General features: G+C 41.5%; 4 protein-coding genes across 14 annotated transcripts; 2 read left to right on the plus strand and 2 right to left on the minus strand.

Annotated features, from left to right (window-relative positions):
• The first annotated feature begins 9950 nt into the window (after positions 1–9950).
• Positions 9951–58000, plus strand: AK3 (adenylate kinase 3). Of its 4 annotated transcripts, none has more exons than XM_054727327.1 (6): positions 9951–10287; positions 20218–20337; positions 21283–21455; positions 22821–22939; positions 25618–25757; positions 34697–37008. In XM_054727327.1, exons 1-5 carry the CDS (start codon positions 10137–10139, stop codon positions 25736–25738), a joined length of 684 nt encoding a protein of 227 aa, XP_054583302.1. In that variant the 5' UTR covers positions 9951–10136; the 3' UTR covers positions 25739–25757; positions 34697–37008. The 4 variants fall into 4 exon arrangements, with proteins under 4 accessions (XP_054583302.1, XP_054583303.1, XP_008143210.1 ...); XM_054727328.1 differs by lacking the exon at positions 34697–37008 and adding an exon at positions 32877–33054; XM_008144988.3 differs by lacking the exon at positions 34697–37008 and adding an exon at positions 57729–58000 and having other exon boundaries at positions 9952–10287.
• Positions 22934–73802, minus strand: CDC37L1 (cell division cycle 37 like 1, HSP90 cochaperone). Of its 3 annotated transcripts, none has more exons than XM_054727325.1 (7): positions 73489–73800; positions 69274–69555; positions 65320–65413; positions 50144–50259; positions 49732–49854; positions 38328–38492; positions 22934–23014 (listed from the first exon to the last, which is right to left on the minus strand). In XM_054727325.1, exons 1-7 carry the CDS (start codon positions 73618–73620, stop codon positions 23009–23011), a joined length of 918 nt encoding a protein of 305 aa, XP_054583300.1. In that variant the 5' UTR covers positions 73621–73800; the 3' UTR covers positions 22934–23008. The 3 variants fall into 3 exon arrangements, with proteins under 3 accessions (XP_054583300.1, XP_054583299.1, XP_054583298.1); XM_054727324.1 differs by lacking the exon at positions 22934–23014 and adding an exon at positions 29264–30495 and having other exon boundaries at positions 73489–73802; XM_054727323.1 differs by lacking the exon at positions 22934–23014 and adding an exon at positions 31129–32772 and having other exon boundaries at positions 73489–73799.
• A 7159-nt stretch (positions 73803–80961) lies between these two features.
• SPATA6L (spermatogenesis associated 6 like) lies at positions 80962–115806 on the plus strand. 6 transcript variants are annotated; one of them, XM_054727256.1, is made up of 14 exons: positions 80962–81062; positions 85224–85361; positions 87871–87891; positions 88289–88337; positions 88795–88836; positions 97759–97883; positions 99474–99551; positions 102400–102639; positions 104596–104698; positions 107591–107625; positions 108390–108586; positions 110326–110422; positions 111177–111279; positions 115594–115806. In XM_054727256.1, the coding sequence occupies exons 1-13, from the start codon at positions 81024–81026 to the stop codon at positions 111264–111266; spliced, it is 1254 nt and encodes a 417-aa protein (XP_054583231.1). In that variant the 5' UTR covers positions 80962–81023; the 3' UTR covers positions 111267–111279; positions 115594–115806. The 6 variants fall into 6 exon arrangements, with proteins under 6 accessions (XP_054583231.1, XP_054583232.1, XP_054583233.1 ...); XM_054727257.1 differs by having other exon boundaries at positions 110329–110422; XM_054727258.1 differs by lacking the exon at positions 88795–88836.
• PLPP6 (phospholipid phosphatase 6) lies at positions 82470–84955 on the minus strand. The gene has a single exon (XM_028150551.2). The coding sequence runs from the start codon at positions 84886–84888 to the stop codon at positions 83995–83997; it is 894 nt and encodes a 297-aa protein (XP_028006352.2). The 5' UTR covers positions 84889–84955; the 3' UTR covers positions 82470–83994.
• Positions 115807–125043: the final 9237 nt, after the last annotated feature.

Raw genomic sequence — 125043 nt, forward strand, 5'->3', positions numbered from 1 at the left:
AGGACAATGGTAAGTAAACTGAACAGGAAAAAAGTAAGTTCAATTATGCAGCATTTGAAGCTTGAATTCCCGTAAAACAAAACTTCCTGTCTTCCCGCCCTTCACGGAAAAGCATTTCTGTCGACACAGCGCCATCTGCTGGCATATGGAATCTCTGCAGCCCAATATATTTGCCTTCAGTTTGGGCTGTCCTTGACCAGTGCTGCTCATTAACTCATTCATTCAGAGCACATTCATTGTGCGCTTACTTTGTGCCAGACACTGTGCTAGATGCAGGGGTGCAAGAAAGCATGGCCACTTCCCTGTCTAGTGTGGTGGTTCTTACACTTGGTACAAGTTAGAATCATCTCGGGAAATGTTTAAAATGCAGATTTCTAGGCTCTGTCCTGCAAAGACTCTGAGTTGGTGATCTGGGATAAGACCCCAGGAGCCTGTTTGTTAAGCAAACATCACAAGTGACTCTGAAACAGGGAGTTCACGAATCACATTTTGAGAAAAACGAACGATGGAGAAGCAGACAGTGGAATCCATTATTGCAATGTAGTCTGTTAAACGCCACAAAGTAGGGACAGGGTCTGCTGGAGGCCCAGAGAAGGGGCATCTAATCAGACTAGGGGAAAATTGGGGAAGACTTCCCAGAGGTAGAAGTCTAGATACATAGGAGCTGACAAGATGAAGAAGGGGGAATAGTGGATGCAGACAGAGGGTGTAGTAGAAGCAAAGGCAAGAGGGTATGAAACTGCACAGGACTTGCAGGTAGTGTGGAAAGTTATAGAAAAGTGCGACTGAGTGTCAGAAAGTGAAGGCCTGGAATACTAAGCTAACTTTATCCTAAAAGCTCCAGGGAATGTGGAAACCTTTGAAGCAGGAGAATGACTTGCCCAGATTGCAATCGTAGGAAAACCCCTCTGACAGCAATGATAAGGGGGCAGGACTAAGGACAGGGGATTCTTTTGGAAAGAAGTAGCAGGGCAGGTAGGAGAGAGTGACAGGAGGAGACGTGACTTGGGGTGGTGAACACACAGTACAATGTACAGATAATGTATATGGAATTGTATGCCTGAAACCTATATTTTATTAACCAATGTGACACCAATAAATTTCATTAAAAAAAAAAAAAAAGAAGTGGCAGGGCAATGGCAGAAACGGAAGAGCAGGGAGCAGACCTGGGAGGAGTTAAGGAGGTACAGACAGTAGAACCTAATGAACTGAATCATGTGGCAGGAGGCAAGTGAGAGGGGCCTCAAGGATGATGCTAAGGAGTTCCGGCTTGGGTGGCCAGATGTCGTAGTTTCCCAAGACAGGGCACTTAGAGGGAGGTTCAGGGTGCGAGAGACACAACAGGGAAAGAGGAAACGGACAGTGGTCCTTTCTAATGTAATTGTCACCGTCCTCCTTTGCTGTTAGCAGTGTGATTTTAATTCTTCCTTAACCCAGCTGTGCTTTCGTTGTTTCATCTGTAAAATATGGGTCACAATAATAGGATTGTTGTGAGGAGTAAATGAATTAATACATGCTAAGTACATAACAAAAGTACCTAGCATATAGTAAGACAATAAATGTTAGCTGTTGTTTTATTATTTTTAAGTTTTTTTTTTAAATCCTCACCCAAGGATATGTTTTTAATTGATTCTAGAGAGAGAGAGTAAGGTACAGGAAGAGAGAGAGAAAGAGAGAGGGGGGGGGTAACATCGATGTGAGAGAGAAGCATCCTTCCCTCCCATACGCACCCTGACCCGGTATTGAACCCGAAACCTGGGTACGTGCCCTAACCAGGAATTGAACCTGCAATCCTTCTGTGCACAGAGCCACACAAGCCTGGGGTGTTTTATTATTTTTTTAAAAGTTACTCATAAATAATATTTTTTTTGTCAGATTTTGAACCAATTTCAGTACTTTGGACCATTGTTCCCAATGCTTCACTCCTTCCATGTTTTAGTATTTTACACCCATGTCCTTTACTAAATGACTTTGTAGTATCTCCCAGTAGTAGAGTATATTCCCCTCTTTGGCATCCATGACTTGCTCTGGCCAATGCAGTGTGAGGGACACTGTGACACAAGCAGGGGCTTTGAATGTGCCTATGAGGTTTGGCTTGCCCTTTTGTGTGTATGCCATTCCCCATCCGTGCCTTTGTTCGTCACGGAGCCTGGAACAATGCAGACCAGGCAGCAGGCCTGAGCTAGACCTCCAGGCTCAATCCAGAGGGGGCCCAGCCAACCCACAGACTTGTGAACAAGAAAATAAATGCTTTGGGTTGTGTGTCACTGATACAAGTGTTTTTGCTACAGAGCACTAGTGCAACCATTGCTAGCTAAAACACTGACATGGAGAAACATTCTGTGGCCAAATTTTTACACCGATTCAGAGGCTCTGCGTCTCTACACTCGGCTTCCTGCACGCAGAGGCTGCCTAAGACCTAGGCACCTTAGGCCTCTGACAGTCCAGCAGGCCTCCTAGCCTTTGTCAAGAGTAATCCTTTTAGAGGACTTCCAACGTGTAGCCACTGAGGGGTCACGCTGGGTGTCTTCATGCCCCTGGGAAGACAGGCCTGAGCCAAAAAAGTGGCAGGTGCCCAACCCACTTCTGCTTATACCCTTCTTTCCCCTTGACCAAACTCAACTCATGGCCCTGGTCACAGAATGACCCAAGGAAGCCAAATTCAGTGATGTTGGAAACCTAGGAGCAGGTTCAGCTTGACCTGTGGCCTATCCTCAGAGCAGCCGCGTTCCCAAGGCCATTGTCTGTGAGGGGCGGCTCCCAGAGGGGGTCTCCGTTCCCTTTGTCAGAATCTGTGTCTCCGTCCATTTCTGGGTTGTACCTGACAACCCTGCTTTAGTCTAGACAGCAGAGTGGGAAGGACACTGACTCAGGAGTCAAAAGACTAGCTCTGCAGCTTAATTGTCTGACACTGATTAAGTCACTTAAACTGGCTGCCTCTCAGCTTTCTGTCTGTAAAACAGAGCGAGTAGGACACGCCCCCAATCGTTACCTAGTTGCTATAAAGATCACATGAGAAACACTCTCAAACTGTAAAATGAAATACCAGTAGGTGATAAGTCCTTTCACCAGGGGCTTCATTACTGAGCAGGAAGAATGTGGGAATGGCGCCCCTTCTGTTCATTTCAGGAACTGCAATATACCATTGAGGAGCAGAATGGGGAGTCAAGAGTCTCAGGCATTACTGGTTCTGTCCTATTCCAGGTTCCCTCTATGAGTTGCTTTATGACTCATTCCTCCTGATTGTATTTGCACCACTCTCCCTTTCCTCACTTTGGTCTGGGCATGGGACCTGCACAGCAGCTTAGAATTGTCCCCCTGACCTGTGATAATTTATTATCCCATTGCAGGGCCATTCACCACTGGGCCTCTCTTGGGGAAAACTTGTGAGATGTTTAGAACAGATTAGATTCTAACAGAATTAACCAGTTAACTGTCACGTGTCCAAAACGGAAACCTCTTCTTGCGAGGTGCTTGGTTCGATTATTTCTTCCTCTGATGCCATTTATGGGGATTGAATTTTATTTGCACAATATAATACATTACAACGATAAATTCAATAATAAAATAATAATTTTCAATTCTATGGAAATATCAACAAAAGCAAGCGCGAGATAAAAATAAACCGTCGACACGAAAAGCCTCGAAAACACTAAATTTTGTCGGTGCTCCAAGTCTGTAAAAAATAACGAAGAATGCACACCATGTTTCCCATTTTAGGTGTGAAATTCATGATAACACAAACAAGTCTCAAGTGTCACAATGAACAAAAAAAACCCTCAAGTGTCTCAGTGTTCATCTCTTGCGCATCTGAGTGGCAGCCCTATATATTGATATCGGAATTTCTTCCGTATGCGCTGGAATGCTTACAAATTTAAGTTACCATAATTTTCTTTACAAATCCAGAGATGTCACTAACGAGTCTGATTTTAAAATTGGGCAACCAGAGTTGATAGTGAGGTGTGCGGCTATAGACGCGTGGCATATGGGGAAGGTCCGCTGCTTGCGTCTATAGAGGCTTATGGCGTACAAAGGGTTAATCTGTTTTCTTTTTGCTTGCCAATTAGTGCTTGTTGAGGACTATTCTTCATCTGTTTATCCACACGTGTGTCCTTCTCTGGACTAGTAAACTACAAGCCCAAGGCAAAACTGTAAAGACGGGCAGGTTAGTCTTGAGGGTCCTCCCACCCGCCTTTCTGTACAGGGGTTTTCTTTAAAAGCACCAGTAGCCTGCACCCAGGCTGTTCCTGAAGCCCTTCTCATTACATCCAAATCCTCACTGTGCCCCAAGGCTATCTGCTAGGACCAATTTCAGTAATAAACTTTTAAAAAAGTTATCTTAATAGTATCTTAATTTGCTAACATGCCTTTTTTTTTTTTTTGCAAGGTTTGTGGATTCTTTTTTTTTAAATTTTTTTGATTAAGGTATTACATATGTGTCCTTATCCCTTCATTGCCCTCCTACCCCCCCCCCCCCCAGTCATGCCCTCACCCCCCTGGTGTCTGTGTCCATTGGTTATGCTTATATGCATGCATACAAGTCCTTTGGTTAATCTCTCCCCCTTACTCTCACCCTCCCTACTTTCCTGCTGAAGTTTGACGGTCTGATCCAGGGGTCCTCAAACTTTTTAAACAGGGGGCCAGTTCACTGTCCCTCAGACCGTTGGAGGGCCGGACTATAGTTTAAAAAAAAAACTATGAACAAATTCCTATGCACACTGCACATATCTTATTTTGAAGTAAAAAAACAAAACGGCAAAAACACCCGCATGTGGCCTTCGGGCCGTAGTTTGAGGACACCTGGTCTGATCGATGCTTCTCTGTCTCTGGATCTGTTTTTGTTCATCACTTTATGTTCATTATCTTCCCCAAATGATATTTATTTTCCCCAAATGATATTAATCATGTGATATTTATCTTTCTCCGACTGGCTTATTTCGCTTAGCATAATGCTCTCCAGTTCCATCCATGCTGTTGCAAATGGTAAGAATTCCTTCTTTTTTACCACAGCATAGTATTCCATTGTGTAGATGTACCACAGTTTTTTAATCCACTCATCTGCTGATGGGCACTTAGGCTGTTTCCAAATCTTAGCTACGGCTAATATGTATGTCTTTAATAGCAATACTTAAAATCTTGAGTCAAAGTGGAGGGTAAAGATAAAGATAATTTCAATTCAAATGACAAGATTTGCTTGAAGAGATTTGTAGACACAGCCTTACATTTACATAATATATACATAATATGAAGTGGAATTGTTGGATCATCTGATAGTTCCATTTTTAATATTTTGAAGAACCTCCATACTTTTTTCTATAGCGATTGCACCTATTTACATTTCTACCAAGGGTTTCCTTTTCACCACACCCTCACCAACATTTTTTATTTCTTGTCTTTTTTAAATAGCCATTCTAGCCCTAGCCAGTTTGGTTCAATGGTTAGAGCATTGGCCTGTGGACTGAAGGGCCACAAATTTTATTCTGGTCACGGGCACGGGCACATACCTTGGCCTGGTTTGTCACAGGAAGCAACCAATCAATGCGTCTCTCTCACATTGGTGTGTTTTTCTCTCTGTCTCTCTCCCTCCCTTCCACTCTCTCTAAAAATCAATGCGGGGAAAAATATCCTCAGGTGAGGATTAACAAAACAAAACAAAAAAAGAAAAATAAATATAATAGCCATTCTAACAGGTGTGAGGTGATAGCTCATGGTGGTTTTGATTTGCTTTTGCCTGGTGAGTAGTGATGTTGAGCACCTTTTCATGTGCTTATTGGCCATCTGTATGTCTTCTTTGGAAAAATGTCTATTCAGATCTTCTGCCCATTTTTTTTTTAACTTGGATTGTTTGTTTGCCATTGAGTTGTAAGAATTCTTTATATATTTTGCTTATTAGTCCCCCTATCAGATATATGAGTTGCAAATATCTTCTCAGATGCAGTTAAGTTTACATTTGAATTTTCTATTCTGTTTTATTGATCTATGTACTCATGTGCCAATACCATCTTGTTATTATACTGGCTTTATAATGTCTTATTAACTGGGAGGGTTCGCCTCTGCACATTTTCTTCTTTTCCAGGGCTTTCCCAGATATTCTTGTTTATGCATCCTCTTAAATGAACCTTATAGGTTAACTCTAAGGTTCCCTCTTCTGTTGCTTTTGCAAAGTGTTAAAAAATATGGCTTTGTATTATTTTAATTTTTTTTGGCAGTTTTGCACCTTTTTTTTACTTTAGACTCAAAGGAGAAGACATAAGGGGGTTACATGATATTCACTGGTGATAAATTAGGGGGGGACTGATGAGGTAAATCTCTGGGATTCGATAAAAAGTAAAAAAAAAAAGACACAAACTTCTTTTTAAAATGTTATTGAATAGTTAACAGTTAATATTTACCACCACAACAATAATAATTGGGGCTCTCTGGTCTTCTGTGCTTGGAGATTGTGCCCTTAGGAGTCTGTAAAAAAGGAAATTTACCTGAAAATCCAAAGGTATGTTATCCTAGATGCAAAAAGACAATAGGCAGGCTCAATAAGTAAAGTTTGACCTCTGCAAAAACACACACACACACACACACACACACACACACACACACACAAAACAAAAAAAAAAAAAAAAAAAAAACCACAAGCAAGGCTAGGACATAACTAACACTGTGACTCGCTTTTACTTTGAACTTCAAACCATCCGGCAGGGTTCTCTTGGCCTCTGAGTTTGTAAGAGATGGCCTTGTACTTTTTTATTTCACCCTCCTCTGTTTCGTTCCCCGACTCCTAGACCTTCTCTTTCTCTTCCCCCCATAGCCTTCTTCTGGACAATTTGAATCCTCCTCCCAGAAGCTCTCTCTCGGAGAAGGCATTTTCGATATTTCATGCAGCATTGTTTTTGAAATCACTAATTCAGTTGCTGAATAGGTATGGGATTTTGGTCAAAACTATCCTCCTATTTTTTCATCTATACATTGTAAATGAAAAATAATCTATTTCATAGGTTTTTGTGGGTTTTTTTGGGGGGTTTTATTCTGTTCTTTACAGCTACAAATAATTGTCAGTCAGGCCTCAGTCCTACCTGTCAGGAGAATTTGACTAATTTAATCACTCCCCTAAAACACATTCTTCAACTGATGTCTATGACACCACATTCACCCATTTTTCTTCCTAAATAACTTGCCTCTCCTGTCCTACTCTTCCGATGTTTCCTCCTTATCCCCTAAATGTTGGAGAACCTCAGAAGTCAGATTTCAGACCTTTCTCATTTAAACTCACTCCTTAAGTGAGTTTATACAATCCTATAAATGTAAATATCCCAACAACTCCCAAATTTTATATCTCCAGCCTGGGCCTCTACTTTGTACTCAAAATGTGTACATCTAACTGCTTTCCTATCAACTCCCTCTGGATGTGCCAAAGGAATCTCCATCTTCACTTACTCCTAACTCTAATATTCTTCCCCAAACCTGTTTCTCCTGTAGTCTTCCCAATCTTAGTTAATGACAATTCTGTTCTAGCTGCTCAGGGAAACATTCTTTCTCTACCCTCTAATCCACCTGCCCCTGGGTTCGCTCATGTGGCCACAATGGCAGCTCAGCTGGACTGGCTGGAGTGACTCGGACAGCTGGGCTGCTCTCTCCCAGGTCTATCTCAGGCTTCTTCAGATCCTGGCTTCTTCATGATTCCTGGAGGGCACGTTCCAACATACAAGCACTTCTTACATCTCTTCTTGCTTCACAGTTTCTAATGTATTCGTTTGAATTCGGTGTCTTTACCATTTGGAGCAAGTTAAATACTGAAGAACACGTATGGTGAAATGACTGTGCTGGGCAGAGTTGCCGGGAGATTTCCCACAGTTTGGCAGCTCCTTACTCGCTCGTAATCAACAAACTTTAGCCAAGCTTCAGTTAGTTGGCATTTTGTGAGGCCTGTAGACGTGACCACAGCACGCCGCTTTTCCTCCCCAGTGACAGGATGATTCCTCAGCTATTTTTGTCTGTGTCAACATTCTTTTTCCAACCCAAAGTTCCGCAGGATTTGCTTTCAGGTCTCTGTTGTAGCTAAAACCACAAATGCTCCCAGCTTTGGAGATTAGAAGTACTGTCCCTATTCCTTTAGGTTTTCCAGTGTTTTGCAACTTGTACTTTTCCAGACCTTTTCATTCTTTGACTGGTTCTGTTTCTTAAATTTTCTAATCTTCTCAAGTTCTTTTTCTTAATCCCTTTCTTTGCTTTCCTTGGATTCTGTTGATGTCCTTTTTCTAACTATGCGAACTGAATGTTTAATTCATTTACTTTCGTTCTTTCTTTCTTGGTAATGAATATATATGAGCTATTCAATTTTTTTCTATGTATTGCACTATCTACGTATTAAATCCATTCACCGAGCTCCGATTCACCAGTGAGCAATCTTTCCTTTTACCATTCCTCTCTGAAATAATTTCTCTCTTTGAAAGTAGCATTCTTGGGCTACTCATTTGGCAACCTCTGTGGAGTATGGCACTGTGTTCTGCCTTAGCATAGTGTCCTGGCACAAATAAGTGATAATAATGATGAATAACCTTTATTGAGCTGTTACCTTTTATACTTTACTCACATTTTAACAACTCAGTACTAATCTTCCATGACCTTTTCACAGAGGAAATATGTACTGGAAGTTTGTCCTGTGCTTCTATTCCTGAAACATGCCAAACCTTCAGTTTTAGGGCCTTTTCCCCTTACCTGTGTTGCTGTCCTTCCATCTTCTAATTCAGTACTCAGAGCAAATGCCATTTCTTCAAAGCCTGGGATGGATCTAAAACAGCCCCCCCCCCCCCCACCCCCACACACACTTTCACACATTTATTTTGTTCATAGCACTAACTCATATTCTCTTGCTCATTTATTCTTTCCCTTGTTATAATCTGCTTGCCTCCCCCACTAGACTTTAAACTCCAAGGAGCAGGAATTTTGTCTTGTGCACCACAGCATTTCCAAGGACCTTAGAACAATATCTGGCACATAATAATCATTGAATATATATTTGTGGAATCAATGCACTGCCAAAGGCAAACAATAGAGTGGCAGCCAGTTCTTTTAGGCTGTGTTGAGTAAGCGTAGCAGCTACTTTTGAATCTGAAGTTGTGAAAGCATGACTTCTATGAAAATCACCCCTCAATAGATGTGTGGCTTAAGGCGCCTCACTCCATTTCAACTGGGTTTCCTCCCTGTGAAATGAGGAGGAAGGCCCTTTTCGCTTATTTTCATCTACTTGGGATTCTACACAGAGAAAACGTACCTTAAAAACCAGGACGAGCAAGAGAGGAGGAGCAGGTGCTTTTAAGGTAGCTCAGCAGCAAAGAAGGGGGGAGAGAGAGGGCAGAGGAGTCCAGCAGAGTGCAATGAAGGTTAAGGAGCAGGGGCGAGTCCGGTGACTCTGAGAGCGGAGGGGCACAGGTAGTGGTGAGGCAGGGCACAGAGGTTGGGAGAAGAGGGCGCAGAGTGGGGAAGGCACAGGGGGTGGGGGGGCCGCGTCTATCCAGCTGGGGCTGGGCAGGAAAGCACCTGGCGTGGACGAGAGGAGAGGGGTGGGTAGAAGATGTTGGGGGTGTGGTGGCATCCAGTACCCACCCTGCGCGGAGGGACGGCTAGAGAAAGGGAGGGGACGCGCAGGGGTTGCCAAGAGCGCCATCCACCGGGCAGGCCAGGGCGGGGCACTGTCAGGAGGCGAGGGTGGGTCTGAGGAACGTCGGGTGGCGACCTGGGGTGGCCGAGGAGGCCTCGAGGGGGCCCAGGCGGCGGAGGGCAGCAAAGTGGGTGCGGAGGGGCGGCTGGGGAGAACAGACGGAAGTAGGTGGGGGGGGGGGGGGAAGTGCGGAGGGGCGCAGGTGGGCGCCGGGCGGCCCTGGGGGCGCGGCTTGGCGGGCTGGGCGTGCCGGGCCGTGGGAAGAGGCGCCTGGGTCATCGAGGGGCGGGCGCAGCAGCAGAGCCGGGCCGGGCCGGGCGCGGGAGGGGCGCCCCGGTGCCCGTCGCCACTTCCGGGAGTGCCTGGGCTGCGGCCGCCGCCTCGTCGTGCTGTCAGCCGCCGGCCGGGCCGCGGAGCCGGGTGAGCGCGCAGCCAGACCAAGCCCCCCTGTCCCTGTGCGCGCCGCCAGGCCTCTCCCTGCGCCATGGGGGCGTCCACGCGGCTACTGCGCGCAGTGATCTTGGGGGCGCCGGGCTCCGGCAAGGGCACTGTGTCGTCGCGCATTACCCAGCACTTCGAGCTGAAGCACCTCTCCAGCGGGGATCTGCTCCGAGGCAACATCCTTCGAGGCACAGGTGGGAGCCCAGGCTGGAAGGGTGCGGTGCGCTGTGGCCGGTTTGGGATTTGGGGGCGCTGCGTTGTGGGCGCAGCTTCTGGACAGCAGCAGGCGGGTTGTCGGGGAAGGAACTGAGAAGTTAGGACACGTCTTTGGCTTTGAGAGGCATGGCCAGCCCCGGTCGCAGCTGCTCCTAAGAGTCCATCGAACTGGGGCTTATTCTCCACGTGCCCTTGCGTCTAAAAAATCCTTCCTTCCTTCCTTCCTTCCTTCCTTCCTTCCTTCCTTCCTTCCTTCCTTCCTTCCTTCCTTCCTTCCTTCCTTCCTCTCTGTCTCTCCTCTTCCTTCCTTTCTTTTTTCTCTTCTTTTATATTTCTTGGTTAACTCGATGGGATTTTCTGATTCTGACCTTTGCCCCATTATCTGAAGGCAGAGCACTATTTGCCCTCATTGCAGTCACACAATTGGCGTAGATCTTGGATACCCCCAGAGATTTCTTAGGCACAGAAGCTATTCTTGTGAGTGGTTATCTGAAAGATTGTTTTGTTCTCATGCCAAATAAGTTTTTATAACTCAGCACGAAATCCAGTAAGAAACAACAACAAACTGTACACTTGACAATGGGTCGATTTTATGTAAATTATATCTTAAGAAGGCTGTTTTCCAAAAGTCAACATCAGGGTGAAGTGGGTCCCCCCCCCCCCATTCCCCTCAAAAGTGCTGATCTTTATTTTCCAAAATAGAACTCATTTTGAAGCTCATTTAAAAAAAATAAAAATTACAGCCCTAGCTGGTTTGGCTCAGTGGATAGAGTGTGGGCCTTCGGACTGAAGGGTCCCGGCTTCCATTCTAGTCAAGGGCACATGCCCAGGTTTTGGGCTCCATCCCCAGTGGGGGTGTGCGCAGGAGGCAGCCCATCAATGATTCTCTCTCATCATTGATGTTTCTATCTCTCTCTCCCTCTCCCTTCCTCTCGGAAATCAATAAAAATACATTAAAAAATAAAAAATAAATTACAGAAGTAATGCCTGCACTAAGTTAAAAAAAAAGGGGGGGGGGAGGGATTAGAAAAAGGATGGAAGTACATAAAATATAAGTAAAGCCCTTTCTTATGACTACCTCAGTCCCATTCTTCCGAGGAGAACAGTATCCTGTGTATTTTTTAGAAACTTTTGTGCAAGCCTTAGTATGTATGTATATATATATATATATATATATATATATATACATATATATATATATGCCTTATTTTATGTAAAATGAAATCATACTATACACTGAGTAGCCAGATTATTATGATCTCTGAACGCATAATCTGGCCAGTGTGTGTGTGTGTGTGTGTGTGTGTGTGTGTGTGTGTGTATGTATGTGTGTGTGTATGTGTGTGTGTGTGTGTGTGTGTGTGTGTATATATATATATATATATATATATATATATATATATATATATATTAGAGGCCCGGTGCATGAATTCGTGCATGGGTGGGGTCCGGCCAGCCTGGCCATGGGGAGGGGACATGGGCGGTTGGCCGGCCTGCCTGCTGGTTGGACTCCTGGTCGAGGGGACAATTTGCCTATTAGCCTTTTATTATATAGGATATACACTGAGTGGCCAGATTATTATTCGTTCAGAGATCATAATAATCTGGCCACTCAGTGTATATGTATTCTGCACCAGTGTGTTTTCATTTTATATCTGGATTATCTTTCCACATGACAACATAGACATCTCTTTCATTCTTTCAGTGTCCCTTTAAGTATCTATTTGCGGAATCTACTATAATTTATTTAATGAATCCCCTATTGATGAACATGTAGATTATTTCTAAGTGGGGTTTGTTTGTTTCAAAATACTGACATTTAAATAAAGAAAACAACCACCCCAGTGTTTTTAGTTTGTGTCTTGGAGTTCAGTTAGGCTAGTGAATTACTACTTTTATTTTTCTCTTCTTAACATTGATCTTTTTTTTTTAAAAAAAGGTCATACAGTATTTTGTAGTTAATCCTACTTCTTCAAACGATTAAATTGCTTGGCTCCCTAAGTGTTCTTGATGCAACATTTTGAAGTAGTTATGTAACAATAAGCAGTCTCCAGTACTGCACCCAGTTGGAAAGGAATAAAGAGAATCCTTAAGCAACTCGCTGAAAAATAAGTCAGCATTGACGCATAACTGTGGTTAAAGAACATCTTCAGTGGAGTTAAGGATATGTTAATTTGTGAAAGCACAAAATGTTAAAAGAAATAAATTTAAAGCGAATAAGTAAACTTTTTTAAAACTCAAAAACAATGTTCTTTGTTTATCCTTAACATCCCTGACACACCTCCTGTCCTCTTTCAGGCTCCACAACATGAAAAGAGAGGCTAGAGGGAGGGAGGAGAGGATCACTAGGAAAGATGTTCTGCTTACCTCAGGCATCTGTTTTCTCTGGAGTCTTTTCAGGGAATTCTTTAACAAGGAAAACAGAAAATGGAGTTTAGGGAGGTGTCATGAGATTATTATTACAGGTGTTTTGTTTCTCAGCCCCAAGAACATATTCTCAATAAATATTTGTGAATGGATTGGATATTTCCCAGACACAAAAGAGAGATGTTATCATTTATTAAAAAAAAAAATACTGTTTTGGCCCGGCCGGCGTGGCTCAGTGGTTGGGTGTCGACCTATGAACCAGGAGGTCACGGTTCCATTCCCGGTCAGGGCACATGCCCGGGTTGTGGGCTCGATCCCCAGTGGGGGGTGTGGTGGAGGCAGCCAATCAATGATTCTCTCTCTATCATTGATGTTTCTCTCTCTCTCTCCCTCTTCCTTCCTCTCTGAAATCGATTAAAAAAAAAAAATACTGCTTTGCTGTGGCTGGTGTCGCTCAGTAGGTTGAGTGCCAGGTCCCAGGCACTGAGAGGTTGGTCGTTTGATTCTTTAAAGTGGCTCAGCCTTTTAATTTAATAAGCCATCATGTTCATGAAATTAAAGGTTTTTACTAGTTATTTTTCAAACACAGTTTGAAATGAAATTTTTATTGGTTTTTAAATTTGAATTTTATTTTTGTTTGAGATAATATTTTGTCTATCTAAAATTAGCTCATGAATCTCAGTTTGGTAAATGCTGCATGGAAAGTGTAATTTAATTGGCACAGGAGAGACCTGGGTGTTCACCTTTGTCCCCCAGTAACTGCTATTTTTTATTGAGCAAGTCCTTTTACCTCTCCTGAACTCAGTTCCCTCGTCTTTAAAGGAGACAGCCGGACTAATGTCTAAGGGTCAAACTCCAGTTTCCTGACTCCAGGGCACAGCTGTAAGCTACTCCAGGTTTGCTACTGTCAACAGGTTGCATCGTGTTTCCAGGTCTTACATCTGCTGGGATGATTTTAAACTTCCTATAAAATACAGCCATGGGTTATAAAATACTCTCATGAAGTGGTGTTTGGAGAGTAAGTTAGTGTCATACTTCTATGTGGCACTATTTGATGGTACCACAGTTATAGAAATTCCACACTAGGGAATTTATTTGAAGGACATAAGCAGAGATGCTGCCAAATGTTCATGTACAAGGATGGTCATTACAGTATCCTATCTAATAAAGAGGGAATATGCTAATTGACTGCCACACCCTCAAAGATGGCGGCGCCCAGTCCCCTCAGCCCTGCCAGGGTGGCAGGCACGCAAGGCCAGGCCCGCCCCCAGGTGGGCCCGGCCCCTCCACGCACCTGCCTCTGGAGTCCCCCAGTCCCCTCAATCCCCCAGCCCCCCAGGGCTGGCCCGAGGCGCAGGCAAGCCTCAGATGGCAGCTGCCCGAGGCTTGTGCTGCCGGCAGTGGCGGCAGCAGAGGTTTGATGGGGGCATTGTCTTGCCCTGATCGCCAGGTCACCCCGGGTCATCTCCCGCCCCCGAGGGCTCCCGGACTGTGAGAGGGGGCAGGCCGGGCTGAGGGACCCCCCATCCAGTGCTTGAATTTTCATGCACCAGGCCTCTAGTTTATTATAGTAAAGAATGGTTAACAACACAAATGTCTGATAACAGGTAAATGTTTAAATTAATAATTGTGCAATCATTTTTTTGTTGTTGTTAATCCTTACCTGAGGATATTTTTTCATTGATTTTTAGAGAAAGTGTAAGAGAGGGAGGGAGGAGGGCAGAGAGAGAGAGAGAGAGAGAGAGAGAGAGAGAGAGAGAGAGGTGGGAGAGACACATTGATTGGTTGCCTTCACTGGTGATCGAACCTGCAACCCAGGTACATGCCCTTGACCGAGAACTGAACCTGGGACCCTTTGGTGCATAGGCTGACACTTTAACCACTGAGCCACACCGGCTAGGGCAATAATTGTGCAATTTTGATGAAACTAAATATTTTAAAGATTGTTTAATGATGTGTGAACATGCTCACAATAAGTGAAGAAAAGCGGTATCTACGCAATAATTTAGAATATAACGTAATTGCAAACACATAAATGCAGCAAAGAAAAGAATATAAGAAAAATCAGCAAAGGTTTCATTACAATTATTTCTAGGTGGTGAAATTACAGAGGATTTTAATTTTCTTTTAGAACATTTTCATTATCCCCAAAAGAAACCTCATACTCATTAGCGGTGACTCCCATTCCCACCTCACCCCATCTGACCTGTGCCACTGGCAACACTAATGTACTTTCTGTCTCAATTTTCTTACTTGAACATTTCATGCACATGGCATCATACAAAACATGGTCTTTCATGTGTGGGATTTTTTCACTTAGCATGTTTCCCAGGCTTACTGTGTTGTAATATGTGTTGATACTTAATTCCTTTTTATTGCTGAATAATATTCCATTGAATGGATATACTACCTTTTGTTTATCCTTTGACTTATGGACATCTGGATTGTTTCACCCCTTTCTATTATTTTGTGGGTATACTAAAGTTTGTTTAAATAGTTTAAAGAGCGTTTTAAAAAGATGAACCTGATGATAAATACCGTCTCAAAGAAAGTAGGCTTTTGCTATATTTTTTCTAAAACAAAATAAGTTAGGCCTCTTAAAATCCCAGTGCTAGAATCCACAGGAATCACGGCAGCTCATTTCTCCATCTATCCATCCATGGATTCATCAAGTACCTAACGTATGCTAGGTGCTGGAGAAACAGAGACAAGTATATTTCACTTCAAGCTTGTCAAACTTGCGGCCTCAGCATGTGGCCACGAGTTTGACATGCTTGGGGATGCTCACAATTGGAATGTAGGCACGGGAGACAAGTGGCCGTGTGTGTTCGTCTTCTCAGTTTGCCATAAGAGAATACTATAGACGAGATGGCTTCAGCAACAGCAATGTATTTCCTCATAGTTCTGGAAGCTGGAAGTCCAAGATCAAAGTGCTGACAGGGTTAGTTTCTGGTGTAGCCTTTCTTCATGGCTTGCAAAGGGCTGCCTTCTCACTGTGTCCTCATGTGACTTTTCCTCTGTTGCATACATTCTTGGTGTCTCTTCCTCTTCTTATAAAGACATCAGTCAGATTGGGTTAAAGCCCCACATTCAGGAACTCATTTAACCTTCATTGTTTCCTTAAAGGTCCCCTCTAAATACAGCTACATTGGGGGTTAGGGTTTCAACATATGGATTGAGAGGGGCACAGTTTGATCCATAATAATACATGAACAGCTAGTTTCAGCAGCGTGATAGTGCTCCAATGGAGACAAGTCTGCCACATGGAAGTCCAAAGGAGGAACTTCCGGTTGCCTACGAGGTTGAAGGTTCGCATTGAAAGTCCCTTTAACCTTTTGCACTCGGATGTTGAGTGTGACTCGACACGGTTAGCATTAGAATAAAAGAATCAAGAAAAAAGCAAGCGAGTGCAAAGGGTTAAGGATGTATCTTGAAGGATGGGAAGAGCTTATCAGGCAGCAGAGAAGAGACAGAGGCATATGCAGAGGCTAAGAGGACCCAGGGGATGCGGAGCTCCTTGCTAGGGGCATGGCTTGTGTGTTTGGTGGACATGGTGGGGAGGAAGGTGGGGGAGAGACCTTCAAGCCAGACCCAGGGCCTTCATACAGTTCTTGAGTTGCATTTCTATCCTGAAGCAGAGTGGGAAGGAGAGGAGTATAGAACTGGGATGGGAGCTCTCTCTAGGTGTTTCACTGAAGGAGAGAGATTGGGTGATGGTTGGAGGGAGGACCAGTGGTCAAGAGAGATTTTTATTTTCAATACTAGAGGCCTGTTGCATGAAGATTCGTGCAATCAGCCTTCCTTCCCCTAGTTGCCGGCACCGGTTTTCCTCCAGCACCCGGGACCCAGGCCTTCGCTCTGGCTGCAGTGGAGAAGCCATCTCAAGGCTAGGTTTCTCCGCTCTGGCTGCAGTGAGGCTTGGCTTCTCCACTCTGGCTGCAGCAGAGAAGCCAAGCCTCTTCAGTCTTCAGTTGTCTTCAGTCTTCAGTCTTGGCTTGGGCCGGAGCCTTCAGTCTTCACTCAGTGTCTGTGTATGCAAATTAACACACAAGCTTTGTTGGGTTAATTTGCATACTTACTCCTGATTGGCTGGTGGGCGTCATGGAGGTATGGCCAATTTGCATATTTCTCTTTTATTAGTGTAGATAATCTTGTGAAATATCCCATGCATGAAGGTATTACAATTGTTTATGTATGGTTAGAAGAATAAAATGAATGCCCATTTACCCCAGGCAGAAAAACAGTACTTTTGGGGCCTCCCACTCTAACTCCACAATCATATCTCCTTCCTCTTCCCAGAGGGAACCACTATATTGACTTGAGTCTTTATTATCTGAGAAAGGTTTGTGTAAATCTTTGACTGGGAGTAAACCTATCATTTGTCTCATTCCCTGTCATTCTGATAGTTTTGTTTTCTTTTGACATGTTTTTTTTTTATTTTTAACATGTATTTTTATTGATTTCAGAGAGGAAGGGAGAGGGAAAGAGAGAAACATCAATGATGAGAGAGAATCATTGATTGGCTGCCTCCTGCATGCCCCCTACTGGGGATGGAGCCCACAACCTAGGCATGTGCCCTTGACTGGAATCGAACCCAGGACCCTTTAGCCTACAGGCTGACACTCCCTCCACTGAGCCAAGCTGTCTAGGGCTCTTTTGACATGTTTTAAAAATAAACTTTTATGTACTTTGCTAAAAGTAATTTTGGCAGAAACTAGGTTAATTCTCTGTAGCCCTTGGCACATGTAAAAAGCAACTGTTATTCACAGGTTGGCCAGGCCCTCCTTTGTTCTTCATAGCTGACCAAACAAAGTGCCTATTTATTTTATTTATTTTTCCAAACAAATTCAGATATGAGGTATGGTTGGTTTGGAAAATATTATAAGAATGACCAAACTTTAAAAGGAGATGTAGAATTAAAAATTGCTTTTTATATAATGCTAACACTTATCTCTCAGACTGATGTCTGTATGTTTAGAATTCCTGATTATTATCCTTAAAATCAAAAGTTGTTTTTAACCTTCCCTATTTCCCTCTAACCTTCCTTTTCTATTTTTATTTGTGTATACCTTTGTAGAAAATTAGCTTATTTTGAACAATCAACTTTTAAAGAGAGTAGAAGGGAGGGGCAGAGACACAGAGAGAGAAACATCGATGTGAGAGAGATGTTTGCCTCCTGCATGCTCCCCAACCAGGGCCCCAGTGGAACCTGCAACCAAGGTATGTGCCCTTGACTGGAATTGAAGCCGGGACCCTTCAGTCCACAGGCCAGCACTCCATCCACTGAGCCAAACCGGGTAGGGCCCAAATTTGTTAATTTTTGAATCCAAAAAGAAATAGTATTTTTATGAGGAGTCTGTTCAGATACAATCTATACTAATAAAAGGGTAATATGCTAATTAGACTGGACATCCTTCCAGACAAAGCCATGGTGGCAAGGCCAAGGCAGAGGCAGTTAGGGGTGACCAGGTTGGCAGGGGAGAGCAGTTATGGGGATCAGGTTAGCAGGCAGGCGAGCAGTTAAGGAGCCAGCTATCCTGGATTGCGAGAGGGATGTCCCACTGCCGGCTTAGGATGACATCCCCTGAGGGTCCCAGATTGGAAAGGGTGCAGGCCAGGCTGAGGGACACCTCCCCCACCCCCGTGCATGAATTTCGTGCACCGGGCCTCTAGTATTAAATAATAGGAAATAAAGGGAATATATGTAACCAATTGTTCAAAGAATATGTTGGACAAGGTTCCTTGCATTTAATTTTGGGAGGGGGTAAAAATTTGAAATATAATAAACTTCTTAGACATAGGAAGTTGAATAATTTGTTTTTCTTTTAAATAAACTCTAATGGGAGCATTACAGGCTTTAGATTTTAATAACTATTGTACACAAATGTTTATTGATATAGAGAGTTGTTAGTAATAAATGAAAGACTATTAGACTATGCATGGGACTATTTTTTCACAAAACAAAATATTTAGAGGTTTTTATATTATTAGTTTTAACAATAATTATTTTTTGAGTAGTGGTGGAATTATGAATGGCTTTTTGTTTTGCTTACCGAGCATTTTTCATCGTTCCTTTAAAAAAAGAAAACACCCCACACATTATTGATATAATTCACATAAAGTTAACCCTCTTAAAATATATGGTTCAGTGTTTCATATCACATTCAGAGTTGTGCAACCATCACCACAAGCAATTTTAGAACATTTTTATCACCTTAAAAAGAAAATCTATTCCCATTAGCAGTCATTCTGCATTTTTCTCTAATGCTCCCAGCAACCACTAATCTTCCTTCTGTCTCATAGATTTGGCTCTTGTGACCATTTCATATAAATGGAATGAACAATATGTGTCTTTTGTGTCACTTAGCATGTTTTCAAAGTTCACACACTTTGTAACATGTATCAGTACTTCACATCTTTTTATGACTGAATAATAAAATTTTGTATGGATATGCCACATTTTACTTCTCCATTGCTTGATGGACATTTGGTTGTTTCTACTTTTTGGCTATTGTGAATAGTGTTGCTATGAACATCCATATATAAGTTTTGTGTGGACACATGTTTTTATTTCTCATGTATTTATATATACCCGGTAGTGGAATTACTAGGTCATATGGTAACTGTTTAACCTTTTGAAAAACTGCCATACTATTTTCCAAATTGGCGACACCATTTATAATTCTACCAACAATATATGAGGGTTTCAATTTCTCAACATTCTTGCCAACACTTTTTATTTATCTTTCTGATTATAGCCATTCTAGTGAGTGTGAAGTGGTATTGCATTGTGGTTACCATCTGTTATTTCCCTAATGATTAATGATGTTAAGCATTTTTAATGTGCTTATTGGCTATTTATATATCTACTTTTTGTATTCAAATCCTTTGCCCATTTTAAAAAGTGGGTTCTTTTATTGTTGAACTGTAAGAATTCTTTAAAAAAAAACATTTTTATTGATTTTGGAGAGGAAGGGAGAGGGAGATAGAAACATCAATGATGAGAGAGAATCATGGATCGGCTGCCTCCTGCAAGCCCCCTACTGGGGATTGAGTCTGCAACCCTGGGCATGTGCCCTTGACTGGAATGGAACCCGGGACCCTTCAGTCTGCAAGCCAGCGCTCTATCCACTGAGCCAAACCGAATAGGGCAGTGGTCCGCAAACCGCGGCTCTTGAGCCACATGCAGCTCTTTGGCCCCTTGAGTCTGGCTCTTCCACAAAATACCACGTGCGGGTGCGCACGTACAGTGCCATTGAAACTTCGTGGCCCATGTGCAGAAGTCGGTTTTCGGCCTGGGCGAGTCTATTTTGAAGAAGTGGTTCTAACACTGAGCCACACTCAAGGGACCAAAGAGCCCCATGTGGCTCGTGAGCCGCGGTTTGCCGACTACTGGGCTAGGGTGTAAGAATTCTTTAGATATTCTAGATGCAAGTTCTTTATCAGATACACAATTTATAAAAACGCTCTTCCGTTCAGTGGGTTGTCTTTTCACTTATGTGATCATTGCTGATTTGCTTCCCCCCCTCATTCTGCTGTAGAAATTGGTGTGTTAGCCAAGACTCTCATTGAACAAGGAAAGCTCATCCCAGATGATATCATGACTCGGCTGGCCTTGCATGAGCTGAAAAACCTCACCCAGTATAACTGGCTATTGGATGGTAAGTGATGAGTCACTAGCATTTCAGCTGCCCAGAATGAGTGTGGGCAGCAGAATGAGCATTTCCTGGGCTGCTGAGACCTCGTGGATGGTGGGCAGAGAGCCCGAGTTCTGCCACTGCTCAGCCTGAGGCCTGGGCCAGTAGCCTTCTCTGGGCCTGCTTCTTCATCTGCATGGGAGGGCTGTGGACTGCATGATTCCTAAGGTCCCTTCAGATGTGACCTTAGTACCTTACCCTCTTTTGAGAATACTTTATGGCAAGGAGCATTACCACACAGGAAACCTGGAGGGTAACTTAAAATCAACTGTAAACCGGCAGAAGTGTGGCTGAATGGGTTGATTTTTAGTTTCCAGAGAGAGAGAGAGACAGAGAGACAATGACATTTATTGTAAGCAATGGGCACACATGATCACAGAGGCTGACAAGTCCCAGGATCTTCAGGGTGAGCTGGTGAGCTGGGGGTGCAGGAGGGCTTCCAGTCTGAAGGCCAGCAGGACCGAGCCCCAGGAAGAGCTGTGCCAGTTTGAGTCTGAAGGCAGGAGAAAGCCCACGTCCCAGCTCCAGGGCAGGTGGCGCTCCCCTCTTTATCCAGGGGAGGGTCAGCCCTTTTGTTCTATGCAGACCTTCAGGGGATTAGGTGAGGCCCACCCACATTAGGGAGAAAAATCTGCCTTACTCAGTCTACTGATTTACATGTTACTCTCATCCAAAACGCTCTCACAGACACACCCAAAATGTTTGACCAAATATCTGGGCATCCTGTGGCCCAATCAAGTCAACACATGAAATTATCACAGTTGCCCTACAGCTGTGATCTGCTTGGCTGGTGTTACTGCTTCTGTTCAGATTGCTCAACATTCACTAATTCTCTTCCTTCTTCCCTCCCTTCCTTCCTTTCTCTCTTCTCTTCTTCATCTTTTTTTTTTTTTTTTTTTTTTGGTAAAGGTTTCCCAAGGACTCTTCCTCAGGCAGAAGCCCTGGATAAAGTTTATAAAATAGACACCGTGATTAATCTGAAGGTGCCCTTTGAGGTAGTTAAGCAGCGCCTCACAGCTCGCTGGATTCATCCAGCCAGCGGCCGAGTCTACAACATCGAATTCAACCCTCCCAAAACTGTGGTGAGTAGTTGTGATGGAATTGGCCTTCCACTTAGCAGTCTCCGAGTCCTCTTGCTCTCATAGGCAGAAGTTTTATGACCTTGGAAAATCCTTCCTGCCCCAAACTCCTAAGGGTACAGTCTCAGGTTCTGGTGTAGTCCTTGTCTGGTCCACTCAGTTTGTTAGTGGAGGCGTCCCAGGAGTGACAGGGGTTATTCCTTTGAAAGCATTTATTTTCTACTCTGTGTCAGGGGGTGTGTTAGGAGTTGGGGCAGTAGGGGTTAGCGACACCTTGGCTTATTTAGGTCAACATAAGAAAGCCCAAACCTATAGAGAATTTCTATAAAAAATTGAGCCAAACAGGATACGCCTGGAAACAAGATCCCAGCAGACTGAGAAAAATGCTCCCCAGAATTGGCAGTTGACAGCTTCTTTCATGCATTTGGAATTAAGGAAGGAACATCAGGAAGATGACAAGAAGGTGGGGATTGGATTACAGGATAGTTAACACGATTATATGCTCTCTTGAGGGTGGCTTCTGAGGGGTCTGAGTCATTTCAAAGGTGTGTCACCTAGATGCACAGAAACAATGGACAGGGCTTACTTAAGGCAAAGATATTTCCTAAAGAAGTTATATGCCTGGGGCATGACTACCCACTATGACCTGCCCAGTTAGGAGTTTATGATCGGGTCACCCTGTGAGGGTACTTTTTGTAAGACCCCTTTTTCGTCCACAACATGAAATTATTTAGAGGCTGCTTAGAGAACCTTTTACTCTAAGGAGAAGGTGACTGACATGGCTCTGTGCTGCAATGATCTGGGTTTGGATTTGATTCCGTTTATTTAAAAGTACATTTGTTCTACACAATGGAATACTATGCTGCCATAAAAAAGAAGGAATTCTCATCATTTGCAGCAACCTGGATGGAATTGGAGAACATTATGCTAAGTGAAATAAGCCAGTCAATGAAAGAAAAATACCACATGATCTCACTCATTTAGGGATAGTAAAGAACATTATAAAGTGGTGAACAAAAAGATAGATACAGAGACAGTAAAGCATCAAACAGACTTTCAAAGTACAGGGGGAAAGTTTGGGAAAGGTGGGGGAGTTATGAAATCAAACGAAGGACTTGTATGCATGCATATAAGCATAAACAATGGACGCAAAACTCTGGGGGGGGGGAGGGCATGTCTGGGTGTGGGGTGGGGGGAGTAATAGTAAGATATGTACACATATAATACCTCAATAAAAATATTTAAAAAAAATAAAAATAAAAGTACATTTGTGTGCTTGGTGTGTGCATAGAGAAGAAATCTGTTAAAAAAAATCCTATAACTGCTCATAAAAATGTTTGATACCAGCGTGCCCTGACTCCCATTTAGGGCATCGATGATCTGACTGGGGAGCCTCTCGTGCAGCGTGAGGACGATAAACCGGAGACGGTTGCCAAGAGACTGAAGGCTTACGAAGCTCAGACAGAGCCAGTCTTGGAATACTACCAGTGAGTCCGTCGCTTTTCAGAACTTCTCTGCACGATCAAGCACTAAGGCAGTTTTCCATCGTCCATGCTTTACAGCTAAAACGTTAAAACATCAGAAGATCCAGTTCAAATTGAATTAGACCATAAAGGCAGTGCATTAGCATGTGTAATAGAGAAGTCCAGATGGTAGGCTGGGCTTCCGTCATGCTTCAGTTTGATTCGTTTTGCCTTTCTCTCAGCTTTGTATTGACTTTGACAGTTGCCAGGAACAGCCCTTTGCTGAAGGGCTGAGGGGTCACCTTTCCCCCAGTGAACACAAGCCCCAAGTGTCATGCAGACTGAACCCACTGGAACAGCCACTGTGGTCAGAGAATGCCCTGCACTAACCGTTGGAGGCCGAGGTTTCTGCCCATCCCTAAAGCAGTCACTGGGGTGGGAGTGATTGGTCCACACCTGGAGCTGGGAGTGGGTCAGTCTCACCCAGATTCTGCTGTCTGGTGGAGGGAGGGCTGGAATGAATGCTGGGGAAGCAACCCTAATAATATCCACTTCCTGTCCCTATAGGACAGAAGACTCAAATGGCAGCCAATTCTCAGATCATTTATTTGGTTAATCATCTTTAAAAGCTTATATTCTTTTTTAAAAATATATGTTTATTGATTTCAGAGAGGGAGAGGGAGAGAGAGATAGAAACAATGATAAGAGCGAATCATCGATTGGCTGTCTCCTGCACGCCCCACACTGGGGATTGAGCCCACAACCCAGGCATGTGCCCTGACCGGGAATCAAACCGTGACCCTTGTTTCATAGGTTGACGCTCAACCACTGAGCCACACCGGCCTGACTAAAAGCTTATATTCTAACATAGTTTTGTTTGCCCACAACAGAATATGGTATCTATACTAAATAATATTTAACTCAGGCTAAGAAACAATCCAGTTTCCTTACCCGTCCCCTCTACTTTTATTCATTCACTTACTGAATAATGACACAGTTGTCAGGACAGAACAGTGTTGTGTTCAGGGCACAGACTCTGGAGCCAGGCTAACTTCAAATCCCAGCTCCTCCTTTATTATCTTGGTCCTAACCTGTTTCCTTCTCTGCAAAATGGGGGTTAGAATAGAAGGTTGAAAGACTGAGTTCATATGTGTAACTCTTAGAAATTATTTCTGACACATAGCACTTTATAATGATCAGTTGTTGTAATAGGGAAAGTATGCAGTGAAACTAAAATAATAGTCTGCAAATTGTTTTAATAGATATTTCTGGAGGTTAAAATTATAAGGGAGTTGGCGATCCACTTTCTACAGTAGCTGTTACTGTAATTTTGTGATTTGTGTAATGAGGCTGGCTCTGCAGATTGCCAGCACCGGGGCCCTGGGCAAGGAATTCAACCTCTATGCCACAAATTTTTCATTTGTAAAATCAGGGCAATATTAAATAGTACCTCCTTTATAGGGTCATTAAGGGAATTAAGTGAGGGAATCCACGTAAAGATTTATGGCAGCCCTGGCACTATTAAAGCACTCAGTGTCAGCTATTATTTGCCCTGCCCAAACCCAAGAAACTCTCACCTTCTATCTGGGGTGAAGCAGAGAGCTGGGTAAATGACATTTATCATAAAATGTGCTTATACCAATCAGGGACCTAATTCACACTAGTCTAAGCAAAAGGGAAATTTATTGGTCCTGTAACTAAAATGTCCAAAGGTGAATGCTGGATCCAGCTTGTTCAGTGTGCTTGGGCTTGTCACTCTCAGCTCCATTTTCCTGTGTTGGCCACAATCTCAGCGGGGGCTCTCCCTGTGTAAGTCCCTCAACTCCTGCTTACCGCACTTAACCTCCTACCAGTTCAGCTACCCCAGCAGAAAAGAGAGCCTCTTGGCCAACAGAAGTCCTAGAGTTGGCACTGATGAGCTCATCATGTCCATCCGTGAAGCTGGGAAGTGGGGACAATCCCACTGGAATCTTGTGACCATTTCCGTAAGCCAGAGGACACCACTGAAACCAAAACCCAGGTTTTCCAATGCCCAGCCAAATGCCTCTTTCTCTTGATCACACTTATGGAGACCTACATCAACATTATCATACTATCTAATAAAGGGGTAATATACAAATCAACTGTCACTCCGTCACAAAGATGGCAGTGCCCATAGCTACAAGATGGCGGCGCCCAGTCCTCTCAGCCCCGCCAGAGTCCCCCAGTCCTTGGGGGGTGGCCGCTGAGAGCGGACAGCGTGAGCGGCCGGCGGAATGCTTGCTTCGTGGCCATGCCCGGAGCCAGAGTGGACACGGACAGGGACAAGCAGTGCGGCTCCCGGTGGCGCACTGTGATTCCCGCCAGCTCCCGCAGAAGCGGCGGATGGCCTACTGCGCGCGATATCGCGCGATGGGCTACTAGTCCTATATAATAAAAGGCTAAAATGCAAATTGTCCCCTCAACTGGGAGTTTGACCAGGGGGCGGGGCCGGCCGGCCAACCACCCATGGCCCCTCCCCCTGGCTGGTCCCACTCCTGACTGGCCCTCCCCACCCTACTGGGGTTGGGGCTGGCCGGTCAACCTTGCAGCCGATTGGGCCAGGCTGGCCGGACCCCACCCATGCACGAATTCCTGCACTGGGCCTCTAGTCTTTTAAGAATCACTTTGAAAGAGTTTATGAGGAAGACTCAGACTTGTGTTTTTGGTTTTGTCACCTTTAGGAAAAAAGGAGTGTTGGAAACATTCTCAGGAACCGAAACCAACAAGATCTGGCCCGATGTATATGCCTTCCTACAAACAAAAGTGCCACAAATAAACCAGAAATCATCAGTTACTCCTTGAGGAAAAGCCCGTGTAACTAGTAAGATGAGCAGAAGCTCCTTATCTGTGCATTCAGAAGCTCCTTGTCCTAAGACTCGGACATGTATGAATTCTTCAAAAATTTTATTAGTTCATTTCTACTGATTTTATTCTGGAAATTAAGATGTGCCAAATGAGTCAGATACTAAGATTTGTCTTTTGATATCATCTAGTATGTTTTATCCAGTTATCTTCTTTGGGTGTGCAATTTGAAAACATCAGAGATGTCTAACAAAACTTTTGAAAAGTCTTTTAGAGCATAACTAAAAGAGCAATAGATATCACTCTAACCTTTGTTCAGAAGATTAAGTGGTTAATAACATTTCCTTATTTTTCTGGAAAAGTAAAGAAAAAAAATTCCATGTCATTTGGGAGAAGTCTCATCAGAGGCTTTTGCTTAGAGTGATGCCAAAAAAGCCATACTAGTTCTGTGGGACACAGTGTCTATAAAATTCCAGAAAAAAAGAACTGGATTTACAGATTAATTTCAGGATGCAAATTCACTGCTGCCTCTACACGAAGAAATTTATAAGCTAGCCATATATGTTGTACTTATTTTGTTGTTAAATGTACCTTCAAGTTACTCAGAATTTTCAATTTGCTATAAAAATGTATCAGTTAGCATATAGGAAAGTATTTATATTAGAAATTGACGTAAGTCCTGCAAAAAGACTGGAGTTGAATTTTCAAAGGAAAATGTAAAGACCTATGTTTTCAGATGTTACTTTGGTTAAGAGATGTGCTTTTGGATCTACTTGCCAGTTTCTCTTTTTAATCAAAATGTCTGATCTGCCTTGATGAGTAACATTCAAGTAGAAAAAAAAAAATTAAGAAAAAAAAACACACCCATGGCACTAGGTAAAGTAAGCATGCGCTGTCATTGGGAAACAGATCACGTTTGCCTGGGGAAAATTCCCTTGACAAATGTAGCAATCATAATTAACTGGTATGGCAATGAAAGGGATGCCAGGACGAGGAACTAATTGAGTTTGCTGGAGGAGTTTATTCCTAGCATTCACTGCTGTCCTATCTTAAGGTAAAGAACTTTGCTGATGAGTGTAACCTAAGCAGCTGCTCTAAAAAATAAAAATGATGTGATTCCTTACTGGGGCCACAAGGATGCATGCGTATGTACTGTGGTCTGGTAGGGAGTGGAGCAGTACGAGAGGGGGAGAAACTCGACTGTATCTTCAATGGCATATGTACTCTGACTTTGCTTGGTGCCAAATCAAATGAAACAAGTCCTTGTACAAGCTGTTATTAACAGATAATACGATCTGTTTTATTCTAGGCACTTAAAATTCAACTGCCAATAAGTGGTTCTTATGTATTTTGTGGGAAGAAAAAAACTTTTCCTTTCTTTTGATTTTTAAAAAACTCAATTTGATCTTTCAAAACGGACCAAGGCTTTTAAAAAGGATTACAGCAAACAATCTGTTCTTTGTAAAACTTTCTATAATGTCTTATTTGAATGTTACTATTATGTGCTTTCTAAAAAACGTTGTGAACTACTAAACTTATGGATTATCACCAGTTTATCAGTTTATCAGCAGTTTAGAACTGTGGGTACCACTTTGTCTTGGTAGTCCACAGGGCCCACTCCTTCCCACCTTCCGTTCTCATGCCCTGATGACTTCTCAGTTAGTGAGTGGTTTCTAATAGCTCTTCAAACAGTACACAGGCTGCTTTCGTTTCATGTTATACTTTGCCTCATGCTATAAAGTATTGTCTTCCCTATCACCATTCCCTCCCGCCTCCCAAAACACCAAACCCAAAGTTTTGCACATATAGCCATTACTTTATTTTATGTAAAACACTTGCATTATTGTTTTTTTCTTTATTAAAGCAAACAAAAAGAACTTGTTTTATGCTGAGTTAATATCATAGACCAACAGTCACCAGCGGGTGATCCGCAGACCACTGGTGGTCCGTGAGGTCTGAAAGGTTTGTGACCGCTGCCACAGACAGTTCTGATGAAAATTATCATTGCCGAGGAGCGCATCTGCTAAAAAAATGATGCTGTAATGACATTATGATTTAGGTGCTATATGGAAATGTTTGGAGCTGAATGCCATGGCTAGAGGCTACTATGTCTTAAAGGATAATGAGAACTGTACTTAACCCCATTACCCTATTTTCTGGAGTACCATAGTTATTTTGGTGCAACTTATATAAGCAAAGTGTGTTGTGGGAAATGAATACTGGCAGTTAATACCATCAGAAAATTTATTCCTCAATTCCATTTGAAATAGGTTAAATACTGGCTTAAATTCCTAAACCCCAGCCCACAGCTACCCCCCTCCCCCCTACACACAGCTATTCATAATGGCATTCCAGCAAAGTATTTGGATACTCATTGTGGCAAAACTTACCTATGTTAAAAACAAATCATGCTAATTACAGACCTCAAATTAAACTGTTGTAATACTTGCTATTACTAGCAAGAATAAATTTGTATTTTTTGAAACATGTATCTATCTTATTGATTTCAGAGAGGAAGGGAGAGGGAGAGATAGACACATCAATGATGACAGAGAATCATCCATTGGCTGCCTCCTGTACACCCCCTTCTGGAAATCAAGCCCATAACCGGGGCATTTGCCCTGACTGGGAATCGAACTGTGACCTCCTGCTTCATAGGTTGACGCTCAACCACTGAGCCACACCAGCTGGGCTAAATTTGTATTTTAAAACATGTTTATAAGTTGTATCTTCTCGACAAAAGAAAATATTCCCAGACACTAGTAAACTGCAGAAACAGCTTTATTGTCTTCACAATCCAAGATTGTGATTTTGGCAGTTACAATTTAAAAATGTTTAAATCCATTCAAAATAAAGTCTAGCTGTGCTTAAAGCTTTTGGGAAAAGCTGATATATTTTGTAGTGTTCATACCTTACTCAATCTGCCTTTTTTTTTTTTTTTTAAGAAAGCTCACTAGCCCCACTGGTGTTGCTCAGTAGCTGAGCATTGACCTGTGAACCAAGAGGTAATGCACGGTTCAATTCCCAGTCAGGGCACATGCCTGGGTTGCAGGCTCCATCCCCAGTAGGGGGCATGGCAGGAGGCAGCAGATCGATTCTCTCTCATCATTGATGTTTCTATGTCTCTCTCTCCCTTCTTCTCTGAAATCAATAAAAATATATTTACATATATAAAAAAGCTCACTAAAGAGCATATATATATATATATATATATATATATATATATACACATACATATATATATGTGGCATGACAGATTAACTTTACTCGATGCATATCGAATAAAGTTAATCTGTCATGCCACACTGCACTTTGGAAGGATTTTACCAAAGTGTAAATCAATCTGGCGATGTGTCATATTTCACCAATGGACTCTAAATAAATGTTTGAAAAGTAAACAGCACGAAGAATCATGCTGTTTAAAAAAACAAAAGATCTAGGAATTTTTATTTTCCTATTTAGAAAAGATCTAACTTCAAGTCTAATTAAGACTTATGAGAATGGTTGTGACATATCAGATTGTAAGCAATTTTAATCAACTTTTATTCATCTTTGTATCCTTCCATTAGCTTATGTAGCAAGCAAGCAAATACTTCTCAGACCTGTGAAACAGTACATACGTGTCCATTATAGATGGGAAATGGATGCATAGAATTTAATAAAACATGTATGATATAGAGGCAAAATTGAAATTAAAAAACCCCCCTCCTACCAAAAAAGAAAAAGCCTAGCTGAAACCCAGCCAAGTACATTTCTGTCCCACATCAATTTAAGAACTGAGATACATGACTGACTTTGAGAACAGTAAATTGACATCCTTTTATTTTTTTCTGAAAATATCCCAAGATTAATAACTTCAGGATCACTTTGTCTAAACCTACAATCAATTTTTTATTCTGTAAGAAAATCTATTTACTAGACTCATGTTCTTTGGGCAGCATGTTAATTCACTTTTAAAAGAGCAATAGGAATGCTAATCTGAAAGATTTTCCTAAAGGAATAGATCATAAGCTAATTAGGCAAAACTTGAAAGAACCCATTAATGATACAACTGGATACTAATGGTACAATTGGATGAAAATGTTACCCATCTGTCTCTCCTAGAGAATAATTTTAAATCAGTATTTCCACTACCATTGATAAAATGAGTTAACAGGGAATAAATGGAGTGATAGCTATTTTATTTTTAAAATATTTTATTAGAATATTAATTTTATCAAATGAAACAAGAATCCTTGATGGATATCTTTTTTTAAATATCTCTTTATTGATTTCAGAGCAGGAGGGAGGGAAAGATAGAAATATCAACAATGAATCATTGATCAGCTGCCTCCTGCACGCCCCCTACTGGGGATCAAGCCCGCAACCTGGACATGTGCCCTTGACCAGAATTGAACCTGGGACTCTACACTCTATCCGCTGAGCCTAACTGGCTAGGGCCTTGATGGATGGTTTTTGTTTTTTTAAAAAATATTTTTATTGATTTCAGAGAGAAAGGGAGAGCGACAGAGAGTTAGAAACATCAATGATGAGAGAGTCATTGATCAGCTGCCTCTTGCACGCTCCCTACTGGGGATCGAGCCCACAACCCAGGCATGTGCCCTTGACCAGAATAGAACCTGGGACCCTTCAGTCTGCAGGCTGATGCTCTATCCACTAAGCCAAACCGGCTAGGTCTTGAAGGATGTTTTGATGTCAAAGATGTTTCCCTCATTTTTGTACTTTCCATGGTTTGTGTCATGAGAAAACTGTCCAACCTGAAATACGAATTATCCCTTTGTTTACTATACTCTTACTATTAAGAAACAGAAAAGACAACATTTCTCTTAAAAGGAGTTAGTTCTTAGTACTAAAGAAAAAAGAAAAGAATGTCAATTTACTGTTCAATATGTAAAAATTACAGTTTTTAAGTGCAAATCATGGCATCAGTCAGTGGCTTCTAAAATAAATCCAATCATACCTTCATATTCAAAACATAGAACACACTACCCTTTGCAAATAAAAAATACATATAGCTTTTACAAAGCTCTTCAATAATACCTGTTTTAGAAAACAAAAAACCCTTGAAGCATTGTTTACTCAGTTCTTTGATAATATCTCTCCTTCCAGTCTAGTCATTACCTCGAACTTAAAAAAGGCAAAATGAAATTCAAAACAATTTGGATGTTTATAGGCAAGTGAAGGGGAGAAAGTGAAGTTGAGGAACAGAAAGTATCATTTCTGTGAAATTGGGGATATTACTCCTGTGTACATTATTCTCTATTTGATAGGAAGGGAAAAATAAGAGGTTGCTCCAGAACCGGAAAACAATACAAAACAAAAAGCTTCTGTAACTAGGTCATTGGTAAAAAAATTAAAAAATAATGTACAGGCTGATGAATACTACCATATAAGTTAATCAAACATTTTATTATAGAGCATATCTTTATATCAAAAGCACAAAAGAGTTTTATTCGGAAAACGGGTAAGACTGTGATGTTACACAAGTATGATTCAATAATTCCAGTCCATTTCTATGGGTACTAAGTGCCTTATCACCCCAGTTAGTAAAAACAAGGTGCAAATGAGGCCATGGTTACAAGTCTGATCATCATATGTGTCCCTTAGCAATATTTGGTTTTACAAGTTGAGACATGTATACCTAATCTCAGTCATCTTCCAAATGTTTGCTACTAGTCTCAATGGGATTGAACCAAAGACTATACTCAATACAAATCAAAGCTCATGTTCTTGTAAGTCAGAAGATTAATCCTCACATAATGATAGCATAATTAGCACTGTCATCTAATTCCAAATAAAATGAATCATCAAACATCCTCTTATATTTGAAGTGAATTATATTGGAAGTAGTAAAACTCAGCAGCATTCTATGGTAACTGAGCTAGAGAGAAATGACCAATGCAGTAAAAGCCATCATTATCCACAAGGAATACCAAATTTGTAGAAGTAAATAGTTGGCAGCTCGAGGCAGTTAGCTCTACAAGATTTCTCTTGTCTTTTAAAAAAGTCCTTGGCTACATCAGAGTGAAATGAACAATAAACCCAATTTTAAAAATCAGATTCTTCTTCCTGTTTGTTCTTACAGGCCATTAATATTCTTTTAAAACTTGCTCCCTGAGATCCCAGACTATGTCAAGTAAAGAAATTAAGGGTGAGCTTGAAGTTGGTTTTATTAAAAAACAAAACAAAAAACCCCTCTAATATTAGCTTTTTCACTTTTTAAATCACTATATCCCCATTAAAAAAGTCAAAGGGTAAAATCAACTTCTAAGGAATACAGTTTTGAGAATACTTAAGGGGTTAATTTATTGTCTATAAATTTGGTATTAGAGCTAAGATTCTAACTGATGGTGCCAAAAATACAAATGTATTATTATTTTAAGGGGAAAGACTGTTTTAATTTGTATCACCCAGCTTATTTAGTAAAGTAGATTATCAACTACTGATTTATTGCTTTTAATATGATAAAACACCAGATGTGACAGCTAAATTAGCAGTAGGATACAAGGACATTTTTATCTTTAATCATTTTTATAGAGTAGGGCATGTATACATCCATGTAAAAAGAGACTGTAGCAGATGCCTCCTAGAATCAACCAGTTCTTGTAAACATTGCATTTGTGCAGATTTTCATACTTTGATTCCAAAATTAAGAACAATAAGATTAAAGGCAAATTTAGTAGCAAAAAAACAAAGTCCAGTTTGACTTCTTGCAACATATGGTACCACTCCTCTCTTCAGAAAAAAGAACCAAAACAAAAAAATCTAGCAGCGCATAAAAAAAATTTTTACAAAACATTTCAGTACTCTTTTCCCCTCCCATCAAAAACCGAACAAAAATAAAGTGCAGCACCCATAAAAGTGTCAGAAAATAGCCAAGTTCTTCCTTTCTTATAACAAAATAGTACTTGGCCTCAGCAGTCTTAACCAAGTTATACAGTGTCCATCATTTTGGATTCATCATCTTCTTTATGTACCACTGAGTTTAAACTGCAGAGAGCTGTATTGATAGAATACTGAAGATAATCTGGATTCTGAAAAGAAAAGTATAGAGAAGAAACAATGGATGATAACTAGTTTATGCCAGTATATGCACATACATATTCAGCTTCACATTCTGTTTTTCTCTGCAATGTAGGAGAGTGGGCAAGAAGATAGACTTTGAAGTCAGACTTAGGTTGAAACTCAAGAAAAAGAGAAAGAAAAATAGACTATTACCACTTAATCCAAAGAGATGTGATAAAGACAAAAAGATGTATGTGAAAAATACAAATGTAAAAATACTTTTTTCTTTTAATAAAACTGTGTAATTTTAATTATTTAATTATACAAGGCTACTTCTTCTTTGTAATTATATGTAGCTATTGAAAATTTAAAATATAAATGGCTTGAAATCAGAAATGTATTTTAAAGATTATTATCTAATTATAACAGTAAATACTAACAATGCAACACTTGAATAAGGAAAAATCTATATACTGAGTAAAAATTATAGCTATCTTCAGAGTTTATTTTGGTTTCTCAAAGGTTAAAATAAACTCAAGTGAGAAATCTTTACTCTTTTGAAAGGTACTCAGACCTGTATTTTAAAAATTGAGTGTAAAAGAACAGTTTAATTTAGATTTTAGTTATTTTGTAAACATAAGAACAACTCATAAATGTTCTATTAGTCCAGTGATGGCGAACCTATGACACGCATGTCAGCACTGACACGCGTAGCCATTTTTTATGACACCCGTAGCCATTTTTTATGACACCCGGCCGCATGCCGAGGATGAAACATTTGCTGCTCCTGAGGATGAAACATTTGCGAAATAATGTTTTTCCCTCAAAGTGACACACTACCCGAGTTATGCTCAGTTTTTTGGTGAAGTTTGACACACCAAGCTCAAAAGGTTGCCCATCACTGTATTAGTCCATTTCTGAAACTAGGAACAGAAAACCTTATTCAATGAATGCAAAAATAAAACCACTGAGTGTTAAAGCACTATGAATAGGGACATAAGCCCTTAAGACCTAGGAGTTTAGATAATTCTTCCCCAAGAATTCGATTTTCTCTACTCATTTGTTCTGAATATCTGCCAGCAACTTAGAGTTTTACTACCTATCACCTAGTTTCTTTGATTTCATTTAATAAACACTGGTGAGGAAAATAGTCCAAATAGGGGATAGATGTCTCAAACCTCCCTAAATAAAAATACAATACTTTGCCCTAGCTGGTTTGGCTCAATGGATAGAGCGTCAGCCTGTGGAATGAAGGGTCCCAGGTTGGACTCTGGTCAAGGGCACATGCCAGGGTTGCGGGCTTGATCATCAGTAGGGGGCGTGCAGGAGGCAGCCTATCAATGATTCTCTCTCATCATTGATGTTTCCATTTCTCTCTCCTTCTCCCTTCCTCTTTGAAATCAATAAAAATACATGTTAAAATATATATATATACATATATATATATATATATATATATACATACATATATATATATATATACATATGTGTGTGTATATATATATATATATATATATACATATATATATATATATATAGTACTTTGTGATTTTTTTACTTTAAAAGTAAAAAAGCCAGAAGTTGGATTATTCTCAGTCAGGTCTTTATGAAGGAAGTGGCCCTAATAACTGACCGAGGTGTGGAACACTAAACATTGGACCCCAGTCCTGCCTCTACCACTTAATATAATGCAAACCTCATAGAGAAAATAATTTATCACAACTTAATAGAATTAAAAGCTAGCATATAGGAAAAGCCTAATAGTAACTATTACATATGTCTTTATCAAGAAGCCTTGTTTTAGTTTTCTCAAAACTAATGATAATGATATTTGGCTTATTTCTCAAGGTTATTGTTAATCTAAAAAATGAAATTAAAAGCTAAAATGTTACCCAAATTTAAATTGTATAAAAAATTATTAATACTCGCATTACATTATCCCATTCTCTACAGAAATAGAATGCTAAGATCCAATTCCAAAGTTCTTCAGAACAGAAGTCTCTGTTAAGACCAGGCTTCAGTTTTCCTTGAGAGTTGGCTGAGAAGATTCTCCAGAACTCATCTAACCCATCTTCCTAAGAACTGCACGACATCATCATGAAGAGACTTAAATACACCTAACCATAATCTGTACTTAAATTCCACTGATTACCCCATATTCTCATCTAGTAACATTCTCAACATATTTCTTGTCCCATTGACCAGTTCTTCCCAAGAGCACATGACTGAGTGTCTTGTCCTATTTCTTGTATATGATTCAACAACAATTATGGTATAGATGAATAAGCGGTGAAGTAGGATAGAAATCCAGGATTAGAATATTAGCTCCATCATTTATTGTATTGACTTCAGGCAAATTACTTAATTCTCCACAGTTTATTTATCCATAATATGAGTGAAAAAGAATCATAGAGCTTTTGAGATCATTAAATGATACAACATATAATAGTGTTTTGCAACCTATAAACTGATATAATAAAAATGGGATGTTATTATGGTAAGCTTTTCTTCCAAATCTTCTCTCAGTTGACAACTTAGTCCCTCAGGTTGCCTCTCATCTTATCATATTTCCCTCACCAGTTGATAGTCTTGTGCATCTAGCTGAAATCTTATCCAGCCCTTCTCTCCCTCAGAAGGAGTAAACTAGGATGCTCTTCTCCCAGCATGATGAATTAAATCTAAATAATCCTGGTAATGTCAGCAATTCAAAACTGTCAAAATTTTATAAGCCTAGGTCCTCAGTCAAAATTACTGCAAGGGATACCTAGCAGCAGATCTTAGTTGCTATTTGATACATAGAACAAGAACTCTCAAACTGGAAGCAACTTTTTGATAATATAATATCTCATGATATTTTAACATGTATCTTTCTCTCTTATGTTAGAATCAATGATACCCTTCAAAAATTTTTTTCCTTTACATTCATTATGTGACTTCTTAATTTTAAGTTTCTACATTGGACTTGACAGTGACTTAGTCATAAAATTACCTTAGAAAGACTAATTCTCTGTGGGCTCAAGGAAATGAAGAGAAAATCATCACTATATTTAAACAGCAATAAGAGATAATTCATGGGAAAAATCAAGGGGGAATATTACTTGTTTAACTACGGGTAGTATAACTAATAAGTATAAAGTCAGACTTTGATTATTTCCATCCTTTAGAATAACATTTTTGGCTGACTTAAATATGACCAATTGCTTTCCTAAATTGTCCCTTTGTCTTACAATACATGTGACAACTGAAATGGCAAAATTATAGAGACATAAGGTCAAGACATTGAAAAATCTCAATTCCTGCTTTATGAAATTTAAAAATAAACACAGGGCTCTCCTCACATTGTCTTCTGAATGAGAATTGCCTTTTCATTGTGTAGGAAACAGACTAAACTTTAAGCTAAAGCTGGTCTTAAAATCTTGCAAATGAGAGATTACTGGGCTCAATTAAAATCCTACTAAAGTCAAAATGGGCATCAACTTTCTAATGATAATTTAAAATCACAATCCTAGGCAGATCAGTAGTCTAACCTCCTCTTCTTTTTGACATAAATGTTAGTGACATGGTTGATCTAACAGCCAACTTCAAAGAAGCTCAAACAGGTGGCCTATATTATCAGAAAGAACAGTTTAGCATAAGCTATGTTAACGTGGATTAAAAATGTTACACCTGGTAGGCAACACCAACAATTAGCAATTCTAAATAAACTCATGCAACAGATAACCTTGGTTGCCAATTAGATGTGTGCTTTGAAGCTAATTCACTTTAATAAATTCTTAAACAGTATAGATCTACTCAGAAAAAAATGTTCCTCAGAGCTATCTTGAGAAGTTTATGATTGAAATGATAAATAGCTAACAATTGCCCTTAAGAATGATCAATAGCTAACACTTGCCCTTAAATTGTGCGTAGGCACAACTCATCTCTTCTATTTTTAAAGAGTGGAATTTGGTGTCTCTTTAAAAACCTAAGAAATGGAAGAGATTTAGTGCCAAAACAGGGCATGAAATGAAACTCTGTGTTCTCTTTTGAGGTAAGAATTTTAGAATGGCCACACCTAGCCCAGCCTGCATGGCTTAGTGGTTGAGTGGCAACCTATGTACCAGGAGGTCACAAATCGATTCCCAGACAGGGCACATGCACAGTTTGTGGGCTCAATCCCCAGTAGAAGGCATGCAGGAGGCAGCTGATCAATGATTCTCTCTCATCATTGATGTTTTTCTCTCTCTTCCTCTCTGAAATCAATAAAAAAATTTTTTTTAAATGTCCCCACCTATCCTATATAATAAAAGCCAAATGTGCAAATTGACCACCACTCCAACACACAAGATGTCCGCCCACATGTGGTCAAAGATGGCCAGCCCCATGTAGACACAAGATGGCTGCCACAAGATGGCCAGCAGGGGAGGGCAGTTGTGGGTGATCAGGTCAGCAGGAGAAGGCAGTTGGGAGGGACCAGGCCTGCAAGGGAGGGCAGTTGGGGGTGATCAGGCCTGCAGGGGAGAGCAGTTGGGAGGGACCAGGCCTGCAGGGGAGGGCAGTTGAGGGGGACAAGGCCTGCAGGGGAGGGCAGTTGGGGGGAATCAGGCCTGCAGAGGAGGGCAGTTGGGGGCAACCAGGCCTGCAGGGGAGGGCAGTTGGGGTGATCAGGCCTGCAGGGGAGGGCAGATGGGGGTGACCAGGCCTGCAGAGGAGGGCAATTGGGGGCAAACAGGCCTGCAGAGGAGGGCAGTTGGGGGCAACCAGGCCTGCAGGGGAGGGCAGATGGGGGTGACCAGGCCTGCAGTGGAGGACAGTTGGCAGGGGAGGGCAGTTAGGGGTGACCAGGCCTGCAGGGAAGGGCAGTTGTGGAGGACCAGGCTTGCAGGGGTGGGCAGTTGGGGACGACCAAGCCAGTAGGGGAGGGCAGTTAGGGGTGACCAGGCCTGTAGGGGAGGGCAGTTGGGAGAGACCAGGCCTGCAGGGGAGGGCAGTTGGGGGGAACCAGGCCTGCAGGGGAGGGCAGTTGGGGGTGACCAGGCCTGCAGGGGAGGGCAGTTAGGGGTGACGAGGCCTGCAGGGGAGGGTAGTTGTGGGGGACCAGGCTTGCAGGGGTGGGCAGTTGGGGACGACCAGGCCAGTAGGGGAGGGCAGTTAGGGGTGACCAGGCCTGCAGTGGAGGACAGTTGGCAGGGGAGGGCAGTTAGGGGTGATCAGGCTGGCAGGGGAGGGCAGTTAGGGGTAATCAGGCCAGCAGGGGAGCAGTTAGGCGTCCATCAGGCTGGCAGGGGAGTGGTTACGGGTTGATCAGGCTGGCAGGCAGAAGCGGATAGGGGCAATCAGGCAGGCAGGCAGGTGAGTGGTTGGGAGCCAGCAGTCCTGGATTGTGAGAGGGATGTCTGACTGCCCGGATGTCTGATGCAGTCGGACATCACTCGATGGGTCCCAGATTGGAAATGATGCAGGCTGGGCTGAGGGACACCCTCCAACCCCGTGAATGAATTTCATGCACTGGGCCTCTAGTATTACATATAAGAAGAGTAGTCCAAAAGAACAACAATTATGTGAACTATACATTTATAAATAAACATTTGCTTTTCCAACTTACCTGTGGTAAGGATTCTAATAAACCTATAGATCCAACACCAGAATGAAGAACATGATTCTGAACCGTCATAGGTTGAAAACTTGGTGATTGAGAATAAAGTCTGACTCTTGACTTGAAAGCTTCAAGTTCGTTTTTGAATGCTTCAAAATAACCTTCTTCCTCTGCCTAGAAAACAGAGAATATAAAGACTGTTTTTGAAGACTTCTAGACCACACAGTAAATTCTAATAAGCATATATTAGGTCTGGAATAGAGGAAGTGAAGATGAGGTGAATAGTTTAAATGTAGAAACCACCAAGTTCCCTGTTAGATTTGTGAAAACTTACTGTTTTATAAAACAAATAAATGATCCCTCTTTAAACATACACAAATATAAAAAAGGAAAGTAGGCTTTTTTTTCTGTTTTTCCCTTGATTTATCTGAATTCTTGACAAGATTCAAAATAGTCCTAATTTATCCTCTCACATTCTCCTCTCCTCTTCCCATTGCCAAGCAACAATCAAGGAATACTTTTAAAAACCTTATAATTCTTCACCAAATAATAAGGGGACACTATTACCTGACTCTAGTGATTCTCAGATTCTATATTCCTTATCTGTAAAAGTTTATGAAAACCAAGTAAGACTCAACACAGAATTTAATTATGGAAATATTTTAGTGTTTTAGTTAAGCAAGTACCTTTTTTCCGACATTATAGAAAGAGAAAAGTACAATGAGTTTACTGAGGTATAATATAAGCAAAATTCCCAATACAAAATATCCTGTTGGAAATAGCCTCCATTTATAAATGTTTCCATTGCAGATCAAGAATGACACAGTGCTAATTCTACAATAACAGAACACAGGCTTTAAGTTTAAGTGGTGGAAGAGATTTTGTCAGTCTCATTCCTTAATATCACTGGGCCCATTGTCTGCAATGCTATTTTTAATAGTATGTTTTTATTCAGAGAGAGAGAGAGAGGAAGGGAGATGGATAGAGAGATAGAAACATCAATGAGAGAGGAACATCATCAAACGGCTGCCTCCTACACACACCCCTACTGGGGATTGAGACCACAACCCGTATATATGCCCTGACCAGGAATCGAACCAGCAACCTCTTAGTTCCTGGATCGATGGTCAATCACTGAGCGACACCAGCAGGGTAATGCTATTTTTTTAAAATGTAGTTTATGTTGTGTAACTAGATTAAAACCTGTGGATTAGTTATTAGTATCAATATCTATACATATAATGCAGAAAATGATCTATATGGCTATTCTATCTTTTTACAAATAGAATTATTTAAGTATATTTAGCATTTCACCTTGGCCAATATATGGTATTTGTGTGGACATATGGAATGTTAGTCTTTATATCCCCAAAATAATCTTTCTGAAATAGTTATGCAATAAACTATTAACCTTTTGCACTCGGATGTCGAGTGTGACTCGACACGGTTAGCATTAGAATAAAGGAATCGAGAAAAAAGCAAGCAAGTGCAAAGGGTTAAAGGAATCAAGTAACACAAGTGCTGGTCTTTCTGCATGCCTAAGACCTAGGGATTTAGATCTAGGAGATTCGACTGATTTTTGTTTTATTAAGTAACCTATGGGTCACTTACTTAATTCTATGCTAATTTCCTCACTTGTAAAAGAGAATAAGCCTTGCCCTAACTGGTTTGGCTCAGTGGATAGAGGGTCGGCCTGGGGACTGAAGGGTCCCAGGTTTGATTCCAATCAAGGGCATGTACCTTGGTTCCGGGCACATCCCCAATAGGGGGTGTGCAGGAGGCAGCTGATCGGTGTTTCTCTCTCATCGATGTTTCTAACTCTCTATCCCTCCCCCTTCCTCTCTGTAAAAAAATCAATAAAATATATGTGTGTGTGTGTGTGTGTGTGTGTGTGTGTGTGTATATATATATATATATATATATATATATATATATAGAGAGAGAGAGAGAGAGAGAGAGAGAGAGAGAGAGAGAGAATAAGCCTCATAAAATGTTATGAGGATTTAAGGAGTTAACCCATGAAAAGTGCTTATAATAGTACCTGGCACGAAGTAAGCACCCATGAAAGTTAATTCTTTAATTCAAAAAATTATTATTATGAATAGTGTTAAGATCTAAAGACTTCAGTGCCGACCTTCAACCGGGAAGAATCAGATACCTGCCGGGACCCTACAACCACAACACCAAGGGACCAGCTGCAAACCCACAAACACCGGGTTTCAAGCAGCGGGAATACGCAGACTCGGACAAGCTCTGTACCTTCTCACGGAAAGGTCAGATTTTGCCCAGAGAAAGTCAACACAGGACAGAGAGCATTACATAACCAGACACCCGGAGAGGAAAGATTCATGGGGAGACAAAGAAACAGCCCGCATACGAAAGAAAAGGAGGCATCAACAGAAAAGGAAGTAAACGACATGGAGGCAAGCAATATGTCAGAGAAAGAATTCAGAGAAATGGTCATAAGGTTGCTGAAAAGGTTGGAAGACAAATTCAACAATATGTGTGAGAAACAAGAGGAAATGAAGAAGAACCAAGAAGAAATGAAAAAATGACATCACTACAATGAAGAACTCAATAGAAAGCATCAACAGTAGACTAGAAGAAGTGGAGGACCACATCAGTGAGCTAGAAGACAAGGTAGGAAAGAATACCCAAGCAGAGGAGCATCTAGGAAAAAACTTAAAAAATAGGAGGAGAGCCTAAGGCAGTGGTTGGCAAACTGCGGCTCTGTTGACTAATGAGTTTGCTGACCACTGTCATATACTACCCTTTACCTCTTTGCACACAATATGCTACAATTGCCTAATCCTCACAGCTTCCAACTACATGGTAACATTTAGTATACCAGTGGTCAGCAAACTCATTAGTCAACAGAGCGGCAAACCACAGCTCGCGAGCCGCATGTGGCTTGCGAACTACAGTTTGCCGTCCACTGGCCTAAGAGAACTTTGGGACAACACAAAACAAAACAACATCCGCATAATAGCGGTGCCAGAAGGAGAGAAAACTGAGTAAGGAATAGAAAACCTGTTTGAAGAAATAATGACAGAAAACTTCCCTGATATAGGGAAGAAAAACTCACACAAGTCCAAGAAGCTCACAAGAGTCCCATACAAAATGAACCCCAAAAGGCCGACGCCAAGGCACATTATAACTAAATTGGCAAACACCAATGACAAAGTAAGAATCTTAAAAGTGGCCAGAGAGAGACAGAAAGTTACCTACAAAGGATCCCCCATCAGACTAGTGACTGATTTCTCAACAGAAACACATCAGGACAGAAGGGAATGGAATGAAATATACAAAGTCATGCAAAGGAAGGTTCTGAATCCAAGAATACTGTACCCAGAAAGGCTATCAATCAAAATTGAGGGTGACCCCTGGGTCCGGCCGAGACCAAACCAGAGGGAGTCGGACATCCGTTACCACCATTTGTCCACCATCCAGAGCTGAGGGGTCAGTGCTGACATGTACACATAAGGAACTGGTGGACATTGAAATTGGGTCTCTAAAGAACTGTTGGTACAGAAAGAAACTCACTACAGACTGATTCATTTGCCTGTCAGCATAACTATTATTGCTCGTCTCACATTCAGTTCTTATAAGTATATCTCTAGTGACACATGATCTCGCTCATCTAGGGGAAATGATGAACAACATAGACTGATGAACAAGAACAGAACCAGAAACAAGGAGGCATCGATCGGACTATCGGGCCTCAGAGGGAGGATAGGGGAGGTTGGGGGGAGGGGGGAGAGATCAACCAAAGGACTTGTGTGCATGCATATGAGCCTATCCAACGGTTAAGTTCAACAGGGGGTTGGGGCATCCGTGGGGAGGGGTGTGGGATGGGAATGGGGGGATGAGGACAAATATGTGACACCTTAATCAATAAAGAAAAAAAAAAAATTGAGGGTGAAATCAGGAGCTTCACAGACAAAAAAGGACTAAGGGAGTTTGTCACAACCAAACCAGCAATGCAAGAAATGCTAAAGGGTCTGCTGTAAAAAAGAAGAAATAGGAAGCGAAGAAGGAACACAGAGGTAAAGAATAAAAATGGCGACAAACAAGTACCTATCAATAATAACTTTAAATGTAAATGGATTAAATGCCCCAATCAAAAGACATAGGGTAGCTGAGTGGATAAGAAAACATGACCCATATATCTGCTGTCTACAGGAAACCCACCTCAGAAAAAAGCACTCACACAGACTTATGGTGAAGGGATGGAAAAAGGTTTTTCAGGTGAATAGAAATGAAAAAAAAAAAAGCTGGGGTAGCAATACTTATATCTGACAAATTAGATCTCAAAGTGAAGGACATAAAAAGAGATAAGGAAGGCCACTTCATAATAATAAAGGGAGCAATCCAACAAGAAGATATAACTCTGGTAAACATATATGCACCCAATACAGGAGCACCCAAATACATAAAAAAACTTCTGGAGGATATCAAGGAAGAGATTGACAGCAATGCAGTCATAGTAAAGGACTTTAATACCCCACTAACACCACTAAACAAATCCTCTAAACAAAAAATCAGCAAAGAAACATCAATCCTAAATGACACACTAGATCAGATGGAATTAATTGACATCTTCAGAACATTTCACCCCAAAGCCACAGAATATACATTCTTCTCAAGTGCACACAGGTCATTTTCAAAAATAGACCATATATTGGGACACAGGCAAAGTCGCTTCAAATTCAAGAAGATAGAAATCAGCCCTGGCCAGTTTGGCTCAGTGGATAGAGCGTTGGCCTGCGGACTCAAGGGTCCCAGGTTTGATTCTGGTCAAGGGCATGTACCTTGGTTGCGGGCACATACCCAGTGGGGAGTGTGCAGGAGGCAGCTGATCAATGTTTCTCTCTCATCGATGTTTCTGACTCTCTATCCCTCTCCCTTCCTCTCTGTAAAAAATCAATAAAATATATTTTTAAAAAAAGAAGATATAAATCATTTCAAGCATCTTCTCAGATCACAGTGGCATAAAACTAGACATCAACTACAATAAAAACACACACACACACAAAAAAAAACAAACACCTGGAGGCTAAATAACATGCTATTAAACAATGACTGGGTTACCAAAGAGATCAAAGAAGAAATAAAAAGCATCATGGCAACAAATGACAATGAAAACACAACAATCCAAAATCTATGGGATACCGTGAAAGCAGTTCTGAGAGGGAATTTCATAGCTCTACAGGCCTACCTCAAAAAACAAGAAACAATGGTAATAAATTATCTAACCATACAACTCAAAGAGTTAGAAAGAGAGCAACAAGAAAAGCCCAGCGTAAGCAGAAGGAAATAATAAAGATCAGAGTGGAGATAAACGACATATAGATACCAAAAAAACAATACAAAAGATCAATAAAACCAAGAGCTGGTTCTTTGAAAGGATAAACAAGATTGATGAACCTCTAGCCAGGCTCACCAAGAAGCAAAGAGAGAGGAGCCAAATAAACAAAATCAGAAATGAAAGAGGAAGTAACAACCGATCCCACAGAAATACAAACGATTATGAAAAAATACTATGAACAACTCTATTCCAATAAAATGGACAACCTAGATCAGTGATGGGCAACCTTTTGAGCTTGGTGTGTCAAACTTCGCCAAAAAACTGAGCATAACTCGGGTAATGTGTCACTTTGAGGAAAAAACATTATTTCGCAAATGTTTCATCCTCAAGAGCAGCAAATGTTTCATCCTCGGCATGCGGCTGCCTCAGTGGCCGCGTGTCATCAGAAATGGCTATGCGTGTCAGTGCGGACACGCGTGTCATAGGTTCGCCATCACTGACCTAGATGAAATGGACATATTCTTAGAAAAATACAATTTCCAAAACTCAACCAAGAAGAATAAAAAAAAAAAAAAACCTGAATAGGCCGATAACTACTTAAGAAATTGAAACAGCGATCAAAAATCTTCCAGCAAACAGCTCTAGCTGGTTTGGCTCAGTGGATAGAGCGTTGGCCTGCAGACTGAGGGGTCCCAGGTTCGATTCCAGTCAAGGGCATGTACCTTGGTTGCGGGCACTTCCCCAGTAAGGGGTGTGCAGGAGGCAGCTGATCGATGTTTCTCTCTCATCGATGCTTCTAACTTTCTATCCCTCTCCCTTCCTGTCTGTAAAAATCAATGAAAAAACAAACAAACTCTGTAATGACTCTGTGAACATCCACCCACAAATATATTTAAAAAAAAAATCTTCCAGCAAACAAAAGCCCTGGTCCGGAGGGCTTTATAGGGGAATTCTACCAAACATTCAAAGAAGAACTAAAACCTATCCTCCTCAGACTATTCCAAAAAATTCAAGAGGAAGGCACACTTCCAACCTCTTTCTATAAAGCTAGCATTACCCTAATCCCAAAACCAGATAAAGACACCTCAAGAAAAAAGAGAACTACAGGCCAATATCCTTGATGAACATAGATGCTAAAATCCTCAACAAAATTCTAGCAAATCGGATTCAGCAATACATTAGAAAGATCATACACCATGACCAAGTGGGATTTATCCCAGGGATGCAAGGATGGTACAATGTCCGCAAATCAATAAATGTGATACATCACATAAACAAACTGAGAGACAAAAATCACATAATCATACCAATTGATGCAGAAAAAGCATTTGACAAAATCCAACACCCTTTCTTGATAAAAACTCTTAGCAAAGTGGGAATAGAGGGATCATACCTCAACATAATAAAAGCCTTATATGACAAACCTACGGCCAACATCATACTCAATGGGCAAAAACTAAACCCATTTCCCTTAAGAACAGGAACAAGACAAGGATGCCCACTTTCACCACTCCTGTTCAACATAGTACTAGAAGTACTAGCCATAGTGATCAGGCAAGAAAAAGAAATAAAAGGCATCCAAATTGGAAAAGAAGAAGTAAAATTGTCCTTACTCGCAGATGACATGATACTATACACAGAAAACCTCAAAGATTCCATCAAAAAACTACTAGATCTAATAAATGAATTTGGCAATGTAGCAGGATACAAAATTAACACCTAGAAATCTATGGCCTTTTTATACACCAATAATGAACTCACAGAAAGAGAAATGAAAAAAAAAATCCCATTTACCATCGCAACAAAAAAATTAAGATACCTAGGAATAAACTTTACTAAGGACATAAAAGACGTGTACTCAGAAAACTTCAGGACATTGAAAAAAGAGATAGAGGAAGACAAACAAATGGAAGAACATACCATGTTCATGGATTGGTAGAATCAACATCATTAAAATGTCCATACTACCTAAATCAATCTATAGATTTAATGCAATGCCTATTAAAATACCAACGGTATATTTCCAAGATCTAGAACAAACTCTCCAAAAATTCATCTGGAATAAAAAAAGACCCTGAATAGTCACAGCAATCCTGAGAAGAACAAAGTTGGAGGGATCACAATACCAGACATCAAGCTATATTACCAAGCCACGGTTCTCAAAACTGCCTGGTACTGGCACAAGAACAGACATATAGACCAATGAAACAGAACAGAGAACCCAGATATCGACCCAAGCCATTATACTCAATTAATATTTGACAAAGAGGCAAGAGCACACAATGGAGTCAAACACAGTCTCTTAAATAAATGGTGCCGGGAAATTTGGTCAGATACATGCAAAAAAATGAAACTAGATCACCAACTTACGCCATACACAAAAACAAACTCAAAATGGCTCAAGGACTTGAATTTAAGACAGGAAACCATAAAAATCCTACAAGACTCCATAGGCAGCAAAATTGAAGACATATGTCATAGCAATATCTTTACAGACACAGATCCTAGGGCAAGAGAGACTAAGGAGAAAATAAACAAATGGGACTACCTCAAAATAAAAAGCTTCTGCACAGCAAAAGAAACCATCAACAAAACAACAAGAAAGCCCACTGCATGGGAGAACATATTTGCCAATGTTATCTCTGATAAGGGTTTAATATCCAACATTTACAGAGAACTCATACAATTTAACAAAAGGAAGATAAACAATCCAATCAAAATATGGGCAAACGACCTAAATAGACACTTTTTGAAAGAGAACATTCAGACAGCCAAGAGATATATGAAAATATGCTCAAAGTCACTTATCATCTGAGAGATGCAAATCAAAACAACAATGAGGTACCACCTCACACCTGTCAGAGTGGCTGTCATCAACAAATGACAAGTGCTGGTTAGGATGCAGAGAAAAAGGTACCCTCCTTCACTGCTGGTGGGAATGCAGACTGGTGCAGCCATTGCGGAAAACAGTATGGCGTTCCCTCAAAAATTTAAAAATGGAACTGCCATTTGACCCAGTAATCCCACTTCTAGGAATATATCCCAAGAAACTAGAAACACCAATCAGAAAGGATATATGCACCCTATGTTCATAGCAGCACAATTTACAATAGCTAAAATTGGAAACAGCCTAAATGCCCATCAGCAGATGAGTGGATTAGAAAACTACGGTACATCTACACAATGGAATACTATGCTGCCATAAAAAAGAAGGAATTCTTACCATTTGCAGCAGCATGGATGGAACAGGAGAGCATTATGCTAAGTGAAATAAGCCAGTCAGTGAAAGAAAAATACCACATGATCTCACTCATTTATGGATAATAAAGAACATTATAACCTGATGAACAAAAAGATACAGAGGCAGAGTTGCATCGAACAGACTGTCAAATTAGTGGGAAGGCTGGGGAGGGATGGGGGGGGGGGGAAGGTAAGAGATCAACCTAAGGACTTGTATGCATGCATATAAGCATAACCAATGGACGCAAGACACTGGGGGGGGGGGGGGTAGGGTCAGGGCATGTGCCGGGAGTAGGGGAGGCTGGGGGAAGGTCAATGGGAAAAAAAGGAGACATATGTACTACTATTTGTAATACTATAAACAATAAAAAAATAAAAAATAAAAACTTCCGTGCCTTTCAGTTCAATTCTAAGTAAATTTCAAAGAATATACATAATATGGCTATGTTCCATTATCCTATTAAGCACAAGTTCAAACACAGCCATTAATGTAAGATGAAAAAGAAAAAAAATTTTTTGATGCCTATGTGATAAGTGAAATTTTAGAATAGTCATCAGAAAACTAGCTAAAATACCAACTCAATCATTTACTCATTAAAACTCTACTATTTCAGGAAAATTTCCCATTTAGGTTACACTTTAGAAGAGTTTAGAACATTTAAGGTAGGACTACCACCATTTTAATATTTTCTTTTTAATTTAAAATACAATGGCATCTTCAATTTATAAAAGGAAATATGTTCATAAAAAATCATTTATAATTCCACCACCCACGTATAATCAAAGTTAAACTTTTGGCCTATTTCCTTCTAACTTCTAATTATGTATACTAAATGTGCCATGTATGCAAGAGCATGTTAAGATATATGTATAGTTTATTGGGCAAAAACCCACTATATACCTAACACAAATTAGGAAATAGATCATTGCTATTTAGTACCTTAGAAATCAGTTCCCGAAAGGCATTCCCACCCTTTCTCTGAGGTTACCATTATTGTGACTTTTGTCTTCATTTTGCCTCTAGTTTTTGTGCTTATCTATGTGTACCTTAACAATATATTGTTTAGTTTTTCTTGTACTAGATATATAATTCTGTAGCCTGTTTTCACTCTCTTGCTTTTTATTCGCACTGATGCTGGTTCATTCTACTGTTAACAGACATCTGGGCTGTTCCCAGACTTTTTGCTGTTATGAACAATTCTGCTATAAACAATTCTGCTAGTGCATATTTATACGAGTTTCTCTAAGGCCGTGGTCGGCAAACTGCGGTTCGCAAGCCACATGCGGCTCTTTGGCCCCTTGAGTGTGGCTCTTCCACAAAATACCACGGCCTGGCGTTAGAAGAAGTTTAAGTTTAAAAAATTTGGCTCTCAAAAGAAATTTCAATCGTTGTACTGTTGATATTTGGCTCTGTTGACTAATGAGTTTGCCGACCACTGCTCTAAGGCAACAATTGTCAAACTTTATGGTCTCAGGACTTCACACTTATGAAAATTATTGAGGAACCTAAAGATCTCCTGTCTATGTGGGCTAATTCTATTAATATTTACTATGTTAGAAATTAAAAATGAAGAATTTAAAAAATATTAACTAAAACATAACAATAACAAACTCATTACATGTTAACATTTATAACATGTTTTTAAAAAACTGCCCTGGCCTGGTTGCTCAGTGGTTAGAGCATTGGCCTGCGGACCTAAGGGTTGAGGGTTCGATTCCCAGGCAAGGGCATGTACCTCAGTTACGGGTTCCCCAGTCCCAGTACGGGTGCATGCAGGAGGCAACCAAACCGGTGGGTCTTTCTCACATCCAAGTTTGTCTCTCTCTTTCCCCCTCCTCCCTCCCTTTCATCTCTTTCTCCTTCCTCACTTCCTCTCTCTAGAAATCAATAAAAAAAATAACTGTGGGTGAGGATTAAAAACAAAACAAAACTATTTTCAAAACAAAAAAATTAGGGAGAAGTCTAGATTAATAGAAGATAGGTAGATTCACATTTCTGCTTCTGAATCAACCTCTACTGCACTCATGAGAGTGAAAATAACATGTTAGTATTAATATTATAATGACAGTTTTTACCCTGGGCCTCCTGAAAGGCTATTACTAGTAAAAACCCATGAGTGTCCTTGGACTACCTGTTGAGAAATCTATTCTCTAGGATATATACCTAGGAGCATTTCTGGGCATGAGTATTTGTTCAACTTTACAAGGAAACGTTCCAAGGTTGTTGTAGCAATTTATACTCTCACAGGCAGTGAATGCAAATTCTTATTGGTCTATTTCTTGTACAATTTGCTAATTTACTAATCTAGTGAGTGTGAAATGGTACTTAATCTTTCTAGACATATCTATTTTTCTTTAACATGGCCAACATAAATACGTATCACTTCTTTTGACTTTATAACAAAGCATTATCTCAGATTAAAAATTCTTCAAAATATAATTTTAGTGGCTGCATAATATTCTATGTACTAGTTTGTTTTTAGCCATTCCTCTGTGTTGCATTTTTAAAGTTGTTTCCTATTTTTTCATTACAAAAGTCTGACATCTCATTAAGCTTTAAGTTCTAAACATGGACTTATCTGTATCTATTTCATTCTACACTGTATCCTTAGCCTCTTAAACAGTTATACTTTTGCATTAATAGTTACTCAATATTTACTGAATGAAGAAATATTCTAATTTTCCTGAATACATACACTTGTAAAATTAGCATAAAATCAGTAATATAATTTTTCTTTCCACTATAAAATCTACAGAATTTAGCCTGTGGCATCCTGGCTGAATGGCTTTCTTTGATGTATATGGATCAAAGAGGTCTCAGCTAAGGCCTAACATTCCCATTTATAATACCAAATAGCTACTTACTTTGGCTTTCTGGAAAAATAAACGAAAACACCCTCTTGGATCCACATTACAGTTTTTGGCCATTTCCATAATAAATTGCATTACAACAGCTTGATGTGCTATTTGTTCCATTAGAGCCCCTTTCTGAAAATAAATAGATTAAAATGATAAGAAATACCTTTGGAAATATATTTTAAAAGGTTTACAGTATATGGGAACAAGAGAGATGGGGGCTCAGGGGAGGCATACTAGAAAAAGATTTCCAGGTGCTAACTGAAATAACTAAAAAAATATTCCCACAGTAATTCAAGTAGATCTGAAAGCAAAAACAAAAAGTATAATTCCATTTAATGACCCTCTTACTTTAATTTAAAGTAATAACAAGTATATCAGCATTCCCCTAAGATTCCCAGAAATTCAAAGTTCACGATACCTGTTCAGCTTCTAAATGAAAACACCATAAAATAAGATATTTAGCAGTTTCTTCACATACAAGATATGGATGGTCAGATAAAAATCTCTGACTATCATCCCATCGACTCAACATACCTGTAAAAAAAGAATTAAACCATGAATATCAAATACTTTCTTCTTATAAGTGAAGCAATAGTATTTTAAAATGATTATCTTTAAAGACGATTCATATTACCATAGCAATATGTTACATAAAAGAGCAAATGAAGAGGGATAAAATTCTTTTAAAGCAATATGCAGTATATTGGAAATAGCTTCCAAAATTCACAGAAAGGTGTTTTTATCCAGATAATTAGTCAGACTTAAGCTGAGTGATTGGTTTAAAGCCAAAACTCCTATATCTGGGGCATGCCCAAAGTCCTGGGCTAAGTGAGATGGCTGGTCATCTAGTAAAAAAAGATGATTTTAAGAGACTCAACATTATTTAGTCACAGAATATAAATTTTTCTATTGGAAAGTGAAAAAGACAGCAAAACCTCAATAAAATGCACTTAGCGAACAAAGAATTAGTAGAAGGTTCAGAAAAGCTACAATCTAATTAAAAAATGTCTAAGATGATATGGTAAAATGTTGACAGCATGGGAAACTAATCCAGTCGGTTTTATAAAAACAATATACTTTAGCCCGGCTCAGGTGGCTATCGACCCATGAAACAAGAGGTCACCAGTTTGATTTCTGGTCAGAGCTTGATCCCCAGTAGGGGGCATGCAAGGAGGCAGCTGAAGGATGTTTCTCTCATTGATGTTCATATCTGTCTACCCCTCTCCCTTCTCTTCTCTCTAAAATCAATAAAAACATATTAAAAAGACAAACAAACCATATACTTTAACTATTTTAATCATGTTAACCAGTCATTCTGACTGCTTGTATACACAGAAAACAAAATCTTTTAAAAATTAGTTAAGCATATTTGCAAATGGCTGCTACTTTGCTTCAAAATATCCAACTAATCCAAATACTACTTAAGGTGCAACTTCATCTTTATTCACATTAGTAAGAAATTTAGTCAAAAAGTTAATATCACCCAAGTGATCATGGAACCAGTAAAGTGTTAAGTTTTTATTTAACTCTGTCCAGTCAGCTTTACACTTGAGTAAATTAAGTATAACATAGTTACACTTAGTGCTTTAGACTCATCCAAGGAAGTCTGGATGTTACTGAATCATCATGAAAATTTTATAAAGCTGTCTTAATTGTTTGGCAGTAAATCTTGCCTCTAGACACAAAATGAACTTTCATATATTAAAGTTCCACATTAGAACACAAGAAAGAACAAAACTGAAGACCTATGTCTTACTGAGAAATACACCTTTAGCAACATGGGAATCAATTGAAAATAAGTGATTAATGTGTCCTCATTTAAAAAACACAGGGGAAAAAGCATATTAGCATTTTCTTATAAAGAGTTTTACAAGCTTTATCAAGTTATTTACCCAACATTCTGGATACAGTGATTAGGTAATTTTAAATTCTGAGAAGCAGAATGACCATAGAAGTTATCTGAAACTACTTCTCAAACTGTAATTAAAGAACCTAATTAACTTCTGAGGATCATATCTAAAGAAAGCATAATCCTTATTGCTTATAGCTGAAGTCATAAAATAAATCCTATAAAGCAGTTTTGTCTTAGCTCTGTGACATTTCTGAAGAGGCAATATTTTCAACTCTATCTACTATCCATAGAGAGAGCACTGTTCTCCTGTTTACTTCTCCATGGCAGCATAATGACTCACTGAGGCACCAAAATCCTATCCATTTTGGTTTCTTTTGCAGGCAAGATAATATGAAAGGGTTAATGACACTTGTAGGGGCCATGAAGAAGGGTACCATTAAATGTTAAAAAAATAATTTTAATGTTATTTATTTAAAAAAAATCTTTATTGTTGGAAGTATTACATAGGTCCTCCTTTCTCCCCCATTAACCTCTTCCAGTCCACTCACATCCCCCTCAAGGCCCTCACCACCACCCCATTGTCTGTATCCATAGGTTATGCATACTGTATATACATGGAAGTTCACTGGTTGATCTCTTCCCACCCATACTCCCAAGACAAAATTAACCCTTGAAGTTAACCATAGCTTTTCTTTATCTGAGGAATACTTGCCATGACTTGATTTAAAAAATATATACCCAGCCCGGCCAGCATGGCTCAGTGGTTGAGCATCAATCTAAAAACCTGGAGGTCACAGTTTGATTCTCGGTCAGGGCACATGCCTGGGTTGCCGCTCAATCCTCTGTATGGCGTGTGCATGAAGCAGCCAATCAATGATTCTCTCTCATAATTGATGTTTCTATCTCTCCCTCTCCCTTCCTCTCTGAAATCAATAAAAAAAAAATTATTATATATATATTTTAAAAATATATATATATATACATATATATATATATATATTTTAAAAAGTATACCCAGCCCTAGCTGGTTTGGCTCAGTGTCAGCCCGTGGACTGAAGGGTCCTGGGTTCGATTCCAGTCAAGGGCATGTACCTTGGTCACAGGTTCCCTGGCCCTGATCAGGGTGTGTGCAGGAGGCAACCAATCAATGTGTCTCTTTCACATCGATGTTTCTCTCTGTCTCTCCCTTTCCCTTCCACTCTCTATAAAAATCAATGAAAAAATATCCTTGGGTGAGGATTAACAACAACAAAAAGTATACCCAATTACTACAAAACTGAGAAGTTAGGCTATAGGTACTCCATATAGATCTCTGTGGGGAGAGTGTGGAATCTTATGAACAAATATATCAATAGAATCAATGGCTTAGTGCCGTGGTCGGCAAACTGCAGCTCGCAAGCCACATGCGGGTCTTTGGCCCCTTGAGTGTGGCTCTTCCACAAAATACCATGGCCTGGGCAAGTCTATTTTAAAGAAGTGGTGTTAGAAGAAGTTTAAGTTTAAAAAATTTGGCTCTCAAAAGAAATTTCAATCGTTGTAACTGTTGATATTTGGCTCTGTTGACTAATGAGTTTGCCGACCATTGGTTTAGTGGAATAAAACATACCAGAAAGTGCTAATGTTATTTTGGAATTTATAAACAAACTAGAGGCCTGTTGCACAAAATCTGTGCACTGGGGTGGGGGGTGTTCCTCAGCCCGGTCTGCACCCTCTCCAATCTGGGACCCCTCGGGGGACATTCCTCTCACAATTGGGGACTGCTGGCTCCTAACTGCTTGCCTGCCTGCCTGCCTGATCGCCCCTAACCGCTTCTGCCTGCCAGCCTGATCACCCCCTAACCACTCCTCTGCCAGCCTGATCGACGCCTAACTGCTGCCCTGCCAGCCCAATCGCCCCCAAATGCCCTCCCCTGCTGGCCCGATCACCCCCAACTGCCCTCCCCTGCCGGCCTGGTCGCCCCTAAATGCCCTACCCTGCTGGCCTGGTCTCCCCTAATTGCCCTCCCCTGCCAACCCAGTCGCCCCCAACTGCCCTCCCCTGCCAGCCATCTTGTGACAACATGGGGGTGGCCATCTTGTGTGTGAGGGTGTGATGGTCAATTTGCATGTTACCTCTTTATTATATAGGATTATTATATAGGATGTATAAACAAATGGAAAGTAACACAATCTAGCATGATAGCTAAGAAAACAGAATCAAAGGCTAACCTGCTTTGGTTCAAATACTGGCCATTTACTACACCTTGGACAAGTTCCTTTATACCTCTATGCCTCCATTTTCTCTTATGTAAAATAGGGCTAAAATAGTATGTAACTCACAGGATTTTTGTGCAGATTAATCAATACATATTAGAGCACTTAAAACAGAGTCTGACAGAGTAAACATTGATAATATTCACACAATATCAACAATTCATTCATTCATTTATCAAATAGTAAACTAATCCTTTGGTTAAGGATAATCTAGTCATTTAAACTAGCCAACAAACTTATATGGATACCTGAAAAAACTTACTTTGAGAAATTAAAATAGTTTAATTTAAATAATTAATTTCACCTTTAAATTTTTCTGGTGAACATCTAAATCCCAATCCATCCATTAGCTTTTAATATTCCAACTGATGGAGAAACCAAGATGGTGGCATAGGTAACACCTGAACTGCTGCCTCATACAACAATTTCAAAACTACAACTAAAAGACAAAACAGACATCATCCAGAACCACAGGAAGGCTGGCTGAGTGGAGATTCTACAATTAGAAGGAAAGAGAAAAGCACAATGAGACTCACAGGAGCTGCGGAAGGCAGAGGTATGGAGGTGTGCGCGCGGTGAGGGCTGGCAACTGAGTACGCAGCTGGCTTTTTCAAGTGGAAGGGAGACAAAAGCTCCCGACTGCTCTGAACTCCAGTTCCGGGTGAGACTCTGGGGACCCAGACCCATATGGGGAGAAACTGGACTGTTTGGCAACAGGTGAAACTCGAGGGCGGCTTTCTCTCAGGGGTGCTTGTGGTGATTACCACGGCACACTGAGACCCAGGGGCCTCTTAGGGCAGGGCTGACGGGAAGCCATTGCTGTTTGCTCTGCCCTGAGACTCTGCCCCATCCTTCAAGCTGAGTGCAGAGGCTTTTGCATATGAATGGCCTGGTCCTTTGAAATCTAAACTTACCTAACAAACTGCAGCTGAGTCAGTGAGACCCAGAACATCCAAAAGAAGGCCCACGGCCCCGCAGCAGCTTGCATTGCTTCACAGCTGGGCCTCATCTGGGCACCTCCAAAACCCAAACAAAGAAGAGGAATCTGCAGATCTCTCTGTAGCTCCTGCTGGGTGGCCTCAGGCAGAAGCTAAATTAGCACCTCCTTGGAGATCCAAGAGCCAGTGTACCCAGGGGTCAGAGTAGGACCATCCAGATTACAACTCCTCAGATCCATAAGGGACACACTCAGGGGGCAGACTCAGTGAGCACCAAAGCCCCACTGAAGCAAGTCTTGTCTCATAAGGGTGTCTCCAGCACAGAAGTTCTCCCATCATAGACACAGATGATCCTCACAGCCAATTGGCCTGGAAGTCAATTCCTCCTAGTGATACCAACAACAATCAAGGCTTAACTACAACAAGACTGTGCACACAGCCCACAAAGGGGTTCACCAAGAGTGTCCACCTCAGGTAACTGGGGAGGCTGAGCCACTGGGCCCTATAGGACACCTAGCACACAAAGCCACTCTATCAACTCAGGAAAGCAGCCAAAATGTGGAGACAAAGAAACAAGTCACAAATGAAAGAAATGGAGGAAAGCAAATGACTGGATATAGAATTCAAAACCACGGTTATAAGGTTTTTCAAGAATTTTCTAGAAAAGGCCGATAAATTTAGTGAGACCCTTGAGGATATGAAAAAGGACCAATCAGAAATTAAGCATACACTGACTGAAATAAAGAATAATATACAGAGATCCAACAGCAGACTAGAGGACCGCAAGAATCAAGTCAAAGATTTGAAATACAAAGAAGCAAAAAACACCCAACTGGAAAAGCAAAAAGCAAAAAGAATCCAAAAATATGAAGATAGTGTAAGGAGCCTCTGCGACAACTTCAAGTGTACCAACATCAGAATTATGGGGGTGCCAGAAGAAGAGAGAGAGCAAGATACTGAAAACCTATTTGAAGAAATAATGACAGAAAACTTCCCCCACCAGGTGAAAGAAATAGACTTACAAGTCCAGGAAGCGCAGAGAACCCCAAACAAAAGGAATCCAAAGAGGACCACACCAAGACACATCATAATTAAAATGCCAAGAGCAAAAGACAAAGAGAGAATATTAAAAGCAGCAAGAGAAAAACAGTTAGTTACCTACAAGGGAGCATCCATACAATTGTCAGCTGATTTCTCAACAGAAACTACGCAGGCCAGATGGGAGTGGCAAGAAGTCTTCAAAGTGATGAATAGCAAGAACCTACAACCAAGATTACTATACCCAGCAAAGCTATCTTTCAGAATTGAAGGTCAGATAAAGAGCTTCACAGATAAGAAAAAGCTAAAGGAGTTCATCACCGCCAAACCAGTATTATATGAAATGCTGAAAGGTATTCTTTAAGAAGAGGAAGAAGAAGAAAAAGGTAAAGATAAAAATTATGAAAAACAAATACATTTCTATCAACAAGTGAATCTAAAAATCAAGTGAATAAAAAATCTGATGAACAGAATAAACTGGTGAATATAATAGAATCAGGGGCATAGAAAGGGAGTGGACTGACAATCCTCGGGGGGAAAGGGGTCTGGGGGGTGCGGGAAGAGACTGGACAAAAATCGTACACCTATGGATGAGGACAGTGGGGGTGGGTGGTAAGGGTGGAGCGTGGGGTGGGAACTGGGTGGAGGGGAGCTATGGGGGGAAAAAGAGGAACAATTGTAATAATTTGAACAATAAAGATTTATTTAAAAAATATTCCAACTGATTCTTAACACAGTCCCCCAAATATATAATCTTGATGATTTCCATTTTCTTTTTACATTATACTCATAATAAAAATGATAAATTTTAATCCTTCAAATTATACTCATTATATTAATTTTTCTATGTGCTAAAATCTCCCAACTAGGTTGTGAATTTCTTAATGAAAGATACATGACCTTTTTTTCTGTACTTTCTGAGCCACAGGTCTCCTTCATTCCCAATCACTTACCACCAGACAATTATTTCTACCTACGTGCCTGCACATAAACTCATTTTATTTGAAACCAAACCCATTAGTTTTTCCCTGCCATCTACAGTGCTTCCTAGGCTCCATTATCCAATTAAGCATTCTAGAAATTCCTCTGACATTTCTATTCCTTCTATAACAAATTGTTACTAAATCTTATGGTTATACTATTATAGTCTGTTAATACGGTGAATCATATTAATGAGTTTTATAATGTTAAACCATCCTTGATTTCTTACTATAAACCCTTCTATATATTTCTTTTTCAGATTATATCAAGTATATTTATTGTGAAGAATTTGAAAAATCCAGGAGATAAAAATCATCTGCAATTCTCTAAGCGATAATTAACTTTAACATTTTTATATATTTCCTTCTGGGCTTATTTTTTAACTAGAGGCCTGGTGCAAGGATTCGTGCACTGGTGGGGTCCCTCGGCCTGGCCTGTGGACAATCCCGAGGGGAACCGAATTGCGAGAGGGTGCAGGCCAGGCCGAGGGACCCCACCGGTGTATGATTGGGACTGGAGAGGGACTGCGGGAAGGTTCTAGGGCATGTCTAGCCCATCTCGCCCAGTCCCGATCGGCTGGACCCCAGCAGCAAGCTAACCTACTGGTCAGAGTGTCTTGTCCCTGGTGGTCAGTGCGCGTCATAGCGACTGGTCGAACGGTTGAACAAATGGTTGGACACTTTGAATATTAGGCTTTTATTATATAGGATGACTTTTAAAGAAACAGAATTATATCCTCCATATTTATTTTCTACTCATTTCACTTCACATTCTATTCAAGATTACTTTATATTAAATATTTTTCAAAAGTAGGATACTGACATGCTTGAAAGCAATAGCTAACTGATTAAACAGACTGTGACTATCCACCTTCAGTGTCACTGAAACAGATCTCATAGCATTCATGCAAATGTTAACAGCTTTTTTCTTTCTTTTTTACAGCTTTTGATAAAATTCCCAGTACAACATCCTACACAAATTCAAAAATTGCTGAATCACAGCTAAATTTGGCTGGAAGTCAACAGATGATGAACCACTGAAAACTGTGTTAGATCATCAAAAAGCAGTTCTGCTGATCATAAAGACAGTAATGTCAAAGATGCATATGACTTTGAATAAAACTTTAGTAAAATTTAAAAGAAAACAGATTTTTTAAATTGATATTTTATATTTATAAAGCATGGATTACTAAATTAAGTACAAATGCAGGAGGAAAATAATAAAGATCTCAGTGCTTCTCAATACTCCATAATATGGTTGTACCATTTATCACCAGATGGCAAATTCCATCCTATATAATAAAAGAGAAACATGTCAATTGACCATACCGCCGCAACGCCCACCAGCCAATCAGGAGTATGCAAATTAACCTGCCAAAGATGGTGGGTTAATTTGCATACACAGGCAGCAGGCGGAGAGCAGAGCGGGAGAGCTGGTGGCTTGGAGGACTTGGCAGAGCGGGAGGCTGTGGAACGGAGACAGAGCAGGAAGGGAAAACCAAGAGTGCAGGGAGCACCAGGAATTCTGGGAATAGTAGTGCTGGTGGCAGCCCCAGGACCGGAAGCGGAAGCCCAGAGTGCGGGGAGCACCAGGAATGCTGGGAATTGTAGTTCTGGTGGCAGACGGATCTCCTAGACACTAGAGCAAAGTGAGCCTGGAGCAAGTTACTATTGCGGTGGGGATGGAGGGAAAGCAAAGGTGAGAGACATAAGTAAAATCAGAGGGTCTAGGAAAAATTAAAGGGAAAATATCCTAAAACTTCCAGGAAATCTCCATCAATGAAGCAAAGGAAAAAAAAAAAAGCCTCAATTATTCTGTGAGCAACAAACCAAACTGGGTTGGGGTCTCAGACAATTCGCTCATATGACTGCAAAGACAGACAGAAACTCCGGATTGGAGAGCACTCCCCTGAGGACTCCCAGATTGGAGAGGTTGCAGGTCGGGCTGAGGGACCCAACCCCCATGCATGAACCTTCGTGCACCGGGCCCCTAGTCTAGTTATAACCGTAAAAGCAACATAAGAAAGATAGTCAAGCCCTAACCGGTTTGGCTCAGTGGATAAAGCATCGGCCTGCGGACTCAAGTGTCCTGGGTTCGATTCTGGTCAAGGGCATGTACCGTGGTTGCGGGCACATACCCAGTGGGGAGTGTGCAGGAGGCATCTGATCGATGTTTCTCTCTCATCAATGTTTCTAACTCTCTGTCCCTCTCCTTTCCTCTCTGCAAGAAATCAATAAAAAAATATATATAAAAAAAAGTCAACAAATACTATTAGGGAAAGTTAGGAAAAATGTTTTAATTGCTCATGAGACCACAGAGAAGAACTGTTGTGGAAGCTTCTGCAGCCCTTTATAGCCTCCCATGTACCAGGCCCATGTCTTCCAAAAGTTTGGAATACAATGCAAGTTTGGAAAACCTGCAGTTGGAAGCTTTAATCACAGTTGCTATTACAGATGTGTTTACTTCAAAGAAGTATATCAATGTCATTATTCTGACAAATGTTTTTTTTTTTCCTTTACCACATTAAGCAAACACCACCAGAAACATTTGCTTCCACCAGCAGGGACAGCATTAAACTTTCATTGTCTTGCCTCAGGTCTCTATCAACTCTCTGCTATAATTTAGTTCACAGGGACTTGGTTATCTCATCATTCCACATAACTGTAAATTGGTCACTTCACACTGATGGAACTTGGTTGAGTGGAAATAGCGGGTATCCCAGATGTCTTAGTAAGATATAAACATGCCAGAAAGCTGGAAATAAAACAGGAAATTTGGGGAAGCCTACAATCTTAGTACATTTCTGGAGGATCCAATGGGCTATAGCAAGCAGGCTATCTCCTCCAAAGTGAAAAGTCAATGTGCATTTCCACTAAAAAACAGGCACAATGTGAATCCGTGAGTGGCTATAAGGTCTGATTGGCTTTGAAGACAGTATGGCTCTGGTTAGTATTATAGGACTAGACACTGGAAGCCCACACATACAATGGCAAAACAAACAATTGTTTATTAATCATTTGTGAATGTTACGACAGCCATTATCCTCAGTCATCTCATTGCTTACACAATATTTTATAAACTAAGGGGTCATGATGGCAGATGAGATTATGCAGAGATTCAACAGCATGGAATCTCCCCATCAATATTCCAGGATAGCCAATGAACTCCTAATTTGCCAGTAGCAGAAATCAGTGATGAAACCTCAATATGGCATTGTATCCTAGAGAGAACAGCCAACCATCAAGTAATAGGTTGATTATTTTTGTCCCATTTAATCTCGGAGGAGCCATTGCTTCCTCACTTGAACAAGCCCATTCTAGATCTGGTATTGCCTTCTCTACTTGCCATTCTATCAGTAATACATTTGTGGTCCTTACTAAATGATTTATATCCCATACCACATTACTTCCTGACCCACCGAAAAATGAAGGCAATGGGCTTGTGAAATTCACTGGTATTATGAACATCACTATCAAGAAACACCAGGTTTATTGAATGTGAAATGTTTTATTGAAGACACATACAGTTACAGTGCCAGTTGGGTTATTACACCTTGTAAGGTTGAGCTATTTTCCCACATAATATTGCTTCTGACCAAGTTTACAGCAAAAGTGAGGGAACTGTTTCACACCGGCTGGTTTTACATGGCTCCAAAGCAACTAGCCCATAAAATGTCAGCTGGTGATAACTGAGGGATGCTATTCTACCAGATGCAGCCATGCTCTGAAAGAGCAATCAATATATGGTACTGTTTCCTACAGCAGAATACGTAGGCCTAGGAAGAGAACTAGAGGTGAGAGTGACAACTCACATTATCACAACTAAGGCTTACAAAAAAATTTTTTTTTATCCTTATGACTTGGGCTCTACTCATTTAAAGATTTTAATATCTAACGAAGGGAGGACTGTTTATCCTTTTCTTTCTATTATAAATGATACCAGAATAATAATATATATAACAATAAACTTCACTTCTTCAGATACTGTTTGAATTAAATAGAATACACAGCTTATATTTTTAAATAAAAAGTATGAGGAAATGAGTATCTTATGAATAAAATGCATAAAAAGGAAAAAATCTAAAATATCTATTGTCGTGACACAGCTGAGGATGAATGAAATTCTAAATACTTTTGGGAACACCAATAGGAAAGAGATCTCAAAATGCCATTTAAAAATCTTATTAATATACTACAAATAAAAACTATGTTTACTAAATGAACATATTACTTGAGATAAAAAAATATAACTTGAGGCTTAATTCCTAACACTTCCGAGTAGCATTTTACTTCAGCAGTATCACACTGCTTATAAATCTTAGAATACAACATGCTACTTCCCAACTGTGTCTTTGCATGTGTTGTTGCTTTGCTTCCTTACCTACATGGGTAACTCCTATGTGTTCCTCATAATCCAGTTCAGATGTTACCTCCTCTGGGAAGCCTTCACTTATATTAATCCCTATCTCACCACTTTTCCCTTACAGAGAAAACTATTTTTCAGTTCTTTGTATACATATTTCTATTATTATGTTTATCTGAATAACAATTCAAGGACCTGCCTGAATTATATAATATCATATCTAAAACCTAGAGGGGTGAGGGGATGAAAACTAGTCCTATAACCATATGATAACCAGATACTAAGGAAGCAAAGAGGGCCGAAACCAGTTTGGCTCAGTGGATAGAGCGTCGGCCTGCGGACTCAAGGGTCCCGGGTTTGATTCCGGTCAAGGGCATGTACCTTGGTTGCGGGCACATCCCCAGTAGGGGGTGTGCAGGAGGCAGCTGATCGATGTTTCTCTCTCATCGATGTTTCTAACTATCTATCCCTCTCTCTTCCTCTCTGTAAAAAATCAATACAAAAAAAAAAAAAAAAGGAAGCAAAGAGGAAAAAAGACGAAGCAAAGAGGAAAGAAGACAAAGCAAAGACTAGCTGGGGAATGGAATGTGGAGTAAATAAAGACTGTATCTTAGAGGGTAGTATTATATAATAACTACAGGCCCAGTGCACAACATTTGGGCACTTGGGGCAGAGGGTGGGGGTGGGGGGGTATCCCTCAGCCCGGCCTGTGACCTTTAGCAGTCCAGGGGCCCTTGGGGGATGTATGACTGTGGGGAGTGGGCCTAAGTGACAGTCAGGTGTCCTTAGCGTTGCCAAGGAGGTGGGAGAGGCTCCTGTCACCACCGCTGCGCTCGCCAGCCCTCAGCCCGGCTTGTGGCTGAGCAGAGCTCCTCCTGTGGGAGTGCACTGACCACTAGGGGGCAGCTCCTGCATTGAGCATCTGGCCCCTGGTGGTCAGTGTGTGTCATAGCATCTGGTCATTCTGCTGTTCAGTCGATTTGCATATTACCCTTTTATTATATAACTAGAGGCCCGGTGCACGAAATTCGTGCACGGAGGGGGATTGTCCCTCAGCCCAGCCTGTACCCTCTCCAATCTGGGACATCCCTCTCACAATCCAGGACTGCTGGCTCCCAACTGCTTGCCTGCCTGCCTTCCTGATTGCCCCTAACCACTTCTGCCTGCCAGCCTGATCACCCCCTAACCACTCCGCTGCCAGCCTGTTTGCCCCCAACTTCCCTCCTCTGCCAGCCTGGTCACTCCTAACTGCCCTCTCCTGAAGGGCTGATCACCTCCAATTGCCCTCCCTTGCAGGCCGGGTGCCTCCCAACTGCCCTCTCCTGCTGGCCATCTTGTGGTGGCCATCTTGTGTCCACATGGGGGCAGGATCTTTGACTACATGGGGGCAGCTATATTGTGTGTTGCAGTGATGATCAATCTGCATATTACTCTTTTATTAGATAGGATAGAGGCCTGGTACAGGGGTGGGGGCCAGCTGGTTTGCCCTGAAGGTTGTCCCTGATCAGGGTAGGGTTCTCTTGGGGCGTGGGGTGGCCTGAGCGAAGGGCCTGTGGTTGTTTGCAGGCCGGCCACGCCCCCTGGCAACGCAAGCGGAGGCCCTGGTATCTGGAATTTATTTTCCTTCTACAATCGAAACTTTGTAGCCTGGAGCGGAGCCAAGCCTGGGGCTCCCTCTGCAGCCGGCAGCCATTTCTGTTGGGGTTATAATTGAAACTTTGTAGCCTTAAGCGGGTGGGCCTGGCCAGGGTGTGCGGAAAGCTTTGCTTCCCCTGTTGCCGGGAGCAACCCTGGCCTGCTCTCTCAAGCTCCATTCTGCTGCCATTTCTGTTTGAATTTGTTTACCTTCTATAATTGAAACTTTGTAGCTTGAGTGGAGGCTTAGGCCTGGCAAGGGCAGGCAGAAAGCTTGGCTACCTCTGTTACCTAGGAAACCTTGCTCTCTGTGACTGTAGCCATCTTGGTTGTGTTAATTTGCATACCCGCTCTGATTGGGTGGTGGGCGTGGCTTGTGGGCATGTCGGAGGTATGGTCAATTTGCACATTTGTCTATTATTAGATAGGACTAGAGGCCCGGTGCACGAAAGCCTTGAGCGGAGGCCAGAGTGTCCCTCAGCCTGACCCTGTACCCTCTCCAAACTGGGAGCCCTCAGGGGATGTCCTACTGACGGCTTAGGCCCACTCCCCTTGGTTCTCTGCTCTCTGTGGGGCCTGCCTGCTCCACACCATGGTAACTGCCAAGCAGGCTGTGCTGGGTGCTTCCTGTGGCAGTGCTTGCCTGCTCCCAGATCGCCGAGGCAACGGCCAATCAGGCCATGCTGGGAGCTGCCTGCAGGTTGGGCTTGCCTGCTCCTAGGTCTCTGTGGTGACAGCCAAGCAGGCTGTGCTGGGAGCTGCCTGCGGCAGCGCTTCCCTGCTCCCCAAAGCAGGCTGTGCTGGGTGCTGCCTGCGGCAGTGCTTGCCTGTTCCTGGGTCGCCGAGGCAATGGCCAACCAGGCCGTGCTGGGAGCTGCCTGCAGACTGCACTTGCCTGCTTCCTTGCTAAGAGCTGCCTCCTCCCTGCTCTCAGAGGCGATGAGGTTAATTTGCATACTCCTCCTGATTGGCTGGTGAGCGTAGCGGAGGTACAGGCAATTTACATGTTTCTCTTTTATTATATAGAACTAGAGGCCCGGTGCATGAAATTCATGCACGGGGCGGGGGGTGTCCCTCAGCCCAGCCTGCATCCTCTCCAATCTGGGACCCCTCGAGGAATGTCCAACTGCCGGTTTAGGCCCGAATCTGATAGGATCGGGCCTAACCGGGCAGTTGGACATCCCTCTCACAATCCCGGACTGCTGGCTCCCAACTGCTCACCTGCCTGCCTTCCTGATTGCCCCTAACTGCTTCTGCCTGCTAGCCTCATCACCCCCTAACCACTCCCCTGCCAGCCTGATTGCCCCTAACTACTGTCCTCCCCTGCTGGCCTGGTCACCCCTAACTGCCCTCCCCTGAAGGCCTGGTCACCCCTAACTGCCCTCCCCTGCAGGCCTGGTCCTCCTCCCCCAACTTCCTTCCCCTGAAGGTCCTGTCCCCCGCAACTTCCTTCCCCTGAAGGTCCTGTCACCCCCAACTGCCCTACCCTGCAGGCCTGGTTCCCCCCAATTGCCCTTCCCTGCAGGCCCAGTTGCCCCCAACTTCCCTCCTCTGCCAGCCTGGTCACCCTAACTGCCCTCCCCTGCATGCCTGATCGCCCCCAACTGCCCTCCCTTGCAGGCCTGGTTCCCCCCAACTGCTCTCCCCTCATGTCCTGATCGCCCACAACTGCCCTCCCTTGCAGGCCTGGTCCCTCCCAACTGCCCTCCCCTGCTGGCCTGATCGTCCACAACTGCCCTCCCTTGCAGGCCTGGTCCCTCCCAACTGCCCTCCCCTGCTGGCCATCTTGTGGTGGCCATCTTGTGTCCACACGGGGGCAGCCATCTTGTGTTTGGAGTGATGGTCAATTTGCATATTACGCTTTTATTAGATAGGATAGAGGCATGGTGCATGGGTGGGGGCCAGCTGGTTTGCCCTCAAAGGTGTCCTGGATCAGGGTGGGGGTTCCCTTGGGGCACGGGGCAGCCTGGGTGAGGGGCCTGTGGTGGTTTGCAGGCTGGCCACGCCCCCCCGGCGACCCATGCGGAAGCCCTGGTATCTGGGATTTATTTATCTTCTATAATTGAAACTTTGTAGCCTTGAGCGGAGGCCAGGGCAGGCCAGGGCGGGCAGAAATCTTGGCTTCCTCCATCGCCGGGGCCAACCCACGCCTCCTGCTCTCTCCAGCTCTGTGGCCTCTGCCATATTTGTTGGGTTAATTTGCATACTTGCTCCTGATTGGCTTGTGGGCGTAGCGAAGGTATGGTCAATTTGCATGTTTCTCTTTTATTAGATAGGATAATAGATTACATTTGCTGCTCTTCACAATTAGGTTTAGTCTGTCAGTACATTTCTGTTATTAACCACCCCCCCCACCACACACACACACACACACACAAAGTATCTAAAACAAGCGCTGTACAACTATGCCAGAAGTAGCGACACAACTGGAGTTTGTTACTTATCTTCTTTTTGGTTCCCATTTTATAAATCCACCTTTTGTACACATATTTATATTAAACGTTATAGAAGAAGGTAATTCAAACAGTAGACTTACCAAAATGTCTGATTTTTTGCTCATATTTCTGCATAAATGATTCTGATTTATCTTCATCTTCTGATTCTTTTCCTTTATCTTGATTAATAAAACTCTAAAAAAAATTTAAGTTAAAATCAGATTTTATATTCTGATTGATCTTCTTTCTCAGACACTGAATGTCTTGCAATCTTTCCTGTAGACACAATAAATAGGTGGTATAATCTTATACTGATATTATATCATTAAATTCATGTGTTAAACTCTATTAAACAATTAAAATTTACTTGTACTGGAGTTTCATTAGTTTTATTTAAAATGATGTATGAAAAATTATAGCATTACTTTAGAAATTATACAGAAAAACAAATGGATCTTTTTGTTAAACTAAGTTTCCCTATTAAAGGTAGGTATAGAAATATCCTTTACATGCATCATTTATGTTTTGCTTTATTCATTCCCATTAAGTATCTGCAACTCTAGACCAGTGATTTTCAACCTTTTTCATGTTATGGCATACATAAACTACTAAAATTCTGTGGCACACCAAAATACATATTTTTTGCTGATCTGACAATAAAAATAAGATACAACTTTGATTTTTTTACAAAATAAATAAATAAATACCCTTTTTTGCTTCAAAATGACGTTTTAAAAATTTAGGTGCCCTTGCATGCTCTCTCCTAGGAGCATGCCTGCATCGTTCCATCCCCCTTTTCTTTCTTCACAGGTATGACTTCATAAACTCTAAGGGACATCACGAGGCTTGCAACCAGTGCAGCAATGGGCAGTGGCAGTTCATCCCAGGCAAACCCCTGAACCAGTCCCCATGGCCACGTTGTCTCTTTTTTCTTCTTCTTTTTTTAATCCTCACCTGACAATATTTTTCCATTTCTTTTGAGAGAGTGGAATAGAGAGAGAAACATCGATGTGAGAGACACACATCGACTGTTGCCTTGAGCATGCACCTTGACCAGGTTTGGGGAGCAAACTTATAACCCAAGTATGTGCCCTTAACCAGGAATCGAACCCAAGACTCTTTGTGTGCTGGCCAATGCTCTAACCACTGAACATGCTGGCCAGGGCTTTTCTGACTTCTTGGTGAGCCAAAGCAGCTCAACCTAGATTCCTTTTCCCAGCCCTTCCTTGTTTCATTGCCCCTAGCTTTAATAAACATCCTCTAAAATAAAATTAAAAATATTCAGGCACCTAAACTTTTATGTAAGGACTAAAGGCCCAGTGCATGAAATTCATGCATGGGTAGGGTCCCAGGCCTGGCCGGTGATCAGGGCCAATTGGGGCCTTCCGGCTGCCGGCCAGGGCCTTCCTTCCAGCTGCTGACCGGGGTCTCCCTTCATTCCGTGCCGCCTCCTGGTGGTCAGCGTGTGTCATAGCGAGCTATCAAACTCCAGGTCAAACTCCCGTGGGGATAATTTGCATATTAGGCATATATATATATATATATATATATATATATATATAATATTTCTGGTACCAAGAGACACCTTATTATGTGAAATGACCAATAAGATGCAACTAACTCTATTATATGACCTATATATATTTATGGTTCAAGACATACCAGACAGCTATAGCTGTTTTGGCTATTGTCATTTTTTTTGACAATCTAAGGGAAAAGAGGTCAGTGTCCCTGACTAAATAGTAAGGTACTGTATGTTTTAAAAATTCTTACCGTTGAAAGTCACTGCTCTAGACTAATCTTTGGAGCTCTTGCTGAATATAAATCCCGAAATTCAAAGTATATAGAAAATAAAATATATCTACTAGAATTCTTTGATAAGACACAAACCTAAAATAGACCTTTGTTGCAAACTTTTCTTAGGAGAAGCCAAACAGTTTGATTCTGAAATCAAGTACAAATTTCTATTAAAGAAGTGCTTATTTTCGATGAAATATTTAGTCATAAAACAGACCAAGATGAAGTTTGTATCTGGCCAGAAAAAATGGCAGAATAATTTCGCAGAACATCCTGTGGTCGCATTTAAACCTTGAGATCACCACTGCCAAAAATGAAAATTGCAAACTAGCTCTCTCGCAGTTTACAATAAAAAAGCACATAAGTTTATATATTTCAAAATGAAAGCATTTTTTTCTTTATATACTCTGCTATCTAGACCAGCACTGTCCAGTAGAAATATAATCCATCACAAATATAATTTAAAGATTTCTATTAGCCACATTAAAAAGCATAAAGAAACAGATAAATAACATTAATTTAACCCAACATATCTAGCATATCATTTCAACAGGTAAGCAATACAAAAAATTATTAGTGAAATATTTTACTTCTTTTGGTACTAAATCATTGGAATCTGGTGTGTATTTTACACTTACAGCACATCTCAATTCGGACTAGCCACATTTCAAGCTCTCAATAGCACATGTGGCTAGTGGCTATCGAGTTGGACAGCGCAGATCTAGACCAGTCCTCTCAAGTCTCAAGCTCCCAGACAAAATCAATGTACGATTTTGAGCAAATGACTGGAACATAAAAATAGTCCTAATTAATGTGTGGTATAAAGGTAGGCCTTGTTAAAACCTAAGTTTAAAAAAAAAAAATGAAAAGGAGAGACAAATGAAAATTTGTGACCACTGTATTATGAGACATTAACTTTATAATACAAAGAAACATTATTTTGACCATTCTCTCTGGAAGAAGAAAATTATTTTGAATAGTTTAGGGTATAAATGCAAACCAGAAATAAAATAACACTTTAGAAGACACACCCCTTAGAATAATATATACTAACATAGCAAAATATTAAGATAAAGAGTGATCCCATTGTGGGGGAGGAAAAATATATAAATTAGTACAAGTACAAAAAAAGTCTAGAAAGATATAACTTACTGTTACCAGTGTTATCTCTGGGAAATGGAACAGCTAGTAAAGAAAGCCTTACAATTCTATTTTACATATTTATGTGGTTTTTGTTGTTTTTTTATAAAAAGCATGTTGCTGAATTCATAATTTTTCTGAATTAAAGAAGTACTGATAGTGCTAGTGGTGTCATTTACCTATGTGTATTACTTATTGCTGTAACAGAACTAGAGCTGGTGTAGGGGAAGGATATTAATAGTTCTTAAAAGGGTGTGTTGAGAGTGAATGCCAGAACAGAAACAAGTAACTATAGATTGAGAAGTCTAAAGAATAATGACAGTTAAAGATAAATTAAATGTGGACTTAGACAAGAATGAGCAGTCTATCCTTGAAGCTTGAAAAGGTTAGTACAAATAGAAAGAAGTAATTCTTTACCTACTAGTTGAAAATGACTGACATTCATTACCCATTATCTACTTCAGATATAGAAGTCAAAGAAAAAGGCCTATATAATTCAGTAGAAATAGAAAACCACTCTTAATTGGCATAAGTAATATACTAGTCCTTTCACTACTAAAGCTTGTAATACCAAGTTCAGATTACTATCTGAAGTTTACTAAAAAAATAACAGTGGTAAAAACTTTATTTAGTAAATCCAGCAACTATACATTAGTGTTACAAAACTAATAGCAAACTTATAACACAGCAACATTAGAAAGCGCTTGTAAAATCTTAGCTTTACCACCTGATAGGCCCCATGCTACTTGCTTTTAAGACATTACCCTATTTGGTCTTCATACCAACCCCATAAAGTTGAAGAAACTGAGACTTAGAGATGTTAAGTGACTTGCCCAAGGTCACAACAAGCATGTGACAAAGCTAAGATTTGAGGCAGTCTGATTCCAGAGCCCACACTTATATTCAGGTGCTATGCTACAGCCATATATTTATATTAAGAACTGCCCACACTAGACACAATTGGGAATACAGGTTTCTGTAACAAGCACTTTTCATAAACTGTCAAAAACAAATACTGATTATAGGATTCTGTTGTTTTGCTACCAAATATGCACAAAGGTTTGTACAAATATTGTTTTTTTTTCTTCTTTGATTACAGTGCAAAAAAAAGGTCATACCTTATTAAAAACATCCTTGCTAATGGTATCCACATTCCATAGACACATTCTCTCTCTTTGTACTAGAGCCTCTTCTTTCTGCCGCCATTCTTCTTCGCGTTGCCTCAGTTCTGATACTGCTGTTTGTGCCTTGGCATGTTCCTGATCCAAGGACTCAGAATTATGCAGTGCTAAGCTACCAAGTTTCTGCTGAGCTTCAGCAAGGTTCCATTTGCATGCCACAGAGCTCTTCACAAACTCTTTCTGCTTTTGGCAAGCCATTTCAATTCCATGGCTATACATCTGGATGAAAAATAATCTTTGTAAGAAATGAAGAAGGCATTGGGAATGTTTAAGCAGCACAGTTAAATTTTCTTTTAGTCAAGAATTTCTGTACAATGTTTCTGGTGCATAGGTATCCTAACCTTCTGTGTATGCAGTTACATTTTTATATTATGGGCTTTGTTTCATCAACTAGACTCTACCAGTAAGCTTCTTTGTTAATCTGTGCCTCTCCCCCAAAAACTAACAGCAACGAAAAGCCTGGCAACTAGCACAGATAAACTGTAGCTGGTGTACAACAAACACTTGTTTTAGTCTTTATCATCTGAAATTGCAGAAAGAGAACAAAAGCTTAAATCTAGTTCATCAACTTATCACTCAACATGCTAAAAACCAGACCTTTAGAATTTTGCTCTGCAAGTTATTCATTGCAAAGAACCTTTTATTTAAAAGTAATCATTTATTAGTTTCTAATTTCCTTCAATATTATCCAAATCCTTGGCAATCTGAGTTCTTATTGGCAATTTCTATTTATAACTGACTATATCAAATAGATACCCTTTAACTTAATCCTAATCAAAACAGGTAAAGTTATTAAAAAAGAAAAGCCAACTGGCCCACTCTGGTGATTCTGTTCCAGTCAGAAGCAATAGTAATTAGCTTTAATATTTACCGAACTCCTACATTAGATGGGTGCTTTCTATTCTACAGCTGTATAAAATAAGAGTTGAAGGCACATTCTATATGATTTCTTAGCCAAATTGTAGATCAATATCAAACTAGAAATTCAGAATAATTTTATTCCAATCTATTCCCTTACCTGCATCACTATTATAGAAATATACCCTTTCTCATTTCAAGCCATTCTCTTCTCTGCTCGACTTGGAGTGATCTCTCCAAAAACTAAATCTGATAATTTTACTCATTCTTAGAGTCTTGGGAAAAAGTGCAAACTCTGTGAGATGGCATTGTCCCTCATGATTTCATTTCCTATTATCTCTCTGGACTTGGTTTCAGTTTGTCTTCAGTTTTGCTTATTCTTTCCCTCCACCCCTTCAATGTGGCAACCCCCTTCCTTCATGCCCCACCAAACTCCTACCTCCATTCCAGATTCTGGCATTATATACCTCAATTTTCTCTCATCCCTTCCCCCTCCACCCAAGTTATGCATACTTCCATAGTGGTGTTTTCACACAACATTGTGCTTATTTGTTTACCCAACTCTCAGCTTCCTTAGGAGCTAGAACAACAAATCTTAGCTGAATAAATGACTCTCCACTTCATGGAATAGATTAGTGGTGGTAAAGAATTCTGAGGCAAGTAGCATGCAAGGTCCCTACTTGCTAGATGAGTCTTCAAGGCAAACTTAGATTTCTATTGGGGCAAATGTGGGCATTGTTGTTATTCAGATGTTTTACTCAATTATTTAGCAGGTTTGGAGCCCAGGCACCACATGACTCTAACCAAGTAAAGCACTTATTTTTATTTTTTGCTATCTTAGAATAGAATCAAGAAGTGCAGACTATCTATGCTTTAAGGAGGAGCCAGGAAAAGAAAATTTAAGCTATAAAATTTATACTGTAAGAAAAGACAAAGATATACTAAGGAAGAAGATATAAACAAACAGATATAGCATTTTCAAATTATGTGGTAGCAAATTCTCAAGTCATTTCTTTTCTCTCTTTTTTTTTGTTTTGAATTTTTGTAAGATATTATTTGAGCCAAACTGACAACATATGCTGGGGACCAAGATGTCAGATGCTTAAGTCATTTCTTAAACATAGAAATCTTATCTCTAAATTCTAAGAATGATTTATGTTTAAATTCTTCTCCGCAGACTATACACATTTGGGTATCTGAGCAAACTGTGCAACATGTATTGAGATGACTAAATAAAAAGTCATATTTTATCTGTGAACATACTGAGATTTTAAAGGGACATTAAACATAAATTCAATTAACACAAAATTGAAAAAGAAACTTGAACATTAAGGTCTAACTTTATCTTTAAATTCTAAACTGCTATATGTTATATGTAATGTATAATTCTATTATAATTAATGTTATATGTAATGTATAACATTACATCCAGGATTTGACATCATATATAACACTAAGATGTCTAGAGATTCCCCAAATTCCATAAAATTGAACCAAAGCTATTTTTATAAAGATTGTACAATGTTTATAAATTGAATTAAACATTTTATTCTTTCTGAATATTCCAATCCAAAAGGTAAATCCTAAAGCCAGCAAGACAAATAAACAGGTTATAACATGTGCACTAATTTAGGATTAGTAATCACTTTACAAATATTAACAGTATTCAAAGGTAGTTTCAGCCAAATAGTTTTACATTACATCACAGGATGGGCACTGTAGTAGGTGGGGGGAAAAATGAGACTGTACTAGGAGTCAGGGTGGATTTTGGTTTTAATTCTGCTACTAACAAGCTACATGATCTCAGGGAAATAATTTTTCATGAAGGACACAAGGCTATTTGCTTCTAAAATCCCTTTCTGCTAAATAAGCTTATAAACCCAAGTGTATGAGCAAAAATTAATATAGATACTTTTAAAATTAAGTTTCTCTTAGGTTACTCTTGGGATTCAACCACAATGCACCTAAAATTCTTCTTCTATCCTCTCCATATGCCTTCAAAATTGACGATGGCAGCTGCTGTTCATTCTTTTTTCCTCTCTGTAACACATTCATTATGCAGTTACATAACACACTTTGTATACAAAGATGACACCAGTGACCCATAATTAGTGGATGAGTACTGACCTATCAACTCTCACTCTGTCCTCCTAAAAAATGTCTTGCACTTTCCCAGTGACTGGCTGGCCAAAGTACAGTCTGTGTTATGAAACAGCATTTTTCTCTGTCTGAAGCCAACTCCGTGAGCTGGGCATAGGATCGATGACCCTACACTTAGTGACAAACGACGTAAATGGCTCGTATTGGTTAACAGCTTGCAAGATGAGCCTAGAGAAAAACTGTATTAGTTCAGTTAAGCCCTTAGGGATTCCATTCTGCATGAAACCTAGAAAGCAGACACCTATAATCCGTTTGGTTGAACGTGTAAGTGTCTAGTCTGCGACCCTGTAATACACGTTCAAAACACACTCAGGTTAGGAGAAAAACCAGGACAAGATGATAGGCGTATGTAAGCACTTTATTAAGACAGGACCCAGAAAAAAATCCTAAATGGCACATCCCATTTTAGATAAGTTTCAGAGGAAGGAATGCTGGGGTGAAAAACCACACGTTAGCATCAGGAATCTCGGGAAGAAGTTTTAAGGAAAAGGCAAACGTGAGCCTCTTGTGTTTTTTACTGGAGAATGATGTGAAGCAAAACTAAAAACAACCCTAAGGGGTAAAATGGTCACGCGAATGGGAGAGATTTAGGCCAGCCTCCAAAGCGACAATTTAATTGGTTCGGATGTCACCGCAGTAAATTTGGATAGAAACCTTGATAAGGAAGGAGCCCAGTGAATTGCTGAAATGCCACCACTTACTGTTCCTAATGATGAACTATTGCACACACATTAGAATCTTCAACAGAATAAAATGCTCGGATCAAACCACGCACAAGAGGACAAAGGGTCAATGTTACCGCATGAGCCGCCCCCCAATCTAGGTGCTGTCAGGAGAGGGTTTGGGGGGAGGCACGTCTTCCAAGGGTGAGGAAGTATTGGCCAAGGTGAAAAGGTGTGGGCAGAGGTGGAGGTCAGACATACAGGTCCAGCCCCTCTTCGAAGCCTTAGATTAGAAGATGCTACAATAGCGGTTGCGATGGCATCGGGCGCTCGGCCCCAGCGGGTGAGGTGGCAGCGCAGAACAGGGCACCGGAGAGGGTCGCAGAGACCGGGGACTCCGGGAGCCGGGGGACTCCGGGAGCCTGGCGACTGCACCTCCCCTTCCGCTCGCAGAAAGGGGCCCCCTTCTCACCTGGGCGCCGCCGCCCGGCAGTTGTGGGCAGCGGGGAGAACTGGGAGACACGTCCAAGTCACTCTCTTCCTCGGCCTCAGCCTCTGTCCGAGGGAGGCACCAAGGTCCCGGAGGCGGCCATGGCTGCTCCATGCCTGGCTGCCCCGGGCCCTACAACACACGGACTCGGCGTGAGGGAGACCCGCTGCGCCGAGCCAGCCGCCCAGCCGGCTGGGGCCGTTACCCAGAATCCCTCTGGGGGCTGCGACGCCGACGCACGCCCCACGCTAGGCCGGGCCCCCGCCACCGGCGGACGGCGGAACGCGACGGACAGGATTCGGGACGTTACTTCCGGCTTGGTGGGCGGGGCCGTGGGCGGTGCGTCCCGGCCCCTGCGTGTGAAGGTTGGCCCTGGAAGTCACACTTTTTAAACACTCGGTTCTCTGCAGTTTTCTCCGCTGCCGACTTCACCCCTAAGGGCGCTGCGGGTCTAGGGTCCGCGGCGCTGTGAACAGGGGGTCCTGGATGCCGGGTGGTGCTCAGGCCAGGGAGCGTCCCCTTGTTTAAAATCTGCAACTCATCGCTGTGCATTGATATGTAAACCAGTATTTCTGAAGCGAGGGTCCGGGGTAGAATTTTGAAAAGCAGAGCCAACTTTCCTCTCATTTTGAGTTACAAGCTACAAGAGTTCTGCGAGACTTGGCTCAGAGGAAGACGCCAAAGGTGAAGTACTGGACCAAGCTCGGCTTAAAAAAAAATATTTAGACGAGTACCACGAATTGCAAACGGACAGGGAGGGCTTCCTGTATGCCTGCGTAGCTCCTTTAATCTTAAAGATTTACTCTCTATAGACCCAACATGCCCAAGGTTACACACATTAAGGGTAAAAACTAGGATTAGCCTAGGGCAGTGGTCGGCAAACTCATTAGTCAACAGAGCCAAATATCAACAGTACGATTGAAATTTCTTTGGAGAGCCAAATTTTTTTTCCCCCCTGTGGCATCTGTCTCCTTTTTTTTTTTAATTACTTTATTGATTAAGGTATCACATATTTGTCATCAACCCCCTCCCCCCGTTCCCTTCCCAATCCCCCCCACACGCAAGCCCCCCTCCCCCTGTTGTCCGTGATCACTGGTTAGGCTCATATGCAAGCACACAAGTCCTTTGGTTGATCTATCTCCCTTGTCCCCACCCTCCCCTACTTTCCCTCTGAGGTCTGACAGTCTGATCAATGCTGTTCTTGTTCTTCAGTCTATGTTGTTCATCTTTTCCCCTAGATGAGTGAGCTCGTGTGATACTAGGAATACACTTATAGGAACTGAAAATGAGACAAGCAATAATGGTTATGCTGAGAGGCAAATGAATCAGTCTATAGTGAGTTTCTTTCTGGGCCAACAGTTCTTTTGAGTCCCGGTTTCTATGTCCAACAGTTGTTAATGTGTTCATAACAGCAATGATATTTCAGTTCTGGATGGTGGACAAATGGTGGTATTGCAGGTCCGACCCTCTCTGGTTTGGTCCCTGGCAATCTGCAGTGACGCATATCTGCTGAACTGCTAGTATGGAGAGCCAAATTTTTTAAAAAAATATATATATTATTGATTTTTTACAGAGAGGGATAGAAAGCTAGAAACATCGATGAGAGAGAAACATCGACCAGCTGCCTCCTGCACGCCTCCTACCGGGGATGGGCCCGCAACCAACGTACATGCCCTTGACAGGAATCAAACCTGGGACCTTTCAGTCCACAGACCGATGCTCTATCCACAGAGCCAAACCAGTTTTGGCAAGAGAGCCAAATTTTTTAAACTTAAACTTCTAATGCCAACTTCTTCAAAATAGACTCGCCCAGGCCATGGTATTTTGTGGAAGAGCCACACTCAAGGGACCAAAGAGCGCATGTGGCTCGCGAGCCTCAGTTTGCCGACCACGGGCCTAGGAAATCTGACTTGAAAACATGCACATTTAGCAATCAGGTATTGCTGTCCTCATAATTATAGAGACTCATAAAAAGAAGACGTCATTTCTTTCCCCAATCTATTAGACTGGCAAACCTTTGAAGCCAGTCAATACAGAGTGTTGACAAGATGTGAGGAAATGCTCTTAGAGAAAATGTTTGTGTAACCTTTTGGGGAGGGGCAATTTGACTATATCAGAAGATTAAGTGCTTTGATTCTTGTATTCAGCAATTTCATTACCAGGAAATTATCCAGCAGTTATTTTTGCACCAATATGCAATGATTTATCTACAATGATTTACTGCAGCATTTTGTGTGTGTGTGGCAAGAAAAAAAAGCCAAACAATCTAAGTTCCCATTTATAGAACTTTAAAAAGTTATGGTCTGTTATTACAATGGGATAGTATCAGTCTTTTAAAAATAGTAAAATAGATACAAATAGGCTGGTATAGAAATATCTCCCAAAAGGTGTTGAGTTTAAAAAAAAAAAAAGCAACTTGCAAAGTTAGTTATATGTGTGGGCATATCTATAGCTGTAGAGAAAGAGAATGATCCAATTTGTGTAAAAGCTGTGTGTACAGGTATCGAAAATTCCTGGAGGGCAAACAAGAATTGCTATTGATTACCCCTGGCAAGTAAGGCTGGAAGGGAAGTTTCTGAGAATCATTACTTTCTATTCTTAGCTTTCCTGTATTTATGCTGTTTGAATATTTTCCAATGGGTATCCGTTATATCTTAATAATTAATTACAAATCAAAGTTGAAAAACTAAACCTTTTAGTTTAGGAGTGGAAGCCGCAGGAGAAAATATGACAGCAGATAAAGTACAAAGGGTGAGGAGGCAAAAACACTTGTATCTTTCATTACAAAAAAGTTATTTCAAATTAAATTAAAAATATTTCTCAGAAGCTTTCAGTGATTTCCCTGTACATAACATTCACCATAAATAATTACGATTCATTCCCTGGAACTAGATGCATTGCCACCCAAGCAAAACGTGGGTTCCATTTAGCAATGAAGAAAAGCTTCCGGGTGTTAGGTACTCGGTCACATTGCCATAACTGTTTACATTCCTGTAATATCCAGTGCCAGTCTAATTCTTGAGCATCATCTCTTAACCTCCTCTACCTCTTGCCCAGATCTCTGTTGGTATAGTCAGTGGCCTCCTTTTAGTTCCTCAAACATACCAATATCTTTCCTGACCCGTGGTCCTTTACATTTGTTGTTCCCTTTTCCTGGCTATCTTTCCTATTAGTTCTTTAAAATACATGCTAGTGGTCATGCTTTCCTTTTTAGATCTGAGGTCAAATTGTCATACCCTTAGAGAAGCTGACCTGTCCACTAGGTCTAAATTTAGGTTCTTATTCCCTTCTCCAACCTGTAACCTTCTATGTCACCCCCTGAGTATCTCCCTCTTAGTATTTTTCATAAGGTACACAAGAGCATAGATTGTTTCTTGTGCAGTCTTGTACCTCTATTGTCCAGAACTTAATAAATATATGCTGAAAAGATGAGTAGGGAACTAATGAATAGAAACAAAGATAAAAAAGAAAGATATAGCATTAAATAAAGATGAAAGAGGTTAAAAAGGGAATGGAAATGGGTATATTTTGGTAGGAGGAGAAAGGGTAGATATAAGAACATCAGAAGTAGTCTCATTTTAGCTGTTGCTGACTTTGGAGCCTGAAGCCTATGCCCAGGTAAAGTGGACACTTTTTAAAAAATAATATTGTTTTTATTGTTGTAAAGTGGACACTTTTTATAAGCCTTGGAACTAAATCATACTCTTCTACTTTCTTATATTGGATAATAAATATAATTCCTTGGAAATTGCTTTGGGTTATAATTAATCTACTACTCTCATGGACATAGAACTAGCCAGGAACTCAAAGGAACATATTAGTTTTTCCTGAATGGAAATTACTTTAAAATGGAAGGATATGGACTATGTGGTCCAGAATGCCCAAGGGCAGTCCTTGTGGAAGGGTTTATATAGTATGGTTAAGTAACTATTGAGCCTACAAATGCCAGTGAGGCAAAGCAGAAGCTAAAGAGTAACATATGAGTTCGACTCATGAACTCTAATAAAGTTTGTGAAATATATCCCATATGTGGGCCCAGATTCCAAATGACTTAAAGTTTGTTAAAAGTTGTTCAATTGCAATTTAATTCCTTCCTTGGAAGCATTCCTGATACTTGGGGAAAATTCTAGAGATATATATATACTTAATGAAATACTACTTAAATTACTAACTCCTGTTTTGGACATTCACGCAGAGACCACTATTCTTATAATACAGTGCTTCTGTTTTTCCTTAAGTGGGATTCCCTCTGAATTACTTGTAAAGTATTTCACACCACAATAATTTTCTTATCTGCATTTTGGGTGAATAGATCCGTCACATTTTTCTCTTTAAGTGTATTCAGACTTGTATTGAAGGGAATTTCATAGTGATGCCACCAAAAATTCTTTTGATGGGCTATTTTAGGACAGAAGGAGATCTGCATAAGGATATGATTTCTCAAGTATGTGTTAAATATTTAAAAATTGTTATTATATTTGTAAATATACAAAAGTATAGAATAATAGTAAATTTCAGATTAACCCAGATGAACAATTATCAAGCTATTGCTACATTTTCTTTATCCATTCCTTTTGTTCATTTCCTAGGGTATTTGAAAACAAATCTTAGACATTAGATCATTTCTACTATATACCTTAATATGTATCTCTAAACAATGTTGATATTTGCCTTATATAAACACAAGGACATTATCATACCTATTAACTAGCATTATCATACCTATTGTTATTATCTAATACCCAAACCATAATAAAATTTCCTTGATGGTCTCAAATATTCTATTTAAGTTGGTTTTTTTGAATCAGGGTGCCAACAAAGTCCACATATTACATTTGGTTGTCAGGTCATCTTAAGTAACTTTTCATCTAAAGCATTTCCCCTTCCCTGCTTCCTTTGTTTTTCAATGTCATTGACTTATTGCAGACTAATTGGGTCAGTTGTCCTATGAAATGTCCCACATTCTCGATATGTCTGTTTGCTTCCTCGTGTCACTAACAAGTTTCTCTATCCCCCACATTTCCTTTAAGTGAAGTTAGCTCTAGAACAATTCTGCTCAATAGAAGTTTCTGTGATGATGGAAATAATTCTTCTTGCACTATCCAATACAATAGCCCCTAGCTACATGTAGCCATTGAACACTTTAAAATGTGACTAGTGAGCCTGGCTGGCATGGCTCAGTGGTTGGGCATCTACCTATGAACCAGGAGGTCACAGTTTGATTCCCAGCCAGGGCACATGCCCAGTGTCTGGGTTGCAGGCTCGATCCCCAGTGTGGGGTATGCAGGAAGCAGCCAGTCAATGATTCTCTCTCATCATTGATGTTTCTGTCTTTCCCTCTCCCTTCCTCTCTGAAATCAATAAAGATACTTTTTAAAAATGTGACTAGTGGGAGTGGAGAATTGAATTTTAAATTAAATTTAAATTTAATTTAAATTTAAAAATATATATATATATTTGTAATCATGAGATTCCACCTTGTCACCTTGTCAGGGAGAGTGGCCTGGGTGGGATATGTAAATCTGTGTGCCTATGCTAATCCATACATACAGTGGATGACATCCTAGATAAAGAGTATTGTGAGGAAAGAAAAGGATCTAGAAATGTTGCTTAGGCAGGTAGAGGAGGATGAACAGAGACAGAGGAAGAATAGCCAAGGAGCTGGAGGGAAACCAGAAGAGGGCTATGTCCTAGAAGTCAAGCAAGAAGAGCCCAGTTTTATCCAGGAGAGTTCAGTTAAGCAAGGAGAGTCCAGTTAAGTCTAAGAAGAGCATAAGATGGGACATAGTGTCTCTAGAAAGTCTGTTACAGGGACAGTGACAGGGCAGGATACACCTGGATTCAAGTGTGGCTGCTTTCCTGTAGTTAGCTGTGTGGCCTTGGGCAAAAGGCCATCTGATCTCATTCTACAGATTCTGCATCTATAAAATAGGGATAATATCTTCCTCAAAGAGTTATTGTGGGGGTTAAATGAATTATGCATATGCAATGTGTCTAGCACTTTGTAGGTTCTCAATAAAGAATGATTCATCCCATTTTGTCTCTGACCACTTACTTATCCATTTGTTTGACTCTCACTCTCCTTGGTGTCTTAGCTTTGGTGTTGGTGATGACTCACTTGTAAGGGTCAACACAGGTCCATTCCTCATATATCACTGTACTAGACTGGGTGCCAGCAAGCTGTTATGAGCTGACAAATCAGTGCTCTGGATACTGTAGGGAGCCAACCACCCACTTATGTACCTTTTGATATGTAGACAGAGCACCCAGGACTGGATAAGGACACAATGTACCCTTCTTCATCATACTCAGTTTTTCCCTTCCAGGGAAAGGAACTCCAACTACCAAATGAATACCTAATTTTTGTCTCAAGACATCTTTTTGCACTTGCATTTTGCAATTATATAAATCTCCAATACAAAATATTAATAATAAATGACTCATCACAATTAAATATTTTTAGAGTCAGCATTGGCCCTACCAGATTTTTCCAATTTGCTAGAAGCAGCCATTCCCTTCATTTTTATTTGTTAAATACAGTGAATGGGGGAGGGGAGGAAATGCAATTTTCCCTACTGGTTAATAACTCTTGCCCTGCCTGCCACCACTGAGGATTTTTGCAGTGTAAGCCTGGTTGGCAACTACAGTAACTACCCATTGGGAGATAATATAATTCATTACTTGCATTAGGTTAACTAAACCCCCAAAAGAGACTGACAATTTCTATTGTGGCTAAAGCGGGATACCTAACTTTTTTTAAACCTCTTTAAAAATTATCCTTATATTTCTAAATAGCACACGTTGAATTTCTTACTGACAGTGTGTGCTTTCCGAACCAAACATGAGGACATAACATTTCATAAACAAGAGAGTACCTTTAGGGACAGGCTACTATGTTAACTGAAACATCTATGTGAGAGAGACATATGGATTGGTTTCCTCCCACACAAACACCCCGACAGGGGCCAGGAATGAATTTCCAACCCAGATAAGTGCCCTTGACCTGGAATCAAACCGTCGACCTTACGGTACACGTGCCCACGCTCACCGGCCAGGGCCACATCCATTTTTAGACGGACACTGTCAACATTTGGTGTAAAGGGAACCAGGGCCCTTAGCATCTCGCCACCTGGCTACCACCTCAGTACCTGGTCATTCTCTCCCTCTAGCGTACAGTCTGGCAAGCGGACCTTGGGACCGGGCTTTCCTAGCTGAGCATTGAGGGCGTGCACGCCTGCGCCTTAGACCTCGCTGGCGTTCTAAGGTGGAAGGTTGCGCGTTTGAGTTTCCATGGCAACGCGACGCTTCCGCCTTCTGGAAGCCTAAGCTCCAGCTCCGGCTGTGTGAGACCCGTCCGGGTGGGAGGGAACCTGGGCCCTGGGGAACAGATGGGGGTAGGAGGGGTGGGGGCTGGGGAAGCTGCTGGGGACATTTGCCCCAGGGATTGAACTAAATCGGTCCTAGGCTCAACACGAAAGGATCTTTTCATTCCGGTCCTTTCGCCCGCGCAGGGAACGATGCCTCTGGAGGTGGTGGTGGAGTTGCAGATCCGGGCGGTAAGAAAGATCAACGAACCTCCCTCCCCTTGCCCCCAAATCATACTCTTCCCCCAGGTTCTGAAATGGTCCCTGGTCATTCTCACCACCCCCTCCCATTCACCACACAGACATCATTATCTTTTGGAACAAATAGTACTCTGTCCCTACGATTTTCTACACTGGTCTTCCCTGACTTCCTAACCTTTACTTCAGCTCAACCTCTTCCCACTTCCCTCCCCCTTAAAGCCAACTTGTTTCTTAGCTTTATCCTGAAATTTTCTGTTCTTTAAAAATAACCCTGTATTAAGTCCAAGGAGGATTTTATTTTATTTTTTTTGCAGGATAAAGATTTGGGAAAGGTTTAAAAATCTCTTTTAAATAACCAGGTTAGAATTTTATTTTATAAAGCCTCATCACTTCCTGGTAATTTTTCACTTCTAGGAACCAATAAAATATTTCAAAGCTATTTCCCCTATTAGCTCTGGTTTGCTCATTCCAAAGGGGAAATCAATCAACTGTTTTATAATTATCCACTGAATCTTGCTTAAGTGAGATACTGTGGCAGAGTGACTCCATTGTTCCTATTTGGGGTCAGTCATTCCTCTTATTTCAGTTCCCATTTTCCGATCCTTCCATCTGTAGTGACAGGCTGTCCTGCAGCTTTGCCTCCTAACTGTAGGGGCTTCTCTCCTGACCATGATTACAAGCAAAAATACCACACAGGTTATGACTATGGAAAATATGGTTAGTCTCTATACAATTGACAAATGCAGTTTCATTATACACGCAGCTACAAAATAAAGAGCAGAATTTCCTGGATGTTCCACTTTGACAGCAAATAGAACCAGGCTATATCAGCCTTGCAATATCAATTTCGAGCTCTCAAAGTGTGTAGTAAGGTGAAGGAATTCTTGAGAAGCTGAGTGATAAATCAGTCTTCCTCTTCATCAAGGCAAAAATTAAACACTTTCATTTCATTCAATATTATTGGTTAATTTTATTTTCATTTTTAAAAGGCATTCCTCAGTATACAATTAACAGTGAAATCAGTTTTCTACCCTACGGTACTTAGGATCCTCCAAAAACAGGGTGAATTGATCTGTGCTTTAAAGCCAGCAAACTAGGCCCCAGCAACTAAGATAGGGAATTCCAGAACTATATATAGCTAGTAACTAGAAGGTAAGCCTAATTTTGAGCCTCTAATATTCAGACTTGTGGACACTGCAAGAAACACCATACTTCCAAATATCTGGCCTCAATATTGTTACCATTAAAATAAAGGATCCCTCTAAGATTAAACGACAAAGCAAACTACTTACTGCTTCAGTTTGATTCAGCAAGTGAAGAGGTAGTCTGTGTTCAAGATGTTGCGGGAATGAAAATGATTTTATTTGAAAAAGCTATTCTTTTATTTTGAAGAGTAGCTATTCCTCTCTCGGTATGCCTCTCACACTCAGAAAATTTGTTTCCACCCAATCATAGACTACTTGTCACAGCCATTCTCCAGATTCCTATGTGCACCTCTACCAGTATACGACAGATCAAAGGTTATAATCCATTCTATTTATAAATGTCAAAACAACTGGTCAAAGGTTCTTAAAGTTTCTTATTTTTAAGTAGAGAAGCATTTAAAGCTTACCCTTACAGTTTTTCATGGTCAAAGAATAATGAGCAGAGTCCACTCTACATTTGGTGGTCTTTGTTCTTATGATTTGGGGGGAGGCACCATGAATAAACTGCTTTAAATGTAAAGGTCAATGTAAATGTAAATTTAGGAGTTAGTTGTACCTTGTATAGCAGCAGACTCCCCTGATTAATTTCAAATGAACTACTGTTACTTAAAGTATGCTGTGTATAGGGAAACAGAATTCCATATGAAAAACTATTAATACACAAGGTCATCCTTGTGGTATATATGAAAAAGCTCACACTTTTGCATTGCAAAGAATCACATTATTTTCCCGTTTTATTACCTCAGTGGAGGAGCATTTTTTTTTTTTTTTTTATTCAGTAGAGATGACAGGTAGCAGGGCCCCATATCTTGCCATACGGTCCATTGACATACTAGTAGTATGTGGTTAGCGACCCCCAAACTCTCAGTTCCCCTGACCTCCTCAGTAGCTTATCTTTTCTGCGTAAGGCCATTGTTCTATCCTTCCTTTTTTTCTAGAGACTATAGATACGCCCCTCTTTAAGTGTATCTTCTTCAAGTAAGTTCTTGGCTTGTTCTCTGAATTCTAAAAGATAATATTAGAGAATAGTGGGAACTAAATATAAATTTAAAGACCTTTTGAAGAGGTAAAAGAAAGATATGTACTATAATCTCTCTTCTCACTATCAAGTCCACAAAGATGGAAGAGACAATAAACTAAAAATGCTTACCAAGAAAATCAAGATTAAGAGGAACTCTCCCCAGCTGTGATAACAGATCTTCAGAGAATAAGCTAGAAAAAGCTATGTCTTAGACTCTTAAATAACTATGAACTATGATTAGTATGCAGCTTATCTGCCTGTATATTCACAGAATGAAGATCCTGTTTCTTTTTTCAAAGTTCAGTTTACAAGTGATATATTGACGTACAGGATCACTACAAAATACAATTTTTCTGATGTCCATTTTGAAAAAACAGCAACATTACAGTCACCCCAGCTTGGTTTCTTTCCAGTTGTCCTGGAGATACAAACAGTTGTTGAATGTATAATAGTGGGATTTTTTTTTTTTTTTTCCTTTCTGCAATATGGCTGTGATCAGTAATGGCCAGCATGTGGCTTCAGCCTCGCAACCCATCAAGAGGGACACCTAAAATTCCAAAGGAAGCCTGAAATGTCCTAAGAGGGACAAGCGGTATGGCTGCTGGTTTATGTCAAGCAGGATGGCTGCTGGGTTATGTCAGCATGATCGCATGTGGAAACATTTAGATCTCCTGGTGCCATGATGAATAAGACGGTGTCATTGTTGGTTCCACAGTACAAAGAGGACCGGAGCATTGTGCGGTGACAGCCAGCAGTAGTCCACGATGCTATACTGCATGTAGCCCAGAAAAAAGCCAAAAGCCACGTCGGTGACGTTGTGTCGCCCCAGCATGACCCTGGAGAGGCCCAAGATAAAGGCCCACAGTACCACCAGCACCCTCAGTGGAATGGCCAGCACCAGGTGGTTCAAGATGAACCGCGACACCAGGGCGGCCCTGGTGGCATGGCCCGAGGGAAAGGAGTACTTGTCCACCGAGAGGGTGACAAACATGTCCATCTGGTTGTGGGCGGGGCGACGCCTGCGGACCAGCCCCTTGAGCAGGGCCACCAGCAGCAGGTCCAAAAGCAGAGCGAAGAGCAGGTTCGTCAGCACCTCGCGCCCGGCCCAGCTGTCGCTCCTGGACAGGCAGTAGAGGGTGCCCAGCAGCCAGGGGATGCCGTGTCCAGAGATCTCCAGCAGCTTCATCAGGGGCCGCACGCTGCCCCAGGACGAACTCTCCCCGGCGCACACCCCCAGCTTCTTGGACAGCCACAGGTCGATGGCGAGCAGGGAGCGCAGGGCGATGGCCAGGAAGGACGGGTTGAGGTCCATGCGGTCCTCCTCGGGCAGCGGGGGCGGGGGCGCCTGCGAGGGGACGGCTGCCGCCAGCGGGAAGGAGCCGCGCCGGTGCACCGGGCTGTCGGACACGCGGAGCCGGGCGCAGGTGGGGTCCGCGCCCGACGCGCGGCCGCCGAGCAGGGACTGGAACTCGAACCTGCTGCCGCCGCCGCCGCCGCCGCCGCCGTGGGCCGGGCTGCTGGGGCTGCTGCTGTTGCTCGAGGCAGAGACGCCCAGGGCGCGAACCTCCACGTTCCTCCGGGGGCTCGGCATCGCGGCGGGCGGCCCGGACCCTAGAACCCAGACGGCCGACGAACAGGCTCCCCGGCCCTGCAGCCTCTTCCGCTTCCGCACGGCGATCCCGGAGGGGCGGGGAGAGGAAGGCGCGAGAGGACGATTGTGACACCTGGCGGAGACGTGGGATGAAACTGGAATTCCAATTTGAAGAAGTGGAGGAGTGGGAGGGTGTTGTGGGGGGTACATATCAGGGGGTGCGGTAGTGGGGGGAACTTTGACATTGTCTGTGGTTGGTTAGGGAAAATAGAGTCCCGTTTAAAAGCAAACCAACCCTGTTCTCTATTTTTTCCTTTTTCTTTTTTCTTTTTAAGATTTCCTGCCCAGGGGTGTTCCTTCCTGACAAGCAAGATGTGTACCTTGGGGTTTACCTCCTGAATCAGTACCTGGAGACAAACTGCTTTCCCTCTGTGTTCCCTATTATGATTCAGCAGAGAATGAGATTTCAAAAGGTGATCTTGACTTTCTCACTGCTAAATGGACATTTAAATGTTGCTGTCTGAAGATCACTTAGTGGTTCTCATAAAGGACACAGTTCTTATAAAGTTATTTTGTAAATTTCCTTTTAAAACATTACTAGAAGGCCCCTGAGCACGGGGCAGAACCATTAGTTGGAAGACTTGCTTTTGCAGCCCAGGCCAGAGCCAAGTTCTGTCAGCCTAGTGCTAACCACCCTGGTCAATGACGTTTTCTATTCTGGGAACTCCCATGGCATTTTCTAACTGGAGCAGAGAGAGCCGTTTCTGAATGTTCTCGGAGATGTTAGAGGCAGTTGCATGACATTTACGACAGGGATAATCAATAAACTAGTGGACCTTAGAAACAAACTGTTTTTAACTCAAGAAAAAAGAAAAAAGAAAAAGTATAACCAAATTAGTTATATCCTGTATCTGAAATCCTATAACAAAACAAAAAGGCTCCTCAGACTTGAGTTTTCTTAGGCCATACCTGGTTTATTTATGATTATGATCTAAACTAGAGGCCTGGTGCACGAAATTCGTGCACGGGGGTGGGGGAGTGTCCCTCAGCCCCGCCTGCATGCTCTTGAAATCCGGGACCCCTTGGGGGATGTCCAACTGCTGGTTTAGGCCCAATCTCTGCAGCCTAACCGGCAGTCGGACATCCCACTTGCAATCCGGGACCGCTGGCTCTTAACCACTCGCCTGCCTGCCTGATTGCCCCTAACCACCTCTGCCTCAGCCCCCACCATGGCAGCTTCATCTGGAAGGTTGTTTGGCTGTCTGGTCTAATTAGGTCTAATTACACTTTTATTTTATAGATAATCAAGAACATTACCAATCTTTCCCCTACTTTGAAATATTAATTTTATTACTACACAACCACAGTCCTTTGAAGTTTTTGTTTTGGAATTTGGAAATTAATCAATCTGATTCATTGAACCTTGATAAATCTGATGGTTTTGCCCCAAACAATATCACTGAGGTGGTTCTTTGGGGGAAGAAGATGAGTATGGGAAGGCTCCAGGTAGGCTATCACTTTTAAAGGTATGGATGGTGGTGCCCAGAAAATGACCTATTTTGACATGAGAATACGAGAGGAGATAAGGATTGATTGCCTAAAGGGCTAGAGTTGTATGTAATATTTTAATACATTACAGTATTAATTTAAATAGAGTCTACCAAACTGGTTGGATGATAGAGAAGAGGAACAAATGGATATTACCTTAGAACATACAGTTAGAATCCAAAGACGCCCACGTCTACCATTTAAATGTTAGTAGTGGTAAAAAGTGGGTGGTAGAAATCCAGTCTATTTCTCACCCCTCCCCCCACCCCCCAAGAATGTCCTTATGTTATCAATTTTAAGTTTGCTTCCATAAAAGATTTTTAAAATCTTTTTTTGGTAAGAAGCCCAAGGATACAAAGTCATAGAAACACAGAGTGATAAATTTGTAAATGACTTTGAAGGTCATTTAGTCCAACCTCCTTGACTTGTAGAAGAGGAGAGTGAGCCTCAGAGTGACATTCTGGAGGCCACTATTGCTCTGTTGCAAAGCTGTGCTTATGAGATTACTAGTCAGACATACCATGAAATATTTTTCATCTTATAAATTTTCATTAAATAAATGCTTTATTTTGTTTTTAAAATGCTTTTCTTTAAATTTTGAAAATTGCCCTCTTGTGTGAGCTGTTTGGGTTCATATTCCAGCTTTCTTTCAGTTTGCTCCAGTTTTGGCTGTACCTGTTCCATTCTTTTGTTGCAAGGACTTGCGTCTGTTCCATTCTCTAAATGTAAATGCTTGCAGCAAGTAGAGAAAACCCTTTCTCCTTGGACCTTCTGTGTTATTCAGAATTGAATGTCCTAAAGCATTTGGATAAACAAATTACTTCTGAAGACTGCATGAGCTATTGTGTTTGAACAGTTCATGTTGGTCATTTACTCCCTAAGATCATACTTGAGGATATCCTTAGACATAGATGAAGTGAAGGGCTAAAATAGTTTAGGTGTGTGTGTGGGGGGGGGGGGGGGGGAATCACCCAAATTTGCTTGGTAAATCCAAGTCAGTAACACAAAAATTACAGGGGACAGCCTCATTTTTATAGTTAAAATAGACCTAGTTTTGAATTAAGAGCAGAGTTTAACCATGCATAGGTTTAAACACTATTTCAATCAGAACTTTAAAACCTGAAATTAAACTCTGCTGAAAACTTTATTTTTTATTTTTTATAGTGCACTAGAATTCAGGGAGAGGGAAATAGTATGCCTTTTATTTCAGTCCTATCCCAGGCTCTTTTAATCTGAAGGACGAAATATGCAGACTTGGCATTGGCTAGACAGGTATCACAGTTATTTTTTGTGCTTCATGATACACTTAACTTATGAGGCTTTCCCTCTCTCTAGTTATTTTTGAATTTTGTGGGAATGTAGCTACTAGCACTTAGCTTTCTTTTTGTGATTCACATAGTTAGAATTTTTATTTATGTGTTGTTGTTTTTTTAGCACAACCAATTCCTTGACAAGGTAAGTCATTCATTCAGTTAACATTTTATGAATATCTGTGGTATGCAGATTGTGTTTTAGGTATTCAACACTCTTTGAGGTTGATGCCAGATATGCTTTTAGCAACAAACTGTAGGGCTAGGTCAAGTTGATGACATTTTGAGCATGTGGTACATTCAGCTAACTTAGATTTTCCTGGCACTTGGTATTGTTTTGCTAATTCTCATTCATTTATCCTATAGTCATTTATTGAACTTTTAACCACATACCTGTTAAAGGTATTTCTGCTGAATCCTAAAATATTATATGGCTGGATTTGATGTGTGTTAATTATTTGGAAGAATGTAATCTCTAATTTCTATAACTATATATTAATGCAACTTTGAAAATTTATTTTCTTCATTTTTCCCCCCTGCAGTTATTTGAAAATGCAATAGATCCTGGAGCTGTAGCCGACATTTTAGAAAGTAAGTACTCTCTATCCCTTCCCAACTCCCCCCTCCCCCCACAAAAAAAGAGAAAGACTATTATATTGTGTGTCTATAATTCACAGATATAAAATTCTACTATTTTCTAAGTTGTGATACTTCCATGTTTGATCTATGTTAATATTCAAGAGAGTCTGTAAAATTTGAATCACATTTTTTATTTGATTACAAATTCTTTTCTAGATATAGATGGGATATACTAGAAGGTACAATTCAACTTGTTTATTTTTTATTTTATTTTTAAAAAATAATAATATATTTAATTTCCATTTAATTCCACTGTTGAGAATTCAAAGCTGGTTAATTGCGCCTAACCATGGTGCTGTTTAAATTAAATGGGAATTAAATGGATTGTTATAGCAGTTTTAAACCTAGCAATTAATGAAAAATTCTGGCAATTTTCTAAAGTATTAAAATCTAATTTTTTCTTTTTTAGGCATTTTAACCAGGTTTGAATTAATACAGCTAGTGCCTCCAGGTAATGTGCCAGTAAATGCATTTCTAAATTAGCTTTTTTTTTTTTTTTAAGTTTAAAAGGATTTTGGCATGACACAATGAGGACTGGTATTTAAAAGTTGTCCCTTATATAATACTCACTATTTCCCATCGCCCCCCCCCCCCCCCAGTCTGTTTCATTTTGTCCTCTTCCAGAAGAGTAACTTTATGGGTTTGGTGGGTTTTTCACTTTCCATTTTTTAATAACTTTAATTATTATAAAATACTTTTTTTCCATCCTGGCTCAGCTTCTTTCAAGTTTTTGCCTTTGACTATATTTTAATTGTGGAGTGTGTGGGTGTGTATGTATGTAAAGCCCAAAGCCATCTTCTCTACCAGTTGCTACAACAGGGTTGGCAAATCCAGCTGCACTGTTTCGTATGGCTCATGAGCTAAATTTCTACACTTTTAAAATTGAGTTTATTCATATACTATAAAATTTACCATTTTAAATACAGTACAGTTGTTTTAGTATGCTTATAAGGTAGTACAAACATGATCACTATCTAATTCCAGAAAGTTTTATTACCTGGAAACAGACCCCATACTCATTAGCAGTCACTCATTATTCCTTCCTCCCCATAGCCTCTGGCCACCATTAATCTATGTTCTGTCTCTATCCATTTGCCTATTCTGGATATTTCATGTAAATGGAGCCAGACAACATATGGTCTTTTATGTCTGGCTTCTTTCAGGTAGCATGCTTCAAAGTTTATCCATGCTATAAATATATCAGTAATTCCTTTTTATGGTAGAATAACATTATTTTATATCGATATATCACATATACAATTCTATTCTTTTATATGGGTAAGTTTGCTTACCCATTCATCAGTTGATGAACACTGGGTTGTTCCTACATTTTGAATATTATGAATAATACTGCTATCAGCATTCATTAACAAGTTGTTGGGTGAGTACATGTTTTCATTTCACTTGGGTATACACCTAGGAGTAGAATTATTGGGTAGCTCCGTGCTTAACTTTTTAAGGAACTGCCAAACTATCTTCAGTTGTTACATTTTTAAATGGTTGGAAAGAAATTAAAAAATACAAATATTTAGTGATGTGAAAATTTTTAAATTCAAATTTCATTGTTCATAAAGTTTTATTGGAACACATCCATGTCCATTTGTTTAAGTGTTGTTCAATAGCTGCTTTCACACTGCAGTGAGAGTTGAATAGTTATGACCATACTTAAAGCCTAACATTTTTACTGTTCTGCCCCCCGCCCCAGAAAAAAACAAAAAATAAAATAAAATCTTTACTGTCTAGACTTTTACAGAAAACATTTGTGACCTCTGTACTAGAATCATGGAGCTTTAGGGGGGAACGTTCTATGATGCCTTCGCTTTGTGGTATGTCTTGAATGCCTGGTGACCCGAGCTAGTGAGAGCGTAGAAACTGCCATCTGGTCGCATCAGTTCTCATACATAGTCTCTCAATGTAGCAAATTATCTGGTCGTGTGTGTACGTGTGTGTGTGTGTGTGTGTGTGTGTGTGTGTGTGAGTGTGAGAGAGAGAGAGAGAGAGAGAGAGAGAGAGAGAGAGAATGAATATACCTAAAAATTTCTAATTCTCTTCTGATCTTTGCTATTATATATTTTTGCCTTTTCCCTTCCCCCAAATGAAAGAATCTTCATAGTTTTACCTTGTCATAAAAAGCATCCCCAAATGATGAGAAAACCTAGTTCTACATCATTATTTTAAATAGCTATAAAAAGCTTCATTAATTTACTTATGTGTTTTTATAGGTTTACTAGAGGCCCGATGCACGAATTCGTGCACCAGTGGGGTCCCTCCACCTGGCCTGTGGGATAGGGTTGAAACTGGCTCTCTGACATCACCCAAGGGGTTCCAGATTGCGAGAGGGTGCAGGCCAGGCCAAAGGACCCCACTGGTGCACAATCGGGGCCGAGTAGGGACGTGGGAGGTTGGCCAGCCGGTGAGGGACCATGGGAGGGCTCCAGGGCGTGTCTGGCCCATCTCACTCAGTCCTAATCTGTCAGACCCCAGCAGCAAGCTAACCTACCAGTTGGAGCATCTGCCCCCTAGTGGTCAGTGCACAACATAGAGACTGGTCAACAGGTCAACTATCTGCCCCCTGGTGGTCAGTGCATGTCATAGCGAGCAGTTGAGCAGCCTTAGCGTATCATTAGCATATTATGCTTTGATTGGTTGAATGGACGACCAGACGACTGGACACTTAGCATATTAGGCTTTTATTATACAGGATTAAACAGTATGTAGATAACATTTTGGGTTTTGTTCTTTCATTCTGCATTGTTTACTTGCTTATAGTTTACTTGTTTGTCATTTTCAATAGCTATATATTTTTCTGTAGTCATAATTGTTTTTAAATTGGTATTGTGGAGCATTTAGTTTTCTTTGCCTTTCACATCTATATAAAAATTATTTTGGTATATTTGCAAAGGACAGAATTACTAGCTTGAGCCAGGTCTTGTAACCTGGGAGTAAACCAATCCCCAGCAAGTTTCCATTACTTCACTGGCAGATGCCTCAGCTAAAGCAGAGGTAGCTGTGGAGGTTTTTATGAGGATCATAGGCCTGCCTACTGTTGCTGTCCCTGGAGTGGGTCAAAGCCCCCAGTGGAGTGGATCCAGGAGTCTGTAGTTCTTTCGTCTGCCTCTTGGTTCATTAGCAGAAGCAGGCTCTGAAAACAGACAAGAACCCCACTCTCCATGCATCTAGGGATCGACACTCTTATTAATGTCATTTACTTTCTTAGGTAGGCATAACAGAGGGAAGATCAGAGATGTCTCCTACCTTCTTTTCAGAAATTCTCACTGAATGTTTTTCACCCTAAAAGTGACAGGCCAAAATCAGGGCATTGAGGTGTGTTTTTTCCCCCCCCATAAGATTTTTTTCCTATTTGACCTAATTTTATGTTGAGACATAAATCTGCTAACTGACAAGTTTTATTTTAGTGTGCTAGTAAAATAGAAGCAGGCCCACTTTAGTCTTATTCAATTTTACATGAATTGAAAAACTACCCAGTACCTAATATTCTCACTGTAACACCTTTAATTAACAAAAATCCTGTATAATAAAAGGCTAATATGCAAATAGACTGAATGGCAGAACAAGCAGTCACTATGATGCTCACTGACCACCACGGGGCAGACTCTCAACACAGGAGCTGCCCCCCGGTGGTCAGTGTGCTCCCACAGGGGGAGCGCCGCTCTGCCAGAAGCTGGGCTCATTGCTGGCGAGCGCAGCGGCTGACTGCCTGCATAGTTTTTACATAATTATCTAGCATCACGGACTAGCAGATCAAGAGGGACATCCCCTGAGGGCTCCTGGACTGCAAGGGGGCACAAGCTGGGCTGAGGGACTCCCCCCTCCCAGTGCAAGAATTTTGTGCACCAGGCCTGTAGTTTTGTAAGATAAAAAGCCAAAAGCCACAGCCATCAACAACTCCTGAAAATAATTACTATTAACAATTTGTTGTATATCTTTTTAGGCCTTCAAGATATATTTAGCATATATAATGCATTTAGTATATTCAAACAACCCTAAAATTATATATATATAATGTATCCAGTATTTATGATATGTATATTTAGTATTATATATATTCTGCAACTTGCTTTTTAAATTTAAATATATTTTAGACTGCCATATGTTTTTTCACATGACCAGAAATCCATCTGTGGGAAGGTTGCAAGAATTGTTTAAAACTACGATGACTGGAGAATATTGAAGCTGGGTATATGCATACTGTTATAACTCAAAAGTTAATCAGATACAAAATGGAGGCTTTATTATACACTTATTTTCCTTTTGTCTACATTCCCTCCATTTCAGAGTGCAATTAAATTTGAATTGCTCAAAATAACAAGTTTACCCAGTTTCAGATGTATTATACACTGATCCATTACTTTGTCTAACATATGTTTATTGAGGGCATATATGCCCTACACTGTGCCACTTCCTGGTATCACGTAGGTGGCACTAGTCACAGAGTGGCAGTGATAAACCCTCTTGATCTGCTAGTCCGTGATGCTTGATAATTATGTAAAAACTAGAGGCCCGGTGCATGAAATTCATGCACTGGGGGTGGGGTGTCTCTCAGGCTGGCCTGCCCCCTCTCACAGTCCACAAGCCCTCAGGGGATGTCCTACTGACAGCTTAGCCCTCCCCTTGGGGAGCAGGCCTAAGCCGCAGTCTGGTCTCCCTCTGTGGGAGATAACCAGGCTGATCAGGTGAAGGTGCCACCCCCATCACCCCGCTGCTGCTGCCACTGCTGGCTGCTGCAGCCGCCAAGGTGTTTTCATCAACACAGACTCCAGTCCCTTCACCATGAAAAAATGACAACTTTTTTTTTTTTTTACTTGTTTCCAATTTCAATAAACTCTGCAGTGCACATCCTTTATTTATTTATTTATTTATTTATTTATTTTTAAAATATATTTTATTGATTTTTTACAGAGAGGAAGAGAGAGGGATAGAGAGTTAGAAACATCGATGAGAGAAACATCAATCAGCTGCCTCTTGCACACCCCCTACTGGGGATGTGCCCGCAACCAAGGCACATGCCCTTGACCGGAATCGAACCTGGGACCCTTGAGTCCGAAGGTCGACGCTCTATCCACTGAGCCAAACCGGTCCTGGCAAATGACAACTTTCTTTAGGCATTTTCAAGATGTGTCTTTCATAGGATATGACATTTCTTTCTTTTCTTTTTTATTCTCACCTGAGGATATGTTTCCATTGATTTTTAAAGAGCAGGGAAGACAGAGGGAAAGACAGAGAGAAACATCATTGTGAGAGGGACACTTTGATTGGTTGCCTCCTGCATGAGCCCTGACCTGGGCCCCGGCCAGGGAGGAGCCTGCAACCTAGGTACATGCCCTTGATCAGAATAGAACCCGGACCCTGCGGTCCGCAGGCTGAGGCTCTATCCACTGAGTCAAACTGACTAGAACAGGATATGACATTTCTTAGCCCCTCCAGCAGCGGACCTTCGTTTTTTCCTTCAGGAGTGAGGTGGAAAAACCCTAGATCACCTTCTTGGATTCTTATTACCCAAGTTACCAAGTATATTGTGAGTGGCGGTGTACAGGGAGCTTAGCCAATGAGCGGTCAGAAAAGGTGTTTCCTCTGCAGCTCACACGCAGAGACCCCCCCGCCCCCATGTGTGTCCGCTGGGGTGGGGGCGTACTCCGAGCTGCGCTGTGGCTGCTCAGAGCACGCCACCACCCCTGTGTGTGTCCGCTGGGGGCCTGCTCCCAGCTGTGCCTTGAAGGCTTGGAACTAGTGCCCTGTGTGTTGTGTCTCCACTCTAGCCCGTCCCCAGCCCAGCCTCCCCACGGCTGCTGAGGCTGGGGGCGGCATGCAGTTCCCTCCCGCACATCTGTGCACGCAACTCCTCCTGAGCCAGTTGTGATGCAGCCTCTTCCTGAGCCCGGCTAATTTGCATATCCTCTCTCTCTCTCTCTTTCTCTCTCTCTCTCCAGATGTGGTCACATGAGCCACATCTGGTTTTATAGGGACCAGTTCTTCATTGGCTGAATGGTTACTTTTCATTTTGCTGTATATATTACTTTACTGTTTTATACTTTTTCATGTTGTTTTCAAACAGACTTATAGTCAGAAGACAGATTATGATAATTAAACTAATGATACAGGTACGTCAGATTTGCTGCTAAGGAAGGAAGAGGTCCAATGATTTGGCTTAGAAGCAATAGACTCCTCCCTGGTTCTTCAGTTTACAAAGATGGGAAAAAGTGAATGAACACAGGGGGGCAGCATAATCCTGTTTGACAGTGAGCTTGGTGCTGTTATTGACTTTGGAATGTGTCATATATATTCAGCCCAGCTGTAAAATGCTATTTTAGTGGGCACCTGTTCTCTGATTCAGAGTTTGACTTTATACTCTGTCATGATGCTTACTAGGCATCAGCAGGAAATAACTTTTGCCTCAGATGATGGTGTGTGTGTGTGTGTGTGTGTGTGTGTGTGTGTGTGTGTGGTATTTTTTGTTGTTGTTGTTAATCTTCACCCAAGAGTATTTTTCCCACGGATTTTTAGAGAGAGTGGAAGGGAAGGGGAGAGACACACAGAGAGAAACATCAATGTGAGGGAGACACTTCGATTGGTTGCCTCCCACACATGCCCCGACTGGGGCCGGGGATTGAGCCTGCAACTAAGGTATGTGCCCTTGACTGGAATCGAACCGTGACCCTTCAGTCTGTGGGCTGACACTCTAACCACTGCGCAACACTGGCTAGGGCAGATGATCTGGTTTTGAATTTCTACTTGCCAGGTAGCATCATGACGAGTGTCTTAAACTCTCAGAGCCTCCGTTTCCTTATTTGCAAAGAAGGAATAAAATGAGACCCCATATTGGGAAGCAAGCTGTCAATTCTGATATGCTTTATAAATGCTAGATATTTCTCGAACCAATATTGTTATTAAAATTATTTTTCTTGAAGTCTAATTTGTTTTCTTTCTGGGGGAGTACTTGTTCACTGATGGTATTGATGATGTCCCTGTCTGTGCCATTAGCCTATTAAGAACATGATGGAGTTTTTTTCAGACATTTCGCTTGGCCTATGAGAATTGCTTATCCTGTGTATATGCTTATTATTTACAACCGAGGCTCTTGCTGTAACATCCCTGTGGAGTGCTGACATTTTTACATTGATAATAGCAGGTCATGTCAGGCACTGCGCTCTGCACTTCACATGTGTTTGTCATTTGTCCTCACAATAGCTCTAAGAAGCAGGTACTATTATGAGTTTTACATTTTCCTGAAGAGGAAATTGAAGTTAAGGAGTTTACATAATTTGTTCAAAGCCACATAACTAGTAATCAGTGAAGCAAGGATTCGAACCAGGTCTGTCTGAATCTAGAACTTGAGTTCCTAACCAGTGTACTGTAGGCTTCAGTAGAAAGTTGTATTTTGTTGCTAGCGATGGGTGAGGAAATTGTCATATCATTTCCATTTTTTGTTTGCACTTCTGAGATCACTGAATGGAGGAAGCCTCTCTGGCCAATAAAAGTGGGGAGCAGATGAAAAGCTCCATCTGATGTATTTATAATATCACAGTGTGTGGAGAATGGGTTTGAGTGCAGAAAGAATAGAAGCAGGGTGACCAGCTAGGAGGTCATGACAGTAGTCCAGGAGAGTGGGGGTGAGGGCTTGGACCAGGGAAGTAGCTATAAAGATGGAGAGAAGGGGACAGTTTTTAGGTTTATTTTGGAGACAGAGTCAACAGGACTTGCTAATGGATTGATGTAAGGAGTGAACGAGTAGAACCAAGGACAAATCCTAGATTTTTGGCTTCAGCAACTGATTCCTCTGATGGGAACATAGGGGAGAGCTTATTGGTGGGGAAACAAAATCAAGAGTTCTATTTGAGACCTGTTTGGATACACTATAAGACGTTTATGGTGAGACTTGAATGATGAATAGGATCTCAACAAGATGGGAAGGAAGAAAAGACATTTTAGAAGGAATAGCCTAAGCTGAGCAAGTGCACAGAAGAGGAGGGAAAGATACCTTGTTAGCTTATTGTGGCTGGAGCATGTCTGAGAGGGGAAGAGTAGAAAGAAATTATATTATGAAAAAATAGAATGCTTTCTTTTTACACATTTATCCTTACTAGAACCCAGTAAGTGGAATGAATAGGAAGAATTGAATTCATTATACTATTTGATAGAAGGTGAGTTATTTTCTACAGTTGATATACCAAGAATTCTTGTCACAAATAAAATGGCAGTCACCAAACGGTAATGTTACCTCATTGACTACGTTACTATTTTGGCAGTTCTCCGTACAGGTGCCGCTCTTAGTCCAAACCACTTGTGTAGCACCTCCTGTGTAGACAAGGAGGGCTCAGATAGCAGCTGCTCCATCCTTTAGTTCAGCCCTTCTCAATCCTATTAGACCTAATATCTCCTTTTGTAGCATCCTCTTACCATATTGAAATAAATATTCATAGTTAATAGAACCAACTTATACAAATCACAGTATTTGAACTGCAATATAAAGGAGAAATGAAAAGGAAGTTATTTAAAATAAGATGACGTGCATATCAACATGTGAATGTTGAGCATAGTGAAGTATTTAGATGTGACATGATTTTCAAAATGCCAAAAGGATCTCAGTAAAGATCCAAACAGCAAAGTACAGTTTTTCCTTAATGTACACAGAAACTGCATTCCTGAAAATCCAGTGTATTTCAAAACTGTGCAAAAAAGTGCTTTGTGTTTATATGTAATGGTAAGGTCCAGGCTCTGATAGTTATAAAATAGCTCCTCACTTGGAAGAATGTCTGGCAGGATGTTAGAAAGTTGTGCAGGAGTGTCGTGAGCATTGCAGGGGCTGTTGACTCTTGACCATGCGATGTCCCCTGGTGTTGGCACCAGCCCTGCTAAGAGCCACAGCTCTAGCTGTGCTCTGAGCCACTGGGACATTAGCATCCCTATGTCACAGAACACATGGAACTCCAGTCTGCACTGTATCTTTTGCATGAACAGGGCATTGTCTACCTTATTCCTATTCTACCCTTAGGCCTGGCCCATGGTATGTCCTTAGAAAACATTTGTTGAAGGAAAGAATGGATGGATGGATGGATGGATGGATGGATAGATGGAAAGAAAATTTCCTCTTTGTTCTGTTTTGTAGAACAACGCTTTAGATAGTGTTTTATCTCTGTCATGACTTGGGGAGGGTTTTAAAACTTGTCCATGAGATAAAAAGTAGTAGAAGGCATCTGACTCTTGAATAACAGGTACTGCATTCAAAATGTTTATTTTTATCTGCTTGCCTTCTCTGCTATCACCTATTTAAGCTTTTATGTTGTTAAACTTGGGATGAAGATGCATCATTTTTCAGAACATAAATCTACTTCTGACTTTTCTTCTTCCTTCCTAGTGTGGGAAGAGTTGGCCTACTATGAAGAAAACACACGGGAATTTCTTTTTCCTGAGCCCAAGCTGACACCTTCGAACCCTGGCATAGGTAGGGAGGTGCTCATGAAAACGGCTGCAGGTTTTCCAGTAAGTGATCTGTGCCCAGCTGGCTTCTGTTGGAAAAGCAATTCTTAGGACCGGAGCATTTTATTCCTGATAGGGCTTGTTCTTGGACTGATCACTTTATCTTGGTCAGTACCCCTGTTATTCTGTTTAGCAGTCTTGTTTAGATGCCCCACTCGGAATGCCAAATTACACTGATTACCATTATTGATCTGAGAGGTGGGAGTCTTACCTAATCTGGCTAAATCATTGCCATATTCACACTGTCACATAATTATAAGGATGATTTTTTTTTACCTCCTCTTAATGCAGGATGGAGCTTTTCACCTGCTCCCCACTTTTATTGGCCAGAGAGGCTTCCTTCATGTCAGTTTATTTAATTACAGCTATTAGCAATAATAAGAGTAAATAGGGCAGTAATAGTAATAATGTTACTTCTCATTTATTTTGCCAGTTGGTTTTTCATATGGTATCTTATTTTCCTCATAACAGTTCTCAAGTGAGCTGAGGCAGATACTGTGGCCTCCACTTAATGGAGGGGAAACGGACAGAGGTTCACTGACTGGTACTAAAGAAGGATATTAAAAGATAGGGCAGTTATTCAATCGATAGCCTAACTGTTTGGGGGCATTATCTGAACCCAAATTTGAATATTCATTTTGATGTTATCTGTGATAATTTCTGACTCTGCAGCAACTCTGTTGTTGGAATGCCTGGGTTCAGCAACCAGCTTTGCCATCACTAGCTGGACAAGTTACTCTCTGTGTCTTAGTTCCTCCTCTACAAAGTATAGATACTAGATATTATTAGGACCCGCCTTATGGGGTTGTTTTGAGGATTAGATGAGTTACTATATGCAAAGCACTTAGGTCAGGGCATATAATACAATTTATTTAAGTGTTTAGCTATTCTTATTAAGTATATGCTATACTAGTATTTTATTTTTCATCTTTATTGGTGTCTAATTGACAAATAAAAATTGTAAAGTGCACAACTTGATGTTTTTATATATATCTACATTGTGAAATAATTGCCACAAGCTAATTATCATATCCATCATTTACTGTTACTAGTTACCATTTTCTTTACTTTTGTGGTGAGAACTCTTAAGGTCTACCTTCTTAGAAATTTCAAATATACAATATAGTATTGTTAACTATAGTCACATTGCTATACATTAGATCCCCAGAATTTATTCATCTTGCATAATGAAACATTGTACCCTTTGACCAACATCTACCCATTTCCCCCATCCTCCAGCCCCTGGCAACCAGCATTATACTTTTTGCTTCTGCAAGTCTGACTATATTAGATTCCTTATATAAGTGAGATAATGCAGTATTAATTTTTTCGTGTCTGGTTTTCACTTAGCATAATGTCTTTCAGCTTCTTCTATGTTGTTGAAAATGGTAAGATGTCTTTCTTTTTAAAGGCCGAATAATATTTCATTGTGTATACATATTTGTTATGTGCATATTTTAGGTAATGGATATGGATAATGCCAACCACACAAAAGAGCAATTAAGTTCTTGCACGATTTCAAATTAGGATGGGATAGGCAAAAATACTGTTCCAATAATTTTGTTTGCTTCTTTTATGCTGTTTTATTTTTAGGGTATTGCTCCAAAAATAGAGTTTTCTACAAGGACAGCCATCAGAGAATGTGTGTTTCTGCATAGAAACAGATTTCTTGTAAGTATAATCAAGAAGCCAGTAATAGAAATGTCAGGAATTTTCTCCACAAATTTAAAGAACTCAGTTTACCAAGTTTAGATACAGCTAGATAAATAAAAACGTGGAGACTTATTGCTAGTTTTGAATTTATTCAAACTATTTGCTCTGCCTGTCACATGAGACTGATTATGCTTGGCACATATTCATCAAGGTATAGTTGGTGGAGCAGAATGGTCTAGGGTTAAGATCACACGTTTGATGTGTAAGCTAGTTAGCTTTTTTGGTTGTTGTTTCATGACTTTTATTCTTTTTGTTGTTGTTGTTAATCCTCACCTGAGGATACTTTTTCATTTTTGGAGAGAGTAGAAGGAAGAGGGAGAGACAGACAGAGAGAAACATCGATTTGAGAGAGATACATCGATTGGTCACCTCCTGCAAGTGTCCCAACCAGGGCTGGGATTGAGTCTGCAACTGAGGTACATGTCCTTAACTGGTATAGAACCTGGGACCTTTTAGTCGTGGGCCAATGCTCTATCCACTGAGCCAAAGCAGCTAGGGCAATGACTTTTATTCTTGATCTTATGAACAGTAGTGGTTCCTTCTTCCTTATGCTGAAGCTGAAGCTGAAGCTCAGAGTTGTATTCATGGCCATTGTTGGTAACCATGAAGGGTCCTGGGCATCCATAAGCACTACCTCTATTTTACTCTCTTGTTCAGCCCTAACTTCCCCTTCACTCTGATTTATTTCTATTTTTCTTTTATCTTATTGCACATATATTTTGTAACCATTTAAAGTCCTTTCTAGAACAGTATGGAAGTGAATGAATGTAATATCCTTCTTTAAATACTTGTCATCCTAAATCTTGCCTAATCCAGTCTAGAAGACCTTGAAAATGTGGGCTGTGGATACTGAATGACAAGGGTCTGTGCAAATCCATCAATCCTCTGGGCATTATAACTCATATAATTGGAGACCAATGATTAATTTTAAGGAAAGCATTAGCTGCTTTTTAGTTTTTCTTTCTTTACCCACTACTTTCTTCAGTCTGTTCGATATGTGTGCACAGTGAGGTTTTCAATCTTTTTTAAAACCTACTAATGTATATCTTCATTTTAAGCCTTAACTTTTTTTAAAAAAAATATACTTTATTGATTTCTTACAGAGAGGAAGGGAGAGGGATAGAGAGTTAGAAACATCGATGAGAGAGAAACATCGACCAGCTGCCTCCTGCACACCCCCTACCGGGGATGTGCCTGCAACCAAGGTACATGCCCTTGACCGTAATCGAACCTGGGACCTTTCAGTCCTCAAGCTGACGCTCTATCCACTGAGCCAAACCGGTTTCGGCTAAGCCTTAACTTTTAAAAGTAGTATCTTTTATTTCTCTTAGAAGTATCCCCTTATTTTGGAAATTATAAAATATGAATAAGCAAAAGGACAAAGTTATGTTATTCTTACTATCTAGAGATGACTAATTTTTGAGTATATTCTTCTATACAACACACTTTTATTTTAAAAGATTAAGATCATACTATTTTGTGCCCTTTCTTTTTCACTTAATATACCATGAACATGTCCTGATGTCCTTAAGTACTTTTATACCAGGCAAATCTTCATGGCTTCATTGGATGCCATTGCATGGCAGTGCCATAATTTGTTTGGCCAATCATTTTCCTATTGTTGGGCACTTAGCTGATACGTCACAGTCCAGTCAGGAAAACAAACCACACGTGCTATTTTAACAGAAAGATTTCATGTAAAAAAGGAAGGCTAAGCAGGGGATAGAATGCTGCGAGGTAAAGGGTAACACTGAAGTGGTGGGGATAGTGACTGTGGGAAGCAGCTCCACGCCTAAGGCTGAGGAAACAAAGGGAAGAGCATAGAAGCTTGAGGAAGAGACCCCACAGAAAGGGGATCCCATAGCAAAGGGACCCTGGGGAGAGGCTGCCTTCCTGGGTGCTTCTTCAGAAAATCAAAGGTAGGACTTCGATGAGCTGGGACTCCGACCTCTGAGGAGGGACACTGCTCATCGCTGGTGCCTCAGATTCCATGGGGCGAGATTCAAATCCCTGAGTGCTGGAATGCCTGAGGGGGGCACAATGAGACTAGTTCTGGGATTATTGGAGTGGGGAGATCTATAAACTGGAACCATTTGCTGTTGCCAAGGTGAAGAATGGTTGCTGGGGTGATGCTGTCAGGAATAGAATGCAAAACTGGAAGTGGCAAGCTCTGTCTTCCTGATTCCATCTTGCAGTCTCCCTCTAGTGCTTTCTAGTGGTAGAGCCTAACAGTAGCTGGAAAAGCAGAAGGGGTTTGCAGAGTGCCAGCCCTCCTATCATAAAGCTGAGTATAAAAGGTGGGTTTGGGAGCTGAAAGACAATTGCTTACCTACCATTCACCAATCTGGTTGGTTTCTCACTTTGGAACTGTTTGAAGAATTTTTTTTAGCTAAATACATAGCCATAATTATTTCCTTAAAATAAATGAATTGAAGTGAAATGGCTGGATCCAAGTATATGCCAGTTCTCTCTCTCAATCTCTCTCTATGTCTTTTTTTTCGATCAATCATCTATCTGTAACTGGGGGAAGTGTCTGATACTTTCCAACTGTCTCCTAATGCAAATAAATTTCACTGGTATTTGAAATGTAACATACTAGTGAGTTATAAATACTAGTGATGTTAAGCTGAACTGAAGAAAAATTAAGTAGAGAAATGCCCTTCCTTGAGTTCCTGTTTTATAAATCTAAGATGTTCAGTCTTCTACCTTAGTTAACAAAGTTCAATTAAATACAGTCATGTTCTGTTTGAATTCCCCCTCCCCCCATTTTTGTTTTTAAAAGAATTGTTTCTCTTTTTGGTTCCAGGAAGAAAGATATAAGTCACAAAGGCCTTTATTTACATCATACGGACCAACATTCCCCTTAAATAATACACATATGAAGCCAAGAGAAATTAATCTCAACAGACTGCCCCAAAGCGTACATTTCCGGGAGCCCTCTCCATATTCTACCAAACGTTTCTTCCAGGACCAACCAGCTCAACTGAACCTTGGAAATAATTTCAGAATCTCTGGAGAAAGCAAACCTCCATTTGTAGTTAGACATGTGAGCCTAAAATTATTTATCAGAGTTCTTTGGAATGGTGAGGTTGTGAATGAGTTCAGAATACAAGAAGTTTGGATTATAAAAATAATTGGGTAATCTATATATATAAAAGCCTAAGCGACCATTATGACTGAATGACTGGAATGACTGGTCGACCAGTGGTTATGATACGCACTGACCACCAGGGGCAGATGCTCAATGCAGGAGCTACCCCCTGGTGGTCAGTGTGCTCCCACAGCCAACCTCCTGAAGCTGACCAACCTCTCCCAGTCCCTTTCTGTAACTGGCCAACCTCCTGCAGTCCCTCCCCTCAGCCAGCTGGCCAACCTCCCATGGTCCCTCCCCCTGTCCATCCCCTGGCCAGCAGGCCCCGATTAGCCTGGCCCTGATAGGGACTGGGCGATATGGCCCCGATTGGCCCTGATCTCTAGCCAGGTTTAGGGACCCCACCGTGCACGATTTCATGCACCAGGCCTCTAGTATTAAATAAAAAGGGAATTCAAACTGAATAATAATGATGATTATGTTATCTTTCTAGAGCCATATTCAGGAAGCTCTTATAAAGATGTCTTGTACAGAGGATTTGCTCAGTAAATATCAGCCATCCCTATGTTTAATTTTCGAAAATTATTGAGTGTGATGACTACACATGGCAACTCACCATTTATCCGGAAGAATTAGTGAACTGATGGTTGGAAGACGCATAACAAAGTCTGGCATATACTCTGTACAATCTAAAACTAAAGCTTCATCAGTTTTAAAGAAAACTACTTGAGTTTTTTAATAAGGTTGTTGCTCATTAGCCATACTTTAAAGAGCAGGGAAAAAATGTTTCTGCAGGAAAAAGCAATGATGTGTCATATTCAAAGCCCTTGATCAAATGTACCTTAGATTTAACCTTCAGGGAGAAGTGGGCAAATTTAATAACATTAGTTCTTTTAGTCTCCTTAATTTCTTTAACTATTATAAAAGTAATGGAAATACAGAAATGTTCAAAAAATTACCCATAGGTTCACCAGTATAATAAAAATAAGTATTTAATTTAATGCATTTTCTTTAATCTTTTTAATATTCATAAGACTTGATTTTTTTTCTACAAAGTCGTAGTCATACTGTAGTATATACAGATTAGTTTCTCAACATATACAATTAATATTACATTAAAAGCATTTTGATATTATTTCCTATTCTTCATTAGCACCAGTCCATGTTCTAGTTCATGACTTATTCTCCAGTTGTTCTTATTACTCCAGTAGTTAACTGTTGATAATGTAAAGTTGATAATTTGACTTAAAGTCACTAGTGGTGATGTTTGTATATTTGACACAAACCTGTTTGCAGATCATGTTACTTATTTTTATTATACTGGTGAACCTATGGGTAACATTTATGAAAATATGTTCACTTAAGTAAAATAATGTAGTCAACACTATTCTTTTTTTCAAGGGTACAGACACTCAGATTGGCCCGGAATGTGAACGACTGAACTGTGACCTTGTGATAATCCCCAGGCTAACACTGCCCAGACTGTTTAGGAACATGAAACTCTGTCCTGTATTTATTTATTTATTTATTTATTTATTATTTATATTGTTGATAGTATTACAGATATCTCTCATCCCCTTATCTCCCTTGTCCTGTTTTAAAAGAATGCAAAATAAGCTTCACTTGGTCTCTTCTGGGCTTGACTTACCAGTGGTTAGAATATAACTTGTGCCCATCGTTATTTATTTATGCTAACAGCCCATCTCTTCATGTTAGCCTTAGTGAAGAGAGGGACAAACAGCTTCCCCTATTGGGATAACATTTAACGTACATTGAGATTGTGATTTAATTTGTTCCCAACTTTCTTTTCTCACTTGCATGACTGACGGGGAGAAAGGCATTACAGATAATATGGAGAAGGTAATACAAGTCACGGTGGGTTTATGTCTTATTTCTTTCCTTTTCTTTCAGGTGGACAGTGCAAAGCCCTTTGGTGAGGATATTTCAGAGCATTATTCCCGGAAGACTAGAAGAAAATCTAAGTTTCCAAACTTTCCCTTTCCCGTGAGAAGAGGTACTCAAGTTTCTTGTTACCCCTGTATATTTCTCTATGGGAGCAAATGCATCCTACTTCTAAATCTTCTTTCATTCTGTGGGATGTTTTCTTTGGAAACTTGGAGTTTAATTCTCAAGCACTCTCCAGCGGTGGAGTTTCCAGGGAAGGAGTTCCTATGGAGCAGAGTCAGCAGAGAAGCTGTTTGAGAGTTCCCCTAGAGAACTCTGGGCACCCAGTGTGCTTTGGTTGCACTAGTTTCCTAGCTGGGCTAGAAAAGCAGAGAGCAGCTTGTTCTGCTGTGAACTTCTTGCAAAAGCACCATTGATAGCCAACAAATAAGACTGGCCATTTCTCTAGATGGGAAAGAGCAGGGGATTGGTGATCAGAAGAGTGTAAAACATTTGCTTTACAAGATTCCATGTTAGCGAGGAGGCGAGTCAACTCTATCTGAAGCAATTAGATTAAGGCAGGGGATCTCAAACTGTCAGGTGTCAGGACCCTTTTGCATTCTTCTTTAAAAAATGTTTTTATTGACTTGAGAGGGAGAGGGAGAAGGAGTGAGGAAGAGAGGGGGAGGATAGAAAGAGAGAGAGAGAGAAAAAGAGAGAGAGAGAGGAGAGAGAGAGAGAGAGAGAGAGAGGAAGGAAGGAAGGAAGGAAGGAAGGAAGGAAGGAAGGAAGGAAGGAAGGAAAAGAAAGAAAGAAAGAAAGAAAGAAAGAAAGAAAGAAAGAAAGAAAGAAACATTGATGTCAGAAAAAAACATCAACCTGTTGCCTCTCCCACAAACCCTGACTAGGAATCAAACCTGAAACCTGGGCATGTGCCCTGACCAGGAATTGAACTGTGACCTCCTGGTTCATAGATCGATGCTCAACCACTGAGCCATGCTGGCTGGGCTAAAGGTTTATACTTTTTTTGGGGGTGGGGGTAGGGGTGGGGGTTAATCCTCACCCGAGGATATTTTTCCATTGATTTTTAGGGAGAGCAGAAGGGAGAGGAAAGACAGAAAAAAACGTCTATGTGAGAGAGACACATTGATTGGTTGCCTCCTGCACGCACCCCGACCAGGGCCAACCGCACCCCGACCAGGGCCAGGGTACGTGCCCTTGACCAGAATCGAACCTGGGACCCTTCAGTTCGAGGGCTGAGGCTCTATCCACTGAGCCAAACCGGCTAGGGCCAAAGGTGTATACTTTTAAAGGGCTGCACAGATTCTTATGGTAACTCAAGCTAGTGTTTGTGGATCACGGTGACTGCTTGACTGCAGCCAACCAAGGACAGAGTACAATTTGGCACAGAAAGTGCTTTATTACCTCTGACATTTAATTTAAGTCCTTTGGTTTGAAAATCACCTGGGTAGCCTATAAAGGCAGCACTGCCTTCCCTATTACTGGGAAACCAAGCAACAGCAAATGTCCTTTCCCGGAGAGGACACCTTGGGCTTAATGCTAGCCCAATTATGATAGCACTCATAAATCACATTGGTCTCGGCCTTTATCTGTCTCTAATCCTGGCAGGTGGAGAAGTAAGGTTCCAGAGAGGTTACAGAATGTGTACAGGTCACATGCCAAGTTTTTGGCAAAGCTACATTTAGAGAAGACGTTCAGACCTCTGGGCTCAGATCCTATAGCTTCCAAGCCAGACCTTTGCTTAGGTGACCTGTCAGCTCATTCATCCAGGCCTAAGGTAGAATAAAGCAGTGCTTCTCAAATTTGAATGTGCATGTGAATCACCTCGGGATCTTGTTAAACTGCAGATTCTGATTCAGTGGGGCTGGGATGAGGGCCTGTGATCTTTCTTTTCTAACAAGCTTCCAGGTGATACAGATATCACTGGTCCATGGACGGCACTTTGAGAAGCAAAGGAACAAAGGCAAGCCCGCTGGGGAAGTAAGCGCTCAACATCAGGCACAGGGCACTATAGGGCAGGTTTGTGGTTGTTGCTGGGAAGGGCCTTAGCACTGCTGATTCCCTGCTCAGCTGGGAGAAGAGAGCTTCTGGGACAAGAGGGACACACACACCAGAGCATGTGCCAATTGCCAGGCTTTAAAATACCTTTTTTATAGCTTCCTTCTTACTGCCAGTGGCACAAGGGGAATCAGCAATTCAGGAAAAGTTCCTTGTTGCTGCTTAAGCCCAGTCATACGGGGGTGGGGTGAGGGGAGAGCATGGTGGCCATGGCATGGCCTTGCAAATACTCATTTCAAAAGCATTTCTTTTTTTCTCAACCTGGACAAGTCCAATTTAATCTTGGTTTCGTTTATGTGTATTCATATATTCACTTTCTAGTCCTTCTTACCATTCTCTGGCATTAGATCTACGTACTTATTATGAGTATTTAGGGTAACCCTAACGATTTATACTTTTGCTGCATCATGTTTCTGCAAGCTCTTGCATATTCATTGTCTCAGCCTAACATTTATGTCTACCTTGGACAAGTATACTTAAGAATTTCTGCATCAGTAAGATTCCACGGAAACCAAATGTGAAGGGAATGGCAGAAGAGGAAGAGTATATGCATCTTCTATTTGAGCCACACGGCTTTCTTGTAGGCTCTGGGCACCTGAGCAAATATGAGTTTTCCAGGCTGCTGAAGGGTTACTGAACTTACTGCTTCACTTTAGACTCTCTTTTACTCTTTCCATAGCCATGCGTGCTATGGGAAGTCATCGATTGATAATATAACCCCATTGTTGAGCTCAGGAGGACAGAAAAACTCGGAGAGAGAGTTGCTGTGACCCAAGGGAGATTTAAAAGTGATAGGTGTAACTTACAAGGGAGCATTTAAAGTTCTATCATAATTCATTCGTTGTGTAATATTTTTGTACTGCTGTGGAATAAGTGGAACAGCAGTTTTTAGGGGTAACTGATAATAATGAGTCATTGAATCACCTGTTCCTCTTTCTTCTAGCTTCTTCTCTTGACAGCCTTGCAGCTAACGTAAAGGTAATTTTAGAAGTAGCGTTAGTAAAATAGCTTATTTCCAGCTATCTAATGTTAATTACTGTGCTTCCCCCGATGAGTGGTGAAAAGTACACTTGTAGCCAGTGCTGCTTGTGGAATTGCTGTGGTTAGAATAGAGTTTAAAAGGTTCCCTGGCTCCACTGGCTGCTTTGCTTCCACTTGTTTGTTCCCTCACATACACTTCTCTTTCTCATCAGGAGCGAGGGTGTATGGAGGCCCAATGCCTACTTTATCAGCAGAATTTTCATTGCTTTTTCTCTAATCAAATACCTTTATACTTAGTGGTGATAAATCACCTGTTCTTGAAGCTTGATTGGCTTGTCAAGGTGAAGAGGCAAAGTTCTGTATTAAATGTATATATGCAAAGAAAACGAAGTATACTGTGCTTCTTATGCCAGAGCACTTAAATATTTTGTTTAAAAAGGAAATTTTCCTAGCTGGGGGAAAAAAAAATCTTTTCCAAACCCAATAATCTCCAGGCCTCCCAAATTAAAGTTCAGAGCATGAATTCATTTTGGCTTGTTAACTCATACCAGACACAGAGAATTTTAGTTATCTTTCCTTGACCTCTTCTCCTGAGCATTTGTCTTTAGTCTTCTCTGCACATCTCCCACCCACCTCTTTTGCTGCAGGTATTCTATCTTGCTCACAATTCTCTTCCTTGTCCCACCCCACCCCACCCCAGCTTTGAATTAAGCAAACAAAAGAAAAACTATAACTAAAGAATAATGCACATTGTCACACAGGTTATCAAAGAGCCAGATGAACGGATTTTTTTAAGGAATCAATCACCATCACCGTTATGTCCGAGAAAGTTTGGAAAGCCCTCGCCCAGTTACGGTAACCAAGGGGATGCGGATTTCCACCTGGGAACTTCATTCGCCACCTCCCGGCACTCCAGATCTCCCAGCCCTCCTCTGGATCAGCCCCTTTTCCGAGAAAGGTCAGTGGCAAGTGCCTGTCTCTTTGCTTGAAGAGTGTCTTGTGTTCTGGCAGGAGTAATGCCCTGTCACCTCACCAGTTTGCTTCCTCAGGAATAATCAGCTGGGGACACCTTGATATAAAAAATTATTATTTCTTTAAATGTCTTCCCCAAAGTAAAAATTCTGCCTTTCTCTTGCCCCAGGAAAACATATCTCAGGATGTTTGCTGGGAATGGGATAAATAGCTAACTTGACATAAGTGCTATTTATCTATCCATTTTTAGATGTTATGCATTTTAAAACTCAATCTTTTGATTTCACCAGTATGAAAGTAGTGTTCACTATTTAAATTTTGGAAACTACAGAAAAACAAAAATAAGTGAAAAAAAATCACCCATAGTCCTGTCACCTAAAGACAAACAACACATGTGTATAACAACACATGGATATATTTTCTTTCTCTTTTTCTAGAAATGGTTTCCTGGTTTGTTTATATTATTGTTACAATTTTTAAAAACTGTGATTGCATATGTCTAGAGGGCAGGCCAGAGATGAACAGAAACCTTGATTTTCAAAATTGCACTCTAGTCACATGATTAACCATCCGGTTTGCCCAGGACTGTCCTGATTTTAACCCTGACAGTCTGGCATTCTGGGGAAACCCCTTAGTCCCAGGCAAACCAGGACAGTTAATCACCTTCACTAAAGTGGCACCCAGGATAATATTAGTGAGATAGTTATTTTGAATAAAGGATATGCAGTCTGCTTTACTCTGCAATATTAGTGATGAGAATAAGGTAAATCCTTATATCACAATAACACAGCTGCTCACAAAGGGACTCAGTAAGTATCGCTAAACAAGATTTTCATAATCAATTTGCTAATTCTGCCTCAGAATTTAGGAGTTCATACCCACCCCCTCCCAAAAATGAATGAATGAGTTTAATCACTCAATAAATATTTATTAAATACCTACCATGATATTCAATACCTATGAGACCCCAGGATGAACTATTAACCTAAGAGTTGCAGTCCCAATTTCAGGCCAGGAGTAGAAAGAGACATTAATCAAATAATGACAAAATGTCCACTAGGAGAAGTGCTGTAAATAAGGGGTAAATGAACTCTAAATGCATAAAATAGGGAGGCGGACTTCCTTTACATGAAGGGGATCAGGAAGGACCTTCCCAGAAACCAGTACTTGAACTGAGCTCTGGAGGGTGGGTAGGAGTTACAGGAGTGGGGATGGGCTGGAGGTGGCAGCCTTCTAGTCAGAGCGAGCAGGGCTGGGAAATGCCTCCAGAAGGAGAAAATGCTTTATGTTCGAGGAACTGGAAGATGCTGTGAGACCGGTGGTTAAGGTTGGGTCTGATTGGCCTAAAGTCAGTGAGATAGCAAATTAAATTCTTATGGTGGAAAACAATGGGATTAAATTTGGTATTAAAATTTTTGGATTAAATTCTTAAATGTCAAAGCAAGATTTGTTCTTTAGAGAAATATCTAAAATACATAGAAAAGGATGAAGAAGAAAGTCACTCACAGCTATACTCCCAAACACACGCCATTCTTAACACCTTGGTGGTTTTCATTCCCAGTGATGGTCTATGCACAGGTTTAATAAAGACATTGAAACCACACTGTACACTATTTTTCATGGTGCTGCATTTTTCTTACTATTAAGTTATAAACATCAACCCACACTGTTATGTACTCTAACTATCCTTTTTATTAGCTGCGTCACCCTGTTTAATCTGTCTAGCAGGTTCCACCCTGGATCTCAGTCCACATGGAAGAAGATCCATGAAAGGGTATGCAGTCTTCTGACATCCCACAGAGCTCGGCAACACCTGAACAAGGTTAGGGCTTCTAGCCAAACTACATCTTTGCTGACAGAATAAGATGGGCCCTGGGACTTAGAGTTTAGCGTGGGAGGCAGACATTAATCAAGTAATCACAGAAATAAATGTAAAATTTTGTGACACTGACCAAGGAGGTACATGGTGTCCTGGGAGTGTAAGAAAAGGGGTATTTGATTTGGTTGGGAGTCAGGGTGGGCTTCCCTGCAGAAGAGACAGTGGAACTTCTACTGAACAATGGGCACAGTGTGTGTCAAGAGGAGGTCCTGCAGCAAGAGGGAGCAGGGGGCTTTCAAAGGACTAAGAGAAGATAGTGTAACTGGCCCCAAGCACATTCCCTTCCATCGCACACAGGAATTCTGGTCCAGGGAAGAATCCAGAGAAGTGTGTGTGGTCTGTGTAAGGCCACAGCATGGAAGAAAAGTTTTCCTAAAAACTGTTGAACAAACTCAAGAAGAGTCTGGAGGTTTTGCTAGAAGTAAATGATAGATTTATTCAAGGGTCCTAGAGTTTGCAAATTGGGAGCACAGAAAGAAAGAAAGAACAAAAGAAAGAAAGGAAGAAAAAAAAAAGAAGTTACACTGAGAAGACAGTAACTGGAGTTTGCAAATTGTAACTTCTTCATATATGGGAACCCCGCATATACAACATATATGGGATTCACAGACCTCTTAAATGCAAAACTATACATCTTGTTATCATTGATTTATATTACATTATGAATAATGCAATTGCTGCATTTGTTTTGTTATAGGAAGATTTTATCTCTGACGTAAATTATACCCTTGAAAGACCAAGCTACCCTCTGAAGAACTACCCAGTGCATGCACAGAGATATTTTTAAGCTGATGTCTTATGTAAGTAAGCAGCTTAAGTGCTGCTTATTATGGTTTTCTAAAATAATTTTAGTTTCCAGCAGTCAAAATGAGGTAACTAGAAAAGGTTGTGGACAGGAGATGAGGGGGAGTCCTAAGAACCACATTTTTCCTTCACACAGTATAATAATGACAGAGCATATGTGGGTCTGCCAGCTCTCTCTCTCTCTCTCTCTCTCTCTCTCTCTCTCTCTCTCTCTTCTCTCTATCTCTCTCTCTCTCTCTCTCTGACCCTCTTTCAGCTCCTTGAACACAAGTTTTTTCTGCTGTGAGGCCTTGGCACATGCTTTTCTCTCTGTCTGGAATACTTCCCCCCACCTTTTTTTTTTTTTTTTAATACTTCTTCCCTATCCTTCTTGGGTCACTTCTATTTATCCTTCGAGTCTCATGGCATCCTATGACACCCCCCGCCCCCTTCCGAGGCATACCTTCTTTGGTGCCCTGCACTTTCATAAAGTGTGACACAATTTGTTGTTCTATGTTTATATGGGTTGATTGCTTAAACGGCTGCCTCTTCTAATTAAGTGAAACCTGTCTCTCCTGCTCCCTGTTTTATAGCCAGCATGTAGTGTACGACAATGGGCTCTCATTTAACTCGGGTGAATTCAGCCATACATGCCAGGCTTGTGCCCTCAACAGACTCCCAGTCCCACTCGATACCTGCCGCTGTCTTTGTTTCAGACGACTCTACACTGTGGTTGGTACTCAGTAAATACTTTTTGAGTGAAGGTTTAATGAGGGAATGAGGTAGCTCTAGAATTCAGATAAGTGGCGAGTAGGTGGCTATAGAGTGGGGTATTGTCATTTTTCAGGTATTCTCGTCTTTTCCATTTCTAGCCCAGGGTCCAAATAACACTAGCTCTTCATTATCAAGTCCTTCCTGAGTGCCAGGAACTGGCCCCAATACTTCACATCTATTAAACGAGTTAACATTTAATCCTCACAATCCAGTGAAGTAGTTATTATCACTACTTCCATTTACAGCTAGGGAAATCGAGGCACAGAGCACTCAGGTGCCTTGCTCAAGGTGACATGGTTAGTGAATGGCACAGCTGGAACTTGAACCTGGATATGAGCCTGGCTTCAGCGCCCACGCTGTGAACCATTACCTTCTAGTGCTTCTCCAACCTCGAGTGTGTGATAGGAGAACCTGGGGAGAAAGACAGAGAGAGCCCTTTGGAACCCCAGGAGAGCTCGTGGACATGCCCATGACCGTCTCCCACAAGGATCCTATGGTGCTGTGTTATGAAGTCCCTCATTCTAGCCACTTCAAAATAATTACGAGCCTTTTTAAATAATAAAGGAGTGTGGAATGACATGCTAAGGTTTTACTTAGTTAGGGTCAGGCTCCCAGCGATGGCCAGGACTCCCCGCCTTCAGCGCAGAGGAATGTGGAGGCCGGCTCAGTAATTGCCTATTCTGCAGGCTTCCACCTTAGAACGTTCTGCTTGGTAGATTAAAGGATGGATTCTGGGCCACTTAATGTCCCGTAGCCAAAACTGCCATCTAGGCATTTATTAGGTGGTTATTCGGAACATAACCCACGTAATTACCACTTAGGGAACACGGCCACATAATTACCAAATGCCAGATTGCGTCGGATTTCAACATAGGTGACATCGAGTTACAGAGAGTCCTGGAACAGCGGATATGTACACACTGATGTGAGGGGATAGAGTGAAGGTGAGAAAAGCATTAGTAAATTCTGTCTTACAAAATGGGTTTCCAAGGTAACATGAGATCCACGCCACTGGCTTCTACCCCCGCTTGCTGGGTCATGGATGGGTCATGGATTCCTGGTGAGGCAGGGGGCCTGGAGGGCTGGGTTAGCAAAGGTTTTCATGCTTATAAAAAACCCAGGTGACTTTGGCTGTCTTGAGCAAATAGAGCATTTATTAGAAAGATGCCGAGTATCACAGTGAATCCAGGGAAGACCCAAATAAGTAGGGCCAAGCAGCTAATGCTGGGCAGCCGCAGTCAACACAAGAGTTGGGAACACAGTCCCAGAGAGGAGCACTCGGCAGAAGACCCGGTGGGTTTCCACGGCACGCCTCCTTCCCTGCTGCTTTTTAAAAACAGTGCTGCACGAACATGCTACATGTCCTAACAGCCGATCCCTCCCACCCCAGAGTAAGCCCCTGGGTTCTCATCTCTGAAAATGGAATGTTTTGTGAGACATCGCAGAAATGATACTTAAGGTGCTGTCCGTATTCAGCTAACACACTGACTCAAGATACTAATATGCTTGATCGTTGACCACCCCAAATTCTGCTCTGAAACCTTTTTTCTTCCTCCTTCTCCCCGCTGCCCCCTTCCCCCCCTCGCCCTGCTGAGGGCGCTCTCGTCCCATTTCCTGGCACAAGTCACTGAGGGATTGGAGGGCAGCACCAATTTTCATCCCTCCCTGACCTTCTCCACTTCTACTGTTTCATTGGTGATCAGCCTGCCCTCTCCTGGTTTCCTAGTGATCTCAAGATTAGGGGGAATTGAAAGAGTAGATTCTTGCCACAGAAAGGCCAGGGATTCTTGAGCCAACAAATAATGAGTCCAATTGTCTGACCAGGGAATGGGTAGAGGAAATGAGTCAAAGGGGTTGGAATATATTTCTTCTTATTCTGGATGGTTTGGGAATTGATATTTTTGGTATAAAGTAGATTGATCCCTTGTATATTTTTAGGTGGTTAAAATGGTGAACTTTGTGTTATGTGAATTTTATCACAAAAAAATTCCTGTGAGTGTGTGTGGGTACGTGCGCGCACACAAACACACACACACACGCACACGCACACACACACACACACACACACACTTCCTAGCTCTCTTAGAAGCTTGATCGCCTCTGTGTCCTTGTTCTTCCCAAGTGTGTGAGCTGACCGCCCATGTCCAGTGTGCGCTCCCTGAGATGCCACTCGGAAGGATGGGCTTGCGAGGCCCTCTTCTGTGAAACCTCTGGGTCCCTCGGGACGAGCCAGGGCCTCTGCACTTGCTCCTCCGCATGCTCCACTTGTACCTGCTTCCCTCAGCCTTGTACTGTAATTGGGTTTCCTTATGAACACTCTCCCAAGAAGGGGACAGAGGGCGGGAGGGAGGGCAGACTGACCACATGGCACCACCTCTGGCCCCAGGAGTGTTCCACACCTGTGAGCAGTGTCCTGTGATCCATTTCCACCACCACGGCTGGCCTTCAGGGGGAGCTAGTCCACCTGTAATGCTCCCACCCCGACGGTGAGCCAGGAAATCAGGCACAGACAAGAATGATAGAATACACTTTTCTAGAATTAAAGAATAGCCAAAAGGAAATAAACCAAGAAAAGAAAAAATAAATAAAGGACAACAATTAACTGAAGCATAAGTTTCTGATTCTGTCGCCTTCAGCTCCTAAGATAGTGGCTAGTATGGTTTCCACCCTTACCTGGCTGCTGGCAGGCAGGAGCTGTTTTACTTCCACCCACAGGGCCCCCTTCACCTCCAATACAACCAAAGCAAAAAGCAAACCAGACTACAGATTCTAAACTCCCACCTGGGGGACCCTCCCTCTTTGATTTGGTCAGCACTTTCTGCGGGATTTGTCATTTGGTGGCTTGTGGGGATTGGCTCAATGGGTAATGATGCACCTCCCTTCATCCCAGGAGCTCCTGGTCCTGTCAGAGTCCAAGAGACCCCACAGGCTTGGCTGCGTCCCCCGAATCACAAGGCAGACTCCTGGGTCAGCAGTCTTCCACGAATGGCAGAATCGCGGGGAGGTGGGAGGGGTGCCCAGGCCCCACTTCAGACCAATTCAATTGGAATCGCCGTGGTAGTGCCCAGTATTTTTATAAAGGCCCTTTGGGGGATTCTGATGCACATTTAGGATTGAGAATCTCTGCAGTAGGCTGCCAGTGCCTGAGGATGAGGGACTTGGAACACCCCCCAATCCCATACTGACCCCACTCCACGTTAAAAAATAATTGTTTCATAGAATAGAACTGATTGGGGACATGGTTAGCAGTGTAGCTCAGTGACACCTGACAGTTTCTGCTCATTTACAGTGTGCCAAGGACTAGCCTAACTCCTCACAATGACACTCTCCAGAGGTGGCTCCTCTGCTGATTATCATACTCATATTATACAAAGAGGGCAGGTCACTTGCCCGAGACCACACAGCTGCCTTGTCATGCTCACGAATATTGCCTCACTCTGCACTGTGAGTGTAGAAGGGGCTCAGACACCAAGTGATCCCTAGGGAGAGACAGGCCAAGATCAAGGTAGAGTGAGATCATCTCCTTGGTCCTGTTGACTGTTGGCTCTTTTTCTCAGTCCCACCTGTAGGGGAAGCTGAAAGAACGCTGGAGGAGCATCATGAACTCCCTCGTCCAGACAACTGGCACGTCCTTAGGGAAACGAACAACAATTGTTTGTAATGTGTATGGAGTTGCTGGTTTCTAATCCCCTTTAAATCAAACCCTGTACTCAATCTTTTGTACCCAGGTAAGAGTCGTTGATTAAAGTCTTCGTCATTTGGGGCTCAGATTTTCTTGTCAAGGTGGAACATTTGTGTTTTATTTTGTTTGTTTTGAGCTTGAAATAGAAAATAACAATAGTTGAGTGGTGGGTGCTTGGAAAGTACTTCTTAGATTTCTTCTGAAAATGTCAAGATGCCTTTTCAGTGTTCCTCATTTGGGCAGTGGAGTGTCCTTGAAAAGTTCTCTCTTTTTCCCCCCTCTTTCCCTCCCTTCTTGCCTCCTTGATTCCCTTCCTCTTCCTTCCTTCCTCCCCGCCTCCCCCTTTCTTTCCAAATCAACTTACAGTTTGCATGAGCTAGAGAAAGCTGCTATTCAGAGGAATAACCCAATCAATCTTCTAGGAAAAGATTTTCTCTTTTAGGTAAATCTGCTTTTTTTGCTGTTCTTTTGTTTTTAAGTGTTAGGCTTAATGTACCTGAAGTTCACTGAATACCTAGGAAGAGGGAGGATTGTATCTGCATAATTCAGATCTTGCTTTAAAGGTTTAATTTCTATGATACATTTGTAGGAGGAGGCTAATTTCTTTGGCCCATAGTTTAAACTTTTTTCTGTCACTACCCCTCCTTTTGTTCAGCGATTCTGAATAAATTCACATGAGGAACAACAGCTTCCTCAAATAGATCTACTTGAAGTCAATAGGCTCTGTAAATATGACTGCCAAAACTGAATTTAAAATCGGTTAGAGCCCTAGCTTGTTTTGCTCAATGGATAGAGCATTGGCCTGCAGACTGAGGAGTCCCAGGTTCGATTCTGGTCAAGGGCAAATGCCAGGGTTGCGGGCTCAATCCCCAGTAGGGGGTGTGCAGGAGGCAGCCGATCAATGATTCTCTCTCATCATTGATGCTTCTATTTCTCTCTCCCTCTCGAGTCCTCTCTGAAATGAATAAAAATATATTTTTTAAAAAATCGGTTAGAAAGTTGCCTTTATGAAATGCTTACACAGTTTGAGGGAGCAGGGAGAGGACGGAGTGGGAGGAAGTGGGACTAGAGGTACATTTGTCTTCATGGGTATAGACCCAGAGAAGAGGGGCCTGAAATGGAGACCTTTCTCCTTCAGACTACAACCTGGGCACTTTGCTCTACCTTACACTGAAACCACTTTCGATTTTGGAAGATTCAGTGAAGAGTCCAGTTTCCTTTTCTCATTATGACCACAGGAATTAGGTAAATTAGGAAAAGGAAATTGTAAAACAAAACTCATTTATCCTCTTCTCAGAGTTTCCGCCAAATAAAGGGATACATTACAACAAACATTGCTTCTTTGGAAAACAGACAGCATGTTTAAATGACACCTGCTTATCTGTTCTCAAAGTGTCTGAAACTATAGTTGTCAATTTATTATTTCATTGTCTAAGGAGTCATCAAAAATAAAAAAATACTGTATTATATTAAGACTGAGGTACAAGTCTCAGAAAAGGGTCTTATAAAGCAGGACAGAAGCAGCCAAAGGAGATCAGTTCTGATGAATTTGTATCGCACGCCAGTTGTTGCTCAAATATACTCTGTGACACTCATGTTCAAGTTTCTTTTTATGTTCATTTTTTTAGCATAATTCCTTAATTTGATTAATGGTTAAGATCTTAAATGCCCATTCTTACTTAAAGTCTTTTTTTCTTTTTATTTGCACAACTCAATCTGCCTTTTTCTCATTTTTGGGTCTGCTAACTCTATTGTTTAAATGAGTCCTACTTAACTTTTTATTTCTCCAGGAATTACTTTAGTTTTGGGGAATCACTTTGGGCCAGGATTACAGTTGAGACATTTTGTGTTTTATTTTATTTTGTTTGTTTTTTTGAATCCTCACCTGAGGATATTTTTTCCATTGATTTTGAGAGAGAATGGAAAGAAGGGAGGGAGGGGGGAGGAGGGGAGAGAGAGAGAGAGAGAGAGAGAGAGAGAGAGAGAGAGAGAGATGTGAGAGAGACACATTGATTGGTTGCCTCCCACAGGCACCCTGACCAGGGCCAGGGACTAAACCTGCAATTCAGGAACATGCCCTTGACTGGGAATTGAACCCATGTCCCCCATGATCCTTTGCTCTAACCACTGACCAGGCCAAGACATTTTGCTTTTGGAGTATATAACAACATGAATAATTTTGTGACATATTGGGGTATGGATTTCTTTTGGGAAAGTCTGTGTCATTAACCATAATAAAAATTCTCACTTGTCTTCAATTTATTATTCATTTCTTGAGTTTCACAGTTGCTGACCTATGAAAGCTGGGACCATATTTTACAAGCATGTTTCACAGGGGCTGGGTTTTCAGAGACTCTTGGGAAAATCTCCCTTGTGGAGCCTGGGCCCTCTAAGCAAAAGCCATCATCCAGTGAGGCCATTTCCCTATGGTCACCTGACTGACTCTAAGTTAGCTGAAGCCTGAAGACCCTGAATTATAAATAGGATTTAAAAAATGAAAATGTATATGTCTGTTTTTTAAAAATATATTTTTATAGATTTCAGAGAGGAAGGGAGAGGGAGAGACATAGAAACATTAATGAGAGAAAATCATTGACCAGCTGCCTCCTGCATGCCTCCTACCGGGGATCAAGCCTGCAACCCAGGCATGCTCCCTGACCGGGAATTTTCCTGGTTCACAGCTTGATGCTCCACCACTGAGCAACACCGGATGAGCAAGAGAGTATATATAAGTTTAACATAAAGGAAGGTGGTTGGTTTTCAGTGTATAATTAGAGGATGAATGGGTTACATGTGCAAGTTCAGCCTAGCCCCCGAATGCCTGGCCACTCTCAATAAGAGCCCTGGCTCTCTCTGATTGGTTCCATTAAAGGAGCCCTCCGGCCTTTCTGAGGGCAACCTAAGGCCATGCCCTCTAATCTGTGTGTGAGCAATGAACCCACTAGCACTGCCTGGTGGAACCTCTGTGCTTCTCAGAACAGGGGACCTATCCCAGCACTCCTCTGGGGTGTGCAGGTCTTGGGGAGAAGCCCCTCCTCTCGCCACGTACTTGGAACTCTGCTGACTGTGGGAAGAGCTAAAACCCTCAGGCTCTCCAGGGTCTGTTCCCTCCCATGCCTCCACACTGGGTCTAGGCGCAGCAATCAGAGGAAAGACCTGTGCTTAGTTTCACCTTCAGAACTAGGAAATTTGGCAAAAACTGGCTCTTGCCTAGGACACGAGCTTTTCCGTGGGGCACATGGGTTCTTTCCAGGATGGCTGGGTTGTTGGAGCTTCTTCAGCAGAGTGAGGAGCTCCCAGTCTGAAATTTCCCTTTGAGATTCCGTATCTTTTAGAGAGATCCTCCTGAACCTGGTAAGTCTATATTTTTCTGTCTCCTTATCTTTGTTTTAAAAGTAGCTCATAGCTAGTAGTATCAACTACCCATAAGAACCACCTGCTGGGGCTCATTTGCGCTCTGTATTGATCACAGCTTTGCCTCCTCTCCAAGACCAGGCCAGCCAATAGGACAGACAGAATACAGCATATTGCATGGTGGGGTTTGCTTTGTTTGTGTGGGACAGGCAGGTGGGGAGGGCGCTAATCTTCATCTAGGCAGCGGGAACTTTGAGGAGGCAGCACGGAGTGACTCAGCATTTCATGGCCTGCCCCAGAAATGATGAAGGGAATCTGAGGGCTGTTAGGTTGCTGAGTCACCAGCATTAGGACTTTCCAATGAAGAAGGAGAAGGAAGCCCCTGATGAGGCACAGAGTTGGCTCCAAGGTAAGAGAGTTGAAGTACATGTGGTGTTCCTGGGCCTTTGTTTTATGTTTGGTTGTGGATGCTTTTGAACCAGCCAAGGTTACTGCATGGATGGGTGTGGAGGGTGATTTATTCTAGGGTTCTTTCACAGGGGAGGCCAGGACAAGAGCAAGGTAGAGGGGCTTGGCAGAGCTACAGTCTTTTAAAGATCTTCCCATCTCACCTTGGTAAACTCAAATCCCAGCGAAGAATTGGAAAAAGGGCTTTTCCCTTCTTCCTTCCCCCTTTTTCTCATTTTTTCATTCCTTTGTTTAGCGTCTCAGTCTGCCAGGCTGTATCAAATGCTTCATGAGGGCGTTATTGTATGGGTGTGAAGACTGAGGCTCTGGAGGTAGAGCACCTAGGTTTGAATCCTGATTCTGCCACTTAGCAGCTGAGTGACTTGGGCAAATAACTTAACCTCCTTGTGCCTCAGTGTCCTTCTTTGTGAAATGCGGACAGTAATAGTATCTACTTTGTAATGCTGTCATAAATAGATGAGTCAACACATTTAAATAAAGCACTTTAAATTAGTGCCTGTAATAAAAAAAGCACTCAGTAAGTATTAGTTGTTGTTATTCTTATTGTTTGCAGAAAACATTTTTTTTTCCTTTTTTTTGTTAAGGACACAGAGGCTCAGAAAAACTAATGTGTGTCAGAGGCAATTTCCAAACCCTGGTTTGTCTTGTTTCCAAAACTTTTTTTTCCTCTCTACCACTTTTAACCACCTCTGGGTTGTCACCTGATTGTCCCTGAGGTTGGTGCATGCTGGATAATTCAACCTAAAGGGGTTGAAAAGTGAACTCAGTGTTTCAGTAGAGTGATGGGACAATTAAGGTCTCTTGACTGAAGTTGGAATGAGGTTAACCACTTCTTGTTTAGGCCAACAAAAGATGATTTCTGCTCTTATTTCCTGTAATTGGGATATTATGTTTGTAAACAGCCACCTCACCACCCCAAAATAAATATCCCTGTTCCTTTCCCTCCAGGAACTAACACTCAAATTGTTATCTTGAACTGAGATAAATATCACACCTATTTTAGTGGAATGATTTCCAGGAACAGATTGTATGTGAGAGGTGCCATTGTTGGAAGTGCTGAATTCGTGGTGAAAGTTCCTTGTCATGAAAGCTCATTTGTCATTGCATAAGGGAAGTTCAACCCGGTTGAATGATGACATCCTTTGTTCACTGAATCATGCGGTCTCCTAGCCCTGACAGATAACTAAATGGATTCCATAGCCTTGCATGAAATCACTCAACCTGTATTTATTCAGCTCCTACTATGTGCTCAGAATTGTACTGGGCCCTCTGTGGGGTAGGGGAAGCGTTATGCTAAGGAATGTCCTTCTGGAGTCTCTGGAATTATTAGGGCAATGAGATGTTTCAAGTGTGACTGTCTAAAGATGTTCCAAACTCCAGTGCCTTCAGAGCCAGGCAGGATTTGTGATTGCCAGAAGCAGTGGGGGTGGAAATAATGGTGAGTGATGGGGGCTGGGGTGAAATGGAAACTATAACTTCATCCCCTCCACCGCTGACAAGGTGTTCAGATTATTCAAATTCAAAGCAATAAAAGGCTTGATGGCCACAAGCTTTTTATTGAAGCTAATCTTGCCTATAGCCACCAGTTATGACTCTTATTTAATAATATGAAGTAATACCTGAAGTTTGTGGAACTCAATTTATTACATTACTAGAGGCCCGGTGCATGAAATTTGTGCACGGGAAGGGGGTCCCCTCAGCTCAGCCTGCACTCTCTCCAATCTGGGACCCCTCACCTGGGGGCTCCTAACTGCTCACTTGCCTGCCAGCCTGATCCCCTAACTGCTCTCCCCTGCTGGCCTGATCCCCCTAACAGCTCTCCCCTGCTGGCCTGATCCACCTAACTGCTCTCCCCTGACAGCCTGTTCACCCTAACTGCTCTCCCCTGCTGGCCTGATCCCCCTAACTGCTCTTCCCTGCCTGCCTGATCACCTCTAACCTCCTTTGCCTTGGCCCCGCCAATATGACTTTGTCCGGAAGGACGTCCAGAAGGTCATCCAGAAGATGTTCAGTCTAATTAGCATATTACCCTTTTATTAGTATAGATGCCACCTTGTCCTAAAAATGTAGGTTGTTCCCAGGTTTTCCTATTGTGGAAGGGGAGCCCGCAGTAGCATCGTGGGTTCTGACCAGGGCTTATGCGCTTGTGCTTTATCTCAGCAGATGCGATTCCTAGAAGAAGACTCTTGGATGTACCTTGAACATTTCTATCAAATTTGCCAAATCATCCTCCAAAAATGTTGAACCACTTTAAACTCCCACCAGCAACCATGTGTGTGCCCTCTGTCCCACTTTGATGCCAATATCATTGATTTCTCCCTAGAAGCTTCCCTCCTGTCAGCCGGGACTGCTTGGTACTTGAGCCAACCTCATTGTTCAGCTGGGGACTTGATTTCCTGAGATAGAATTATGGAGGAGGAAAAATAGTTTTCCTCTACCTTTCTGAGTTCTTAGTGGAGGCCCTTGTAATGAAAGACAGATCACCAAGAGAAAAACAAAAGTTCATTAACATGTGTGCCTCATGTATACGTGGGAGATCCCAGGAAAAAATGAGTAACTCCCCAAGATGGCTTAGAATGCAGATTTAAATACCTTCTTCCTAGGGAAAGGGGACGGGAGATGTAGGTCTCTTAGAGGAGAGTAAATGATTTTTAGGAAAGATGAATGGGGGTGGGGGGAAATAGTTTGTAACAAAGTTTGGGTGTGATGTCAACTTCTACTCTCCTGTCCTGTGACAGGAGTCAGTCTTCTCTGCCTGATGACACTTCTCCCGTCAAGGGGACCTGTGACATTTAAGCTCCTTTTGGGAGGTCTGATTTTAGGCATTTCAGGAGACTTCAGTGAAAGCCTCTGCATACATTTGCTGTTTTTCAAGCATCTGCATCTCAAGATCATCAATATAACAACAGAGCATATGTTGGGGTGGCATGTTCTCTGACCTTCAGAATAAACCCAACAAAAGCTTGTTTCCTCTCTTAGATGACTTGCCACAGTAGCGTTATTCCCTGGAGACAGTATTCTGACCAGACCTTCCTGGGAGTAGTCATAACATACCCTGTGCTTGTAGAAAGGTGTGGGCCACATCTCTAAATAAACCAGGGTCAGTTTTCTCATCTTGTGGAAAGGGAGATAAAGTTATGATAGTTTATCTCCCTTTCCACAGGTTTCTTGCAGGTTTGTGTCTCCGCTGCCCACCCCCCAGCAGCCCCAGCACCTCGGCTGTGGGTCTTGGGGCTGCTGGGTGCCAGGCCTGTGGGTTTGTGTCTCCGATCCGGCCCCCAGTAGTCCCAGCACTGCCATGGTGGGCCTTGAGGCTGCTGGGTGCTGGGACTGCATGTTTGTGTCTCCAATTCGGCCCCCAGCAGCCCTAGCATCACCTGGCCACTATGGGCGTCGTCATCTTTGTTGGGTTAATTTGCATACTCACTCCTGATTGGCTGGGAGCATAGTGGAGTGATGGTCAATTTGCATGTTTCTCTTTTATTAGTGTAGATAATCAAGTCTCATATTGATTAACAATAATACAAGGCAATATCTGATTATGCACCAAGATTATTACTTCTCTAGGTTCCATGAGGTAAGAAATAATGGGGTCTTGCCCTAGGTGGTGTTGCTAATTGATTAGAGCATTGGCCCTCAGACTGAAGGGTCATGGGTTCTATTCCTGGTCAAGGGCACATATCTGGATTGCAGGTTCCATCCCCTGCCCTGATTGGGGTGTGTATGGGAGGCAACCAATCAATGTGTCTCTCTCACATCCATGTTTTTCTCCCTCCCTGTCTCCCCTCCCTCCCTCCTTCCTTTCCACTGTCTCTAAAAAAAAAAAAAAAATCAATGGAAAAAATATCCTGGGGGGACAATTAACAACAACAAAAAAAGAAATAATGGTATCTTGGGGCCAGGGGCCAAGAATTTATTTTTGACATTAAGAACTGGAAGGACCAGGTGGAGAAGAGGTTTGGGAGAAGTGAGGAAATTGGAGTCTAATGAAGGATATGTGTATGGAGAAGAAGGGAATATCCTCTAGGGATATCTTCAGAGTGTCTTAAATATTGGGCCTGGTATTTCAGACTGTGCTGTAGACAATAAGAAACCATTAGAGTTTTGCGATGGGAAAGCAGACTATTAATCGGATGATCTTGTTCAGGTGGTTTGAGAGTGGGTAGAGGCTGGCGGCAGGGAGACTGTAACAAAGCCATTGAAGAAGTCTGGATAGTAGAGCCTGGACAGGGTGGGAGGGTCATAGAGAAGAAAGGGGCTCATTAAACATGGGGGTGGGAAGAAATCAGGCAACTTGGTTTAAGGTGCTTTAGTGGTGTGTGGGGGTAGGGGAGGGGGAGTCTGGCTTCTTTAAGGAAGAAACAGTTAAGTCAGAAGGCATGGGGGGAGTTGCAAAACGAAGGTGAACTATTTAATCTATTCAGGAGTAAAGTATTGATTGAGAGAATAATTTACTCTGCAGATAGAAGGACACAGTGTCCTTCATTTTGTAGATTCACATTCTTTATGACATGAGGTAAGATGAACTCAGGACTAAGAGAACAAAGTAGGAGGCCAAATAAAACCTTTTGGGGAGGATTCTTTTCCCCATAATGTCTTTCTGGCAATAGAGCCACAGGGAACACTCAGAATTACAGGGTATATGTGTGTGTGTGTGTGTGTGGGGGGGTGCTGTGAGGCAGGGTGGGTGCTCAGAGGCAATGGGCACCTTCTTTTGAATTTAGATTTTTGTTGTGTTTGTTCTTGCTTTGAAGCTGTCATTGTTGTAAGTAGAACTGAGGATTGTTAAAGTACACATTATTTAAGAATGATGTGGGGAGATAAAGTGCAGGAAGGCACTACGTGTAGTTATTTATGTCTGAACTGAGGCTAAGCCATAGGCCACCCACTGTCACTGAGGGGCAACATGTGGAGGGATTCAAATAAATGGACAAACCTCTGGAGACCTGCCTTACCACTTCCAACCTCAAAGAAATTATGATCCGAAGTTGCAGAGGAAATCATGGTGATTTTAAAAGCACAATGCTCAATTTAGGAAAGAGCGACTGCAGAGGAAATGTATACGTTTGACTTTGGGTAAGTTCAGTTTAAAAAGAGGGTGCAAAGGTTAAAGGGAAATGTCCAGTAATAGTTGTAAATATGGATCTGAAGTTTGGCTGGGAGGTCAGGGCTGGCAAAACCAAACGCAGCTATAGATTGGGGGGGATACACGTTTTTGTTAATCATCCGAATAGAGGTAGCATTTGAAGCCATAATAATGGATGAATCTCCGGTGGAGAGAATGGAGAGAGAGAGAGAGAGAGAGGCCAGAAGGAAATGGAGCTTCTTCACTCATCCCACATTTGAGGGACCCCTGTGTGCTTGGCACAGGTGGAGCACTGGGCAGAGATGAGGCCCACTGGATGGGAGCAGCAGGAGGAGGAGGTTACAAAGGTTACTGAAGAATGCGGGAAGAGGTTTGGGGCAGAACCCAGTCATGTCTTAGAATTCAAAGGAAGAGAAC

The sequence above is a fragment of the Eptesicus fuscus genome, chromosome 15, assembly GCF_027574615.1.
Source record: "Eptesicus fuscus isolate TK198812 chromosome 15, DD_ASM_mEF_20220401, whole genome shotgun sequence".
Lineage (NCBI taxonomy): Eukaryota > Metazoa > Chordata > Mammalia > Chiroptera > Vespertilionidae > Eptesicus > Eptesicus fuscus.

Coding starts and splice junctions, on each gene's coding strand:
- CDC37L1 (XM_054727323.1), bottom strand. CDS start 73,620: ATGGAGCAGCCATGGCCGCCTCCGGGACCTTGGTGCCTCCCTCGGACA. Junction 69,556..73,488: donor TGCCGGGCGGCGGCGCCCAG/GTGAGAAGGGGG, acceptor TTTTTCATCCAG/ATGTATAGCCATGGAATTGA. Junction 38,493..49,731: donor TATTTTTCCAGAAAGCCAAA/GTAAGTAGCTAT, acceptor TCTGTTTTCTAG/GCAGAGGAAGAAGGTTATTT.
- AK3 (XM_054727327.1), top strand. CDS start 10,137: ATGGGGGCGTCCACGCGGCTACTGCGCGCAGTGATCTTGGGGGCGCCG. Junction 21,456..22,820: donor TCAACCCTCCCAAAACTGTG/GTGAGTAGTTGT, acceptor ACTCCCATTTAG/GGCATCGATGATCTGACTGG. Junction 22,940..25,617: donor CCAGTCTTGGAATACTACCA/GTGAGTCCGTCG, acceptor TGTCACCTTTAG/GAAAAAAGGAGTGTTGGAAA.
- PLPP6 (XM_028150551.2), bottom strand. CDS start 84,888: ATGCCGAGCCCCCGGAGGAACGTGGAGGTTCGCGCCCTGGGCGTCTCT.
- SPATA6L (XM_054727256.1), top strand. CDS start 81,024: ATGCCTCTGGAGGTGGTGGTGGAGTTGCAGATCCGGGCG. Junction 97,884..99,473: donor AAACGGCTGCAGGTTTTCCA/GTAAGTGATCTG, acceptor TTTTATTTTTAG/GGTATTGCTCCAAAAATAGA. Junction 108,587..110,325: donor CAGCCCCTTTTCCGAGAAAG/GTCAGTGGCAAG, acceptor TAATCTGTCTAG/CAGGTTCCACCCTGGATCTC.